Below are 143149 nucleotides of genomic sequence, written 5' to 3' on the forward strand. Positions count from 1 at the left end.
CAAAGCAAGTAAGCAGCCTGTGGCAAGGGTTTCATGCTCCCAGGGAATTGCTTGGTCTCCCAAGCCACGCCTGCTGGTCACTGGAACTCTTTGAGGCCATGGCAGTGTGGTGGGAAGGGAGGCACTTCTGTGGGGAAGCTGGTGACATTGCTCCCTCTGGCAGCTTTCCAAGTCTTCCCGTGCCTTCTCCAGGTTCCTGCCCTGGTCAGGTACATCCACCAGTGGCTCCTGGCCAATCAGTTTGCTGAGCACAGGCTGAACAGGACCCTGCTGGATCTCACCGAAGCACAGCCTGCTGACGTAGTCATGACGCTCCTGCGTGTGGCCCCGTCCTGTGACAGGTATGGGGCCAAAATGCCCAGAGGGCTCAGGGCTCGCCAGCCCATCAGCCTGTAAAGCCTGGCCCAGGTGTGTGACCAACAGAGAGTTCCAGGGCCTTCTGGCTGCTCCCTTGGCCAGCCCCGGCACGTCAGCCCCCGAGCCTGCTGCCGTGCTCCCTCGCTGCCCCTCAGGGGCCTGTCCCCAGTGGCCTGGGCTGCCTGGGTGCTGCTGGCGAGTGGCAATGGGCACAGGCAGAGCTGGCAGCCAGCTCAGGTCCCCACTGCTGCCCAGGCCACGGTGCTGTGTATGAGACAGAGCTCTAACCCCACAGAGCTGCTTTGACCATGTGGAAGAGCATCATGTGCTCGCCCAGGACTGCAGAGCCAGCGCTGCTGATACTCCTGGATGTGCTGGGCAGCTGGCCAGAGCACAGCATGTGCACCTCGGATGGGGACAAAACGGGTGTCTTTGTCCTGGCTGTGAGTTTCTGTAACTGGCCTTTGCTGGCCCCAAGGCTGCCTCTCCAGCAGCTCTCCGTCCTCCTTCCCCCACTGCATCTCCCTGCCTTAGGCACCGGGTGGAAACCCGGCCCAGGGGCAGCTTCAGGCCCACCAGGCCCCGTGCTCCCCCTGCGTCTGTCTGAGCCTCTCCCTGCCCTGCTCGGGCCCTGCCACACCGACACCTCGGCACTGAGCCCTGTCTCGGAGGGCTTTGTCTTTTGCAGGCAACTGTGGTTATGTGGAAGATCCTCCAGATGCCCTGCGTCCCACATATGGTGACGGTGTATTTGCCCCGCCTCTTTCTACATCTGCTCTCCCAAGTGTTTTCCAGCACTCTGGATACGCCAGAGGAGGTCGATGCATTCTGGAAGGGATGCCAGGAGGAATACGGCCTTGCCACCAGCCCCAACAGGTGCTCCATCCCAATCCTCCTTTCCGTGCTACGTCCCTGGGCAGGAGCCAGTGTTCCCAGCGTGACCTGGGCTTTGCTGTGCACGCAGGTTTGCAGTGCGCACCCTGAAGTCCCTGCTCTGCCGAATGCAGCACGAGGATGTGGTGGTGGCAATGGAACGCAATTGTGCCTGGGACACGCTGCTGTGCGCTGACACCCACCACTATGCCGTGGCTCTGCTGGCCAGGTGAGACCCCCTTCTCCCCACTGCTGCCTCTGACATTTGTGCTCTGTGTCCAGGGAGCTCCACACAGTCCCCGAGGTCGTGGCCCAGAAGGCCTTGTCACCGAGGGATGGCCAAGCAGACTGGGAAAGGCTGGGAGAGGAGGGCGCCCACCAGGAGCTGCCTCCCAAATAGCCCAGGGCCCCTTGCAGGATGCTGGGGAAAGACCAGACCTCTGTGTGTCAGTCCTGGCAAAGGTTTGTCCCCCTGGCCCACAGTCTTGGTTCCTTTTCCTCCTGCCAGGGAGATGTGCTGTGTCTCCATCCCCTTGTGTTCCCGGATCGCTCGCTACCTGCTCCGGCTGCTCAGCACACAGGAGCCACGCTGGGAGCTGCCCGCCATGGCGTTCCTTGCAGAGGTGAGCCTGACGGCCAGCGCTGCCTGGCTGAGCTGCCTCCCAGCTCTCTGCCCTCTCGGAGCCGCAGCTGCCTGGCACGGGGCCCGCGCCCTGTGCTGCTGCCTGGGCCCGGCCCCGTGCGTCTCCGGGCTCCTGCCGGCCGGGTCCCTGTCACTGCCCTGTACCTTTCAGGTCCTCGAGTTCCTGGACTTGAGTGAACGTGGTGCTAACAGAGTCCTGCAAATTTTGTCAAGGCAGCTGCAGAGCGAGTGCAGGGAGAGGCGTCGCCTGGCGCTCAGGGCCCTTCTTGAGCTCATTGAGGAGCCCTCAATGGTGAGAAGGGGGCAGTGGCTGAGGCTGAGCTGGGGAATGTGGTCGCTTGGGTTTGGCTGGGCTTTGGGTGCTGGGGCAGCTGCTCCCACCCCTCCTGCCTCCCAGTTCAGCTGCCCCAGTGCTCCAGGACAGGCCTTTGGCCTCTGGGCCCTGCGGCAGCAGGATGGCGTTTCTCAAACTTGTGTTCCGCACAGACCAAAAAAATGTGGAGCCTGACTGAAAGTCTTGTGGACTTCCTGTGGGATGCAGATGGAGAGATAGTTTTCATGACAGTCATGCTACTCAGCTTTATCATCTTGGACAAAGACATGCTGATGCCCGGCCCCATCACACTGCAGCTGCTTGAGGCGCTCCTGCCACTCTTTGACCACGTAAGGCTCACTGCTCCCAGCCACGGCCACTGGGTGCCGCCCGGACACTTTGTGCCCTGTGGATTTGCAGGCCTGCGCCAAGCTGAGCCCCATGCAGCCGCAATGCTGAGGTCTTTGTTTCTTCCTTCCATACAGAACAATTGGCAGGTGCAGCTGCTCTCCATACTGCTCTTCCGAACACTGGTGACTCTTCCAGAAGGGGAAAAGGAAAAAAAGGCCCTGAAGACACCCCTGCACCAGAGCCTGCTGCCCCTCTTCTTTCACTGCCACAATGAGAAGCGGCTTGTGGCACAGGTGAGGGCTCGTGGGCTGCTGCTGTCCCCCTGGCAGGGGGCTCGTCTGCCTCCTGCCCTGGTACCTGCCGGGCTGCAGCCTCCTCCAGGCCTTGGCACAGGGGACGCGGGCCTTGCACCCTGGGCTGTGGGGCCATCTCTCCATCTCTGCGTTTCTGCTCTTCTCCAGGCTTCTCAGGAAACTCTGCTTTGTGTGGCCGAGTTCCTGAAGAGGAGGAATCTTGAGAGACTGGTGAAGAGGCAGAATCTGTGGAAGTTCAGCGAGTGCCTGGTAAGGAGGGCCTGCAAGCCCCAGCCTCAGCCCGGAGAAGCCCCCTGAGCGCGGTGCTCAGTGTATGGAGCTGGCAGCTGTGCCCCTGCCCGGTGCTGCACCCAGAAGCCGTGAAGGCTGTGCTCCAGGCTCCCTTGGGCCTGAACCGGGGGCCGATGGAGCCCCGGCCCGGCGGGGCTGCGGGGCTGCGGGCCGGCACCGCGGCTCCCCGGCAGCAGCAGCCGGCCCTCTGCCTCTCCCCTCGGGAGCCCGGCGCCAGCGGCTGCTGGCCGCGCCTCAGGGCTGTGCGGGCAGGGGAGGCCAGGGCGGGGCGCAGGCAGCGCCTGGCCCAGGGGCTGAGCCCGCGCCAACCCTTCCCTCCTGCCGCTCTCTGCAGCTGGCAGAGGACAGGAGCCGAGCGGCCGAGCACCTGCGCCGGGTCCTGCCCTACCTGCAGAGCCCACAGGAGCCCCTGCGAGCGGCGGCCGTCAGGTTCGCGGGTGAGTCCCGAGCCCGGGCTCCCTCCCCGGCCCGGCCGGCGCAGCTCGGCCCCGGCCCCGCCTGCTGCCCCGGCAGTGCCAGCGGGGCCTGGCGCCGTGAAGCCCCGCCTGGCCCGGGCATTGCTGCTGCCGCCCTCTGGCAGCCGTGCCCTGGGGCGGCAGCGTGCGGCAAGGGCCCGGGCTGAGCCCTGCCGGGCCAGCAGCCCGTGTGGCCACAGTGCCGGCAGCGCCGCTGGCAGGGAGCAGTGCCGCTGGGGCCGTGACAGGCTCTGTGTTGACAGGCATGGCCGTGCGGCACCTGAGGGGGAAGAAGGAAGAACTCTGGCTCATCTGCCACGGTGAGTGAGGGCAGCGGGCTGGCAGCGGGGGCTGCCGGGGGAGCTGCAAGCCCTGGCCCGGCTGCAGAGGGCTCTGCTCCCTGTGCGGACGAGGGGCGGCGTGGGGAGAGCACACAGAGATTTCAGGGCCACCTGGGCGATTCCTGGCCAGCAGCTTTGGGCTGGTCCCGTTGGTCCCTGCTCCCTCCTGGCCATGGCTAGAGCCGGCTGCGATGGCCCTGGCAGGGGGCTCTCCTCGGCTCCCCGCAGATCCGCCGTCTGACCATGGCTCTGTTCCCTTCTCTTTCAGCCCTGGAACACCTGACAGAGGACATCAGCAGTGCCGTGTCAGATCTGGCACTTGAAACATTGTATGTCCTCCAGGCACTGCAGAGTGAGCGATATTCCGTCTTCCAGAGGCTGCAAGATCAGCTCCGCAGGGCATGGAGGACACGGCGTCATCTGTCGGGGCTCGGCTGGCTGCGCTGCTGGAGCTCTGCAGAGAGCTGATCCCAGAGGCTCTGTCTGCTGAGGCCACCTGAGCCAGCGGGAATTTTCCATTTCTGAAAGATTGTTCTGTTTCTTTTCTTCTATTTGTTTATTCTTTAGTGTATAAATATAGAGTATGTTATAATACACAGACTCCCAGGAGCTTTCTTTTGCTGCCCAGGGTCTGCAGGGCATTGGGGAAGAGGGGGAGAAGGGTGCCATGGCTCAGCAAGCTGCCCAGGCGTGCAGTGTTGCAGGGAAAATGGCCAGAAGCCCCTTGGCCTGTGGTGGTTCTGCTGAAGCCTTTGTGCCGGCCACAGAGCAGCTGGGCAGGGGCCGGGGCTGCGGGGATCCCTGTGAGAGCAGTGCCTGGAGACGGCCACAAGCCCTGTGCCGGGCAGAAAGCGCATCCGTGTCCTCCTGCCCGTGTGCTGCTGGCTGCATTGCTGAGGGCTCCCAGGTGCCTCTGAATAGGGCTGCTCTGGAGCTGCTGTGGGGCTGCGGCGCTGCTGCCGGGCAGCTTGGTGGGGCTGGGGCAGCCCCTGAGGGGCTGGGGCGCTGGCAAGCCCTAAGCAATGGGCTGTCAGAGGCCACAAGCAGCCCCCTGCCAGCCGTCTTGTTCCTACCAGAGTTGACTTGCAAGACGGATCCCGGGCACTCTGGAACTAACAGCATCAGTGTTGTTGGAAATCCAAATGCAGGGAAATCTCAGACCTTTGGTCTTGTCAGCAAAGCTTTGAATTAAACACAGGATTTTAAGGGAGACCTTGGAAAGTGCTTCCAAAGCTAGGTGCTAGAAGCGAGAATGTGGATTTCTAGTTTATTATAGCAGAGACATGGGGAGGAACGTTGAAGTGGAGGAAAGTTTAGAGTTTTAGTGCTGAAGATCTATAAAAAATCAAAGTAGTAACAATGGTAAACAAGAAGCTTAGGATGCAGTGCTTTGAGTTTGTGTGTCATAATTGGCTAAGGAAGCTTACACTGTAGCATGAGTCCCTAAGATGAAATATTGAAGGATTGGTGGCAAAACATAAAGATTATTGTTGGCAGTGTCTTCTTGGCCAAGAAATCCTTCAAAGCTCTTGTAACTACAAGTCTTGCGGGCCTTGTGAGCCATGCAGTGCAGATGTGAGCCAAACTCACCTTTCCTGTCTATGTAGAAGAGAAGAAAAAGCAATGGCATCATCTAAAAAACTCGGAGGTCTGCTCTCTAGCTCGTTCCAAACTCCCTCAAATCCCCCAAAGTGGCATTTAGGTACAAAGAGATGACAAAGACCCTTCGTGCTAGCTCTTTGACTCCACAGCAGCTGCTTTAGAATCTTTCACTTAACCCTGTGTAGTCATGTGCCAGAAATGGATCATTTGAAGAAACTTTCCAAGTGACTTGCATGGAGGTTTGTTTGAAGGGTATTTGAGGAGAAAGGCTCCCAGCAGAGGCCTGGACTTTGGCCTAGCTGTGTCCCCTGCTGATTGTGAAGTGTGCCATCAGTTGCAGGGCTTTCTGGGCTAAAAATATCATCAAGTCACTTGGACTTGCTCTTTTAGGCCTCTAAGAGCTGGACCCAATTTCGGGCACATTTGGAGACCTCATCTGTGGGTGGATGGACCACCTAGGATTTTCCCAATTGCTGGGAATGGTTCTCCGGGTCCCTGGTGTAAAACGGGGCTCCCCAGCAACTGCGCATCTGCAAGATGATAAACAATTGTCTTGGTTTGAAGAGAGAGGTGCCTGCTAAGGAAGGCAGAAGCCTTCTCTGAAATGGAAAATGTAAATGTCCTCCCTTCAAATGATTCTCATTTAGTAATTCAAATGCTCTCAGGGAAAGATATGGGGATAGGACTGTGCCCGCAGAGCTGGGCAGCGTTTGCTGGTGGTCTGAGCCCTTCCCAAAGATCCTGTGCGGGCTGTCTTAGACACCTGGGGCCAGGCATTCCTTCCAGCCTGGGCCACTTTGGCTGGGCTGGGGGCGGCCCCAGGGCAGAAGGCAGTGTGTGCAAGGGCCCTGGGTAGCACGCTGCAGCACGGTCAGGCACTGGGACGGGTTCCCCATTGATGTAGCACAGCGGAGCCCGGGCTGGCTCTTGGGAAAACTGCGGCGCTGCGCCAGGAGTGGGGAACGGCCAAGGCGTGGGTCCTGCCTGCGGCTGACCCTGCTGAGCCACTGCTCAGTGGTTCAGGATCTACTGACTTCAGCACGGAGCAGCCAAAAAGAAGGAGGAGGCTCCTCAATTGTGAGGTTCCACAGGCAAAGGTTTATCCCAAGGGAAGGATTCAGCAGCATAGAGCCACCAGCACTTCTGTGCATGAGATTTTATCGGGGTACAACTCAGGGGGGCGGATACAATGGATTGAGCAAAAAGGAATCTGCAGGGGAGGAGCGAGGGGATTCCATCAGTTGCTTGGCACTAATTAGGACAGATGAGAGGAAAGGGTAGGTCACATGGGCCAGAGGGGCTTCCAGCAATAGGGAATTCCAAAGGGTTGTGGAGTCAGGGTTAGGTCCAAGGCAAAAGTGACAGGGAAGGTTCAGGAATAAAGAGCTGGATTATCTTGAGAGGCAGGGAAGGAGCTGGAACAAAGAGCGGGGAATGGCATGAGGGACAGCTTTGAGGGAGGGAAAAACCTAGGGGTAAACCAACTTGGGGAAAATACGGGGTACATGAAAAGAAACCATTCTACCATAACTGATAAATAAACACGAACCGGAACACCCCAGGGAAATGGGCACAGCATCAATCCCGTCTGACTTTGAGAAGTGTTTGAACAACTTGGAGCAGTCACCCAAGCTTTTAGACACTACATCCAAGGTCAAGTGTTGTGACCTCTAGGTTTACATGATACTCCTGAGTATGACTTTAGGCAGTGTTTTAAGAAACTCGCTTTATGTCCGATCATGCCCCAATTCCTTGTAGATTGTGTGGAATGTGGAATCCTTTTGTTTTCACTGCTTGTTAGGACTATAAAAAACAATATTCGTGCTGGGTGAGTCAGAGACAGCCTGTGTATGTAAAGTGTAGTCTACAGGGGATAAAGAGAAGGAAACAAGAAGTACTAATACATCCGGCTAAGTTTGGAAATTTAGATAGCATGAAGAATGAATAACACAAGAAGTAAAGATGATATTAAAAAGAGTCCACTAGAATGTAATTTAGCAGATGAGAAAGATTTGGGAGGAGTCCCAGAGGGTAATTTTTCATGTAAGGTAATCTGATGAAATACTCTTACCCAATGGTAGGCTTAGTATCAATTAGAAAGTGGTGAAAAGTGACCCCCTAATGGAACGTTATGATCCATTGTTACAGTTGATGTTATTTTTAAGACAAGGAGAAAAATGAGATCCAGTGATATATGCAGACGTGGTTTTTACCCTGAAGAATAAAGCCAAGTGTCAGAAAGAATGTGGCTTTGATTTGGCCCCATGGGACCTTTAGTCCTAACTTTGGAAAGAGATAAGAGGCAGAAAAGAAAGAGATGTCATTTAGCACTCAGCATAAGGCAGAGATGTTTGAAATTGGCTGAAATTCACCAGGAAGATTGTGTTCTAGGTGTCCAAGACTTAGAGCTGAGTTAGCCCAGGCCAGCACGGGTACACTCCACCTCAGGCAACCACTCCGGCCCCTGAATGAAAGCCAAATGGCTGTGAGGATGAGATGAATAATCCAGGTGAGGGGACAATTTCAGGGACCCCCAGTGACAACCAACCCAAGGAATAAAACCAAGAAAGCTTGGCCTTTAGTCACCCCCTTAAGGCAAGTCTTGAGTCCCCCAGGAGAAGCCATGTGGGTGAACATCTGCTTTTCTACTAGTGACCTCAAGAGTTGGTGGCAAAAAGTTGAAATGGATAGAGAAAACGCTAGCAAAGCAGCAAAAAGATTGGAGTTCATAGTCAAGAGTCAAGAGCCAGACTGAGGTGATAGTGATTTCATATTGACAGAGCTAACCAAACCAGCAAGAGAGTTGGTGATCAAGGTGGCCAGAGCACGTGTGCAGGGACAAATTGCTAGTGGAGCCTTGCAAGGTAGAATGGACCAGCTGCGTCCTACTGCAAGCCCTTTGTGGGACGTGAACAATGCAGGCAGCTGTGCAATGTTAACCAGATACCAGGACATAGTCACATTGGAATTAAAAAATGCCATTCCAAAACCAATAACTTGGTCAGTAAGAGATAACGTTACACAGGGACAGCACAAGTCACCCACTGACTTTGTGGACAGGCTCTGATCAGCTGCACGTAAAGGCACAGCCCTGCATCCCTGGTCGGATATGGGAAACAGCAGTGGGTTTCCCTGATGTCAGGGCAATCTAGCCCAGATGTCAGGCAGAAATTTCAGAAGCTGAAAGAGCCTGTCAAGAGAGACTTAAAGGCATGAATGAGAAAAGCATAGAAAGTGGATGATAATCAAGAGAGAGAAAATAAAAAAGAGCTCCCTGCAGCCATGGTGGCAGCTCTGGATCGGCACCAGGGAGAGGCCAGACGTGGGCGTGGATGAAGCAGAGGCAGGGACGAAAAGAGCAGAGGCAGAGGAGGTTCAAAGCTGCCACAGAGCAAGCTGGGGCCAAATCAATGTGCATCTTGTAAGAAATCAGGACACTGGAAATAAGGCCAGTGCCCAGAGTTAGCAGACAAAGTACACTAAACTCTTGCAGCCACTCTAGATGATAAGAAATGACCGAGACTGGCAGTTCTTACCCTGGCAGGCCACTGTTTAAAATACAGCTAAAGAATGATGAAGAAGTTGAAATTTTAAGAAATAGCGGAAACACATTTTCACTCTTGAATCAAGCACTGATACCCAAAAGTGGAAACTATCTTCAAGCACTAGGAGCCACTGGCCAGCCAGAAAATGCATTCTTCCTGAAACCACTTCAATGTAAAATCAAGAAGAAAATGGGAATACATCAGTTTCTTTATTTACCAAACTCACCCAAATCTGTCCTATGCAGGGATTTTCTTGAAAATTTAGAAGCAACAGTTCCGTTTAGAAAAAGAAAACTTCAATGGAAGGTACCTGAACAGAAATGAGTGGTTTTAGCAGTAGGACTGACAACTGACACCAGACCAACAAACAAGAAGAACTAGTTAGAGGAAGTATTGAATCAGGTATACCCAAGAGTATGGGATACTGATAGCCCAGGAAAATCCAAACGAGCAGACCCTATGAAAATGGAGCTACAGACAAGAGTTAAGGCAGTAGTCAGAAAGCAATACCCTTGAAGATTAGAAGCTAGGAAAGGAATAGAGCCAACAATCAATTAAATCCCTGACATCAGGACTATTGGAAGAATGGCAGCCAAAATTTAATACTGCTACATCAGCAATAAAGAAACCTAATGGAACTTAGAGACTAGTGCCAGATTTCCAGGCAATTAATGGTTTATACCTTACTGGCTTACTAGCTAAGCTTGGAGATGATTTTATTTGGTGCGGGGAAGGTCCATTGGCAGGTGCTGTCGAGAGCCGTTCCCTCATGGTCTGAGAGACCAGATCTCCCAGGCCACCCTGCTCTCAGGCCGGAGGTTGTATTGTGCGCTCGACCGGCAGCGGAAGGAGGGCTCTTGACACCGTGTCTGATGCAACAGGGTTTTTTGAAGGTAGGTCAGAGGGTGCAGGTTGGGTGAGGGTGAGAAGAGGGACAGGAAGAGGCAGGAGCACAAGCACTGTAACATGACACATAAGGCACCTGCAAACTGCTGGGGAAGCCTCAAGTCTGCTGAGTGAGCCACGCGTGCCCTCAGCATTGGGACAGCCACCTTTCCCTCAGTGAGCCTCACATGCCAGGGTCAGCAAATCAAGAGGCACCAGCCATGCTGTAGGTGACTCAGAGCGAGTGCAGAGGGTCATGGTGGCCAGGGGCCAGAAGCAGGCAGAAAGCCATTGGGGCTGGGGAAAAGGCTCTGCTCTGCTTACAGCGTGGGCTGAGGGCTGGGAGAGCTCCATTTCCCCCTTGAGATGTTGGAGACGGGGCCTTTCAGCCTCCTGATAGGGCTGCAGGCAGCCAAAGGAGTACGACGACACAAGGCCGAGAGCAGCAAAGCAAAGAGCCAGCCGTGCGCAGCACAGGGAGGTGGCCCAGTGCAAAGCCAGTGTGGCACCCTGAAGGTGCCCGCTGCATTCTCATGTGTCCCTGACCTGGGAAGGACAGGAATGTCCGTGGTCCAAGAGGGCCTTTCTGTGGCCCCTTTGGGCTCAAAGCTGCTGCTCTTCTGGCTCAATGGGGCCTAAAGCCACTGAGCTCAGCCTCCCCCACAGCAACAGGAACAAGACTTGGATATCAGGCAGTGGAGCTCAATGCCTAAGGCTCAGGGGCAGGGGCCTCCAGTCTGGAGCACAGGGAGGGCACACGCCCAGCCCCACAACAGCTGGCCTCACAGCCCTGAAAGGCCAGGACCAGGGTTCCACGCCTGATTCCAGGGGGTCCCTCCAACAGGCCACCGACCTGGAAGCGCCAGAGCAGCCGGCTGTCAGGATCAAGGCGGCTGCCAGGGGGCTGCTTATGGCTTCTGACAGCCAATTGCTCAGGGCTTAGCAGTGCCTCAGCCCCTCAGGGTCTCCCCCAGCCTGGCCAAGCTTGCCGGCAGCAGCGTCGCAGTCCCACAGCAGCTCCAGAGCAGCCCCATCCAGAGGCACCTGGGAGCCCTCAGCAATGCAGCCAGCAGCACGCGGCCAGGAGGACACGGATGGCCCTTCCTGCCCGGCACAGGGCTTGAGGCCATCTCCAGGCACCTCTCTGGCAGGGATCCCTGCAGCCGCGGCCCCTGCCCAGCTGCTCTGTGGCCGGCACAAAGGCTTCAGCAGAACCACCAAAGGCCGAAGGGGCTTCTGGCTATTTTCCCTGAAACACTGCACACCTGGGCAGCTGGCTGAGCACAAGCACCCTTTTCCCCCTCTTCTTCTATGCCCTACTGACCCTGTGCAGGAAAAGAAAGATCCTGGGACTCTGTGTATTGTAAGATATTCTATTCTACTCTAAGATATTCTATACTCAACAAAAAGGAAAATACAAACAGAAAAATCTCAAAGAACAAAAAGAAAATCCCTGCTGGCTCAAATGGCTCCAGCAGACAGTCTTGCAGATCATCTCTCTGCGGAGCTCCAGCAGAACAGCAAAGCAGTGCCGCACAGACGAGGCCGTTTCCTCCATGCACTGCGGAATTGATCTTGCAGCTTACGCCATGGGGAGTAGGAAGCTCTCTGTACGGCCCAGAGAACTAAACAAGATTCAACTGCAGCATCTCTGATTGCAGGACTGCTGTCATAGGCCATTTCTTCAAGGGCTGCAAGAGAGAGGAACAGAGGCAAGGTCAGATCCCGCATGTGCAGAGAGCCGAGGAGATCCCCCTGCCAGGGCCATCCCGGTCGGCTCTTGCCATGGCCAGGAGGGAGCAGGGACCAACGGGACCAGCCCGAAGCTGCTGGCCACGAATGGCACACGTGGCCCTGAAATCTCTGTGTGCTCTGCCCACGGGTGCAGATCCCTCCGCAGCCGGAGCAGGGCTTGCAGCTGCCCAGTCCAGCCCCCGCGGTCAGCCCGCTGCCCTCACTCACTCACCAGTGCAGATCAGCTGCAGCTCTTGCTGCTGCCCCCTCAGGTGCCGCCCGGCCATGCCTGTGAACACAGAGCCTGTCACGGCCCCAGCGGCACTGCTCCCTGCCAGCGGCGCTGCCGGCGCTGTGGCCCCACGGGCTGCTGGCCGGGTAGGGCTCAGCCCGGGCCCTTGCCGCACGCTGCCGCCCCAGGGCACGGCTGCCAGAGGGCGGCAGCAGCAATGCCCGGGCCAGGCGGGGCTCCACGGCGCCGGGCCCCGCTGGCGCTGCTGGGGCAGCAGGCGGGGCCGGGGCCAAGCTGCGGTGGGCCGGGGAGGGAAGGGGCAGCCCGGGCTCGGGACTCACCTGCGAACCTGACGGCCGCCTCTCACAGGGGCTCCTGTGGGCTCTGCAGGTAGGGCAGGACCCGGCGCAGGTGCTCGGCCGCTCGGCTCCTGTCCTCTGCCAGCTGCAGAGAGCGGCAGGAGGGAAGGGTTGGCGCGGGCTCAGCTCCTGGACAGGGCGCTGCCTGCGCCCAGCGCCGGCCTCCCCTGCCCGCACAGCCCTGAGGCGCGGCCAGCAGCCGCTGGCCAAGGGCTCCCGAGGGGAGGGGGCGGAGGGCCAGCTGCTGCCCGGGGAGCTGCGGTGCCGGCCCGCAGCCCTGCCGGGCCGGGGCTCCGAGGCCACCCGGCTCGGGCCCACGGGAGCCTGGAGCAGAGCCCGCGCGGCCTTGGGCTGCAGCAGTGGGCACAGCTGCCAGCCCCGCACACTGAGCACCGCCCCCAGGGACCTTGGCCATGCTGAGGCTGGGGGTTCTCGGCTGCTCTTACCAGGCACTCGCCAAAGCTCTGATCCAGGTATAGCATTTGTTCGATGTCCCTCCTCTTCAGGAATCTGGCTGAGGAATGCAGCGTTTCCCGGGAGGCCTGGAGAGCAGCAGAGACGCAGAGATGGCCCCACAGTCCAGGGCACAGGAGCATCCCAGTGCCACAGCCTGCAGGAGACTGCAGCCCGCAAGGTGCCAGGGCAGGAGGCAGCCCAAGCCCCTGCCTGGGGGACAGCAGGTGGCCACAAGTGCTCACCTCAGCAACCATCTGATTCTCATCATGGCAGTGGAAGTAGAGAGGGAGCAGGCTCTGGCGCACGTGGGACTTGAGGGCCTTTCTTCCCTCTTCTGTTAAGTCCAGCATCTCTTGAAAGACAGCCATGGAGCTCAGCTGCACCTGGATATCATCCTGGATGAAAGGAAAGGGCAAAAGACCTGAGCATCAGCTGCTTCAGGCCCCCCAGGGCACAGGCGTGCATCTGCACAGGGCACCAAGGGTCCGCACAGCAGCCAGTGGCTGTGGCTGTGGGCACAGAGCCTTACGCTGTCAAAGAGTGGCAGGAGAGCGCCTCAGCCAGCTGCAGGGCGATGGGGGTGGCTATTGGGGCACCATTATCCAGGAGCAAATATCTCAGTAAAAGAATGCTCATCCTTGCTGTCATGTTCCTCCAGGAGCTCCACAAGACTTCCAGTCAGGCTCCGCAGTTTTTCGGCCTGTGTGGAACACCACTTTGTGAAAGGCCGCCCTGCTGCCGCAGGGCCCAGAGACCAAAGGTCTGTCCCAAAGCACTGGGGCAGCTGAAGCGGGAGGCAGGAGAGCTGGGAGCAGCTGCCCCAGCAGCCGAAGCCCAGGCAAGGCCAAGCGACTGCGTTGCCCAGCCCCACGCTGCCTGCACGGCTTCAGCCACTGCCCCCTTCTCACCATCAAGGGATTCTTGCCCAGCACTACGAGGCCTCGGAGTGCCAAGTACCGCCTGGCCATGTGCTCGCTCCGCAGGTTCTGTGCCAGGATCTCCAGAACACTGTCACTGCATTCGCTCAAGTCCAGGCACTCGAGGACCTGAAAGGCACAGGGCAGTGACAGGGGAGCCGGCCGGCAGGAGCCCAGAGCTGCACAGGGCCGGGCCCAGGCAGCAGCACAGGGCACGGGCACTGTCCTGGCAGCTGTGGCTGCCAGAGGCCAGAGGGCTGGGAGGCCGCTCAGCTAGGCAGCGCTGGCCTTGAGGCTCACCTCCACAAGGAATGTCAGGGCAGGGAAATCGCAGTATGGCATCTCTTCACCGAGCATGGCAAGCAGGTAGAATGCAACCGCGGAACAAAAGTGGATGGCTAAGCGGCAAATTTCTCTGAAGAGGGGAAAAAGGAAACAAGACCCTGAGCTAGTGAGGCAAACCTCTCCCAGGCGTGACTCATCCAGTTCTCATCTTTCCCCAGCACCCTTCCAGCAAGGGGACGTGGGCCATCTGGGAGTCGGTTGCCCATGGGCACCCTCCTCTGCCAGCCTTTTCCAGTCTGCTTGGCCGTTCCTTTAGTGACAAGGCTCTGTGGCCCATGGCCACCACAAAGACTTTGTGGGGCACCTGGGCACAGAGCAGCAATGTCAGAGGCAGTGGGGAGAAGGGGGTCTCACCTGGCAAGCAGAGCCACGGCAAAGTGGTGAGTGTCAAGAGAGAGAAGCGTGTCCCAGGCACACCTGCGCTCCATTGCCAGCACCACATCCTCGCAGCGGAGAAGGCAGAGCAGGGACTTCAGGGTGCGCACTGCAAACCTGCGTGAAGAGCAAAGCCCAGGTCACACTGGCAGCACTGGCTCCTTGGCAGGCCACATGACCTGGAGCCATTTCAGGCTCCGTGCTCCAGGAAGGACTGGATCTGGACTCCTTCCTCTTTTCTTTCCTTCTTTCCTTCCTTCTTTCTTGGGATCCTGCTGCCAGGAAACTCCAGATTGGGCAGTGCTGGCGACGGGAAATTGGCAGGTTTTAGCTTTCTTTGCCAGCAAATTCTGGACTTGGGTGCTGCCAGAAGCTGGAAATTGCCAGATGTCGGCACTGGCAGTGCCAGCGCACACCAGGTCTGGGTGGCGAATGTGCCAGCACCACGAAATTTCCAAATGTGAACTTTCAGTGCCAGAAAATTGCTGGAATTATGCTATGCAGGAACCTGAAAAATTCTGGATCTGCGCACTTGCGCAGTCAGCAAATACAAGATTGGGTTGCTGTAGGTACCAGGTATTTGCAAGGTTTTGGCTTTCTTTGCAGACAGTACTAAACTTCGGCTGTGCAGGCAGCAGGAAATTCCCGCATCTGGGCAGTGATGGTGCCAACAAACACCGGATCTTGGCATTGCGAATGACAGTATCAAGAAGTTGCCAGATTGTGGCTTTCATTACCAGAAAATTGCTGGACTTGGCTCTGCCAGAACAGGGAAATATCCAGATCTGAGCACTGGCAGTGGCAGCAAACACCAGGTCTGGGCGGTGCTGGTGGCAGTGCTGGGAAGCTGCTGAGTTCTGGCTTTCTTTGCCAGAAAATTGCTGCATTTAGTTTTGCTGGCACTGAGAAATTTCCAGATGCTAATTTTCTGTGCCAGCAAACTGCTGGAATTAGGCTGTGCAGGCATCTGAAACATTCCTGATCTGGGTAGTGGCGGTGTCAGCAAACCCGAGATCGGGTTGCTGTAGGTACCAGGTATTTGCTTGGTTTTGACTTTCTTTGCCAGCAAATTGCTGCACTTGGGCTGTACCAGAATAGGGAAATATAAAGAATTGGGAACTGGCAGTGCCAGCAAACACCACATTTCAGGAAGGATTGGATCTGGACCCGTTCCCTCCCTGCCTCCCTCCCTCAGCAAGGTGCCAGAGGGGCTGGACAGCAGCCAGGCAGAAAGGGACCTGCAGGGACTGATGGACAGCAGGCTGGACATGAGCCAGCAGTGTGCCCAGGTGGCCAAGTAGGTCAAAGGCTCCTGGCCTGGATCAGGAATGGTGTGGCCAGCAGGAGCAGGGCAGGGATTCTTCCCCTGTGCTGGGCACTGCTTGGGCAGCACCTCGAGTGCTGTTTGCAATTCTGGGGCCCACAATTTAGGAAGGACATGGAGGGGCTGGAGCGTGTCCAGAGAAGGGCAACAAGGCTGGGGATGGGTCTGGAGCACAAGAGCTTTGAGGAGAGGCTGAGGGAGCTGAGGTTGTTTATCCTGGAGAAGAGGAGGCTCAGGGGAGACAAGGTGGTGTCAGGGCTCAGGTTGGACTTCATGATCTCCATGGCCTGTTCCACCCTTGCTGATTCTGGGATTCTCTGAAGCCACCCTTGGAGCAGTTGCAGGATGAGCCCTGGGCCTCCTCTTCAGAAGCTTCAGCAGCCCAGGTCCCTCCTGGCCAGCTTCTCCTGCCAGCCCCAAAGCCCATCCTGTCAGTCCTGCAGAGCCTCTGCAGCTCCTCCTCCACTGCCCAGAACAGGGAGCCCCAGAGCCAGACACAGCAGCCCAGATGTGCCCCCCTGGCCTGGGGTGCCTCTGGCAAGGGAGCAGCACCAGGCACTGCAGGAGCCTGCAGACAATTGATCTGAAGGCCAAAGCTCCTTAGCTCCTTCTGAAAGAGCAGGAACAGTTCCTCATTCCAGTGTGGTGGAATGCTGGGCACCACAGCTCCAGGTGAGGACTGGACACAAGTTTGCTCCCACTGAGTGCTGTGATGGGTTCTGCAGGAGCTCTGGCCTCCTGTGCTTCCCAGGCACAATGAGGAGAGAAGGAGCCAAGTGCACTGATGTAGGAAATGGATTTGTAGAAAGCTTTTAGGGCCTAATAGAAGGCCCACACAGTATGCATCTGTATATAACCCTTGAGACAGGAAACACTAACTTAAAAATGCCATGGAATAGGACAGATATTGTTGAGAGAGAAATGGAGCTGGAAACAAGTTTCAAAAGATGGCCTTGCAAATAAGACTTTGGAAAAACAGAGATATGAAAGATGCATTGTAGTGGGACACACAAGAGGTAGTTTTAAATAATTGGCTTTAAGGCATCTACAACATGGCATGGCAAAAAGCTGATAGACCAAGAAATACTGTAATTAGGAAATAGTTGGCTTCTTAACTGTGATGGCATGAATTATAACATCTGTATTGTCTCACCCTTCTCATGAGACTGAAAATGGAAGAAAAGTTTTTAAAACACCTCTCAGTTGCCCCATCTCTAGGTCAAGAAAAGAGTATTATCCAACACACTGACACACCTTTGCCCTGAGCATAACCCAGCCTGGACCAAACACACTGAAAGGTTTCCCCTGTGGCCCATGTCTCGAAACATCAGGTCTGCTGTTTGACAACTCGGGTTGGGTTGCTGTCAAGGAGTTCCCTCAGAAATACTGGGTTTGTCTTCCTCTGTGCCTTCCCCTCAGCAGCCTTGGGGATGCTCCTGTGTGAAGCCATCTGTCTCACACAGTTTCAGACAACTTCAAACAGGATATTGTGCAATGTCATCTCCTCTAAAGTGTTCCAACAATCCCTTTCCAGCAATAGGAAATTATTACTAATAGATGAAAGTGAAAAACCCCAACAGTTTATTAACAAACAGAATCCCCCCATGACACGCGTTAGTTACAAGAAGGTGCCGGGGTCTCTCTCGGAAGAACAGGAGCTGTCACGGAGCAGTTCCAGCAGCTGATGGAAGCTTGGGGGCTCGTCCGGCGTCGGCTTTCTCCCATGGCAGAGCTCCATGGAGCGGGCAGGGCAGTGAAGCAGCTGGGCTGGAGCCCAGCGCTGCCTTTTCTCCCCGCCGTGGCTCAGCTCACAGACTCTCGGGCTGGGAGCGGGGCCGCTCCGCTCCTGCCGGCACCGTGTCCCTGGGCTTGGACAAACAGTTTCCTGCCTGGAGAGCCCTGCACACTACTCCACAGATCTTTCATAAAGGCCCAAACCAACTCCAAACACTCTGTCTGCAGCAGCTTTTCACAAAGGGCTGCAGAAATCCAGGACAGCTGCAAGTGAGTGTTGGAAGGCTCTTGTCTTGTTCCTGACAGCAGAATTCTTGATGATTTGATGCAGTTTTATTCAGGTGTAACATGAGAGCTGAGGTTTTTGTTAAAATATTTCTTGATGAATAACAAGCCTGGGGAGCATGAGGTACAGGACTGACATGCGAAAGCATGAGCATATCCTCCAAAGTGGCCAGTTTAATTGTCCATTTTATTACTCTTGTATTTACTCCACACTAATAAGGAAAACCAAGCTTTGCTTGGAGGCAAAACAGGCATGGGATACACTACAGTCCCTCGCAGGCTCAGCAGGGCTGGCAGTGACAAAGCAGGCAGTCTGCTTCATTGTGAACCACTACAGAGATACATCCCAATCTGGTTTAAGTAGCATGGTATTATTAAGAGCTCCTTTTCTGCATGAGACACAAAAAGGAGATCCCAAATTATCTTCATGCAAGCATGCAGTAAACCACTGCTCCTGCTGTCCTAACAAAGCGTTTCCTTTGGCAATTACACTCTTCCCATTCATCTTTTGATGCAGACACTTCAGGTTTTCCCCCACACCCCTGCAAGGCTGGCAGTCGATGATTCCCATTTCCTGTTGTTCCCTGGAGATGGTGCAGTGGCTGCTTTGAAACAAAAAGCCCTGAGATCTGGACAGCTTGAAGGAGCATGAAATGCTAATTAAGTGCTCATATTGGTAATACCCAGGTCTGCACTGCCCAGTGCTCTGCAGTAGCAGCAGCAGGACCATGCGTCATTCCTGTTGGTGGATGTTCATGCTTCTGGTGTTTAAGAGCAATGACTTTGAGGAGGGACAAAAATGCCCCTCTTCAAACAGTGGCTGTGCAAGGAGATGTGAAGTTTCACAGCCTTTTCTAGAATATTGCAGAAAGATCTAAGGTAATATTGTGGCATGGAGTAGGTCACTAAATTTGTCCCCAGAGGAATCCCCAAAGGGCACATTCACTCTGCTGCTGATGGCAACCCCATAAGCTCATGGACCAGTTTTCCCTGCAACGTGCCACCCTGCCTGGGCTTTACTAGGCCGGGACTAGACCCAGAGCAAAGCAAGCACATGCAGCCAGGTGACACTGTGTGACAACAAAAGCTGGCAACCATGAGGACTTTGCTGTCAGAAGATTACAGCTTGCACTGGGCCCAGAAGTATTTTACCCTAAAGCAAAGCAAATTAAAATGTGAAGTTTCAAAGCTTCAAATGACTATGAAAGGAAACTGCAGAATAATTTCTGGAAATGCAGCCTTGTCAATGATCATGCAGCCCACCAAGAGCTGGAGCTGAATCCAGAATTGCTTCTTCCAGCTGTGCAGGAATTCATTCCACTGGCAAGCACTGGTCCATGGGAACAAATGATCCCCTAGCTCGGGGCTGAATGGCACCCAGGCTGCAGTGCAGATTTGAGGAGACCTTGTCACTTGTTATTGGCCTCCCAGTGCACTCATCCTTCTGCAAACAAGGGACAAACAACACAGCTGCACTGCTGTCCCCAGTAATATACATACAGGTGGCTTTTCCAAAGCAGTGCATCATTTCCCAGTGAAATACATGACCTCTTCTTACCTATGGAATTGTGATTGAAGACACCTGCGAGCCAGATCTGTGGGAGATTGCAAAGGAGCAAAGCTTTGGGATTTGGGCACACTTCTCTTGGTTTCTTTGCTCAGGCCTTTGGTGAGCAGAGAACACACCTAGGTAGAAAACCTTTGACTAGACAGGATCTTTTGGATCCATTGTCCCTCAAACAGGTCAACAGGTGACTCTGTTGTAATGCCAAGTAACAAAGAGCAGCACAAATGACACAAAGAAAACATGGCCAAAGAGGAGGCGGAGAGGCCCAATGCGGAAAGGATGTGGTGAGACGCTGGCACATCGAGTGAGCTGCACTCCCATAATCTCTAGGCTAGCAGGTCCTGGTCTCACATTCTCCTTTTGGTTTTTTCAATTTTGTTTATTTATTTACTTTTTTTCATCATCAAAAAAAAAAAATAGAATTAAAAATATGTCATCAAAATTTAAAGACAGAATCAAAACACATTAATTCAAAACTACATCTAAAGATGTAGTTCTAAAGATCTGATCTAAAGATCAGAACATATGTACAGCTGTAACTGTGAAGCTGTTATGTTTGCCCAATTATCCCATCATAAAAAACCTCAAACAATATTAAAAGTAGTCGCAATTTTTTTTGAATAGTTAAAATAAAAAAAAATATAAAATTGGATACAATATATTTTGATTAAAATAAGGGATAATTTGGTTCAAATAATAGCACATAAGCAAAAACAACCGCGGGGTACGGAGTGCAGGGTTCAATGACCCTTGCCACTTCACGTACAAGCTTGCCAAGTGAAAGTCACCCCTTATATGCTATGTGTCAATGCCATCTCCTCCCATTTTTGGTTCGTCATATCTCTATCTCCGCCTTCATTACCACCTTTACCACGCATGTGCCACCACTCGGTTTGGTGGTCGCACAAGTCTTTGGGGGTCGTCACTGATGAAGGCTCAGTAGTCTTCTTCGTTGTCCTTTAATTCACCTTTGGGTTACACATGCGCACCAAGCCAGTACAATATAAGCCAAGACTAACGTATCACTGCATCTACATATCAAGGCAATAAATCCCTTATAATTAGCATTTTCTGGGATCCAACCAGGTTCTTGGTCATTTTTAGCAACTGTATCTTCAGCTTCTTTCCTGTGGTCCTTGAGAACATCTGCTGGGAAGGGCGGGTGGAGCCCCTCCTCTCCCTCTCTTCTTTGGCATTATAACTTTAAACTATTTTATTATTCTCAAATATTGATTACTGTATCAATATTCACTACTGTTTCAATATTTATCAGCACAAATCATACCTATTTATCACAGACTGATGTCACTGGAAAAATTCCCTCTTTTCCAAAGGTTTTCATTTGCTTTGGCTGTACTTTGTATGGCTGCAGGTCACATTTCCTTTGGCTTAAGGAAGTATCTTGGCGGTTACTCTTGGTAATATATCTTGCTAATTCTGCCCTTGGAGGAATTACTCAGTTCTGCAGTCCTTATTACACGCCCTGTTCTAAAAGACTTTTATATTGTTTTCCCTCTCTCTGTGTTTTCACACTTGTTCAACAAGGTTTTCTTTCTAAGAATATTAGTCACAATATCCCAAAGGATTAAAAAGGCTTAGGTATTTGTTCCCTAAGTATTTACTAAAGAAAATAATAATAATAAAAAAAAACCTGTATGCATGCTGGATGTAAAATACAAAAAGAAATAAACTTGAGAGTTCTCCCAAAAACATTAAGAAAAAACCCCATGTATTCTATAAAACCCAGAGTATTCATCTACAGTATACAAAAATGGGCATGTTCTAGAAGAGAAAATTTGTGCAACGGTTCTGCACAGAATTCTATGCTTTCAAGCTTTTTGCCCTTCAAGGGCAGTGCCATTCTCTGAACTGTAATGCTCCGAGCATGTTCTGCTCACCATGGCAGCTTTCTGCTCTGCCCTGGTACAGATCATCCTCCCAGCAAAGGGGGAGTGCAGCCACCACAACTTGCAGCACCTTCCTGTTGCGGTGTGTCTTAAGCTTCTGGGTCCCTTTCCCAGGTGTGCCTATATGCCTCTCCCTTCCCCCTCGCCCCCTTGCTTAACATTCCAGCAAGGCATCGTGTGATTGGTCAAGTTCAAAAGATGCCCCTATGCCCAGGGGTCATTGGCCTATGTCTAGGTGTCCCTCGTCCCTTGAGACCCCGCCCCTTTCACCTGGTTGGTGATCACCTGTCCCCCCCCCTCCCCCTGCCCCAGGAGCTTAAAAGGTGATCAGGCCATGTGCTTTTGATTCTGCTGGAGCAGCTGCTGCCGTCCAGACCTCTGTAACCATGGAATAAACTTCTGGACATTAAACCTTCCAGCGGAATCCTCTCCTTTTTCTCTTCACCATCGCCAGAAGCTCTCTCTCCTGAGGTAAACGGAGTTCCTGACAAGCCTGGACTTGCTCAGTGCCCAGCTGCAATCTCCAGCAGCCAAGGTATCTCTGGGGTGATTTACACCACAGTTGCTGCCTTTGGCCCAGCAGCGAGGGTCAGACTGGCCCAGGCACCATCTAACTGATAATATTGGATTCATATTCCATATTTTGGCGTCCCTGGGTGGGCAAGCGACTCTGCAGCCCGAGAACGGACTCCCAACACCTCGGAGAAGCTTCGGCAGCCGTGCATCCAGCTGGAAGGGCTTTGGTTGCATAGCCCTCAGCTAGAGACTTTGGGAATATTCCCAGAAGAAGTTTCGTGGACTGTTCGGTGCCTCTGGAAAGCCCAGCTCTTTTGTGGTGAGCAGATTTTCCAGAGGGAGGACAGGGGAGCCTCTCTCGTGCCCAGAGAGAAGTCCTGTCCGGTGAGGAGACCTTCCTGTACCCAGCCAGCTTCAGCTTCCATTTCAGGTGAGTATTTCTGCTTTCAGTAGAGCAGAAGCTCAAAAACAGACTCTGCCGTGAGTTCTGTTCCCTTTTTTTGCCTTTGCATTTTTGGCTGCGCAGCCCCACAGAGGAATTCGTTGCCTTCTAGCTTTTGCTTTCTGCCGTGTGTTTCACTGTCTTTTGGAATTCGCGCCGGAGCGGCGGGAGTGCTCTGCCCTTCCCCCCCGCTCGGCAGCGCAGCGGGCTCTCTTTCCACGTGGCCGGGGGATTCGTTTCTCGGTGCGGGGGAGGGGTGTTCTCGGTACACGCGGTGCGGGGGGGGGGGGGCCCGGTTTCGGCTTGCCACGTGGCGTGGCTGCTCTCTCTGCTCCGCGGGGGGGCTGCATTCCACGGCGGGGGAGGCTTTGTTTCCACCTCGGTTTGGCAGGGCGTGCCCTGCTGCTGCTGCCCGGGAATTTTAAAAGCAGTACATACAGCTGCATTGTGAAGCTTTTGTCTGTTCGTTATCGCTTTCTATCTGTGGTTTCTTTTCGAAATCGGTAGCTGATTTTAGCTTTGTTTTTGGTCAGGCAGGATTAAGTACTTTGCTTTTTACATCTAACATGGGCTCCAAACTCAGCATTGTACAAAAAGGAGTGTATTATAATATTGTTAGCATTTTAGACAGTGGTAATGTGAAGTTCTCTAAAGGAAAATTAAAACAGTTTATAAGATGGCTTTTCCTCCACTTCCCAAAAATTTCCCCTGAAGAAATCCACAATATTCAATTCTGGGATAAAGTTGGGAATGCATTGATAACCTTAGGACAATCTGGCAATGTACCCTCAGCTAAATTTGTGTTCTGGAGTTTACAAATTCGAACTGCATTGCTCAAACAAAGGGAAATGGAGAAAAAGCCAAATGCCAAGCCATGTACCTCTGCTCTCCCTGTTTCTCCCTCTCCTAGCTCTAAAACCCCTAAACCTCTTACCCCAAAACTTGGTATTTTAAAGAGAGCAAACTCATTGGGAAGTCGTCTCCCAGAGTCTGCTGAATTGCCTGAGTTGCCCTGTCCACAAGGCCCTGGCCAGGCTGCGTGGAACCTTTCCCAATCCCTTGTGTCCCCTCCTCTGAAACCCAAAGTTAGCTTTCCGGAGAGCAGTGATGCCCAAAATGGCCCCCAATCCCTAGGGGGTCCGCAAAATGGTGGATGCCACGTGGCACCTTCCCAAACCTGGTCTTCTTCTTCCCAAAATCCTCTTAAACATCCCAAAATTCCAGCCCCATCCCCCTCTCCTCCTGTTCCTCGTGACCCCTTCCCCCCTTCCCCCCCCTTTCCTGCAGTACCCTCAGCTCCGCCCCTCTACTCCTCCCAGGGGGCGTCTGCTGACGTGATGTCACCAGGTGTCCCCGCCCCCTGCCTGCCCCCTGTCCCCGCCCCCTCCCCGAGTTCCCACGATGGGGACACACCCACTGCCGGTCCCCAAACCTGTAGCTGTGATCCCAATGCTTCTGTTTCAAGGGATACAGAGCAGGGAACAGCAGATTCAATGCATAGTCCCATGTTGTCACTGGCTCCTGTTACCTTTCAGCCTGCAGCACAAGGGGGGGCAGCCCCGACTGCTATTTGGAATTCTTTTGGACGACAATTGATTAAAGAGATCTGTAAATCTCATAAAGAATATGGTCCACACAGTCCATATTTCCGTGGCCTTTTAAATTCTGAATTGAGTAGGACTGTAGTGATTCCACATGATTTAAAACAGCTTTTTTCTTGTCTCATGACTTCCACGGAATTCAAATTATGGGAAACTGCATGGAAACAGCTGCTAAAAGATGCTCTCCCAGGCTTGCATGCTGATCCAAACACAGCCAAAGACAACAGTGGTAACCCTATCACCATTGAGCACCTCTGTGGTGAGGGCCAATGGTCTTCCCCCTCAATCCAAGCTACTGCAATTCCTGCAGAAACACTCGAGAAAGTAAAAGAAGCAGCTGAAAAAGCATTCTTTTCCCTCCAACTTGAGGGGCCTTTTGAGCCTTATAGTAAAATTAAACAGCTACCATCAGAGCCTTTTGTGAAATTTGTAGAAAGGTTAACTAGAGCCATTGAAATACAAGTTAAAAAAGAAAATGCTAGAGAAGCAATTTTAGAGGAAATGGTATTTACAAATGCAAATGCACAGTGTCAAGCGGCAATCCTGAGCCTTCCTATCGAACCTTCTCCCACCCTAAAAGACATGCTTCTAGTCTGTAACAGGAAAGTGCCTCTGATGAGTGTGGCTGAAGACCCCAGACCAAGGCTGCTGCCAAGTCCACCTCAGCGTGTCGCCGTTGCCAGCCCTGCACCTTTCCCCTCAGCACAGCAGTACCCTGGGCAGCAGCGGAGACCAGCAATGGTTGAGCCCACAAAACCATGCCTGCTTTGTAATAACCTAGGGCACTGGAGTAACCAGTGCCCCCTGAAAAGGGAATTTGATGAATTTAGAAATGGCAGGGGAGGAGAACTACAAGCCCTCCCTGCGGGTCAACAACAAAAAAACTGAAAAGGGAGCGCCCGCCTGCCAGGCGCGCAGACATAAAAAAGGCAGGCCAAGGGAATAAGGGTAGCAAAACAAATCAAGCGCGCGATAATATTAATGTTTGTGTAAGTGAAGCAGGTGCTTCAAAGACCAAGTCTGCTAGTACGCTGTTGAAAGTGAAACAAAATAACCTTTGTTATGATTTAGGTGATCCTGTGTTAACCACGTCTTCTGTCAATGAGCCTTACAGGTTGCAGCTGACAGAGTCACTTCTCCTGAAGGACAGTAACTGGCATTTTGTCTCTGTAAATCCTGAACAGAAGGGTACTTGGAACCGAATTCGTTGTAAGTACATCGTCATTGGGGACACCAAACACACACCACAAGAGATCAGAATTGCTCCAGGAATGACAACATCAGATCCTGAGCAATTTGTTCTCGGCCTGCACTGTTTCCACCCACCCCTGTTTCTTCCCAAGGGACAAATTGTTGCACAAGCTATCCCTGTGCCATCTTTACCTGAAAATATCGAAAAACAAGGGCCCACAGTTGCCCGGGTCCAAGTTATTGGGAAAGATAAACCCAAATTATGGTGCAATGTCAGTGGGGGTGGGGAGTCTAAACGCATTGAGATGCTTGTAGACACTGGTGCAGACTGCACAGTGATTCCAGTACAAGACTGGCCAGCACATTGGCCTTTGCAAAATGTTGCCGGTCACCTTCAAGGTGTGGGAGGTCTGCAATTAGCAAGACAATCCAAAAGTATTATTCAATTTGAGGGACCAAACGGGCAATTGGCAAATATCCGTCCATTTGTGTTAGATTATTCGGAACCTTTGTTAGGGAGAGATTTAATGGCCCAGTGGGGTGTCACAATTGATATTCCAGACTCTCCACAGCATTTTTGTGCAGCAGTCATTGAACAACAGCGCCCCACCCAAAAACTGAAGTGGAAAACAGACGAACCAGTTCAGGTGAAACAGTGGCCACTCAGTAAACAAAAAATAAAGGCGCTTGAGGAACTAGTGCAAGAGCAACTAAAAAAGGGCCACATTGTGGAGACCATGTCCCCATGGAACTCTCCAGTGTTTGTCATCCAAAAAGCTGACAAAAAGAGATGGCGGCTCCTCTGTGACCTCCGACAAATTAATAATGTAATTGAAGATATGGGTTCTCCCCAACCTGGTATGCCATCCCCAACAATGCTTCCCCAAGATTGGAAATTAGCTGTTATTGATATTAAAGATTGTTTTTTCCAAATCCCCTTGCACCCTGACGATGCACCGCGTTTTGCATTCTCGGTCCCTTCCATCAACATGGAAGCCCCTATGAAAAGGTACCATTGGACCGTTCTTCCTCAGGGATTAAAGGTATCTCCAGCTATCTGCCAGTGGTATGTCTCTTCCCTGCTTTCCCCAGTACGTGCAGCCGCAGAGAAGGCCATTATTTATCATTACATGGATGATATCCTTGTGTGTGCCCCCAATGATGATTTACTCACACATGCGCTTGACCTAACGATCGATGCATTGATTGTTGCAGGGTTCGAGCTCCAGGAAAAGAAAATTCAAGAGATGCCACCTTGGAAGTATTTGGGCCTAGAAATTGGAAATAGGACCATTGTTCCTCAAAAACTAGAAATCAATCCAAGGATCAAGACCCTTGCGGATGTCCACAAGTTGTGTGGGTCTTTGAATTGGGTAAGACCATGGCTCGGTCTGACTAATGAAGACCTTGCCCCTCTTTTCAATTTACTGAAAGGGGGAGAGGACCCAGGTGCTCCTAGGTCTATTACCCCAGAGGCACGGAAAGCTCTAGAAAAGGTGCAGATTGCAATGTCCACAAGACAGGCCAACCGATGCCGGCCTGACCTGCCATTCAAATTTATCATTCTAGGTAAGTTGCCACACCTCCATGGAATTATTTTCCAGTGGGAGGAAAAACAAACACCTAAGGCAAAGAACACACCAAAAAAGGACCGGGACCAGAGGGACCCTCTCTTGATCATAGAATGGGTTTTCCTCAGTCACAAAAGGTCCAAGAGACTGACAAAGCCTCAGGAGCTGGTAGCAGAACTGATCCGGAAAGCAAGGACCCGGATCATGGAGTTAGCAGGATGTGATTTTAAGTGCATTCACATTCCAGTTGAGTTAAAATCAGGTCAAAATACTATGAAAATACTAGAACAATTGTTTCAAGAAAATGAAGTGTTGCAGTTTGCTCTGGATTCCTACTCAGGACAAATTTCGGTAGCGCGGCCCGCTCACAAATTGTTTGAACAAGACGTTCAATTTACTTTAAAATTGAGAAGTGCTCTAAGTAGGAGACCTTTAAAAAGGGCTCTGACTGTCTTTACAGATGCGTCTGGGAGGTCCCACAAGTCTGTTGTGACTTGGAAGGATCCTCAAACCCAGCAGTGGGAGACGGACATTGCTGAGGTGGAAGGTTCACCTCAGGTTGCTGAATTGGCTGCTGTTGTTAGGGTTTTTGAAAGGTTCTCAGAACCATTTAATCTGATTACAGACTCTGCATACGTGGCAGGAGTAGTATCCAGGGCAGATCAAGCAATTCTGCAAGATGTATCTAACATCGCACTTTTCGAATTGCTCTCAAAACTGGTAAAGTTAGTCACTCACCGAGAGCAACCATTTTATGTGATGCATGTCAGGTCACACACTGACTTGCCAGGGTTTATCGCTGAAGGCAACAGAAGGGCAGATGCTCTTGCTGCACCTGCAGTGATGGCCACTCTCCCAAATGTTTTTGAACAGGCAAAAATCAGCCACCAGCTTTTCCACCAAAATGCACCTGGCCTGGTTCGTCAGTTTAACATCACTCGAGAACAGGCCAAAGCGATTGTGGCCACGTGCCCAAATTGCCAACAACATGCACTCCCTGCAGTGAGTACGGGAGCAAACCCAAGGGGACTGAACAGTTGTGAACTGTGGCAAACAGATGTAACACACATACAGTCTTTTGGACGGCAAAAATATGTTCATGTTAGTGTAGATACCTTTTCTGGAGCGGTCTATGCTTCTGCCCACACAGGAGAATCATCTATTGATGCTATTAAGCACCTCTTACAGGCTTTTTCTTTCATGGGCATCCCCAAGGAGCTGAAAACTGATAATGGGCCTGCTTATAAATCCAAGGAATTTGGGAGCTTCCTGCAGCAATGGGGAGTAGAGCACAAAACTGGCATCCCCTACTCCCCTACAGGTCAAGCCATTGTAGAAAGAACTCACCGTGATATTAAAAGGGTCCTGGACCAGCAGCAACAGGTTCTGAAGGTGGAACCTCCCCATATCCGGTTATCCAGGGCGCTATTCACAATCAATTTTCTGAATTGTTCTTTTGACAGCCTGAACCCACCCATCCTACGCCACTTTGGGGGGAGCAGTCACAGGTTGATGAAAGAAAAGCCTCCGGTTTTAGTAAAAGACCCTGAGACTTGGAAAATGGTGGGACCTTACAAATTGGTTACTTGGGGACGTGGATACGCCTGTGTGTCCACCCCCTCTGGTTTAAGGTGGGTTCCTTCCAAATGGGTAAAGCCCTATGTTCCCAAAGTCTCAGAGAAATCTACAGAAGCACCCCAGGTTGCTCATGCTGCCTGGAGAAGAAAACGCCGCACGCGTTCTCTGGAGGAAATTCCATTTAAGCCTCCTATCTGGAATAGTTTGTAATATATGTTTGTTTCAAGTTTTTGTACCAGTTTAGATCCCACTGTTCGTGTGTAGCCTCGAGATGCCATGAGACCGAGCCTGCTTCTCGTTCTGCTCGTGATCATCCCACCTGCGATCTCCTGCATAGTGCCGCAGCCCAAACCACATATGGACTACCTTGACAAAGGCTCTCGGACATCAAGAGAGAAACTGACAACGGACTGAATGGACTGTTCAAAGGCTGGGGACTCTCGGGCTGGTTGGGATCTATTCTGAAAACTGTGTTTTTAGTGCTGTTTATTTTAGCTATAGTTATTGTAGTTTTCAGCATTGTTTTTAGACTAATCAAATGCATGGTCCTCAAGTTAATTTCAAGCTCATCTCCCCCTCCTGAGGTCTACCATTTGGAAGCCCTCAGTGCTCCAATGGATGACCTGGAGGCCTCAGTGGAAAACACTGACCCTCCTGTAGAGGAAGAACTGATTTACCAACCATAGTTTGGCAATCACTCTGCACCACAAACACAGCCCTCTTCTTTTTAAACAAAACTAGGGGGAGATGTTGCGGTGTGTCTTAAGCTTCTGGGTCCCTTTCCCAGGTGTGCCTATATGCCTCTCCCTTCCCCCTCGCCCCCTTGCTTAACATTCCAGCAAGGCATCGTGTGATTGGTCAAGTTCAAAAGATGCCCCTATGCCCAGGGGTCATTGGCCTATGTCTAGGTGTCCCTCGTCCCTTGAGACCCCGCCCCTTTCACCTGGTTGGTGATCACCTGTCCCCCCCCCTCCCCCTGCCCCAGGAGCTTAAAAGGTGATCAGGCCATGTGCTTTTGATTCTGCTGGAGCAGCTGCTGCCGTCCAGACCTCTGTAACCATGGAATAAACTTCTGGACATTAAACCTTCCAGCGGAATCCTCTCCTTTTTCTCTTCACCATCGCCAGAAGCTCTCTCTCCTGAGGTAAACGGAGTTCCTGACAAGCCTGGACTTGCTCAGTGCCCAGCTGCAATCTCCAGCAGCCAAGGTATCTCTGGGGTGATTTACACCACAGTTGCTGCCTTTGGCCCAGCAGCGAGGGTCAGACTGGCCCAGGCACCATCTAACTGATAATATTGGATTCATATTCCATACCTTCCCACACAGCAAGAACCTGAAGGACAGAGATGGCTTTCACCAGCTGCTGCGGGTTCTAATAGTGCCACCTCTCAGCTGCCGAAACCCTGAATTTCTGTGTTGCAGTGTGGTAGTTTATTGAGCCAAATGTTCTGTTATGTAGTGGTATGTTCAAGTGTTCCCCGAGTTATTACAGTTAGTCTCTCCCCTGTGTTATGCCTTCCTACCCAAGTGTCCCTCAAGGAATTCCCTCCCTCCTCACCAGATTTTTCCCTGTCTGTCAAGACAACCCGGCCCCTTTGCCCCATCCATCAGCCCAAACCCTACCCTTTGTTCCAGAAAGTTCCCTGTCCCTCACCCTAAGATCCAATCCCTATCCCAACGCTCTCTCTTCCCCTTGTTCTGCTTTGTTGTAGCCCTCAAAACTACACCCCAAGAGTTGCTTATTGGTTACTATATGGTGTCCACCCCCTGTTTTGAAAGATTTTAAAAACCCGCGCACAAGGGTGCTGGGGCTTCTTTGAACATCTGTTCCCTTTGGGAATTCTGACTTGTAGAACCTTCCCCCTGCCTCTCCTGATGAATTTGCTGCACTTTACACCGCAGAAGAGCCTCCTCTGCTTCCTTCACTCGGTCCTCCAGGGGTCTCTACGTCTCGGCATTTGGCCTAGAGGTTCTGGCTCAGGCAAAACCCTAACCTAGCCAGATCCCCACTCTTGCCGTTTTCCTTGGAGCATCACAGAGGTAGCCAGGGCTGTGGAGGGCAGTGACAGTGACCCATGCCCTGGCATGTCACAGCCCCCAGAGCCACACCTGCCAGGCCACAAGCCCAGCCCTGGTCCCCACTGCCGGCCTCAGGGGCTCCTGGGCATCCTCACCCTGAGTGCAAAGGCAGCCTCAGGAGCCCCCCAGGGCACTCTGGATCCAGGCTGCAGACACCCTAAAGCCATCACTGAAAGGGACGTGGATGGGGACTGCAGCTGGATCTTGCAGTGCTCACCAGCCCTGACTACTCTCTAAGTGAACCCAAACCTCATTGGCAGCACCTTGAGCACTTGACCCTGCTCGCCCCTCCTGGAACGTGGTGTTCCCACTTCCTACACCAGCCCTTTGCAGGGAGTGACCAGCTCCCAGCTGCTCTGCTACCCTGGCCTTACTTTCTGTTTGCCGGCAATGAACTTAATGGATACACTCCTGAGAAACCTAGCCCAACCTTTGCTTCTCAGGAGCTCTGTGGCAAAAAGACTCCACCAGTCCCTTGTTTTGCACAGAGAAGGAGGTCCTGACAAAGCATGAGGCACAGGCAGGCTCTGGCATACGAATTCCTGAGCCACAGGATTCCACCCATTGTTGTTGCCAGCTACTTTGCTGATATTTTAGAGCCAGTTCTGGACAGGGGCTGCTGCTGACAGGGTAGGAAAATTTGGAGGAAAAAAGGTGCAGGAGACAACCAAAAAAAACCAAGGGGGGAAACCATTAGAAATACAGAGCACAACAGAAGTCCTTGGAGATGGTTCAATAGAAAATGCCAGCAGCAGTGAGCAGAGCCCGAGGTTGCTCACTGCCACCCCAGGGGCTCCTCAGTCCCCTGCTGGTTTGTGTCTGATGCAGCCCTGCCTGGAAAGGGCTCCAGGCTCTGGTGTTCCCAGCTTGCTCCAGGCTACATTCTTAGCAGCACTGAAAGAAGAGGGGAAACAAAGAGCCATTTTCTGTGCTTCATTGAAACTCTTCTCTTTCAGCGCCACTGCCAGAGATCATCCCTCTGTCAGCTTGGCACTGTGCCTGCTGCATCCTCGTCCCTGTCCCTTGCATCAGCTCCTGCACATCATCAGCACTCACTGTCCCACATCATGAACAGAGAGAGCTGTGTCAGAAGAGCAAGGATTGCATTTTCTTGGCTGTGAGATGCAAAGCTGTGTTTTGTGTCAGGCACAAACAGGCGATGTGTGTATTTGTGAATGCAAAATGTGTGGACCCCGACAATGGGAGAGCTGTGAATTCTAGTAATAACTGAAGAAAAACAAAGCATGGAAAAAGGCCTTTGAACCTATCTTTTGTTTGCAAATTAACCCTTGTTGATTTAGGAGCATTGGAATTAAGGTGTTGAAGATGTTGCGTTTTCCTTGCATTTAATCCATAAAGTTCTGCAATAATAACCTTTTGAAGTATAATTTTAGAATATTACTTGTATCCTTGAAACTGTAGCTTTGGAATATATGTAAAGGAAATATGTTTATCTCACACCTTATTGAAGCAGAGAAAAACAGCTTGAGAAAGGAAGATGAACATCACCTCAAGGGTTTATGGTTTTGACCAAAGGGAAGCTGGACATCACTGTTATGAGATTTAGAGTCTCTGCAATTAAAAGGTGGACACACATCTGGGGAGCGGGACCCCACCAGATGGGAGTCGCCTTTCTTCTTTCGGAAACTGGACCATCACCATCTGGGGATACTCCTTTGAGATACATCCTGAGAAATTAAAATCACAATAGTGTATAGATTTGTGATCTAATAATTTGGAATAAAAATTGCTGATGAGTAAAAACTGGAAATAGAAACTGTTGAAAAAAACTGATGGCTACCCCTATAAATACCCGTAACCCTCAATTATTGGTGTGCAGTTGGAGGGAAAACTTCCCCCACCGTACCCAGCGCTGCATTGCTCATACTTTACCATATTAAATAATAAATTGATTGCTGCTTGAATATTGGCCTAGTCAAGCTTCTTATTCATAACACTGTTAGCTGTGCTCTTCTATGGGCTGGCCATGGCACTGGGTAATTACTATGCTGTCATGCTGTGAACTGAATTCACACCTTACAGGGCTGTGTTTACTGGGCCTGCTGGATCAGTGCCCACTTCCTTCCTCTGCTCCTCCTCACTCCAGGACTGTAAGAGACCAGCATGGGGTCAAAGACCCTGCAGTATCATTACCCTCTGGTAATGCTCAGAGGTCCTCTAAGGGCTGTGTAATGCACAGCATCTGGGTGTGGGGCATGTGCTAAGGAGAAAGAAAGAGTCTGTGAGAAAGCTGAGCTGCTCTTACATGGGACTGCAAAAATGACAGGAACTTTTTGGCATATAAAGCTTTCCTTCCAGGTCAGGGACCAGGGAAGGCCTAATCAGCTGTGGCCCCACAAAGCAAGTCTGTGCTAACTCCCAGCACCAAGTGCAGGGGTGTGGGACAGGGCTCCTACAACAACAGCACAGCTCTGTGTGAGAGCCCAGCCTTGCATCTGGGTTCCTGCCTGCTTCCCCTTTAGAGACAGCTGTGGCCTGAGGATTTGTGTCTGAGGGAGAGCTCCATCCTTGGACCTCCTGATCTTTCCCAAGAGTCCAAATGGGGATGCACCAGCAGCACTGCTGGGAAGGTGCTGGCTCAGTGGCTGTTTTTTGAGACTGTGCCCCCCATACCAGCTTTATGTGTGTGTGTGGGGGGGGGTGCTCTGGTGGGTGTGGTTACACACTCACTGGCCTTGGCAGAGCACAAGTCGGAACCTTGGAAGGTTCCAGCTGCTGTAAGGCTCAGGAGGCAGAGCTGGTGCTAGGCACAGTGTGGTACTGTGCTGAGGGAAAGGTGAAAACAGTTAATAATCCACCCTCAGCTAATCACTGAGGGCTGATGGGAGGCACAGGCTTGGTGGAGCTGCTTTGTACAGGCCAAGGTGCTTATCAGCTGTGCAGCGTCCCCAGCAGCCCCTGGCCATGCTGGTGCAGCTGAAGGACAGGCGTGATGGGTCTGGTGCAGCCCCACAACCTCAGACACTGCGGCTCCATTGTGCAAAGCAGCATGGCTCAGCTGGTTGTTGGTCAGGTGAGGGCTCAAATATATTTCCTACAACTTGCTCCAGCACAGTTCAGCCTGGAAAAAAGGCATTTTTCCAAGTGTAGGGGAGTCAAGCTCCAATAAATGTCAGCTGAGCCCTGGTGCCTGCTCCCCTGCATGAAGCCTCGGTGAGGCACCAGGGCCTCCTTTCAGCAGGAAGGGAAGGGAGATCAGAGTTGTTGGAAGAATACGTGACTGAAGGCTGAGCACAGGGTTGGTGGTGCTTTGCATGGCTCTTGCATGACATCCAGGCTGGGCGTGGCAGTGTAAGCCAACCTTTTGTTTTGCATCAGGCTTTATGCCAGAGCCAGCCCCTTTCCAGCCTTTGGGGTGATTACAGCTGTTGCTCTATATTTCTCTCCCTCCTTTTTTTTCCAACAGCTATTCTACTCCAGCACCATAGGCAGGCAGTGATGGCTGCCTGTAGCTAACAAGACAAACTGAGATCTGCCTGCAGAGCCATAGGAAGGTGTCCCTGGGCTTGTGAGAAATGCCAGGACAACACAAACTGAGGCCACAGCCATGCTGTGCTTTCAGTTGAGCCTGTGGTGGAGCTGCTGTGCTTGTAGTCAGCATCTAGATGGGGCAGGTGACATATCTATCTTAGTTGGGACAGAAACAGAAGTACAGCCCTTGCACAGCATCCTTCTGCTAGGCTGTGCTAAGCTCAGGGGCCTGCAAACTTGCCCTTAAGACCTAGGTCTCCACTCCTTGCCCAGATCCCCAGCCTCAGGGAGAAGGACTTGGGTTTAAGAGCCATGGCTTTTTCTTCCATCAGACTCCATTAAGAAAAAGTCAAGTTAAGCAGTTCATTAACATTTAAAATACTGTACAGCATGTAAACCAAATATCCCCCTCCCCACAACAATCCCGTGCTCTCAGTGGATGCTATGGTGAGGAATACTGCTTTTGGCACTGTTTGCCTTCTGTTTCTCCTTCTTCTTTATGGGATCCATCTCAAAACAGCACCAGACCTGCACTGTTTCATCAGCAGCTGCTGAGGCCACTGCTGTACCATCAGGGCTCATGGTCAGGTTCAAGATTCTATCAGTATGACCTGAGGAGGAGAAGGAATGTGCAATCAGGGCTGAGCTGATCAGCACATGCACATTTACTCCTGTATGCTCCCATGAGCCCTGCCAGCTTGCATAGCTGTCTCCCCAGTGGCTGTGGCAGTGTGATTTCAGACCCCAAGCATACACTTGGATCAATGGTATCTCTTCCACAGCCCCGTGGGCATGCTTTACTCCTAGCAGCATGGCCCTGGATACTGTCCTGTATCAGTGATGCTGCAGGCTCAAACCAAGGAGTGCAGCTGTCTTCAGCCTCTAACAGCCCCCCCACACCCAGGCCCTGTCCACCTACCTTGCAGCTCTGCAACCTTGTTCATTCTTGGATACTTCCATATAACCAGCTGATTCTGTGCAAAGCCATGGGCTGAAATGAGCTCCTTGTAGTTTGTGGACCATAGGATAGAAGTCACCTGCAAAGAGGCAGTAACACAGGTGAGACAAGGTGCATGTGCTGATGCTCACCACTCGGAGGCGAGCATGGTCCCCCTCCTTCCCCGTGCCTCTGGGCCTGAGGAGCCAGCAGCTCTGTGTAGGTGTGCTGCCAGAAGGTGTTTGTCTCCAAGCTGATGTTCATCTCTCACCTGGGAACGGGTATCAACAGCACTGAGGCAGGCGCCAGAACACACGTTCCAGATGCGGATATGTCTGTCATTAGTGCCACCTCCAGTGGCTAGAACATTCATCTGCCATGGGCACCACGCCAGGCCTGAGAGAGGAGAGTTCATTTTAAAACATACAAGAGGCAACCTGCACCCAGCCAGTGCTGCATGCCTGCCTTGCACACACATACCTGCCCGTGGCAGCTCTGTGCTCACCTTGACAGCACCCTGGTGCTGAGTGAAGGTCTGTAAGGGAGCAAAGTCTCCATCCCCACATTGGGTGCATGGCCAGACGTTCGCCAGACTGTCAATGCCACCACTGGCCAGGTAGCGGCCATCCAGAGACCATTTGAGTCTGCACACCTCGTGTGTGTGGCCAGCAAGGGTGGCCACGTGATGCTCAGCCACTCGGACATCGTGGTGATGGATGTGCCCAGTCCGTGCATCACTGCAGAGAGAAGAGAAGGCTTGCAGGGTCAGGCTGCACATTTTCACCCAAATCCATTTTTGTTGTTGCAAGACTGCTATAGCTGCCACTGGGTTTCAACCAGTGTTACCAGCAACACAGGTCTGTTGGTGTGAGTGAAACACCCACACAAGCTCTTTACAACTTCAGCACAAATTGCAATACAGGAAAGAGGCCTTCTCCTCACAGCCCCAACAGATAAGGCTGAGTAAGAATCCCAAGCCAGGACAAATTTCTCTCTGCCATCCCTAACCCATGCCACACGTAGATTGAGGGATAGGAGTTTGCAACAACTGGAAACTGCCCTTGACCCACTGCTTTACCTGGAGAGGATGTAGCTGTTCCAGCTGAGGGTTCCCACACAGCCACAATGGCTGGTCAGGGTTCGGAGACGTTTCTGCTGCTCAATGTCCCATAGCTTATAGGGGCCTTAGTAAATATATGTATTGCAGTAAAAGATCTCTGTATTGTATAAGTGACCCTGCCCTGATTCTAGTTATTGTAAATGGGCTGCAGCTGCAATGTCCTTGATTGGGCAGCAGCTGTAGCCCGTGGAGGTAGCGGGGATAAAAGGGGGTGGGGCATTCAGGAAGAGCTGGAGAGGAGCCCTGACTGAGAAGCAACAGCGCCAGTGCTGTGAAGAGCTGCTGTGAGAAAACCACCCAGAAGGTATGAGACCCTAGAAATATGATATACAACAATATAAATGCAACAATAGCTGGAGAGGCAAAGCAAAAGGTTCTTCAGAAGAAACCCAATCCTCTTTCTATGCCCTAGGAACCTCACTGCACAGGCTCTGGCATTCAGCTTTCTGAGTAAGGGAACAGAGAAAATGTGTATCTCATGACTATAGCACAGAAGGTAATGCTGCTTATCAGAAAACCCCCAAACCAAACCCTGCCTTGCACACTGGGCAGTTCCACCCCACACCAGGGAAGACAAGTCAGGTGCATGGCATCCTTCCCCTGCCAGCCAAGGTTTTGTCCCCAGGCCCCACAGTTCTGTCAATCCCTAGAAAACACCTCTAGTTTTAGTCCTGCATTCACCTGAACCTCAGCACTACTTGTGCCAACAGCAAGGTAGTCTCCATCTTTAATCAATGACGCAGAGGAAATGTAAACATCTGGATGCTCCATCTGCAGCAGGGGGATAATCTCCCTAGTAGCGTGATTCCACAGATAAACAGTGTCGTCCAGAGCCACTGCCAGGAAGTTCTGGGAGCTCCAGTCTACGAGATTCAGATCTACAATTTGAAAGAGCAATGCAGGTCACGCCATGCTTGGCTAGAGAGCCCTGCCCTTCACCTGCGCTGATGCAGCAGGTGTGGGCGCACATGTGCACACACACACATACAGGTGAGGGGCAGCCTTCTGAGTGTCACTATGCCCAGCTGCTGGGGCCAGGTACCCTGCTCCAAGGCATCTACACAGTGCCCTAGACCACTGTCCCTGTAAGGCCACACAGGGACACTCCAGAAGTGGTCTGTGCTAGCCTGGGTACACAAAATAATACAGACTGCCCAGTTACACTGTCCTAGGAACAGCAATCCAGTGCAGAATGTTCTGGATGCCCAGCACTCAACCCTGCAGCCTACTTACAGTAGTCGTTGAACATCTCTGGTGCATCCAAGACCCGTTCTGGCTTTGAGGGAATATATCTGCTATTCTTCCTGCTGAATCCAGGTGCCATTTTCTGACTGTAGAGCACTTTCAGGGTGTTCTGATAGTCTGTGTGCAGGGGAACAGGTTTGTTAACCTGAGTTCATTTCCTCCCAGCTGAGTGCTGCTCACCCAACTAGGAATCCCTTGGAGTGAAAATAAAGTCCTAAGAGAAACACTTACAAGCCTGCAGTGCACTAAAATCACTGGGTGCTTCCCCATGACCAGGTGACACAGCAGGAGGCCCAGGGACCAGATCGTGGCTGCCTCGCCATGGTAGCGTTGGTGCTGGATCCACTCTGGTGGGCTATAGGACAGGGTTCCTGTGGAACACAGACAGAGATCAGCAGGGGGATGCTGCTGCTCCCAGAGCCTCGCCCCAGCATCCCTGGGCATGTGGGGGCTGCCCCAGAGGCACACGGGGTGAGCGCTGCCCTCTCGCCAGCACCTGGGACTTGTGCACCAACTCGGGGCTGGAAAAGAAGCCACTGGTCCTGGAAGAGGGCAGAAGAGACCCTAGGAAGGCCCAACCATGACACACAGAGGAAAAACCCACCCAGTAGTGGAGAAAACTCACTCTCCTCCCCACCTGCATGGCCCCCTAAAATGTTAATAAGCCAAGGTGAACAAGGAGAGCGGAGCAGTCCAAGCCCTTCCTCGCCTGCACACCAAACCATCCGGGGCACGCGGTCAGACCCCCTCTCTGCTACCCCCATGGGGGTTTGTGTCGGGCTGGCTGCCCCAGCTCCAGCCCCAGCCCAGGCCACAGTGGGTGCTGAAAGCTGTCAGCAGGGCTGGGAGCTGGCCGCCCTCACACCCCACCCAGAACAACTCGGCTCCAGCATCAATCCCGTCCCGGCTGCAATAGGGGGAAGCCCCAGTGCTGCACCCAGGCTGGGCCACGAGATGCCCAGGAGCATCCCCTGCGAGGGCTCACCTGCAAACTGGGTGTAGGCTGTGTCTTGGAGGAAGGCGCCACAGCCAAAGTCAATCAGTTTCAGCTGCCCACTGGCCAGGTCGAGCAGGACATTCTCGGGCTTGATGTCCCGGTGCAGGACCCCACAGCTGGTGCAGTGCCGCACGGCCTCCAGCACCTGGCGGAACAGCCCCCGCGCCTCCTCCTCTGGCAGGAACCCCACTCCGCCAGGAAACCCGAGAGTTCCTGGCACCGCTCCGGACGCTCCAGCACCAGCAGGAAGCTGTCGGGGAGCTCAAGCCACTCCAGGAGCTGAATGACACCGCCACAGCCACGGGACACATTGGCCAGCAGCACGATCTCCAGCGGGGCGCTGGTGCCGTCGGGCTGCGGGAGGAGCGCGGTGCCGTCAGTGGGGCCGAGGCCGTGCCGGGGCTCTGGGAGCCCTCAGCCAGCCCGGGATGCTCTGCACGCCCCGCTCAGCCCACGCCCGCTCTCCCCGCAGGGCTCACGGCGGCTCCCACCCTGCCGGGCCCCGGCTCCTCGCCGCCCGGCACGACCCAGCTGTTGCTGCTGGCCCCTCTTGAAAAAAACAAGGCCAGGAGACTTCTTCTCCTTCTTAATACCTTCATTAAAAGTGATCAGCTCAGGATTGGGCAGCTCGGCGGGGCTGCAGTCTCCCGTTCTCTCTCCCAGGGCGACCCACAAGAGGAGGATATGCGCTGCTTTGTCCACTAGGAGTAGAGCTGGGGATAAGGTCCACGTGGGAGCGTTTAGGGCGTGATGATCCCTTCGTTGTTACTTTTCCCGGCCCCGTCCGCTCAGTCTCCATGCCGGGGACGACTCCAAAGGTCAGGGCGAGAGGGACTCCGAAGGTGTTCCACATCTCTGCAGGCTCAGCACTCGGCTCCCCACGTCCAGACATCACTCCAGTCTCTCAACTCTTAGGTGGCTCGTTGTTTTTGGGGTTCTTCCTGCATGTTTGGAGTAGGGGTCCCACACAGCATGCTGGTCCTTAGAATTATTTTGCATATCCCTCCCCTCCAAAGTCTTTTCTCCTCATTGTTCGGGAGGTACTGCACCCTTTACTGCTGAGAGAAGAGCTATTAACTCGCCCCAGCCAGGGCTTTTACCGATACAAAGACAACTATTAACCACAACAACCCGTAATTACCATAACACAGGCAGCAGCCCAGCAGTAGTGGTAACCTTTTTCTCACAGAAAAAAATCAACTGAATTTTTGTTCATAAAACCTCTCACTCACCAGCTCGCCCCAGTGCCGGATGCGATCCCTCGGCAGGCATTTGATGGCCACCTGCGAGCGAGGGAGAGCAGCGGGCTGAGCTGGCCACCCGTCCCGCCGCGCCCCGACCTTCTCCTCCTCCTCCCTCCTCCTCCGCCCCCTCCTCCCGCGCCCGCCGCCGGCCCCGCCGCTCACCGGGGCGCCGTCCGAGAGCCGCGTGGCCGCGAAGACGCTGCCGAAGCCGCCGCGCCCCAGCAGCGATCCCAGCCGGTACCGCTCCTGCAGGGCCTCCTGCGCCTCACCTGCGGGCGGGACGCGGCTGTCAGCGCTCGGCCCGGGGCCAGCAACGACCCCCGAGCGCCCCTCACCCGCCCCGGGCCCGGCATCCCCACCCGCCCCGGGCCCCGGCGGCTTGGGGCCGGAGGCCGCGCTGCCGAGCGGCAGAGCTCGGGCCGGGGAAGCCGCAGCGGAAGCGGCGGGAGCGGCCACGCCGCGTGTGTCCTCCGCGGGCCCCGGGAGGAGCTGGGGCCGCAGTCGGGAGTGGAGCCTGCGTCGGGTCCGGGGCCGGGCTCGGGCCAGGCGGAGCCGAAGGGCGGCGATGCCGCCCCGGCCCCAGGCACTGATGCCCGCCCAGCAGCGCCACCGCCAGTACGGCCAGAGCCGAGCGGAGGCGAGACCGCGGCGGGACGGCCGGGGCCGGGCACGGGGCAGCCCCGCCCGGGGCCGGGGGCGGGCCGGGAGCATGGCCCAGCCCGGCAGGGGAGAGGGAGGCGGGGAGAGGAGAGGGACGCCGGGCAAGGGACCCCGAGAGAAGGGTGCCCGACAGCAGGAAAGGGAGAGAGAAGAGTGAGAGTGAGAGTGAGAGTGAGAATGAGTATGAGAATGAGAATGAGAATGAGAATGAGAATGAGTGTGTATGGCTTATGGTATTTTAGAGCACCTAAAAATCCCTAAGTCACTGATCTTAGAGGTGAGGTACATCTGGAATTACTGGGATGCAACATGGAAAAGGGGAGCATAGAAATAAATAGAGGAAAACATCTTGGATTGTTTCTTTCATTTTCATTTCACTTCTGGAAAGCTGTTTCAGTTTTCCAGAAATATTCTCCTGTCTGCTCTTCCCAAAAATCGCTCATGGAGAATAAGGTCAAGCTTCTGTCACAAGATTTGCCACCAGGAAAAATTGTGCCACTGGTGCAATTTTCATTGTGACAGTTTGTGCTGGTTTAGGGCAAATTTTGGGAGGAAATCTCCAAAAGGAATCCATCTAGAAAGCAAGTTCAAGCAGCCCCTACCCCTACTAGTTCAGGAAAAGACTTTCCTCGAGAAAAGTAAAAAAAAAAAACCAGTTTATTAAACAAGTAAAGTATTCACAAGCATGTAAAATGAATAATATTAAATAAAACCTCTGACAGTGCTGAAGAGATGGCAAATTCAGGAAGTCCTTTTTGTGGGTTGTAGTTGATTCACTTGGTCTCTCCTGAGTCCCTCTGGTGCTGGAATGCAGCGTCCCAGAGCTCGGTGGGCCACAGGTGTGTGCTGATGGTGTTTTTCTGGGTTTTCAGTCCAGAGCAGGTCTAAACCAGGCCTGGCAGTGGCAAAGCAGGCAGTCTGCTTCATTGTGAACCACTACAGAGCTACATCCCAATCTGGTTTAAGTAGCGTGGTATTATTAAGAGCTCCTTTTCTGCATGAGATAGAAAAAGGAGATCCCAAATGATCTCAATGCAAGCATGCAGTAAAGAACTGGTCCTGCTATCCTAATGAAGCGTTTGCTTTGGCAATTACACTCTTCCCATTCATCTTTTGATGCAGACACTTCAGGTTTTCCCCCATACCCCTGCAAGGCTGGCAGTCGCTGTTTCCCATTTCCTGTTCTTCCCTAGAGATGGTGCAGAGGCTGCGTTGAAACAAAAAGCCCTGAGATCTGGACAGCTTGAAGGAGCGTGAAATTCTGATTAAGTGCTCATATTGGTAATACCCAGGTCTGTCCTTCCCAGGGCTTTGAAGCAGCAGCAGCAGGACCATGCATCATTCCTGTTGGTGGATGTTCATGTTTCTGGTGTGCAAGAGCAATGACTTTGAGGAGGGACCAAAATGCCCCTCTTCAAACAGTGGCTGCGCAAGGAGATGTGAAGTTTCACAGTCTTTTCTAGGATATTTTAGAAAGATCTAAGAGAATATTGTGGCATGGAGCAGGTCCCTAATTTTATCTTCAGAGGAATCCCCAAAGGGCACATTGACTCTGCTGCTGATGGCAACACCATAAGCTCATGGACCAGTTTTCCCTGCAACGTGCCACCCTGCCTGGGCTTTACTGGGCTGGGACTAGACCCAGAGCTAAGCAAACACCTGCAGCCAGGTGACATTGTGTAACATCAGAAGCTGGCAATCATGAGCACTTTGCTGTCAAAAGGTTACAGTTTGCACTGGGCCCAGAAGTGTTTTTCCCTAAGGCAAAGCAAATTGAAATGTGAAGTTCAAAAGCTTCAAATGACTATGAAAGGAAACTGCAGAATAATTTCTGGAAGGGCAGCACTGTCAATGATCATGCAGCCCACCAAGAGCTGGAGCTGAATCCAGAATTGCTTCTTCCAGCTGTGCAGGAATTCATTCCACTGGCAAGCACTGGTCCATGGGAACAAACGATCCCCTAGCTCTGGGCTGAATGGCACCCAGGCTGCAGTGCAGATTGGAGGAACCCTTGTCACTTGTTATTGGCCTCCCAGTGCACTCATCCTTCTGCAAACAAGGGGCAAACAACACAGCTGCACTGCTGTCCTGGGTAAATATACATATAGGTGACTTTGCCAAAGCGGTGCATCTTTTCCTAGTGAAATACATGACCTCTTCTTACCTAAGAAATTGTGATTGAAGACACCTGTGAGCCAGATCTGTGGGAGATTGCAAAGGAGCAAAGCTATGGGATTTGGGCACACTTCTCTTTGTTTCTTTGCCCAGGCCTTTGGTGGGCACAGAACACACCTAGGTAGAAAACCTTTGACTAGACAGGATCTTTTGGATCCATTGTCCCCCAAACAGGTCAATGTATGGCCCTGTTCCAATGACAAGTTGAAAACAGCAGCACAAATGACACAAAGAAACCATGGCCAAAGAGGAAGAGGAGAGGCCCAATGAGGAAAGGATGTGGTGAGACACTGGCACACTGAGTGAGCTGCACTCCCATAATCTCTAGGCTAGCAGGTCCTGGTCTCACATTCTCCTCTTGGTTTATTTAAATGTTATTTATTTTTTACTTTTTTTTCATCATCAAAATAAAATATATACAATTAAAAGTATGTCATCAAATTTTAAAGATACAGTCAAAACACAGTATTTCAATCTACATCTAAAGATCAGAACATATGTACATCTGTAACTATCAAGCCTAACGCATCAATTCTATTATTCAAACACTCTTCACACAGGCAGCAGCTTCTTCCTGAGCTTGGAGGAAAGAGAGCTCTTCTGGACGGGAGGTGAGGACTTTGTGGGTGAGGGAACATCGGAAGTGTCCAGAGAAAACTTCTTGGTAAGACTGTAACCAGTCAGATCTGCAAAATGGAGACACAAAGTTTAACGGAGGCCACCATGCAAACCTAAAGCAGCTGAAGCTCCATATTTCATGGGACAAATTTCCTGGAAATGTCTCAACAGCTGCACAGGGAAACATGCTCCTGCTGGCAGACACTGAGGCAGGCCGGGGCAAACCCTGAGCCACTTGCCCAGAGCTGGCACAGGCACAGCCTGGCCTCTGGGCTGCCCTGGGACAGCAGGGAGCCCAGAGCCCTGTGCTCTCCAGGAATGGCTCAGCTGCACACGCACCCTCCTGCTCCTCTGCCTGCCCCACAGCTCAGCAGCCCTGCAGCTCCAGGGGCACTGGCAGCAGCACAGCTCAGTGCAGGGGCACATGCAGGGCACAGCTGTTCCCTGGCAATGTGCACAGCCTCTCTGGGCTGCCACAAGACCCTTCCTGCCAGCATGGATTGGCCCAGCTCCCCCCTCACCTCTGTGTGAGGCTGAGCCATGATTGCCTTCACCTTGTCCTCCATCTGGAGCTGCTTCAGGCCCCCCATGCCATGACTAGGAAGGGCAATGGAGAGAGCGGGGGCAGATGCACACCCTTCCTTAGGATTTTGTCATTTTTGGCACAGCTCAAAAGGCAAATCCAGAGGTGTCCAACTCAGCGCTTCCTCAGCCTTCTGGAGAACATCTTGCCTTCACCAGCCCAGCATTTTGGAGAGGTTTTCCTGCACATGTGGAGGCTTGCTGGCAGCACATTTCTTCAGCTGGGTGCCCATCACCTTGCAGAGGGCAGAGGCCAGCTTGGTGGCCACGGTGCGGACGTTGGCGCTCCGCACAGGCAGCGCCTTGTTCTCCAGGCAGGACCAGAGCACGGGCAGGGCGTCGCGCTGGGCGACTTCAGGGCTCCTAGCATGAACCCCCTGCACAAGCACTGCCAGGACAGAGACACAGCTCCTTACCCACCAGCCTCACTGCAAACAGGGATCTACCTCTGCTGCTTCTGCTTCTTGCCAGCCTCTCTGGCCAAGAGCAGCAAAATAGCACCCAGAGCCCCTTGATCCAGAAACGGGCAAAGCAGCTGAGCATCCTGGAAACAGAACCACCAACCCCTCAGCACGAATTGCTCCAACCAGAGCCTTGGCCCTGTGGCAGACTTCCTACCTTTCCCAAATTATTTCACAATCTCTGCATGAACAATGAATGAAATGTCCAATTGCCTTTGATTTCCATTAACAAGTTGTCTAAACCCACACGGAAGATTTGGAAATGCAGCATAGAGAGGAAATGGAGAGATTTCTAATAAAAGGGATGATTCCATTTTTGTAACTTTGATGTCAAGTGCCAAATGTCTAATCTGGCTCTTCCCTTTGCTCAGTGGCACACAGCAAAGGGCAGGATTAGAACACACCTCAAAACTCCAGCCCACCAGAGATGGCTGCTGCCTGGCAGCTGGATGAGAAACATCAGTGACCAGCTGGTGTCTGCTTTTGGGGCTTCCAGTAAAGAGCTGTTTCAAACCTCAAGGCATCTTAGAGAATTACCCAGACCCCATTGCTGTGGCATTTGGGCATCTCCACATTTTAATGCCACTTCCCCTCTCAATGTTAATGGCATTTTTTCTTATAATGTCCACTTGAAAAGGGGCATAGAGAAAGAAAAATGCTACACAGGGGACTGAAATGTAACCAAAACACGAGTGTTTTCTCACATTGCCTCTGAAATCTCTCTGCCCATTTTCTGAACTGAACTGTATCAAACACAGACAAAAAGTTACTACCAACAGGCTTCTTGCATGGCAGATTTGGCTGCGAGATCAAAACCTGAAATGCTCTGGAGACCATTCTTATTTTCTGATCAGACAAAATGTTATCTAGCAGCCATATAATATTCTGTGGTGGAAGAGACTTCATTTTCTCTATGCTGTTAATCCATCAGCAGTCATCAACATTGAAAGAGCTCCTGCAAGTACCCAAAACCAATTCTGCTAAGCAGGAAAGGGTTATGGTACCCATTTTAAAATGGGAATTCATTAGAGTTTAAATGCAATTAAAGACATCAGTGACTACTGAATGTGAGGAAGAGCTGTGTGTTCCTACTAAATCTCAGAGAGAACATCTGCTCTTTCTAAAGTAGTCCTAATTTATGGTTAATTCCTTTATTTGAAAAAGAGATCAAAAGAACTGCTAAACTAAATTCCCTATTGCTGGAGATCTGCTTTATTCAAATGCTCTTTAAAGGGCCTTTGACCTTCCCAATTGCTGAACATGCCCTTCTGAGATTCCTAATGAAGACACAAAGTGTATGAAACCTTGCATTCAAAGATGTTGGCATAATTAGCAGTGGATTTAGCCCCAGTTAAAGCAAGGCTATCAATCATTTTCTCTACGATATATTGAGATTATCCTTTTTCCATTCCTTGGCTCTTGCTGACATAGCAAGCTCCTCTGAGGAATCAATTATCAGCTGCATTTGCAGCATTTTGGACAGCGCTGACACAGGCAGACACTGTTTGCACACCCTGAAAGGCTCAGTCCAAGGCCACTCTGACAGCACAGGCAGGGAGCCTCAGCACTCTGCTTCTGTCCCTGCGCCCCAGAGGCTGCCTTGCACTAAACCTGTGCCTCTGATACCTCTGTTCAGTTCTGGCCTAAGCTGTGACCCCCCAGGCTCTGCATGGTTCAGCCTCAAAACTTTCCAAGAGAAAAACAAGAATTCTGTGAGGACAAAACAAACTGATGCCCTGAAACAGCATTTGCCACCATTTCCCCTCAAAGATCACAGATGTCCCTGAGCTTCCCAGAGAGGAGCCAGCTGGGGCATTTTTAGCCCTCCCTTTGCTGGAGGTGGTTCTGAGATGCCCCAGTGAGAGCTCAGCCCCAGGCCGAGCGCTGCCCCCATCTCAGATGCTGCCCAGCTCTGCAGCAGCCAGGGAAAACCTGCCAAACCCACCTGCCTTGGCTTTGGGGCAGCAGGGACACGCTCAGCACCTCCTGGTTTGGAGGAGCTGCTCTGCTGTCTGCTCACAGGCATTCCCTGTAAATACTCCCTGGGAAGAGCTCTTGGCTCAGAAGGGGAGGCCATACCTATGATACGCTCGGTGACATCCAGCAGGGCTTGGCCACTCAGGTGATTCCATTGGTGGCTGGACTCTTTCAGCAGTGACACTTTTATCTACAAGGGAAACACATGTTTCTGCTCACTTTGCTCAGGTCATAGGAGAAAGGGCAGGGCCAACCCCATTTTATAAAATCAAGCACATTTCTGCAGATGTTTGAATCCTATTCTTCTTTCCTTCCAGCATACTTGGCAGGGTTTTAAATTCCAAAAGAAAAGCTCTCCTTTCACATTTGTAAATCCAAACTTGTCTGCTGTAGCAGGAGCTGTGTTAAAACATTTCACATCAGGGACCTCAAGAGTTCAGTCACATGGAAGCAGTGGAAAGGTTTTGCATCCCAGAGCAAAAAGGAAGAGCCCCATACTTGGGTCACAGAAAGGCACTGAGTCAGGCAGTTCCTGAGTTCACAGGGCAGCTGGGGAGGAGAAAGTGGAAACTCCTCTTGAAGATCTGCCTCTTCAACACTCCTTTGTTCAGGCATATTCCACCAGTACGGAATTTTCAGAGCTGACATAAATCTGTGTGGCACAGGAATTTAGAGCAGCCCTTGCCTATGCAGTTAATTGCTGTGGCCATCTTGCCTCATGCAAAACAACATGTGGAAGAAGGCATCCTTGACAGCTGGGTTTATACCTCTTTGTTCTAAAGAAATGAACTTGGTGAATCACAAGTTCCCCTTTGAAAATAGAAGAAAAGAAGAAAAGTGGAAAATAGGCAGCTAATGCCTCTAATGTAGAGCCTCCCAGGTGGCTGCTCTGCAGAAGCTCTGATGGGTCAGTGTCCCTTCATGCACACAGCAAAGCTGTTCATTTGGGAAGTCAGACGGGGCCTAAGCAAACTCCAACCCCCTTTGCCTCTGAACTGTAGCAGAGCTGTAGTCCAGGACTTGCTCTTCAGACAAGCAGCACCGAGCCAAGGGCTCCTGGGACTGTTGGGAAATGCCGATCCCATTCCAGCCTGTTGGGGATGGTGCATAAGGACTGCACCTGCACAGCCTCTGGTGGGTGTCAGCTGCAGTGTTCCACAGACAAGAGCAGCTGTCAAGGCACTCAGTGCTCTCTTGCGCAGGAGAGACAGAGACGAAGCTGAGGAGAGTCCCTGCCAGGGCTCAGCCTTACCCAAATGAGCAATGGATTCTTCCAGTGCTTTCACAGCTGCCCCACGAACCCTGGGATCCTTTGAGTTCAGGTTCTTTGTTATTCCTTCCACCAAACCAACGATCACCGGGTTCAGGGCATCTTTCAGGGCTCCTGTGATTTCAGCCAGCACATCCAGCGCCCTCTGCTTCACTTTCTTGTGGCTGTCAGATATTCTCAGGACAAAATAGTCAAAAATCTGTGAAGAGAACAAGCAACGTGAAAGCTGGATTCAAATGTCCTTGTTTGAAGAGTGGCTGTAGCAGTCAACAATGTCAAAGATGAAAGTGATCCTTTCTGTCAGGTCAGCACTCGCTTGCACAATTTCTCTGTTTTCCTGTGGGCAACTCACTGGAATGGTGGCACAACCTCATGCTGGTTGAAAGATTTTCTTCTGTCTTTAAGAGGTTTGGCTGGGGACAGAATAGTTCCTATGGTATTTCTCTCCATCTATAAATCATTAAATTAATTCTATTTATTAATGCTAAAGAGTACCTTTGCTTTGAATGGAAGCAGATGTTTACAATGCCTGGTTTTCTATACAGTTGCCTCAAGTACTGAGGGCAGTTATGATTTTGCCAAAACCATGGCTGGAGGAGATCTAAGTTTTCTTTTGTTTGTCTCAGAGGGAGTGTCTGGAGAAGTGCAGGGCTATGATCAACTCTTCCAGGATCCGGACCATTTCTCTAAGTAACAAGTGGACTTCTGAAATGTCATGTGCTGTACAGCTCTCATTAGAGCAGGTTGAGTCCCTTGAACGCCTCATTATCAGGCACCTTTTCCTGGAAAAAGGGAAAAAGCAGCTACTGGGAGGAGAAGGCAGAGATGAGTCCTTAGCTGTTTTCCTCCTTTTCCAAAGAGAAAAACAGACCCCCAAGAAGGGAGAGCACTGTCTTTACCAAGAGGAATAGGAACAAGGATGGAAATGAGTAGCCAGAGCTGTGCCTGTGTAAGACAAGATGGAGTATATAGAAGTGTTCTTAAAAAAAGCAACTGGGTTTAAACCAACCCAGCCTGATACTTCTCTTCCCTATGCAAACCCATTTTTGGTCTAGAGAACAATTGCCACGCTTTCAGGGGCTGGATTCCCTTCACTTCACCCAGCTGGGAGTAGGAGAGAGCAGCAGTTACACCAGCAGAAAATTCTGCCATCATCTGATGAACAGCATCAATAGGCACCCGCCAGACAAATACAGCTGGACTGAAACAACTTGCCCTGAAGCCTGGACCTGAATTAAATTTTTTCTGGGTAAGAGGGACCAGAGTGTCCCAGACAGCCAGGACAGAGTGCCAAGACACACTGAATTAACTTTGCTGCTACAGGCTTAGGAAAGGAGCTAAAGGAAAGGAGCAGTGGAGATACCCTACATACTTGGGCAATGTTAGTGGAGATGAGCTGGGGGCTGGTTTTACACAGGTCTAGGAGGAGTTCCACTCCTTCCATCCTTGTCTGAAACCCCTTGGCTTCCAGGAGATGGTAAAACTTCTGGAGCAGCTCCGTTTCTTCCACAGCTGGAGGTGACGTGACCTGGGCTTTTGCACAGTGTAGGAGGTGTCCATCAGAGGGAGATTTCACCCTGGAAAATAAAACCAAATGAGGACCTGGTGGTGATAATTATCGTAGCATGGCATCCCCATCAAGGAAATAATTAGCATTGACTCCATGATTCCAGAAGGCTGATCAATCACTTTATTATACTATGCTATGCTATGCTATGCTGTGCTGAAACTCATTGCCCTCAGAGACAGTCTGATACAGACAGACCAGATTGGTCAATTGAATCCAAACACCATCACCAGTGGCCAATTAAGAAATTACCCTTTGGTAAACAAATCTCCATATCACATTCCACATGTTCACAACAATGGGTGCAGCAAGTGAAGATAAGAATTGTTTCTCACTCTTTTCTCTGATCTTCTAAAATCCTTCCCCAGGACAATGCCTGGCAAAGTTGTGCCTGCTGCTCTCTATGGAGAGAGCTGCAGCCACAGACAATACCTTCAAATAATTGTGAGCAAAACATCTTGAGCAGCTTTCCTAATCCTGTGATTTCAAGCTGGAAAATCATGAGGCTCTGAAGAACAATGTGGACTTCATGTTAATCGTTATGGCAGACAATCTGCAAGTGACATTCTCCCCAGTGCTCACTCAGGAAAACCAAGGATGAGGTGCCTCTGATCTATCTTCAGATGGCTGCCAGGGCACACAGGTCACATTGCTTTGTGGAGAAAGAGAGACACTACTGCCAAGTTTAAATGCCTCCTCATATGGGATGTGTGTTTCTTAGAATAAGGGAACTCATCACTCTGGAGAAGTGTCTCTACAACCAGGCATGACAATCTGGAAAAGTAGCTCAGATGCATCTGAACAGATAAACAGGGCCATATTTGAAGGATTCAGAAAATCAGTAACAGAGATAAAAACAAAAGCCAGACATCCCAGAACTACGCTCACATTTCATTTGCTTCCCTGGAGACCAGATGCACAGCTTCACAACCCCACTGGGAACAATTCTCCTGATCAACCTGCCTCTTCCATGAGCACAGGAAGATGGTAGCTATGCTACTGAGGCATGTGGTCACTTTCCTGCCACTGCTGAGCAGGACAGAGCTAAAAAAATCCCCTCTGCTGTCAGAGGAGAACAGGTACAAGCAGCTCTGCAACTGCCATGAAGAGACAGCAAGGAGCAAATTCCTGTCTTAAATGCTGATTGCAGCACAGGGGGAAATAAACCAAACATGCTGTCCATCAAGCAAATTACATGAAGGACAGGAATATCAAGGCAAAAAGTACACATTGAGACACCTGTTGACTGAAGTTGTTCAGGAATTGCCTTGCTACTTACTACTCAAACTTGGTACTGTTTGAGGGAAAGAAAACCATGATTCAGCCAGGCCAAACCTCACAGATGAGAACTGCATCTTTATGGAATGGCATCTTGCTTCCAGACTGAGATTTCTCATCAAAACATCCATCTGAAAACGACTCCACTCAGATTAAAAAAAAGCCCTATTTTATAGGAACCTGAGTAAATATATGTATGGCAGTAAAAGATCTCTGTATTGTATAAGTGACCCTGCCCTGATTCTAGTTATTGTAAATGGGCTGCAGCTGTGATGCCCTTAATTGGGCAGCAGCTGTAGCCCGTGGAGGTAGCTGGGATAAAAGGGGGTGAGGCATTCAGGGAGGGCTGCAGAGGAGCCCTGGCTGAGGAGCAACAACAACACTGCTGTGAGAAAACCCCCCAGAAGGTATGAGACTCTGGAAATATGATACACAGCAATATGATTACAACACTGTTTGAATTTACTTGTCCCAAGTCAGGCAGCAGAAACTTGGCCCTCTCCCAGCCTCCACAACACTGCCCTTGCCACTGCACTGGATCGTCTGAGCTGCAGCCAATGGGTGTCTTTTTGTCTCTCCATTTTTGTGGAAACCCCTCCAGAGAAGTTGTGTTCAACACAATGCACAAGTAGACATTTTTTATCCTAGAGCATTTGTAGAGAAAGGAAACAATCTGTGGCATTGGTCATCTCTGCCAGAAAGTTTTTCCTGAGGAAGAGACATGTAAAGCTTGCCATGTGCTTTGTCACATCTGACAAAAGTGCTCAGTACCATTTGCTAGCAGACAATGTGGCCTGGGGCTGCTCTGAGCCATCGTTCCTCTCCTTCACCGGCTCCTTGACAGATGGGCCTTCAGCCTTCTGGTGTTCCATCCCCTACAAAGACACAGAGAAACCCCATCAATCCTTAGAATATAAAACAGGAAATTCCCTGTTGAAAACACAAGTTAGAACCAGGATCACTGCTACCAAGGCTTAGGAAAACATTTCCTAACTTACAGATGGAAACAGACCAGAGATTCAGTGATGCAAAGTCTTTGTTTTCCATAGCCCAAGGCAGGTTATGGGTGCTGCCAGACTGAGCAGCAGTCTAAAATCCCAAATTTCTTAGTCTTGAGCATAAATGGGAATAATGCAAATAGGTAGGCAACAAGTGTTTGTAAAGGAATCAACGGAAAAAATTGGACTCTTTTGGGGGTTGGCCCATTGTGTTGGAAGTTGATTTGGTTCAACACTCACTCTCCTTGCTCCTGCGCAAAGGCAGGCTCCCTTCTGTAATGTCGATAACAAAATATAAAATCCTGCCCCAAACAAACAAAGGATTTTTCGCTCGATGCTGCTGAATTCACCAAGCTTCTTCCAGCCCCACAGGGCTGGACAGCAGGGCAGTATTCCCAAAAGACAGACAGTCAGTCATTGTAGTAACTAGGATTGACTTGGACATCTTTTGTAAATTTGGGAATTTTCTTGGCACTACTACTTCCAGTGTCCTTTGCAAAGACTCTTGTATCTTCAGAAGCACAATTCTCACTTAATTGCTTACAGGGGGCAGAGTAGGGAGAGCATGGTGGGGGCTTACACTTAAATGTAAATCCATTTTCTCCTCTTTCCCTTTCCTCTTTGTGACCAATATTGAAAATATTCAAAACCCCACTTTTCCCTAATAATATCAGTTCCTTTGTGGTCTGCAGATGAACAGGCTGAGGATTAACAGCTCATTCCCTGGAGCAAAATGATTCAGCAGAACAGGAATGAGCTAAAGACAGATTTGGTATCGTTGATTTCATACTAGCAGAGGCAATACTTGCACAAAGGAAACATTTCTCCTGCCAAGCACTTCCTTTCTTCTGAGTTCTTTTCAGAATATCTTCCAGGTCACGGGGGGAAAAGAGATTGTTCCAAAAGCATTTTAAATTGTTGATGATTGAGCAACATCTTCACCATCTCCTGTCCATAATGCCTAAGGAAGGAAGGCAGGAAGGAAGGAAACAAAAGAAAAGTGAACAAACAAAGGAAGAGTGTTAACAGAAGAGGCTGATCCCTTAAACTCATCAGGTGCAATCCCTGCACGAGAAGGCATTACCTACTCAGCAAAGAGGGAGATTTACCTCACTTGACACTGCACAGTGCTGTCAGCTGAACACAAGAGGCAAAAGGAGAATATGGGGCAACAGAAAAATAGCATTTCACTCTGAAACTGGGGGTGTGCTTCTGTGGCATCAAAGGATCCCAGGGAACAAGCAAAACACATCTGCTTTGTTGTCAGAGACTATTAGCAGTGTCTTGCTGCCATTGCACAGTAATTTGCCTTTCTTTAACTGGCAGGGAAGCCAGGACAAAACACCTCATGCATCCTCTTGATTATTCTATACTATGGGTATGCACAGGGACAGCTAGTTGTTCTGGTGTTCTTGGCAGCTATTCATGGGAATTGAATCACCAAAGGAAGGGGATTTTGGTGGTTTGGGTTGATTTTGCCACTAGGAAACCTCTGTTTTCTTCAAGAAGAAATGTGGAGTTCACTGAGCCGCAGATAACAGCATTGTAGAAATCTGCAGAACAGGTTTAGAAAGACTGAATATGTTGGTTAAAGACCCCTGAAATATTTCTAGGATAGTCTAAAGCTAATGAGAAATGGATGTTTGGGATCCTTCAGTGATGAGCATTAGCCAACACTTGGGCTTTGTGTTGTGCACCTGAGGCTAAACAAAACTGTTGGACTGGCTGATCTGAGATCTTTTGATCTCAGTAAAGAATCCTTCAAGCCACAGGAAAAAGGTGGCTATGCTCCTTTTTGCTGGCCAACCTCAGGTTTCCCAGTACAGCCATTTGCCCAGGCAGCCCAGAGCAGTGGTCACAGTGCCAAGGCTGACAGAGCTCAAGAAGAGTTTGGACAATGCTCTCAAGCACATGGAGTGACTCTTGGAGTCACTGCCCATGGCCAGGAGATGGACTCGATGACCCTGATGGGCCCCTTCCAACTCAGCATATTCCATGATTCTATGACCTTTATTCACACGATGAGGTAACTTCATATTCCCTTTAGTTTCCACTCTTGTATGGTTTCACCTTTACAGCCAGACACAAAGCGGTTTTCCGTTTTGGGAGGTGAAATGAAGATCATTACCTTGTGTCCTTGTGGCAGTCCTGAGCAAACTTCCCTGCCACGTGTGGCAGCCTCTCAGCCCTGGCTGTGCCTGTGAGCTGGGTGACTCCAATTCTCTCCATCAGGGACAGGAGCATTTGGGCCGCACACTCGCGCACCGGGGCGGGGCGGCTGCTGGGGAGGAGAGAGCAAACCCTGGGCACAGGGACAAGGAGCAGCAGCAGCGCCGGCCTTGGCCAGAGCTGCTCCCTGCCCTTGCTGGGGGAAGGAGCCTGGGCTCTCCCTGCACCTTCAGGCACCTGCACAAGGTTCTGGCCTCAGGGAAACACAAAGGTAGCATTGTACACAAGGCCTGCCTGCACGGAAGAGGGAGAATTCAGTCTCCCTGCACTGTCTGATACTCAATTTCTTTCACGGTATTTACTCTGAGAAAGATTAATAAAATAGATGACACATGAATAATTTAGAAATTAAGAACAATTGATGCTGACCCATCAGAGGTCACTCACTACACAGAGCTGCAGCCGGACTGAGGCTCTTTCCAGCCATTTATCCCCAAATCTGCAGAACTTTGGAAAACAACAAATGCAGGGAAAACACGTTGTGGGCCGTGAAGTTGCAGAATATCTAGCAATGCAGCCTGTTTCTTCTGTGAGGCTTGGCAATGGATCCATCTGAATGTTTTACCCTGTTGCAAAGCTGAGGAAAGGGTGGCAGGCAGTTTAGCCAGGCTGTCCTGCTCTAGAGAGCGTCTCTTGGGAACTAGCAGGCCCAGCACCAACATTTAAGGCAGCATTTGCTCCAACTGTCCCATGGCAGTCAGCCTGTGAAGGTGCCTGTAAAGTGATTCATCATCTCAAGGCTAACATGAAACATCAGTTTGAATAGAAAGTAGAGCTCTAAGGCCAGGACAGTCATACAAGAGTCCTTTGGCAGGAGCTGCACCTGCAGTGCAGGCTGTGCCACACCCAGCAGATTGTCCCCCATGTGCTCCACGCCCCAGCAAGGACCCTCTTCATTTCTCAAGTTAATGGCATCATGAGGAGACATGGTTTTCCCAGGGCCTCTGTGGTTAGCGCTGTGAAATACCAAACACTGCTCACAGCTGCAATTGCAATTGTCCCTCTTCCCACAAAAGCACAAGGCTCTATCCTTGGCCTTTGCAGGCACTTTCCCTTCCCCACTGATCATCACATCTAGGAAAATCTGACAGATTGGGAGAACTCCAGGGAGCAGCAGGAAGCTGAGTCAGAGGAGCTTTAGTTTGGACATCAGGAAAAAGGGTTTTTCACCCAGAGGGTGGCTGGGCACTGGAACAGGCTCCCCAGGGCAGTGGTCACAGCACCAAGCCTGACAGGGTTGAAGGAGCATTTGGACAACAATCTCAGGCACTTGGTGTGACCCTTGGGCTGTTCTGGGCAAGGCCAGGAGCTGGACTTGATGGTCCTGATGGGCCCATCCAATTCCCCATATTCTACATTTCTGTGATTCTGAGAACCAATAGGCTGCAGGAGGGCAGAAATAGGTGACAAGAAGAAAGAAGTGAGGTTGGTTGGAGAATCAAGTCACTGAGTCCACAGAAGATGCAGGATACAGGACCCTTCCCTCCCACCATTCCCATTCTCTGTCTCATCCCTTCTCCTTCACACACACACAAAGGTGAAGAATATCACTAAAGAAGAAGAACCTACTTGACTCCCATGTCCATGAGAGCAGTCATTGCTCGTGCAGGAGTCGCATTCTCCACCATGATCCCCAGGCTCTGACTGGCTGCTTTCTGAACAAATTCTGGGGAGCTGGACACCATCTGGAGAGGGACCCGAGCAACCTCATCCACCTCAGAGTCCATGTCCTTCTTCAAGGTCACAGAGAGCTCTCCCAGAGTGACAATGGCAGAGCAGGACACCTTGGAACGGAGGTTGGTCACCTGGGTAAGTCAAGAGGGGAAACATAGGAATCACCTTGGAAAGAAAATCAGTTGCCTTCAACAGAAGTCCCAATAAATGACAACACATCCCACTGGGTCCAGAGGAACACACAAGTACAGGAAGAGCAGGAGAGCACAAGCACAGAAAGGCACTTACTCTGGCACCAATTTCTGGCCTCAGACCTGCTCACTGCAGGCCAGAAATAAAAATTTCATTAAGTGTTCGACTTAACCCTTCTAAAATGTCCACAGCTTTGATTTTAGGCCCTTTTACTAGAAAATTAAAACAAGAGCTGCTTTCAAATCATAAAGGCACAAGTCATAAAGATAAATGAGTCAGATGCTCCTGTTCAAAAAAGCAACACCAGCAGTTGAAGCACTCAGCCAGGAAACAGAAAACACAGGCTCAGGTCTACAGAATAATTTGCAGTGTTGAATTACAGCTTGGGCAGAGATTGGGACTCTGGCAAATAACGTCATTAGTGTCTCAGTTTCTGCATTTGCACATTGCATTGTAAAGGCACCACACTCAAAGATGAGTGTCAGATACCCGACCTGCCAGTAAATACAGCTGCATGTGCCCACAGATCCTACAGACAGCTGACAGACATTGGAAATCTCAGGTCTAAAACCAGAAATGACGGCAGACCCTGAGCACACATGGAGATGAGCAAGCACATACCTACTGTACACACTGTGTATGAAGTATGGGGGACAATTCCGAACAATGTTCTCACCTTGCTGGTAACTGCCAAGCAAACCTCACCAAGTCTACAAAGCAGGACCTCTGAATGGGACCCAGCCAGGTGTTGGATGGTGAAGAGTCCCTTCTCCTTCAGCTCCCTGGAAGGCAGAAGATTGATTTTTCTCTCCACCAAGGCAGCACCCTCTGAAATGACCAGGCTGGCAGCTCAGTGAACAATGGGAGGTGCTTTTCAAGGAGTGCTTAATGAAATCGTGGAACGCGTTGCCCCAGGATGCTGTGGCTGTCAAAAGCATTCATAAACCCAAGAGGCAAAGAGAGGGGTTTCAGAGTGGCCTTTTGAGAAGACAGCCTTTCTGAAATCTCTGGCACATGAGGCCCCTCTGTCACTGCTTCCTAGGAGCTGTGAGACCGGGCCATGCTGCTGTTTGTTGTCACCTCCCTGTACCTGTCCCTGAGGCACAGTGCCACCGGGCTGTTATTGGGGCATTTTCCTTCTTTGCCAGCCCCAGCAGGCATTCAGCAGGGAGAGTCTGCACTGCCACTCTGGAGCTGAGTTTCCACTCTATGATCTCGGCCTCTCTGTCACCTCCTCCACTCCCCCTCACACATTCCCCAAAAAAGCAGCAGGATGTCTGCTGGGACCCCCTCAGCCTGCAGGAAGGCCAAGTGGGTCCTGGCCTCTCCTGACTCACAGCACAGCTTTCTTTCATCCCAGCATGGAAATATAAAAACTGTACTATCACATCACACAGAGGGCCAGGAGCTTTTTATTTTGGCTGCAAGTGTCCACAGGGCATTGGGGAAGAGGAGAAAAGGAGTGTTTTGCAGCAAGCAACCCGGCTACTCAGGCAGGATGGTAGGGAAAGTGTCTGGAAGCTGCTTTTTTGGACTTCGGTTGTTCTGCTGCAGCTTCTGACAGAGCTGATGGGCAGATCCCAGAGCTGTGGAGAGTTCCTGGGAAATTTGTCCTTGGATATGTCTACGAATGCTCTCCCAGCTATGAACTGCCATCTGTGTCCTGTCCATATGTTACTGCCTTGACTGTTGAGTGTCTGAGGTGCCTCTTGAGGCTGCTATGGACCTCCTTCACCAAGGAATGGGTTGTGACACCACATCCCTTTCTGCTTCTGTTTGGGCACTGACAGAGCCTGGAGCACTCTGGCTCGAGCTTGGGCTCTGGCCAAGCAAGATTGCAAATGAGAGCAGCTCATGGTCCTCAGCTCTTCCCTGCTGCTGCGACAGACAGACATGGCCATGGGGACAGAATGGAGCTGCCCCACCTGCCAGGGCACTAAGAAGGATGTGAATTTTTCTCTGCCCTGTCACCACCAGTTCTGCCTGGGCTGCATCCTGTAGTGGGCAAAGAGAAATCCATCGTGCCCACTCTGCAGAAGAATGATAGAAGCTGTCATGTTTTCTGAGTAGGATGAACAGGACTACACACAATGTGCCATCAGCTCCCCCAAACAATTGCTAGAGTCCAGCAGGGACAGAGCCTTGCTGAAAACAGCCCCCAAGACCCTGTGATGGCTGTTCCATCTTCCCCACAGGAAACACTGTCCCCAGCTGAGCAGGGGGCTGCAGGACCAGAGCCTGTGCATGGCCTCCTGCCCAAGGTGTGGGCCGAATTTTTCAAATAACAATGTCATCTGCTGGACCCAAGTTGGCCCTGGCTGCACCAGAAGCTGGAGGGAATATGCCAGCACCAGAGATGGCTGGTTAAGGAATTCATGGAGCAGCATCCTGCACGCCCTCTGTGCCTATGGTCAAGTTGCCAAAATCTTGGTGCCAGTATTGCAGCTTCTCCTCTGGAGCAGTCTGAATTGCTGCTAGCATAGCCCAGGGTAAAGAAGCAAAAAGGATCTTTGCTTCATCTCCACAGATGTTTTATTCAGCTGTGCAGGGAGATGTTCAGGTCCCAACACCCACACACAGAGGGTCTCACTTTGTCTCCACAGGGGCCTGGGGGCTGACCCTGATCTCGGGGCAGTACAAAGATAAGGGGGCCGATCAGGAATAGGGAAGGTGTGGCTCAGGAACACAGGAACAGACCCAGGAACAGGGGAAGTAGCCAATGGGGTCTAACAGCTCTTTGAGGGAAGTTTCTTGTGTCTCCATGGACCAGGCAATGCCCCCCCAGGGTCTTCCCCGTGTTTTATATTATTAGGAAAGCTTCTCTGAAGGATCAACTGAATCAACACAAAATGACAAAAACAATCAAAAGCACTCATAAGACAATTGTTCAAAATGCAAACAATTCTGAGTTCCCAATGTGCCAACAGATTTCTTGGAGTGTCTTAGATCTGTCAGGAGGGATGCAGGGTTTTCTCAGCACAGTTTATGAGGAAACTGAGTCACACATACTGAACCTGTGGTCCATGGCCTCCTCACTGCCATCGTGCAGCAAGGAGGCCCAGAGGCTGCTGTGCTCTGCTCCTGTCAGGGATGAACACAGCGGCTCTGTGGCCAGTGCCAGCTCCAGCTCCAGCAGCTCACAAGAGGAGACTCCTTCCAGAAGCTCTGCTGGCTCCAGTGTGGCAGACCAGCAGAGCCCACTGGAAGCCCCCCTCCATTGCAGCCACCCCCAGCTGCGCCCATCATCACTGCAGAGCAGGAGCTGCCCCAGAGGAGCCACGGCAGGAGCTCATGGCAGTGGCAGGTCCCTGTGCCCAGGGCAGAGCCACAGAACCTCTGCTCCTGCCTGGGACAGGGGCTGCTCACCCTGGTGTCCCACCAAGAGGAGGGATCCTGGGCCCCAAACTCTGCCCAGCCCTGCAAAAGGCCACCCCGCCAGCAGTGCCAGCAAGGTTCCTGCAGCCATTCAGCCAAATCAGAGGAAACAAATGTCTCTTCAGCTGACACAGTCTCTGTACACAGCTTCCTCCCCCTTCTCCTGGTGCCTTTCCCTGACTCCAGCAAGAGCTGCAGGAAATGCTGTGTGAGCCATGATGATGGAAGAGCTACTGATAAAAACACTGGGGTGATGCTTTCAGAGGAGTCATGAATGGAAGATTGACCAACCTTTCAGCCAATGGTGTGCCAAAAGTTTCCATTCTTTAACTAATTGACTGCAATAAATTAGTAAAAAGAAAGATACGGAAACAAAATAAATCTCCCACAGCTGCTGGCTTTCCTCAGGCTCCATGGTCTATGTATTGCTAGACTTACTTCATTTAGGCAGAATATTACCTGCCCTGACTTGCTGGAGACTGACCACAAGGTCTAATCTCTGGTGGGCAGTCACTAAAATTAGCTCAGCAGAGGCATCTTCAGCTGTTGAAGTGTAGCAGAAATACAAATTCTCTGCTTCATGACTATGTGGCAGCAGCTGCTGGTGTGGATTTGTCAGCGTTGCTTCATGGATTACTCCTGGGAAGGAATTGTGTGCACAGGCACAGTGTGATGGCTTCCATCTCCTCTAATTACTCCAATCGGATGATGGCCAGAACTTGTAGGCAAAAAGCATCATGACAGAATAATTTACAATATTCTCCAAACTACTCCTGTGGTTTCAATTTTCTTACTGATTAGGTTCAGTGTCTGGCCTCAAGAAATCAGTCCAGAAAGAACAGGCAAAGCTCAGCTTGCAAGTTAGAGTGCAAGTCTTTAATCTGCCGTTTTTGCAGCATGTACAAACAACTTTACAACATATTTGCGAAAAAATGTCTTAGTTCTTGCTATACCTATCCAGAACCTGACTGTCTCCTTGTTTTATTTTGATTTGAGATCCAAGCATGATTTTTTTCTGGACAGGAAAGTAAGAACCAGCTGCAAATACAGACTACAAGTGTGAATCTATACTGCAGGAACTGAGCTGTAGCTTGGAATTAAAGGCAAGAAGTGATGCCATGGTAAATGTGAACATTTAGTGCTGGCATAGGAGCCTTCTGCAATGCTCCACCAACCCATGGTTCACATTCCTACAAACTCTCTTTCCGATGTTACAAAGAGTGTTGAAGAGCTGGCTGTAAGTAAAAAAAATAGCCAGAATGATAATTTTTGTTAACATGGCAAACAACGACTATCTAATAATTCAGAGCTCATAGAAGTGAGTATTCAGATTTCCACTTAGTATGTGCTGGCAGTTTTAATTTGAAATCAACAGGTTTATCCAAATCAAGTTATCCATAGGAATTTATTTGCTCTATGGTCTAACTGAAAATGCCTCATTGTCTGATAAGTTTAGTAGAAATTTGCAAAGTCAACAGTCCACAGATTTTCATTTCTTGTTCAGTGGCTATTCTGCAGGAAAGCTTTTACAGACTAATCAGTTTGGATGTAATTAAAATGCCACTACATTTCATCTAGCCATTTTAGTATTAGAACAAAACCATATGACTGGACAGCCTTTCAAAAAAATATTTTGAAATAAATTTTCAAATCAACAGTCTGAGTAGGACTCAGAAAAAATACTCTACCAAACTTCAACTCTATTGGAAGCTTCCCTTGTCACCCTGTGAATCAACTCTACATTCAGAAGATTAAAAGTCCCAATGATGGTGGTTTTGGTATGGTTAGGAATTGGGGAAGGGTGTTCTCCCTTCTCAGCTCCATGCTGCAGTGCCTTTGGGATGTGGCCTGCTGGCCGTTGTTTGTGCAGCCCCGGTGTTTCTCCATGAGGCAGAAAGTGCAATTGCATTTCCAGCCCAGAGCCCGTGAGGAGTGGGGCGTGCAGAGCTGTGCCAGACACAGGCCAGCAGCTGTGCCACCAGAGGGTTTTGGTTCCTGCCCAGGGCAGCTGGTGCATCTCTGCCGTGAGTGCCTCCCCTTGCCAGGTGCCCATGGACAGCAGGTGCAGGGTTCTGCAAGGGGCATGGAACAGGGTGGGGATGTCTGCTGGCAACAGAGTGCAGCGGAGAGCAAACAGTCCAGGATGTTCCTGGAGTGTGTGACAGAGAACTCCTGACACAGCTGGTGACTGAGGCAGTGAGGGAAGGCACTGCTGGGCCTGCTGTTTGTGAGGACAGAAGGGCTGCTGGGTGACAGGAGGGCTGGAGGCGGCCTTGGGCTCAGTGACCACAAAATGCTTGTGTTTGGTTCCCAGAGAAGGAACGAGAGATGTTGGGGAAGTGTTGACGTGCAACAAATTGTGAATTTGTTAAGCTTTACCAGGCAGTGCTTAGTCGTACCTTCCCTCACACCAGTGGTTAATGTGTGCAAGTGGATGGCTTAGCCTTGAGAATAAAGACAGTGGGCCTACTGAGGAGGTAGCTGCAATGCATTCAAGGAGAAGAAGGCTCTTAACCATGGAAGTAGAATTTGAGGAATGGGATATTCACCATATGACCCCCAGAGACCCTCAAGAGACCCCTACTCTAAATGTAAGTAATTTTGGGGAAGGGATTTAAACATGTCAAATACTTTCTGAGAATGTTTAGCCTGTGAGTTTCAGCAAAGTAATGAATAAAAGTAATGAAAGTAATGTCTTAATTCCATGGATACTAACACGTGGGTGTGCATGTTTCAGGAAAGTGATTCCCATGCACCCAGCACTGAAATAAAGTAATGCCTCTTTTCTCACACTGAGCTGGCAGTGTGGATCAGCCCTGCTTGGTAACTTTCATTTTGGTCATTCCTATTGAAGCATAAAGAATGGTTGAAATGAAATCTTTTCCACCTGTTTCCTTCTGGTTTACCTGTTTGACGGTTAAAATTCTGTGCTGCAGGTGTGCTGGGTGTGTGCAGAGCAGTGCAGCCCCAGACACCCCTTGGCTTGCCCACAAGTTGTCATGCCTTGTTGCCAGGTGTGCCCAGCTGTGGCAGGAGAAGGAGCCCGCAGCGCAGTGGGCACCGTGCCCTGCCCAGCCGGGGCTCTCTGGCACAGAGCAGCAGCAGCGCCAGCACCGTTCAACCCGCTCCTGCCTTGGCTTCCCCTGGCACACAGAAGCCTCTGGAAATCAGCACCGCCAGTGATGTTCCCAGCTTGGAGCGGCTGCTGCTGGCGGGCAGATGCTGCCAGTTCGACTGCTGCCAAAGGGGAAGAAAGGCAGAGATGTACCCGCACCAGAGCCCTGGGCATGTCCAATAAAGGTGTAAATTTGTGGGGAGATTTGTTAGGAAGGATTTCAGCTGTGATGCCAACAGTGGCTTCTCTCCTGGTTCTGTGTGTTCTGGACGAGTAATGCAATGGTTGGCTCTGACAATTAAGAAGTAGATGTTATGTGGATGTTCAAATGTGTAGTGATGGTATTGTAATATATCCTCCCATAGTCCTCTTTCCCGTCCCCCTTGTAATAGCCTTGGTAGTCAGGGCATTTGAGGAGGGCTGGCTTGTGACCAGCAGGCAGGGTGTAGCAACACCTGACCTCCAGTCAGGATACAAGAAAGTAATCTCCACCAATGGAACAGCAGAGAAAGAGTTGACTGACAAAATTTTTAGAGGGGCTAAGGGTATAAAAGGCAGAGCGTCCTTTTTGTAGATAAGCACATGGCTGCTAGTCACAGACTCCCAATGCTGCAATTTTTCCTTATTCAGTCATTTGTTAAGGTTTATTAAACCTTTAAAAGTGAGAGTCATTTCTCACATGTGCAATGCTGTGGGCCATTTTCTTAGTCTGGTTTCCTTTGCTTGTGTCCCATCTGAGTGCTCAGCTGGGGTACAGGCTGTAGGTGCTTGGGGCACTCCTGGAGTTCCTCTTGGATCCCCTGAACAACAGGGTTTGGCCCATGAGGGGATTTTGTGCTGCTTGGTGACAGATGAGAACTTCCCAGGCTCTTTTGTGTTTGCTGTAGGAAAGGTTGGTTATTGCTTTGCATAAATTCACAGACCAACATGGAGCGTTTGCTTTGTGATGTCAGGGCATGGTTGCCACATCGTCATAGTGGCATCAGAAGGTTGTCTTGGTGCACGGAAGGCCTGAGTGTCAGAGCAGCCCAAGGCCTTGCTCGCATCAGGAGAACCCTCCTGGTTTGAGCATTGGTCAGTGGGCAGCTGCACTCTGACAGGGCACTTGTTTTTCTAGTGTTGGAGAAAAGTTGCGCAGCACTGGGACAATGATCCACCATCTGGCCACAGCAGCTTTTGCTGCCTATGGTGTTTGTTTTTCCGCATATTACGTTGCACACTTTGCACGTAAGTAGAGTTTTCCATTCTACTTCGGTAAGGGTGTATCCTAACCTGGCTTTTGTATGTCTTCCTGCTCTTTCTTGGTGGCTGAGTTTCTGATTTTGAAACAGAAAGAGCATTAGAGTGCCAGTGGTTTGGTAAAGCTCCTGTCAAGAGGTTCAGCTAAAAAGGGGGTGTCTGTAGCCACAGGAGCAGCATTTACAGGGGAACCTGCAGGGCATCCGTTCCCTCCACAGGGGAGTCTGTGGCAGCAGAGTCTGTCATTTACTCAGGTTGCTGGGACAAGCAAGACAGCTTTGAAAATGTAGACTGGCAGAGCTTCAGGGAAGGCCTTCTAAAAACTCTGCAGTTGTTCCCAGAATTCGGAGAAAGCTTATTTCTTTTTAAATTTTGTCATTAAAGGATTTGACTGTCTAACTTAATAACCTTTTACTGAGTGCAAAAATAGTTATTTCCTTTGAAAGGAAGTGCAAACTCTAAAGCAGTGAGTGTCTGCTCCTGAACCCTAGAGGTGCTGCTGTGCTCTTCAACAACAGAACTGCCACAGCTCAGGGGAATTTTGGGAAGCTTTTCTGGGCAGCTGTTTGCTGCAAGTTAATGAGAGTTAGTGCATGTATCTGATTGGAAAAAAAAAAGAGTACCTGAAGGAGAAAATTTCAGAAGCTGTTTTATGTGTTTGATAGAACAGGAGCATTGAGTGTTTAAGAACAATTTGCATTTTCTTGATCATCTTTGTATTCATTTACTGGCTAAACAGGCTGAAGTGTAGGAACAGCCAAGAATATTGTCCTGATCCCTTGCTGGCTGTGTGAATGGAATGTGTCTCCTGGAGGGATGTTGTGAAACGGGAAATCGTACCTGTTTGGGTTGACTTGTTCTGTTGGATTCAGAGGGCCAGGCAGTTTTCTGACAGCATCTGGTTCATTTTCCCTTCCCACTACAGGTCACCTGAAGCATGTATTCAGCAGTGCTAAAGATCCTGAGGTGAGTGAGAAAGGAACATTTCGTGTTCCTGGTGTTGAGGAAATGTAGAGCAAGCTGGGAGCTTGGCCAGTAGCAGTAGAGTGTAGAGGGCCAGCTAGGAAGGCTGAAAGAAATCCATTTCCATGCCTGAAACAAAAGTAACAAAGGCAGCTATAGATATATTTAAATTTCCTTCTCAGAGTTTGAAGAACTAAAACCTAGTTTTGAAAAGAGAACAATGCTTGCAGACAGCAGATAGGAAAAATTTAATTAAGACCGTTTTGCTGTACAGTTGAATTAGATAATTTTAATTTAAACAGAGTGACTTAGAATCCTATTCCGATCAAATTTTATGATATCTACTTGGAAAATGAGGTGGTAGAACAGGAAGGCCATCTTGCAATGGTGCCTGCAGTATCTGAAGTGCAATGGGCACCTTTGTGGCTGGGGAGCTGCGTGGGCCAAAAGGACGCAGGGCTGGCGGCCGTGAGCAGCTGCAGATGAGGCAGCGTGGGGCCAGGGGGCCAAGAAGGCCAAGGGCACGGTGGCTGTGCCAGCAGCAGTGGGGCAGCAGGAGCAGGGCAGGGAGCGTGGCCTGTGCTGGGCAGCGCTGCGGCCACAGCTGGAGTGCTGTGTGCAGCTGTGGGCCCTGGGAAGCAGAAAGTCATGGAGGGGCTGCAGTGTGTGCACAGAAGGACAGGGGAGCTGGGCAAGGGGGTGCAGCACAAGGCCAGGGAGGAGGTGCTGAGGGAGCTTTAGCCTGGAGAATGGGGGCTCCTGAGGGACCTTCAGGCAGACTTCCATAGATCCCTGCCTTAGATCCATAGAGCCAGTGCTCAGCACAAGGGCTGCTTCCCTGCCAAACATCTCTTCAGTGCATCCAAGTGCTTTAGACACTGGAGTAGGTAACACTTTCATATTTTGTTTGTTTATTTGTTTGTTTGTTTGCTAGAAGGAGAAGCCTTCTAGCCTGTAATTTCTCCTTCTCCAGGGAGCTTTTCCTCAATCTTTCCTGCCCTTTTCCAGCACTGGCAGAAACACATCACTTTCAGGGTAATGGCTCCCGTGTCTTTTGGCAGCCCAGGGAATCAGTGTGTGTTGTGTTTGGGAATTGAGCAGGAAATCAATGCCCTTGCATTCCAGCTGGTGCTCAGGGATTAGAGGAGCTGGGATGGGCTGGGCTGTATTTCTGATTCCAGCCACTTCAGCACCATCAGTGTAGCCAAGGGCAAGAGAAGAACTTGCCCGAGCACAGATGCACGAAGAGTGCAGTTCCCAGTGCAATGCTCTGGGTCTGGTTGCATTCCATAAGGACCCACACGCTGCAGATTGCCCAAGAGTGTGGTTTACTGAAGCAACAGGAGAGCAAGTTCAGGATGGCTGCTGATCAGGGCACTGCTACCGAGTGTTGATGTGTGTAGCGACAGAAATGACAGTGTTGATTCAGGGTGAACCCCACGTGGTGAATAATGTGCTTTGACTCTATGATTTAGAATGTTAAACAAATGCTTTTTTAAGCTATGTTATATTACACTAGTACTGTATTAAAACTATACTAAAGAGATACTACACTATAAAGCTACTAAAGAAAAACTCGTGACTGTCTCCAGACAGTCACAACACATCTTTTATCTAATTAGCTAATCAAGCTAAACAACTATCACTAAAATCCAATTAACAAATCACTTTCAGTAAACAATCACTAGAACGCATTCTACATGTACTAAACAACAAGAACAGCAAGTAGAGATAATAATTGCTTTCTCTTGTTCTTTAAGTTTCTCACTACCTTCTCTTAAAAAAAAAAAACCTAGGAGAGAGAACTATATCTCTTTGTGTACAAAGAATGTAAATACCACAGTACAGTAAAGAGAGATTATAAAAGTGAGATCTATCTATCTATCTATTTGAATCTTCCTGGCTCTGCTCCAAAGCAGTGGAAGATGCAAAGCTCACCTAAAGGCATCCCTTCAGGAGAGGAGTAGAGACAAGTTCCATTGACTGATCCTGAGCAGGCAGAGAGAGATGTTTCCCCCTCCAGAGATGGTTGTTTTTTCCCCTCCTGTTTTCCTACTCCAGCCTCTTGTGCCCTGAAGCCTTCTTTTTATCCTTTAAATTTTTGCATGTCCTAAGGGAGTGGAACTATCCCATGCTGTAGCTGGGGTCTGGTGACTTTGCTCATACATGCCATACATGACACATGGTTTCCTTCACTGGCATCCCCAGGGCTGTGTAAGTGCATTCGTTAATGGGGCCTTATGAGAAACTCTGTTACTGCTGGTCAGAACTCTCAGTTGACAAAAGAGGGAGAAGAAACACCTTGGTCCTCCTCCATATACTGAGGTGGCCATAGAGGTTCTCTGACTTCCATCAGGGATCTTTGCACGCATCCTCATCTCCTGAATGACCCAGTTTTCTAACAAGAATGTGGATGTCAGGAAGTCACAAAGCTGGTGCAGGCCTGAAGAGAAGGTGAACTCCAGAAGTGTCTCTCACAAGGAGTGAGCTCACCCAGGAAGCCCCTGCAGAGCCAGGATGGAGCTGTGGGACAGGGCGCGGTGTCAGACACTACTGAAAGACAAACAGGACATGGCAGAAGCAGAGGGAGGCTCTCACCAGACCCTTGAGAAATGCCACCCCTTCCCTGTCAGCTGCCTGAGAGGCTGTTGGAGCTTCAGTCCCAGATGGCCCCTGATTGTAGGGCCAGGGTCACTTTGGAATCTGTGCCTCCCCTCGGGCAGAGAACGACCCAGGAGAGCAGCAGCACAGTGCTTTGGGAACGTGTGAGCCCAGCAGCCTTTGAGGCTTGGCCCACAAAGGGCGTATGGGAAGTTGAAACCCATCTTGTCTGTCTTTCTGTGCAGGTGCTTCTAGAGAAAGAGCAGGAGCACACTGCCTTATCTGAGATGCCATGCCAGACTCAGGGAGAGCTGTTCCCTGCCCAAGGGCAGGAAGAGCAGCTCAGGCAGCAGGTGGAAGAGCCACAGGAGAATGGCCAGGTGAGCCTGACTGGCCAGGGGACAGAGGGAAGGGCAGGAAGACGGGCATAAACCAGAGCTCTTGGGACTGAGGAGGCCAGGAGTCCCACAGGCACTGGAAGCACAGAGCCTTGGAACCTGCAGAGATCAGCCCTGGGACAGGAGGTTTGCAATGGAGGCTGATGTGGAGAGGGAAGCAGAAAGAAGGGGCTGAATAAATGTGATTTTGAGGCTAAAAGAGGAAAAAAGCTGAGCCTTACGGCAGCTCCCAGTCACTTGCTCTGCTTTTGTGTGTACAGGACATCAAGGCAGAGCCACAAGCAGAGCTGCCCGAAGCTCAGAGTGACATCATGGCAGTGAAGAGAAAGAACAAGGAAGACATGGGAAGAATTCAAGAGGAGAATCTCCATCAGCAGAGGGGCGATCAACAAAACCAGGTGAATGAAAGAGTGGCAGCCACTCCACTCATGAAATGTCCTCTCTTTTGTTTGTTAGAGAACATGAAGGAACAGCTGGATGCAGAGCTTCAGATAGCTCACAGTATGACCAAGGCAAGGCATAAGCAGCTGGAGGAAGAAATGAAAATCATCAGAGAGAAACTTAATCGCTTCCATCAGTCTCTGCAAAACCTAGTGAGTGAAACAAGGATGCAGCCACTGCAGTCACCAATCTGGTGGTTTCTGCCCTTCTTGCCTTTCCAGTGCAGAGCAGCAGGGAGTGGGGCCATGCCTCTGAGTGCCATGCTGCTGTAGTGTGTGTATCACAGTCACTCTGAAGGACATTTCCTGGTGTGCTGAATCTCAGCTGCTGCCCTGGACAGTGAAACTTGTCCTTTGGCCTTTTGGCCAGCAGTCATCCAAATTGATTCCTGCTGGCCTGTTCCTGCTCTCCTTTTTTCTTGAGGTGTTTTTACAGTGGAACTTGGTGACCCAGATGGAGGATTGAAACAAGCTGTTGTATCCCCTGTCAATCTGTTCTTTGCCTTTCCTCACAGCCGATGACTCCTGGCTGACAGGGACAAGCTGTAGTGTCTGACTGCTTTGTTCTGTTTGACTTGAGGTGCAAGTGTTGATGTCTCACCGGGCAGCCTGCGAAGACTTGCAGGGAATGTGTGGCAATGAAGGACCCCAAGTTAGGAGTGAGGCACAGGAACAGTGCCCACCAGAAATGCTCCAGGTCCAGCACATCCTGGGCTCTGAACCTGCTGCCGCAGCAGCATCACCTCGAGGAAACCCTTCTGTGAAACCTGGGAACTCAAGCTCGGACAGATCCTGGGAACAGGAGATTGAGGAGGAGTACGTGGAGCTGCTGGGTACGTCTGGGGTGTTTCTTATCTGAGGGACAGTGTGTTGTGTGCGGGTGTCAGCAGAGCTGTACCAAATGCTCCTCCTGAGCTTGGTGTCACAGGGCCATTTAGGACTCCCCAGGGAAGTGCTGTGCTCCGAGGCAGTGAGAGAGCTCTGGGTGTTCCTGCTGCCTCTGAGGGCACCTGGGACTGGCTTGGGTTTGCCTGAGCTTCCCTCTCTGCTAAAGGCTGAAGCAGGGATTGTTCTTGGATCAGCAGATCAGACCTAGCAAATGATCTAGGCAAGTCCTGTGTGCTAGTGGCCAAACTGAATAGAATTTTTAGCTTCCTAAATTCTCCTTAGGCTCCTGACTTCCAACCAGTCATCAGAGCAAAAAAACTTCACAGAAATGGAGTGGCTTTGGAGTTTTGTCTTTTTGGTTGGGGATTCTTTTTTTGGGGGAGGGGGGGTGGGATTGCTTTTGTGTTGTTCATTTTTGGTGGGGGTTTTTTGTTGTGTTTTTCTCCATCCTGAGGGAGCCCTTCTACCCCACATCTTACTGATGTCATTTTTATGACTGTTACTGTTACCACTACTACATCTGCAGTTTATTTTCATGAGAATGCTATGTTTTTGTCAATAAGAGAATGCTATCTTTTTGTCAATAAGAACTACTTTGAAAGAACATCAGGTTACAGGACAAATAGAGAGCACGAGGTATTTTCCATGTGCCCCAAAGAAAAAACAGAGACTTTGATAACAACCTTTATTTAATCTTCTAGTTTTATGCTTATCAAGATGTGTCCAGGAGACACATCCAAGTGGCATGATCAGATAAAACTGTACTGCAGGCATTTCTCAGGAGAGAGCCTCCAGCTCAGCCATGGTATATTCCTCAGATTCATGGCACTTTTCCATACCCGATTCCCACTCTTTCCCATGACTGTTAGAATCCTACCCATTGGCCCAGGCCCTGCTTTAGGAAAACACATCAAGCCCTTTGTGATTCTGCAGCACAACCCAATGAATCTGCTTCTTGCCCGTAACAGCTGCCAGTGCTGTGCTCTCAGATAAGACCTGGTGGGGCTGAGGCCAGAGCCCAGTGAATTCTGTGTCTGCCATCACCTGCTGGGACAAAAAGGGCACTGATCTGCGCCTCGGTGTGGCTGATCTCAAAGCCCATCCTGGTGTGTCCTGAATGGGGGCAACAGCTTGTCCGGGGCCCAGGCTCACTCTGGCTTCTTCCCATCAGTGCCTGTCAGTGCTAATGCTTGGGCTTTGCCAGCCTTGTTGTGGTTGCTGCCCTGTCCCTGAGGGCTGGAGGCACTGCAGAGGCTGGAGCCTTCCTTAGCTGGGAGAGGGGCATCTTGGAGCTCAGCCTGCTCATAAACAGGTCAGGGTCCTGATGCTGAAAGCCCCGTCAGGATCAGTTACAGCTTGAGGTGCTCTGGTTTACAAATGGGAAGGCATTCCTTTTGCAAATTGCTGAAAGGTGGGGAAGATGTCCTCCTCTCCTGGGATTGCAGGTCCCTGTGCTTTGTTTCCTGTCAAGAGAACTCTTGAAAAGACTGTACAAATCAGTCTCTGTGCTGGCCACCTGTGCTGCAGAGCTGTCTGCCTGGTTGTGGTCGTTGTTACCCAGCCGACCACAAAGGGCTCAGAGCCCCAGGCGCTGGGGCTGCCTTTTGTATCTCCTGGAAGCTGGGATCTCTGCTTTAAAGTCAGCATCTTGCATTTTGTTTCCCTCAGGGAGAATGGTGAACCCTGCTGAAAATCCCCATATGAAATACACGCATCTGAAATATATTGGCAGAGGGTGAGTCCAACAGCAGTTATTCCTGTACAACCATGGGCCAGGTGTTTTTGGGGGGGAATGTCTATCCAGTGTGAAGTCAGGCCAGCTGCAAAGATATTCACACACTGGGGATAGATTGTCCCATCTCTCAATGCTGCTCAGAATTTGTGAGTGGGCTCAGAAGGCATTGTCAGAGATGCCTTGCTACCGAGGTCTTGCCTGCATCAAGGAACAGGACCTGGAAGGTCTCCTTGTCTCTCAAGTGTGGGACAGCTCTGTGTTAATTTCTTTAGCATTTTTTGTATGTCTCAAAATCATACTGGCACACTAATGAAAAGAGAAGAAATTTGCTTGCCTGAAAGAGCAACCTACGCCCTATCAAAGCTGTGAGATAACAGTTCCCAGGAACAATTCTTTCCCCTGGTTTGAAGAAGGAAACACTCTGTGGTCAGGATAGGAATCACACCATTTAGACAGTGAAACCCAAGAGGAAAGACTAAACTCCCTTTAGAAGTTGAACCTCAGTGCTTCAGGAACAGGCCCAGTGCCCATGCACTTGAGAGGAAAATGCAACATCTGCCTTCTAGCAGAGCCCTCCTGCATCCTGCAGGTTTTGACGCTTCCAGCAGAGATTTCCTGTGTGGGCTGGCTTTCATTGCAAGATCTAAATGGCTTCTCCTTTCTCTGCTTCTGTTTTGTTTCTAGGGGGTATGGAGATGTTTACAGAGCACTCGACACTGCCACAGGAGGAGAGGTAAATGTCATCGGCCCCTGCAGGCTCTGCTGCACTCGAGGGCTTTCCCCTCTGGTGTGAGCTGTGGCTGGAGCTTTGGGCAGAGCTGTGCTGAAAAGGCACAAGAAGCACAGACTGGTGCCAGCCCACAGAACACATCTGGGACTTTGTCCTCCTCAGCTGCCGGAAGGAAGGCACGGAGGGCAGCGGTTCCTTTCAGAGAAGGACGTGCTCACTCGCTCTCCATTGCTAAAACAAAGGCGGTGCCTTTGAGCACCTCACTGCTCTTTGGGGCTACAGCTTCAGAGTTCTGAATTCTCATTTCTGGCTGCCAGCAAATCCATCTGAAAGTTACTGGTAGTTCCTTGGCCACCTGCAGTGCTGCACTTGGGAACTGCACCTAGGGAGAGACCTGCAAGGCGTCCCTGAAAGCCCTAAGCCCTGCCCATATCCCAAGATGTATCCACAGAGTATTAAGGCATGGATTACTTCTTCTGAGTCCCAAACAAAGCAGCAGAGAGTGTGGTCAGAGGTTTGTGGGTGATAACTGAGACACCGCTGTTACCAAGTGGTCAAGGCAAAATGTCAGTGGCCCCACGTGTCCTGTAACTGGCTCCCAAGGGAGCAGAGAAATGGGCTGTTGGAATGTCAGTTCCTAATGACTGCAGTGCCTAATCACAAGGCAGTTTGGCACAGCTCAGCGGTGTCATTGCAAAATCACTCGCTCCACGTGCCTTGTGGTCTCGTGCCACCAACCTCCCAAGTTACTGATTTTCAATGTCATTTTAGGTGGCAATAAAAAAAATAAATCTTCAAGGAGTGAGGAGGAAGGAGCTAACCTTTAATGAAATAACGATCATGAAGAGGTATAGGAGTCCCAATGTTGTGAATTATTTAGACAGGTGAGAGGTCATGGTCTTATCCCATGGATGTGTGTTTACATAAAGCAAACATTAGAGGTTAAAAACCCACTTTGGTTAGTGGCAGCAAGTAAAGCTGTTAATTTTTATTTATTCATATGTCTCTACTCATCTCCAATGGATGAGAAGAGAGTGCATCTTGTCTGCATGAGTCTTCCCTGGCACACCTAGTTTGATAATTACTCCAAAATTATTCAAAACCTGGATCAGCTGTATCTTCCTAACTCAAAAGCCTCGAAGTTCACTGCCTCCACATTTATTTGGGATTGATTTTTTAAAGTTTCTTAAGTGCAGATGAACCATCCTAAAGTGGATTACCCTTGGATTGTTGCCCCTCCCTGCCATTGCTATGCATGCCAGGAAGACTAGGTGCTTATTTCCAGAAACACCATGCCAGGTTTTTTTATCTGGGCTGTTTCTAAGACGCACTTTTCATTTGCTACCCATCTAAGACATCTCCTTTTTCACAGATGTGTCTTTCTCTTTGAGACTGCACAGATTGCAAACAATGCACAGCCAAGAGGGAATATCTATTCCTTTGATTCTGTCCTTGTCACAAAGGCATCTGGAAATAAGAAACCTGGAAGCAAAAATCAATGTAGCCATGCATGTTCATCTCTACCCCCTTGTTTCCTTCTTTCAGCTACCTTCTGGGCGAGGAACTCTTGCTGGTTATAGAGTACATGGATGGAGGTGTCCTGAGCGATATCGTCAGCCAGACCTGCCTGTCTGAAGATGAGACAGCAGCCATCAGTCGGGAGGTCAGCAATCCCATCTGTGTTTCCAAGGGCTTGGGCAGGATTGTCTGGGAAACAGGGGCTCAGAACAGGAGAGGTTTCCTGTGCCAAGCTTTGTTTCTGTGTTGCTGGTATGCTATGGGCAAGTAAAGGCATCTCAAGTGAAAGGCCTGCCAGTGCCCCTGCACTCCCTGTACTCAGTGCCAGTACTCTTATCTCCTGCTGTTGTATTCTTGCTCTGGCTCTTGTATTTGTATTTGCTGTTCTCCACCTTGCCTGTCTAAATGTTTGCCTGGAGTCTGTCTTCACTGCATTCCTTGCCTGTAAAAGCAAAGGTGCTGGTGGCAGGATTTGAAACAAACAGCAAAGAAAAAAGAGAGAGACTCGTTTCTCTCAGTCCTCAGCTAAAAAGGATAGGAGTGCAGCCAGAATGCTCTTTGCTTCTGAGCACATGCACTGCAGCAGGAGTCATCCTGGCTGGTTGGCAGGGGACAGCCTACAACAGCAGGTGCTGTTGCTCTTTCAAAAGCTGACGTGCCTTTCCTCAGAAAGGTCCTGCTCTGCAGGTGTTGGAGCAGCAAGCTCTTCCTCTCAGTGGCCATTACTGTTCTGTCATTACTCCCCATTCCCCTGGAGAGGGAATCTTTTTGATTCTTTGTTTCCTATCTTGTGTGATGAAATCACATCACTCATTTTTGCCCTTCTGTTTCTGTTTTCTCACTCAGTGCCTGCAAGGACTGGATTTTCTTCATTCAAACGATGTGATCCATCGAGACGTGAAGAGTGACAACATCCTTCTCAAAACCGACGGTTCTGTCAAACTGGGTCAGTATATTCTTGGTCAGGTGCAGCATTCCAGGGATGTGGGTGTGGGGCTGCTTGGAGTGACTGCCAGCTCCCCAAAAATGGTGCTGGTGGCAGTGCAGGGACCCCTGCTGCGAGCTGAAGGCACAGTTGCAACGTGCACAGAGGTATAAGGAGCCACAAGCAGTCAAGAGTGGCCTTGTTCTGTGTGTGTCCCTTCCAGAGGGAAGGAGTTACAAGTCTAAAGTTTCAAAAGAACAAAAGCCACTGCTAGAGGCAGTGTAAAAAATGGGGGGATTTTTAAAGTCACCAATGCCAGGAGATTCAACAGCACAATTTCAAACTTCTACTGGGGAATTCTTTTGCTTGCTTTCCTAATTGCACAGAATTCAGATAAAACCAGTATTTTGTTTTCTCCTCAGCTGATTTTGGCCTCGCTACTCAGCTCACCCCTGAGCAGAGCAGACGGTGCTCGGTAACCGGGACTCCTTGGTGGATGGCGCCTGAAGTGGTGACAGGTCAACCATATGGCCCCAAAGTGGACATATGGTCTTTTGGAATTGTGGGAATTGAAATGATAGAACAAGAACCTCCTTACCTGAGTGAAAGTTCTGGCACGGTAAGAAGCAAATACTCACTGATCCCACTGTCTTTCTCACCTGTCCCATGTCCTGTGTGCCACTGGACAAAATCCCATTGCCATTTGCTGGAACTACTTCCACCAAGGTCCCCTCCTACAAATGTCCCTGCAACACATCAGCATCTGCTGTACTTTTGGTTGTATCAGTGGGGGAATTCAAGCCTTACCACATGCAAACAAACTCCAAACAAACAAAGTGTTCTCAGGCAACACTTTCATTTGGGTTAGTGGTTCCAGTTCTTTTGTCGGTGTAGATGGCCTTAATAACAGGAAAAGAGCATCTTAAGAGTGTCGTTATCTTTCCAGAAATGAAGGAACCCAAACCCACCAAAGTTTCTAAAACTGTGGTCTTTAGAAAGGAACCTAACCCTTTGTACAGTTTCTTCTCATTGGGAAACATGGGCATGAGGGTGTAAAGGCCACAGAGTCTCTTCTGCTTCTTGTGCAGTGCTGCTGAAACACTCAGTGACCGTGTTTCCCTCCTAGCCCAAGCAACATTCTGCACGTCACCAAGCCAGAGCCTGGTGATGCAGAGAGCCTGCCAAAACCTCCCAGTGATTCCTGGCACTTTCTGGGATGGGCCTACCATTCATGCATTGACTTGAGTAGCCAAATGAGCAGAGGGTGGCCATAGGGATGGAACCTCTCCTTCTTCTGACCTAGACAATTTTTCTTTTGCTGCAAAAATGGGAAGCTGCAATTTTCAGACTGCTGAGAGACAGAGCTGCAGGTGGCTCCTGTGTGCCCAAGCAGGCATTTTCATCCCAATACATTTGTGCAGGCATCTTAATGTGTCTGTGTTGAAGAGGAGATTGTAAATGTTTGTTTCCCTACCTGGGTATTAACTGATGGATTTCCTTTCTTTTCTTCCAATTACCATTGTTTTCAAGAACAGCACAAAAAGCCTGATGAGTTTTGTTCTAGGGTACGTGCGCTTAAAGGACCAACAAGCACTGCAGAGATGCCTTTCATGTACTAACCCTTGAAATTAGTTAGTATAGCAAAGTCCCTCTTCCAAAAACCCTCTCAAGCTGGCATGAATCCTCAGAGATGCAAATGTCCTTTTGCTGATGTAGTTCCCACTAACTAGGTCAGACAATGAAATCAGCTGCCAAGGCAAGATCTGAGGGATGGTGGAAAAGCTGTGGCTGCATTGGGGTTTGGGTTTTTTGGTTGGTAAAGGAAAGTTATCTCTGGGTCTGTGCCAGGGCAGAAACTGCCACTGCAGAACAGAGGTTAAACAAAGGGATCTGGGAGAGCCTTAGAGATGTGAAAGCAGGAGGTGGAGCCTGGTGTCTCCTTTTTCTCCAGGCTACACACCTGATAGCCACAGTAGGGACTCCACAGCTGCGGCAGCCCAAGCTCCTCTCGGCTTTGCTGCGTGACTTCCTGAGCTGCTGCCTGCAGACAGACGAGGAGCAGCGCTGGTCTGCCAAGGAGCTCCTGCAGGTAAAATGTGAAGGGGCTGCAGGTGAAACAGGCTCTGAGGGATGGGCTCCTCTTCCACTCAAGTCCAAGGCAGCAGATGAGCCCCCTTCCTCCTCACCTCCACTCTTGCTGCTCTTCAAATGAAAATGGTGAGGAATCCTAGACTGGGCTGGGCTGGCAGGGCCCTGTAAAGGTCCTGTGGTGCAAGTGTCCTGCAATGAGCAGGGACATCTTTAAAGAGATCAGGTTGCTCAGAGCCCTTTGCCACCGGAGCCGGAATGGTTGCAGGGATGGGGCTCCTACAAGCTCTTGGGGCAAGCTGTGCCAGGGTTGCACCATGCTCTGAGTAAACAAGTTCTTCCTTAGACCTACTCTGATTAGATGCCCTTTGTGTTTAGAAATATTTGTCCACATCCTATTGTAACTGGCCCTGTTAAAAAAGATGTCCCCCACTTTCTTCAAAGCCACTGTGAAGTCTTGGAAAGGGGCAATAAAGTCTCCCCGGGGCCTGTCCTTCACAAAACTGAATAACTCCAGCTCCCTCTGCATTTCCTGTGAGGAGAGGTGCTCTGTCCTCTGACTGTTTCTGTTGCCCTCTTTTGTGATTTGGTGGAGTGTTCAGTTTTATCTAATGGCAAAAGAATTGAAGCAGAGCAATGTGGGGTACAGAGACATGAAATGGTGGTGGAGGAGCCCAAGGAAGCCAGTCCCAGCCTAGGGGTCAGAGATTTGGCTGTGGGCAGGAGGGGCTGTGGGGGGCTCACTGTGAGCCTCTGAGGGGCCCTGGTTTGCCCCCCAGCCCACCCTCAGAGGTTTCTGCCATGCAAACAGGGACAGCTGGGAGGGACTTGTCCCAGCCCCATCTGCTGCCTGGCACGCTCAAGCAGACGGGAACTGCGCCAGGATTACTGCCAGGCTGTGTGGCAGAGAGGGAACTGCAGGGCCCAGTGCCACTGGGCTGGCCCTGCTGGGAAGGAAGGTGCCATCCAGCACACGAGGGCCAGGGCATGGAAAGGTAGACACTGCTTTCTGTCCCTGTGGGAATCAGCACAGTGCCTGTCTTTCAAAGGCAGGGGCCTGTGTGAGTCATTGGAGTTTCCTGAAAGGAAGAAAACCCAGGGACAGAAAGCGCCATTTCTAGAGCACTGGCAGGGCAAAAATCCCAGCATGATGAAGACATCACAATAAACAGATGAGTGGGATTCTGGGCCAGGTTTGCCTGTGATGGCAAGGTCTTGCACATTGGGGATGACTGGGGAGCAGATGGTCCCATTGCTCCTCTTTCTGGGTCTTTTCAGGAACTTGATGTATCCTGATTGAGCCCCTGAAGCAATGAGCTTGGAAAGTAATGGTTCACTGTTCTTTGTTGTATTTTTTTTTCCGGTGGACAGCATCCATTTGTAACTTCAGCCAAGCCACCATTCATCCTGGCACAACTCATCAACTCAGTGAAGAAGACGAATAATCCTAACCCTAAACCCTAACCCTAAACCCTAATCCTAACCTTAAATGCTAACCCAAACCCAAACCCTAACCCTATCCGTATCTCTAACCCTTACCCTAACCCCAACCCTAAACCTAAGCCTAAGCCCAAACCTAAGCCTAAACCTAAGCCTAAACCTAAGCCTAAGCCTAAGCCTAAGCCTAAGCCTAAGCCTAAGCCTAAAACAAAACCTAAGCCTAAGCCTAAGCCTAACTCTGACCCTGGGAGACGAGAACATAGCAATCATGCCAAGATGTTATTTCTGTTACCAATTTAGAGTAGGATTGTAGAGTAGGGTTGCTAAAGAGATTTGTAGCATAGAATTATAGATTAGAGTTGTAATTAATAAAGTTTCTGAAACATCAACTCATTTGGAAGATTCTCCTCCTTCTGACCCCTTCAGAAAATTCAACATTTCCTTCTGAATTACAATTGTTTTTTATTGGTGCTAAGTCACACATATGGCCTCTTCTGTATGGTTTCATAAGTGAGGAGGGCTCTTCTTCATTCATCCTCTCCAGACCACAGTGCCTTTGGAATATGACCCACTGGCTGGTTATGGCACAGCTGTGGTATTTCTAGTTGAGGCAGAAAGGGCAATGGCATTTGAAGGAAAAACCAAAGGAAGAATGAGGCAGCCCAAACACCCTGTGCAGATGCAGGCCTTCAGCTGTGACTGGAGAGCATTGGGGTTCCTGCCACTTGGATTTGTATCCCTAAATGCAATAATCTCTTTGGCTGGAGGAGAGCCTTGCTCAAGTGAGAAAGCAGAAAGATCAGAGAGGGTGCTCGGGAAGGTCTCCTGTGGTGCAGAGCTGTCAGCGCCTGTGAGGTGAGAGCGGGCCCGGCCTTGCCCGGGCTGGAGCCCCAGCAGAGCCCCGGCAGAGGCCGGAGCAGCCTGAGCCCCGGCAGAGGCAGGCTGGAAGGAGGCCCTTGGAGCTGCAAGAGGCAGCAGCCGGGCCCTGGGTGCCTCTTCCTGGGACCGGGCGAATCCTCTGCTCTCAGAGCGCAGGTGGCAGCTGGCTGCTGCTGAGGGGAAGCGCAGCCGTGCTGGGCACAGCCCGGCCTGGAGGCATTGGCCATCTGGAGTGTGCCCAGGAGCAGAGAAAGGCCAAGGGCAGCCGCGGGCCGCTGGGTTGGCTGAGGATTCCTTCTCTTCTGCCGGCTGCCCTGCAACTCCTGGCAAAGGCCAGCAGTGTGTGCAGCACTCTGGGCACCGGGGCAGGGAGCCGGGCTGCTCGGCAGGCTGGAGCACCGGGCAGCCTCCTTCAGGCCCGGCACTTGTGCCAGGGGAAGCGAGGCCAGCGTGAGGCAGGGACAGCTTGGCAGGGCACATCTGCAGGAGCCAGCGCCTCACGCAGCTCTGGGAGGAAGCGCCTGCAACCCTGCAGTTCTGCACTGAGCCAGAGCAAAGGTGTGAGATGCTGAGTGATTGGCAGAAATATTCAGGCCCACCAGGCCAGCCTGCTTTGTGCTTTGTGGCGCACAGCATGCACTGTGCAATGCAGCTCTGAGTTGCTGGGAGAGAGGCAGTCGGGGATGTGCCTGAGGTTTGTGCTTGAGGAGTGAACTGATTTGGAAGGGGGCAGAAGGGTTTGAGCAGGCAATTTGTGTTTTCTTCATTAATTTCTGAAAGAAAATCATAATGTGTTGCACACAGGTAGGGTTATTAGAATAGAAAGGCCTTATGAAATCAGGCCTTGCTATAGTAAATTCCCAGATAGCCTGTTACATCTTCTACGTGCAGCCAGCTATCTTCCCATGGGAACAGTCATGAGTGCAGTTAGCACAACAAGCCATTGTGCTAAGAAAACTCTTTGCATCTGTAATAAACAAGAAATCTCTCCCATGAGCATCCACAAAAAAAAATGTAATCACCTGAGTAAGAGTGAGTCTTAAAAAGAGTGAGTCTTTGCATGTACACACTAATACACCTTCTAAGCAATAAATTGTGTGGCAAGGAAACTACCAGCCAGCTGGACTGAACACGAGATCTGTGAAAACCGTGTAAAAATGAGTTATGTGAATGAAGAATTGGCTTTCCCTGCATGAAGAAACTGAGTCCCAGCTGCTTTATTGACACAGCAATGTGGCTTCACTCAGCAAGAGCACTTGCAGGGTGTATTGATGAAACGCTTGTGTTTGATTCCCAGAATAGGAAGAAGAGGCATGTAACAAACAGGGCTTAGTCTTGTGAATTCTTTTAGCTTTAACAGGAGTGCTGAAGCCTGTATTCCCCCACTGCAGTGCTTACTGTGTGCAACTGGCGATCTTGGCCTTGAGAATAAGGAGAGTGCCCCTGCTAAGAACATAGCTGGAATGCATTCAAAGGGAAGAAAGTGTTTTTAGGAGCCTCTTGACCACCAAAGGAGAATTTGAGGAATGGGAATATTTCCCAAACAACTGTGTCAGGAACCAGAGACGGGCCCGAAGCCCTGCCATGTTTGATCCATGTTTGAGCAGGTTGACAAGACAGTGAAGGAAAGTGTCTTGTTTAACAGGTGGGACCTTGACCCTTGAAAGAGAAACAATGTATTGGTCAATCGGTGGGCAGTCAAGCTGTGAAAGGGGAACAATGGAGCCGTCGGTGGCAGGGAGTCATGGAGTCATCCTGAGCCATCATCTCACACGCCAGCCATGTGTGAGCTGGTACTGTAACTGGGAAAATTCCACATCCTTAGCAGGAGATACAAGGCCTGGTTCTGAGCTGGAAGGGTGAGAAGGATATGATGCACAGCGTTTTGATCCAGGGGATGTCCTGGAAGTGCACTGCCTAACTGCCCCTGCTGCCGAGCACCATGCTCCATCTCCTTCTCCTGCTCAGCGGACTTTTGGGAATCCAGGGGTTGGTATGTATTATTTGCTACTGCAACTAATGGAATAAATTTGCTTTGCAAGCTCAGTTGTGTCTTAGGTACTTTTGTGCATGGATCGCCTTCTGAACCTGTGGCAACGACCAGCAGGGACCTACAGGACACTCCTGTCTCATGTCAGTAACTTCTGAGAAGTGATTGAAATATGTCAATAAATTTGAGGTAATGTTTAGCCTATGAGTTTCAGCAAAGTATTGAATATGTCTTAGTTCCATGGATACAAAACAGGTAGGTGAGATTGCTGGGTGTGCAGGGCTTAGGGAAGTGATTTCCTATGCGCCCACCACTGAAACAAAGTAATGCCTCCTTTCTAGCCCAGAGCTGGCAACAGGGATCAGGCCCTGCTCGTAACTTTCATTTTGGCAGCTTCTGTTAGCAGGTAAGAAAGGTCAAAATGAAACATTTTCCAGCTGGCTTATCCTTTTAGGCACCAAAGCTCTGTGCCACGGGTGGCCTGGGTGTGTGCAGAGCAATGCAGCCCCCACAAAGCCCTTGGTTTCCCCTCAAGTTGCCAGTTTGACTACTTCCAAAGGGAAAGAAAGGCAGAGATGTACATCCACAGGAGCCCTGGGCTGTGGGCCATTTTCTTGGTCTGGTTTCCTTTGCTTGTATCCCATCTGAGTGCTCAGCTGGGGTACAGGCTGTAGGTGCTTGGGGCACTCTTGGAGCTCCTCTTGGATCCCCTGAACAACAGGGTTTGGCCCATGAGGGGAATTTGTGCTGCTTTGTGACAGAGAAGAACTTCCCAGGCTCTTTTGTGTTTGCTGTAGGGAAGTTTGGTTATTGCTTGGCATAAATTCACAGACCAACATGGAGCGTTTGCTTTGTGATGTCAGGGCATGGTTGCCACCTTGTTGTAGTGACATCAGAAGGTTGCCTTGCTGCACAGAAGGCCTGAGTGTCAGAGCAGCCCTAGGCCTGCTGAGAGCAGGAGTCCCCTCCTGGTCCGAGCGTTTGTCAGTGGGAAGCTGCTCACTGACAAGAGGCTTGTTCTTTTAGTGTTGGGGCAAACTTGCACAACACTAATAGCATGATTCACAACCTTGCCAAAGCAGCTTTTGCTGCTTGTGGCGTTTCCTTTTCTATTTCTTATATGACACACTTTGCATGTAAGTAGAGGTTTCCCTTCTGCTTAGGTTAGGGTGTAAACTAACTTGGCTTCTGTAGGTCTTCCTGCTCTTTCTTAGTGGCTGAGTTTCTGATTTTGAAAGAGAAAGAGCATTAGTATACCATTGCTTTGGTAAAGCTCCTGTCAAGGCTTTTAGCTAAAAAGGAGGTGTCTGTAGCCACAGGGGCAGCATTTGCAGGGGAACCTGCAGGGCATCCGTTCCCTCCACGGGAGAGTCTGTGGCATCAGAATCTGTCAATTCCTCAGTTTCTGGGACAAGCAAGACATCTTTGAAAATGTAGACTGGCAGACCTTCTTGGAATGCCTTTTAAAATCTCTGCAGTTGTTCCCAGAATTCAGGGAAAGCTTCTTTCTTCCTCAATTTTGTCATGAAAGGATTTGACTGTCTAACTTGAGCCTTTACCAAGTTCTTAACTAGTGATTCCCTTTGCAAGGAAATGCAAACTCTAAAGCAGTGAGTGTCTGTCACAGCTCAGAAGGATTTTGGGGAAGCATTTCTGGGCAAGCATTTCCAGCAAATTAAAGAGAATTAGTGCATGCAACCGATTAAAAGAAAAACAAACAAACAAACAAAAAAAAAAAAAACCCCAAAAAAACAAAAACAAAAAAAAAACCCAAAACCGGAAGGAGTGTATTTAAAAAGCCGTTTTATGTCTTTGGTAGAACAGGAGCATTGAGTGTTAAAGAATGATTTGCATTTTCTTGGTCATGTTTGTATTCATTTACTGGCTAAACAGGCTGTCCATATCCCTTGCTGGTTGTGTGAATGAAATGTGTCTGCTGGAGAGATGCTGTGAAACGGGAAATCATCTCTGTTTGGGCTGACTTGTTCTGTGGGATTCAGCAGCCCAGGCAGTTTTCTGACAGCATCTGCTTCATTTTCCCTTCCCACTAAAGGTCACATGAAGCGTGTATTCAGTGGTGCTGATCCTGAGCTGAGTGAGAAAGGGACATTTCATGTTCCTGGTGTTTAAGAATTATAGAGCAAACTGTCAGCTTGGCCAGTAGCAGTAGAGGGCCGGCTAGGGAGACCGAAAGAAAATCCATTTTCATGCCTTCAACAAAGGTAACAAAGGCATAAGTGGATAGTTCCTAGTTTCCATCTCAGAGCCCTGAAGAACTACAAACTCAGTTTTGCAGAGAAAATGTCCCTTGCTGACAGCAGCCAGAGGGGAACACCGAACTAAGAGAAACTTCCTAGAGAGCAGAATTAGCCCAGTTCCATTTAGTCAGAGGGACTGAGAATTCTATTCTGTAAATTCAATGCCATCTCCTTAGAAGACGCAGTTGTGGAACAAGAAGGCCATCTTGAAATGGTGGATGCTGTATTTGAAGTCAAACAGGCAACTTTGTGCCCGGAGAGCTGCATGGGCCAAAAGGACACAGGGCTGGCGGCCTTGAGCAGCTGAAGATGAGGCAGCGTGGGGCCAGGGGGCCAAGAAGGCCAAGGGCATGGTGGCCTGAGTCAGCAGCAGTGGGGCAGCAGGAGCAGGGCAGTGAGCGTGGCTCTGTGCTGGGGAGCGCTGCGGCCACACCTGAGGGCACTCTTGAGGTTCCTCTTGGATCCCGTGAACAACAGGCTTTGGCCCACAAGGGGAATTTGTGCTGCTTTGAGACGCAGGAGAACTTCCGATGCTATTTTCTGTTTGCTCTAGGGATGGTTGGTTAATGCTTTGCATAAATTCACAGACCAACACAGAGCATTTGCTTTGTCTTGCCGGGGTATGGTTGCCACATCATTGTAGTGACATCAGAAGGTTGCCTTGGTGCACGGAAGGTCTGAGTGTCAGAGCAGCCCTAGGCCTTGCTCAGTGCAGGAGCATCCTCAGGCTTGAGGCATTTTTCGGTGGGGACTTGCACACTTACAAAAGCCTTGTTTTTTCTGGTGTTGCAGCACAGCCTGCAAACTTGCAGAGCAGTGCTATAATGATTCAGCATCTTGCTCCCGCACTTTTTGCTGTATATGGTGTTTCCTTCTCAATCTACTATTTGACTCTTTTTGCACATAGGTAGAGATTGGAGTCACATAGAATGCCATTGTTAACAATGTTGATGAACTCTCCTTAGAAGATGTGGCTGTAGATGCGAGGAGAAATGGGGTTATAAGCACTAGGTAACAGCCTGTCCCCCTGTGATTCTCTCTTGCCACAGGTGATGAGAGCAAGAGCCGTCTTTCCCCTGGCTCTCTCTACTATTGCAGAAGAAGCCAGAGAAGAGGAAAACGAGAAAGATGACCACCGCCTTTGTCCAGCTGTGGTCACACCACAGGCTGCTCATCATCCCAAGAGAGAAGTGTCCATTGTGGGGGGTGCTGTCTTTAGTGCAAGGCAGAGGTGCAAGTTTCTGAACACCCAGCGCTTGATGTTTCTGGCCGAGGATGCTGAGTGCTGGAGTTCTGCAGGACGTAGCCATTTCCTGCAGGCAGTGACAGCTAGAAATTGGCCTTTAACCTGTCTTGTTGGGGCAGTGCTGAGCTGGGGGCTCCGGCTGAGCTTTTGGCTGCTTGGCTCAGGGAAGCTCCATCTCTGGGCTTCTGCTGTGTGACGGCCAAGGGCGCATGTGGTAGTTCTGGAGGATCAAAAAAGTTTGCTGGTTTCTTTTCCCTTTTTGGAAAGGTGTCTTTGGCTTGTGGAAGTGTTCTGCAGTTTTCTTGAGTCGTTCTTCACTTGTAGAGTCACTGTTGACCCAACTGCCTTTTGGCTTTTGAGAAGCTGCAAACAGCAGAGGGGCAAGTTTCTGCTGATCCATTTTGCGCTGAAGTCTGCAGCTTTGGCAAGTGCATTGGAGCACAGAGTGGGGGTGAAGCTGCAAGTCCTTGACTGCTGTCTTGTGTTGCTCGGAAGAGGAAGGCCGTCTTGCAATGCTGCCTGCAGTATCTGAAGTGAAATGGGCACCTTTGTGGCTGGGGAGCTGCGTGGGCCAAAAGGACGCAGGGCTGGCGGCCGTGAGCAGCTGAAGATGAGGCAGCGTGGGGCCAGGGGGCCAAGAAGGCCAAGGGCACGGTGGCTGTGCCAGCAGCAGTGGGGCAGCAGGAGCAGGGCAGGGAGCGTGGCCTGTGCTGGGCAGCGCTGCGGCCACAGCTGGAGTGCTGTGTGCAGCTGTGGGCCCTGGGAAGCAGAAAGTCATGGAGGGGCTGCAGCGTGTGCACAGAAGGACAGGGGAGCTGGGCAAGGGGGTGCAGCACAAGGCCAGGGAGGAGGTGCTGAGGGAGCTTTAGCCTGGACAATGGAAGCCTCATGAGGGACCTTCAGAATCTCCTCAGTGCATCCAAATATTTGAGCCACTTTTGGAAGCGACTTTACCCCCTTTTTTTCCTTGAGTTTGTTTTTGTTTGCTTAGAGAAAGAGGCTTATTCATTTTCTTTTTCTCCCAATTAAGGCTCTTTTCATCATTATTTTCTGCCCTTTTATAGCACTACGACTAGGTCTGCTAGAATTTTAATTTCCAAGGTGTCACTTCTGGAGAATACAGTATTTTTGCATGAGAATACATCATTCTGTGCAGGGACCTTGGTGCAGAAGGAGCTGTTGTGGTCCCAGGCCAGCCAGTAGGGCCTTAGAGGTCACTTTGAGCTTAGTAGTGCTTGTGCCTTTTTGCAGCCCAGGGAATCAGTGTGTGTTGTGTTCAGGAATTGAGCAGGAAATCAATGCCCTTGCATTCCAGCTAGTGCTCAGAGATCACAGGAGCTGGGAGGGGCTGGGCTGCATTTCTGATTCCAGCCACTTCAGCACCATCAGTGTGGTCGAGTCCAAGAGAAGAACTTGCCCGAGCACAGATGCACAAAGAGTCCAGTTCCCAGTAATGCTCTGGGTCTGGTTGCATTCCATAAGGACCTACATGCTCCAGATGCTCCAAGAGTGTGTTTTTTTGAGGCAACAGGAGAGCAATCTCAGGATTGTAGTTGAGCAGGGCACTGGATACCAAGTTCTGATGTGTGTAGCAGCAGACAGGACAGTAAAGAGACATTTCAGTAATGAGATGTGTCTGTCTATCTATCTATCTAACATTTACATAATTGCATCTTCCTGGTTCTGGTCCAAGGCAGCTGGAGGTGCAAAGCTCATCGAAAGCATCCCTTTCAGGAGAGGATTAGAGACACGTTCCCTTGACCAATTCTGAGCAGGCAGAGATATTTTCCTCTCCAGATATGGTGGGTTTTTTTCCCTCTCAGAGTTGTTTTCCTCCTCTGGCCTCTTCTGCCCTCAAGTCTCCAGTTAATTCTTTAAATTTCTGCCTGTCCTAGAGAGGTGCAACAATTCCATGTTTAGGTGGTGTTTGGTGACTCTGGTCACACATGCATTATGTGACGCATGGTTTCCTTCACTGGCATCCCCATGGCTGCGTAAGTGCAATCGTTCATGGGGCCTTAGGAGAGTCTTCTCTTTCCCTCAGCAGCAGCAGCAGCAGCAGCAGCAGCAGCAGCAGCAGCAGGGAGCGGTGGCAGGGTCAGGACGAGGAGGAGGCGCCTGCCCTGGCCCTTTGCTCCCGGGCCCCAGGCCAGGAGGGCTCTGGCTGCAGCAGGGCGCTCTTCGGGCAGCCCCTGGCAGCCTCTGCACGGAGCACAGCACGCTGCCCTGTCCTGCTTGTGTCACTTTTCTTCAGCAATACCCTAGCTCCTCCTCACAAGGAAAAAACTCCAGCAATCTAAAAAGAGATCATTCAAGTACAGTTCTACCTGCCTTTGCATTGTAGTTCAGGGCATGTATTTTTTGGTCTATAATTTCATGATTTTTATGAAAACATGCATTCATATCTGCACATTTTTGTGGTTTTAATTATTCATATACCAAAACACTCCTTTTTAAACTCTCGATTTATTGCAGCTTGTAATTTTGATGTTGTATATTTTAAAATGCCACAAAACAACACCCTTTGGGAAGTTTTTCTCACTCTTAAAAAAAAAAACCCGTAAGCCATTTTAGTCTCTGTCTCTCTAAGTTGGTTCATACTGGCCTATTTTAAATCAGGGCTACAATATTTTTAGAGGCTTGAGAGAGGTCCAATGAAATGCACACCAGTGATTCCTCTTCTGCAATGTCCTGGCCCTGCCATAAAGCCTCTTTTCACTTTTTTTTTCTCTCATTATTTCAACTGCAAACACACATTTAGTTGCAAACTTACACAAGATGAGAAAAATCAAAATGATGTGAGGGGCCTTTGGGAGCTCCTTGCTGATCTTTCTGCTTCTTCAGCTGAGCAAGGCTCTGATCTAGGCAAAGCGATTGCACTTAGTGCTACACAACCATTTGTCTGGAACTCTGCTGGTTTCTAGGGTAAGCTGGAGGCCTCGATCTCCCCACAAAGTTTTGGCTGAGCCAAGCTTTGCTGGGTTTTGGCGGCAAATACCATTGCCCTTGCTTTCTTATATCCACAAGTACCATGGCTGGGCAAAAACTGCCACGTGGGCCATCTTCCAAAGGCACTTTGGTCTGGAGTTTGTGAATGAACGAGAGCCTCATCCACTGCCAAACCACATGAAAAAAATTATGAAACAGAACTTCCCATCCTTAACAAACAACTGACAATTCAGAAGTGGATCTAGAGCATCGGAATGAAAAGGAAGGCAATCTTCCAATGGAGTTGTGCTTTCGGGAGTTTTTCTTCTGACTCCCACTCACAGCTGGCACTGGAAAAAGTCACGTCTCTGCAAGCGTCAGTGTCTTCTGTCTGCCATCAGTTGTTTTGCTGCAACAATCAGAACAGGCATCAGGCTGGAGAGAGGCTCAGCTGATGCTAGGAACAGGAGCTGCCCCAAGGAGAAAAAAGAAATGAACTTTTACCTCCCAAACCCATCTCCCCAGAGGCTCAAGCAGGATTCCTCTGGTTCTCAGAAATACAAAGAAACAGGGCTGAGAAGACCCTCTGCAGCTATGTGTTCATGCACAAGACTTTGCTGATGCCATTTGTGTTTTGCCTTTTTATCTTTTCTATCTTTTCTGTATTCCTTGCACATCAATTTAGAGCTCTGTAGGCTACTCTATTTGTGACTACTTTTCCCAGTCCTTTTCCATGGCCTTTGCCTAAGCAGAAAGACAAACTTCCAGAGCTCCAAGCGCCGGGGGATAGAAGGTCCCAGTGTTATCTTGGTTCTTCCTGGGACAGACCCCTCTGGGGAGCTGGTGGACTCACCATCCCTGCAAGCCTTTAAAAGAAGACTGGATGTGGCACTTGGTGCTGTGCTTCAATTGAGGTGTTAGGCCATGGGTTGGACTCGATGATCTTGAAAGTGTCTGTCTTCCAAGCCAGTGATTCTGTGACTGAGGCAGCTCTTACTGCAGCCCTGGAAAGGGCTGCGGGGGCCCTTGGCCAAGGACGGGGATCAGGGCTCATGGAAAAGAAGCAAAGGGCTCAAGGCGAAGGCTGACAGGGCACAGCTGCCCCAGCGCGGCCCAGAGCGAGCCTCTTGTCCTACTCCTCAACCTGCGCCCTCTGCGCTGCCCTTTGCGGCGCCAGCGGCTCCTCTCGCTGCGGGGCTCCAGGGCGTGCTGGGGGCCGGGCCCCTCATCTTCGGGAAGCGCCGGAGCCTCGGAGGCGAGCGGCTGCTGCTGTGGCCAGCAGGGGAGAGCTGCGGCTGCGGCCCCGGGCACGGCGAGCTGCCGCTATGGCCGGCTCCTGCCGCGGCTCCTGCCTCTGCTCCAGCCTCTGCCCCTGCCCTGTGCGCACAGACACGGCCGAGGGCTGCCCGGCAGCTCCGTGCCGCTCCGCAGTGGGCCCGGCCGGGCTGCTGCTCTCTGCGGCCTCTGCCCGCCGCTGCCGGCCCCGCTGCGCTCCCGCCCGCCTCTGCCGCAGCCGGGCCCACACGGGAGGCAGCACATTGCGGCCGGCTCGGAAAAGCCCTGCCCGCAAACCGCCCGCCACGGCCTCGGCCTCAGGGCACAGGCTGCGGGCGTCCTCGCAGCTGCGAGCCAGCCCGGGCCGCCTGCCGGCCGCGGCCACAGCTCCCGCCTGTGTCTCCATGGCCGCGACTGCTCGGCACGGTGGGCTGAGCACACGCAGCGCCAGCAGCAGCTCCTCACGGGCCCAGGCTCTGGGCGCTCCGAGCCCGCCCAACCCCGAATTCCAGCCCTGAGGGGCTTGGCGTCCCAGTGCATCCCCTGGGGACAGCAGAGTCGGCCGCTGAGCTCAGCCCATGGTGACACCACCAAGTGACCAATGGAAAATTCACCAAATCCTCATCAGAGACAAGAGAAAACTCCCATGGTGCCTGACAGCCTGAAGGAACTGCCAATTCCAGATCATTCCATCCATGTATGAAAAGAAGCTTTTGCATTAAAGCAGAAAAGAGTTATCGAAAAGGAGGGCAGGAACAAACAACAAAGTTATTTGGACTCATGCTTCTTGTGTCTGTTAGAAAGGCCAAGAAAATGCACTCCTTCCTCTTCTGACACAGCTCTCTCTGTTCATTATGTGGGACAGTGAGTGCTGATGATGCGCAGGAGCTGATGCAAGGGACAGGGACAAGGATGCAGCAGGCACAGTGCCAAGCTGACAGAGGGATGATCTCTGGCAGTGGCACTGAAGAAGAAGAGTTTGCAGGCAGCACAGAAAGTGGCTCTTTGTTTCACCTCTTCTTTCAGTGCTGCTAAGAATGTAGCCTGGAGCAAGCTGAGAACTCCAGAGCCTGGAGCCCTTTCCAGGCAGGGCTGCATCAGACACAAACCAGCAGGGGACTGAGGAGCCCCTGGGGTGGCAGTGAGCAACCTCGGGCTCTGCTCACTGCTGCTGGCATTTTCTATTGAACCATCTCCAAGGACTTCTGTTGTGCTCTGTATTTCTAAGGATTTCCCCCTTGGTTTTTTTTTTTTTGTTGTCTCCTGCACCTTTTTTTTTCCATATTTTCCTACCCTGTCGGCAGCAGCCCTTGTCCAGAACTGGCTCTAAAATATCAGCAAAGTAGCTAGGAACAACAATGGGTGGAATCCTGCGGCTCAGGAATTCGTATGCCAGAGCCCTGCCTGTGCCTTATGCTTTGTCAGGACCTCCTTCTCTGTGCATAACTAGGGATTAGTGGAGTTTTTTTGCTGAAGACCTCCTGAGAAGCAAATGTTGTGCTAGGTTTCACAGGAGTGTATCTGTTAAGTTCCTTGCTGGCAAACAGAAAGTAAGGCCAGGGTAGCAGAGCAGCTGGGAGCTGGTCACTCCCTGCAAAGGGCTGGTGTAGGATGTGGGAACACCACGTTCCAGGAGGGGCGAGCAGGGTTAATGTGCTCAAGGTGCTGCAAATGAGGTTTGGGTTCACTTAGAGAGTAGTCAGGAGTGGTGAGCACTGCAAGATCCAACTGCAGTCCCCATCCACGTCTCTATCAGTGCTGGCTTTAGGGTGTCTGCAGCCTGGATCCAGAGTGCCCTGGGGGCTCCTGAGGCTGCCTTTGCACTCAGGGTGAGGATGCCCAGGAGCCCTGAGGCCGGCAGTGGGGACCAGGGCTGGGGCTTGTGGCCTGGCAGGTGTGGCTCTGGGGGCTGTGACATGCCAGGGCATGGGTCACTGTCACTGCCCTCCGCAGCCCTGGCTAGCTCTGTGATGCTCCAGGGACAACGGCAAGAGTGGGGATCTGGCTAGGTTAGGGTTTTGCCTGAGCCAGAACCTCTAGGCCAAATGCCGAGCAGTAGAGACCCCTGGAGGACCGAGTGGAGGAAGCACAGGAGGCTCTTCTGCAGTGTAGAGTGCAGCAATTTCATCAGGAGAGACAGGGGGAAGGTTCACAGCTGAGAATTCCCAAAGGGAACAGATGTTAAAAAAACCCCCAACATCCCTGTGACCGGATTTTTAAAATCTTTCAAAACAGGGGGTGGACACCATATAGTAACCAATAAGCGACTCTTGGGGTGTGGTTTTGAGGGCTACAACAAAGCAGAACAAGGGGAAGAGAGAGCGTTGGGATAGGGATTGGATCTTAGGGTGAGGGACAGGGAACTTTCTGGAACAAAGGGTAGGGTTTGGGCTGATGGATGGGGCAAAGGGGCCGGGTTGTCTTGACAGACAGGGAAAAATCTGGTGAGGAGGGAGGGAATTCCTTGAGGGACACTTGGGTAGGAAGGCATAACACAGGGGAGAAACTAACTGTAATAACTCGGGGAACACTTGAGCATACCACTATATAACAGAACATTTGGCTCAATAAACTACCACACTGCAACACAGAAATTCAGGCTTTCAGGAGCCGAGAGGTGGCACTATTAGAACCCGCAGCAGCTGGTGAAAGCCATCTCTCCCCTTCAGGTTCTTGCTGTGTGGGAAGGTGCTGTGAGTTGTGGTGGCTGCACTGCCCCTTTGCTGGGAGGATGATCTGTACCAAGGGACAGCAGAAAGCTGCCATGGTGAGCAGAACATGCTCAGAGCATTACAGTTCAGAGAATGGCACTGCCTCTGAAGGCAAAAAACTTGAAAGCATAGAATTCTGTGCAGAACCGTTGCACAAATTTTCCCTTCTAGAACATGCCTATTTTTGTATGCTGTAGATGAATACTCTGAGTTCTATAGAATACATGGGGGTTTTTCTTAAGGTTTTTGGGAGAACTCTCAAGTTTATTTCTGTTTGTATTTTACATCCAGCATGCATACAGGTTTTTTTTATTATTATTATTTTTCTTTAGTAAATACTTAGGGAAAAAATACCTAAGCCTTTTTTAATCCTTTGGGATATTGTGATTAATATTCTTAGAAAGAAAACCTTGTTGAACAAGTGTGAAAACACAGAGAGAGGGAAAGTAGCATAAAAGTATTTTAGAACAGGGTGCGTAATAAGGACTGCAGAACGGAGTAATTCCTCCAAGTGCAGAATTAGCAAGATATATCACTAAGAATACCTGCCAAGATACTTCCTTAAATCAGGGGAAATGTGACCTGCAGCCATACAAATTACAGCCAAAGCAAATGAAAACATTTGGAAAAGAGGGAATTTTGCCAGTGACATCAGTCTGTCTGGGTAACTGAGGGATGTCCATCAATATTGCACTACACTCGTCAATATTTGCAATGTCTTTTCTCCCAATTTCTATGAAATGAATAAGCTGCAGTTGTTTACCATTAGCTTAAGCTCTTAGGGGAATTACCAAGCACCATGTATGTTTTTCTGCAGCTGAGCAGGACTTGAGTTTCCCAAATCATCTACAAAGCAGAAGGGAATCACACAGTTACTTGTGCTAATGTTAATGAAGGGTTTCATGAAAGCAGGTGAATGAGAGCATTGCATTGCAAAACTTCCACATGCAAGAAAACAGGAGTCCACTTAGAATAAAACATATAAGGCTAGCATAACATCAGAACAGGATAAAATGAAATTGCTAGACAGGAACTGATGCATCAGAAATTAGATGTATAATTTCTGATACATCTGCATGCATTTGCAAGCTAAAACAGAAAAGGAAGGGCAGACATAATAAGGAACAAAGATTTTAAAATTGCACTGTGCAGAAGAGACACACGAACCACCAATGTGAGCACAGCTGGGAGATTCAGCTTGGAGATGGATTAGAGTGGAATCCATTCACTGAAGGTCTCTGGTGCACATGAGTGCAAAGACTGAGGAAAAAAGGAAAAAGGTTTAATTTCTGAAAACTATTTAGATTCCTGGAAGCATTGTCTAGAGATCTAAAAATCTAAAGCCTCAGAGAATCTGAACCTAAACCATCCCCAAATGGATTGATCAGGTATGATGTGCACATCTCTGCTGTTTTCAGAGTCAATGAAATTGACAATGAGTGTCTGGAAATTAGGAATGCCCACCCAGATTTTATCTCCATTACTTTAAGAACACCTTAATAAGGCACTTCAGGAACTGAACACTGACATTCTCACCCTGCTCTATTTACTTTACATTTGAATACAGGCTGGTAGAAGCAGAAATGGGGCTTTAATTTCTCCCCAAATTACCTGTTGCACTTTCAGGTTAGGAGTACATATAAAATTCAGCTAATCACTCTCTCTATGCATGAATATTCCACTAGTGAACTGACATACAGAACATCCTTTTTCTCTTCTGTACCTTCCTAAATGGTGCCCAATGAACAGGACACTCGCAAAAATCTCACAGAAAATCACCAAAATTGCTGAAATTAACACTCAAATCCATGATAAAAGCTTCTGAGAAAAGGTTGACAGGATCACTGAACAAACTGTAACTTGGAAGAGAAACACACATTTCAGCACTGATCAAGGGGAAGGAAAAAGAAATGCTGTAAAAGTTCCAAGTGGAAGGTAAGGAGAAACACAGGAAGCAGAGAAAGAACAAGGCCCTGTCAGATGACCTGTGCAAGGTAACTTTGTGCCCCAGCACCGTTAGAGGACATTCCCTGTCATTGGTGCAAGCAGCTGGAGACATAAATGCTGATGGATTTGGGGGCCACAGTCTTGATAAGTGCAGAGGTGGTTCAATAACGTGACATGAGGGAGTTCCCTCAGAGCAACTGGGATGCCAGAAAGAAGTGAGCAGCTCACCACAGCCCGGCCCGCTCGGCTGCTTTTCCTTCTGACCCCCCTGGGGAGGCTCTCACATTTCCTCTTCCCTGATGGAAGCGCAGCTGCTGCCAAGGGAAACGTCCCCACACTCACTCAGTGTTCCCTTTGCTTGCCAGATGTCCCATCTGCTGTCCCTGCCCAGGAGAGACCGAGCGAGGGCCTGGGAACATCGGCGGCTGCAACCCCTCCTGATCTAGCGCTGTTTATGGATGTGTAGTTAGATTTGGATAGTTACAGGTATAGGGATATTTACATACACTGACTGATATTTGTATAGGGATATTATGTATGTATATTGTTATATTGATGCGTATATATTCATCTGTTTACATACTTGTACAGCTCTGTAGCTGTGCATTTCTATTGCTGGGGATGTATAGAATATTCTATTGGTCCATTGATATTTGTGTACTTATAGACAGGTTTGTTATGTTTGTATTATACTGTGCTGTTATATGTCATGAAATATGTAATGCATGTTTACATCTCTATATTGTTATGCCTATATATGTATTTACTTCTATTTATTATGTATGCAGTTGTATAGTTCTAAAATTCTTTTTATTTAGTTCTGGATCTGAGTTCCTTTACCGAGGGATATTGCTGTTTCTGTATTTGTATATGGGCTGTACATTTGTAGTAATAAGTAATGAATTTAATTGTTAAACTTCAATTCAGTAACTTCAATATTTGTGTACAGTGAATTGTTGCAGAGGGTTGCAATAATTTTTTTTCACTGAAGTTGATATCTGTATATATTTACATAGCACAATTCTCAGAATAAATTAAATTTTATTCATAAATTGATATTTCTGTGTTTCTATATTGGTAGCACAGGTGTTGCAATTTAAAATAAATTTCATTTTTAAACATAAGTTAATGTTTGTGTATTTGTACATTAGTAGTGCGGGTGTAACTATCTGCAATAAATGCAATGTTTCAACTGAAGTAAGTGTAGATTTGTGCTATCCAAAGCCATGGGCAGATGTAAATGCTGGAGGATTCTGGCCATGCAAATCTCCGGCCATGCCCAGCACATGCCCCACCTGCACTCAGGCTGTGCAGGGGAAGCGCAGATTTGGGCAGGCAGCAGAGCCCCACGTTGGCTCAGAACTCACTGCAGAGGCTGCTGAGAAAACTCCGGGGCTCCATGAGCACAGAATCCAAGCAGGAGCCACCCGGGGAGGACAAACCCCTCATCCCACGGGCAGCTCTTTAGGAAAGTGCTCCAAGTGTCCCCCTGAAGCTCATCCCAGAGAGCAGAAGCCAGCAGGGATCCTGAGCCAGCTCTGCTGCCTTTGGCAGCACTTTGGCAAATGAGCTGCAGCAAGGGGGAGGCAGCAGCGACTGTGACTGCTGCAGGCTGGGGATGAAGGAAGGGCCATGGACACAAGTGCTGAGATGCCCCAAAATCCAGAGGGAGGCTGGAGAGTTGGGAATCAAGTTGGCATTTCAGTGCCAAGCTCTCACAGGCACTGAAATGATGGAATCCCTTTGTGTGAAGTGACCTGGAAGAACTGACAGGGAGTTGCTGCTAGGATCAGCAGTAGCAGAAAGCAAAAATGTACAAACACTAGGAAATAATCTAATATCCCCCACAAGCAATGGCTTAAAAAATGATCTCATATATTCATTATATTATATTATATTATATTATATTATATTATATTATATTATATTGTATTGTATTGTATTGTATTATATTATATTATATTATATTACATTACATTACATTACATTGCATTATATTATATTATATTATATTAATATATTATATTACATTACATTACATTACATTGCATTATATTATATTATATTACAATATAATAATAAAAATATATAATACATAATATGCATGAAATTTAATGCACATGTAGTTTTGGCCAATTTTAGTTTTTCATATATATTTTCATTTAAGATACATATTTGAAACAGCCTTTCAGCTTGGGAGAGTGAAGATTTACAACAGTGCAAAACCATCTGCCCACAGAGCAGTCAGCCCCCGGGTGCGTGCACGCACACCCACCCACTGTGCCTGCTCTTCTCAGCATCTCGGGGCTGCTGTTTGCACAGAATTGGGATGAATTTAACTCAACAGAGCCACGAGTGGGGTGTCCAGCTTGTCATGAACACTCATGTGGCAACGAACAACACAGAGCTCTCAAACCACATTATCACAGGTCATTTCATTCCTGCTGGGCACTGAGGAACTCTTAAAAGACACAGAAAAGGGGTGGAAAACATTGGCATCATGCTACTGCTGGTATCCTCCTGGAGGAAAATCTGTTGGGTTTCTTAAGGTGGTAGCTTTTCAAAACCTAGGAAAACTGCTCAGTAGTGGTAGCCCAATTGTGAATGGTTTTCTTGAATTGGCAAAGCTGGGGTGTTAACAATGGACTCTGTCCTTGGTCCAAATCACCTGCCCTCACCTGCAGACAAAAGCACCACCACCAGCAGCAGCTACATCAGTCAATTTTCTCAAAAAGCTGTGTTAAACTTGGGAGAGGAAAGGAAAACACATCAGACACTGTGGATTATTGACAAGACTCTGAGGAGCAGTTCCAAAGCAAAGGGCAGCAGCTTCTCTCTGGGGCACTCCTTGTGCCCCAAGGCAGCCGGGCTGCCCTGGCTGCCCAGGACCCTGCGCCCCGCGGGCTCTGCAGAGCTGCACAGCGGGGAGGCAGCTTCGGGCACCTCAGCCCCTGGGCAGGAGGGGCCGCTTGCTCTGCAGGGCTGCCTGTGGGCAAAAGCAGGGTGCTGGCCTTCTGCTCCTGGCCCTAGCCTGGCCTTGCAGGGCTAATCCTGTTCCCTGTCTCAAATGTGCTAATGATAGACCTGGTTGTTTGCAGCTCTGCACAGGTGTGATTTGCACCACAAAATACTGAAGGGCTAAGGCCTGAACCACAGACCCTGACTGAAGCCTCAACAACAGGACCTGAGCCAAAGCTGCCCTATAGGTGACATTCCCAACCCAATGTTCTATGTACCTGCTCCTTAACCAAGTGTTAATATCAAGAGGATTGTTGCATGCATTCACTGGTGAAACACGTCTTCACCTTTCTGCATGAGGAAAATTGACAAGGCCACACCTGGCCTTGGTTCCTCCTTGAGCCCTGGCCAGGCCTGGGGAGAAAACCAAGAGGAGAATGACACCAGCTGTGCCCCAGCAGAAGCTCTGGCACATTGCTCACCCAGCACTGTCAGAGCCGGGCTACTCTCACAGCACACTCGGGAGCCTCGCGGCCGCCAAAGGTGGAGGCACCGCAGGATTTCCCGGTTCCCGGCCATGGCTCTGCAGGGCTGGGCTGGGACAGCTTCCCCCAGGTGATGTGCAGCTCTGGATGAAGGGGAAACCATTGGGCTACCTGGTGATGGATCTTCCTTAATCACCAGAGGCACCCTTTTGTAATAATGCTGAGGTGCATTGCTTAGCTTATCCTTTCCTGACTCTTTTTTACACTTTGGCATTACAGTAAATCACACTGTTCCTTCAGCTGGTGTCTGTGTCTGCATCTCTGACCCTCCCCACCATCAAAACAAACACACAGCCAGTTTAGCACGAGACCTGCCTCTCTGCCAGCCCATCTCTTGGCAAACACCCCTGGTGGCCATCTCCACAAATGAAATTCCTACTTTGCAACTTCCTTTGCTGCAGGCAGGTGAGAAAAGGAGCCATTCCCAGTTCTGGACACCTCCAGAAACCAGCTGCTTTCAGCAGTCACAACCCTGAAATATCAACCTCCTTCCTTAACCTGCCACAGAGAGCTCCCACCAAGAGGCCTTTTGTCCAAGGATACCCACAGAAGAGCTGGAGAAGGGAGCAGTTTGAAACACAACTGCTTCAGAGTTTAAACCTGCCTTTATCAAATGAGCACACACCAACCTGTCCCAAAGGGAAAGCAGGCAGGAATGAGAAGCTCCTTTCCCAAAACAGCAAACTCCGTGCTTCCTTCTGTTCCAGCTGGAGAGTGGAGGCCATGGGCTGAACCTCATTTTGGGAAGGAGCCCTGGGAATTGGCCTGGTCTGGGAGGGCAGCAAAAGGAATTCCCCAAAAAGTAGGAAAAGATTCTCTGGAACCATTAGATTATGACAGTATTTCTGGAGGAAAGCAAAAAAAAAAAAATAGAACTGGGAACTTCAAAAAGTTCCCAGACTGAAATTTGTCTGCCAATACGACAACCCCAAAGTCTCTGTGGTGTGTCAGGAAGCTCAGGAATGTAGAGAGCATTTTGAGCAGACACTGGATAGAAGCAAGCTGCACAACCCTGCATACGTGCCTTAGAGCAGAAGCATGCTGCCCTTGGGCAAACAATATAAAGAAGTTTGCCAAGATGTACCCATGGAAAAGAAATGTGAAGCAAGATGTTCTAGGGATGTGAAGAGAAGATATGGGGCAGAATGTTCTGCTGACACTTTTGCCAATCTATGTACCTGACCAAAGATATGTTAGCTCTTTGTCCTACACATAACACTTTGTAACCACTTATATGTATTCTCCCGTTGCTGAACCCTGCATTAGCATATAAATGTACCCTGAGATTTGCAATAAACTGAGCATCGATCATTACCTCCATGAAGATTGATCTCTGCCTCCGGAGGGCTCCTTTCTCTATAACCCCTCTCCTTTTTCCCGTCTCTCTCCCATACACCTTGTTTCTCTACCTGGCGTCCGTATACTTTCTTTCTTTACAGGAATGAACTTGCAAGGCTTGGATAAACATCATTGGTGTCCGTCCCCCAGAGCACGAGCAGCTCCCCAACAAGACTTCAAGACTAAGGGACAAAGCTTCCCACTTCAGCTCTCCACAGCAGCTCTAGGGAATCTCTCCATTGCAAGATCTCCTTTGTCAGTCCACAGTGACAAGAGTTGGCTGCAGGAGACATTTGCATGGGAACTCTCCCCAGATAGGGGGAAGAAAAAGTAGAGGTGATTCCTGTGGAAATAAAAAGGCAATGCCGTTTGGGAAGACACCAGCATGCGTTTGCTACAGCTCTAGGCCAAAAATCCCTTGAAGAAAGCAACATCCATCCATGGGGCAGCACTTTGCCTTTGATATCAAGGCTGTCAAAATTGCTGCCCCTTCCTGCTGCCGTAGCTGACTCCGAATCATGAAAAATGTGCCAACTCTGCCAAAGACAGGCAGACATGGTGAGATAAAACCAGCTAGTCTGCTGAAAAGGAGACCAAATGAATGCTTTCTAATAATCTATTTTTATCCTTTCCCCAGCCAAAACAGAGCAATGTCCTTCCTCTCTGTCCCCGATGGTGACCCAGGCATGGCATGCAGCGTGGGGATAACCTGCTGTGCTGTGCGGTGCTGTGCCGTGCCGTGCTGTGCCGAGCCGAGCCGAGCCGAGCCGAGCCCGGCCAGCTCCGGCTCTGCCGCGCGCGTCCCCGCCAAGTCCGGCCCGCGCCGGGGGGCGCTGGGCGCGCGGGCCCGAGCGCAGCGCCCCCCTCAGGCCGCGCGCCGCCGGCGCAGCCGCGGCCGTTGCGCTGCGCGCGTTGTGGCCACAGTCGGCGATCGACGCCATGGCGGAGCTGCCGCTGCCCGCCAGGCTCAGCGCCCGCACCTTCCCTGCCAAGCTCTGGCGCCTGGTGAACAGCCCCCACGTCCGCTCCGTGCGCTGGGACAGCCGCGCCCAGGGGCTGCTCATCGACCGCTCCCTCTTGGAGCGGGAGCTGCTCAGCTCGGGCCGCGCCCACAGGGGCCGTGACCATGGGCCGGCCCCGGTGCCGCACACCTTCAGGGCCACGCAGTTCCGCAGCTTCGTGCGGCAGCTCTACCGCTACGGCTTCCACAAGGTGCCGGGCTGGCTCGGCTCGGCCGCGCCGGGCGATGCCGGGGCCTGGCTCCACTACAGCAACCCCTGCTTTCGCCGCAACCGCCCCGACCTCCTGCTCCGCATCAAGCGGCGGAGCGCGGCCAACAGGCAGCGGCCGGCGGGGGGCCGGGATGGCCGCAGGCGCCCGCCCCGCTGCTCCCAGCAGCTCCCCGGGGCGCGGCCGCTGCCGGGCGGGCAGCACGGGCGCGCTCGCTTCACGCCGCTGCCCAGGGAGCGGCCGCCGCTGCCGGCCGGGCGCCCGCCCAGCGGCTTCCTCCTGCTGCACAGGGAGCGGCTGCTGCCGGACGGGCGGGAGCTGCGCAGCCCCCGGCCCGGCCGCCTCCAGCAGCACCCCGGGGAGCGGCCGCTGCTCGCCCGGCGCCCGCCCTGCGGCTTCCACCTGCTGCACAGGGAGCGGCCGCTGCCGGCCCGGCGGGAGGGGCCGAGCCGCTTCCAGGAGCTCTACGGGGAGCGGCCGCCACCCGCCGAGCGGGCGGTGCTCGGCATCCCGCCCTGCCACTTGCTCAGGCTCCACGGGGAGCGGCCGCTGCCGCTCGGGCGGGAGGGGCCCCGCAGCCGCTCGCAGGAGCTCTACGGGGAGCAGCTGCCTCCGGCCGAGCGGGAGGTGCTCGCCATCCAGCCCTGCAGCTTCCAGCAGCTCCACAGGGAGCAGCAGCCCCCAACTGACGACGCACGAGGTAGTAAAAGAGTTGTAGCCTTGCTTTTCCAAAAGGTCCTGAAAAGTGACCGTTTGAAGTATTTTGCCGCAAGGCCTCTGCCATTCTCGGCCAGAAGTTGTCAAGCCTACTAGGAAGGGGCACCTAGGAGGCCAAAAGATTCTCTGCCTGGTTTTGCTGTGTGCTTCCCGTGATGTTTGGTCCACAGCAGCACTAGAGCTCTGTGTCCCACAGCCACGTTGTGGAGCCTGACCAATGTGTTTGGATTCTTGCAGCCACCCTGGGCACTTCAGGGTCCAGCGCTCCACCCAGCAGTGCAGCTTGTGCAGCATGGACGGCCTCCAGCTCAGCACAGAACGCACCTGGGGAGGAGGAATGGCCACCAGCAGATCTAGGCCTTGCTGTAGAGAACATGATTCGGGAGATCAGGAGGTCCCTGTCTGAAAGATCTCCCTCTGTGCAGGTAATTCCATTGGATGGGGATAAAAGGGCTGGACTGAGAGCTTTCGAACCTTGTTACACGGTTGACAAGCAAAGGCTTCTTGAATTGAACTTATTTCATTATTATTTAGTTATTGAATTATTCTTGGTAAAGAAAGATTTCTAAAAGAGGAGATGAAGAAGAAATGAAGAAGAGGTTTTACTTGCTGGGAAAGAGGAGAAGAGTGTTTGGAGAAGTGGCACTGAAGGCCAAATGTCCCGTGCCGGGAGGGGCATGCCAGAGGTGCCTCTGTTGCAGCTGCAGCAGATGTGGGCTGTGCCTCTTTTGGGTGGGAAGGCCAAGGCAAAGCAAGGGCTGGGCTGCAGCTGCTGCTGCTGCGTGAGCCCTGCTGTGCGTGTGGGCGCTCACAGAGCCGTGACTGGGGCTGGGCTGCAGCTGCAGCTCTCTGTCCTTTGCAGATTATTACACTGTTGGCCAAAGAATGTCTGTCTTTCTGTTGATGTGCTGACCCATTGCCTGCAGTCCATTTGTGATGATGACTCAAGGGGGAGAGTGGGATTTTTTGGATTTACCAATACCTTATTCTCAAGTGGCATGACTTTTGTCTTCTGTAAAGTCACACATAGCAGTTTAGAGAAGCATTTTATTCCACAATAAAAGGAAACATTGCAGGCTTGGAACCATCTTTAGAATCTTTAGGGTGCTGATGGACAGGCTATGGCAGAAGAGATGAATATTCTGGAACTGGTCATAGGGAGAATATCTTTGTGTCCAAAGGTAATTTGCTTCATTGTGGACATTTGCTTCCTCAGTGGAATAGAAACACTACTTGGTTGTCTGGCTTTTCCTGTCTTTTGAGTTGGTTTTTTTCCCTACCCTGACGATTTACAGCTTTTTGCCACTGATCACAAATGTGATCCTGGAAATAGCCTGGGTGCATCAATGTTTGCCTGGATGACACACGCAGGGCAGCAGCAGAGGGCTCAGAGAAGCAGCACCTTGTGATGGGTTGTGTGAGCGCTTGGCTGGGGGTGCTGAGACTGCCAGGCAGAAATGTGTGCTTTGCCTGTGGGTTTGCAGCACACAGCCCTGGGCAGGGCTGGCAGCCGTGCTGGCAGCAAGGAGAGCCCCTGGCTTTGTGCTGGCTGATTTCTCACAGCTCTGGGATAAGGCAGGGTCAGAGCGTGGCGGGCACGTCCCCTCACTTGGTGTCTTCTGGTTTTCTGTGTTCATGTTTTATCTCAAAGGTAATTTTGTAAGAGCTTCAGTTTCACCTTGGCCCGCTGAATCCTGAGTTTAAAAGGCTTGTCATGTGAACCGTGGGGGCAGTGTTCCCTCCTCTGTGCTCCATGTCCTTTGGGAGTGGAGAAGGAGAGTTACTGTATCCCTGATATGATTCCAGCAAAATAGTGAGTGATCTTTGGGTTCCTTTCTTTCTGTTTTTCTGTTCAGGGCAATGTTGGTGTTGCCCCTGATTCTTCAGGAGGGGAGCGTGTGAACAGAGCTGCAGCAGAGGATGCTTCATCTGGCACCGAGAGCTGCAGGAACAGTTCCCAGGAGCCCGAGGAGCCTGGTGAGGACAGAGCCCCCACTGGTTTAGAGAGCTGTGAGATGGCTGCTCTGAGCAGGGTTGGTGCTTCCTGGTGCCTTGAGTTCAAATCCTGCACTGGCACAACCTCCCTGAGCCCTGCCCTCCACGCTTCTCCAGAGGCTCTGACACGGAGTCCTCTGCTGGGGCAAGAGAGCAGGGAATAAACCTGACCTTGTGGGAGTTGTGTCACCAAGCCGTGTGTCCCAATTTTGTGCTGAAGTTGGTGGATAAATTTACTGCAAGGTGCCAGGGGAGGCCAGGCTGAGCGACACTTGAAGGAACAGGGGAAAAAAAGAGCAAAAAGTCAGGGTAGAAGTCCAAATCACTGACTAAATGTAGTACCAGTCTGCTGGTGTTGGTCCTGACCCACAAGAAAAACAAGGAGCACAACATCAGAGGCCAACCAATTGAAAAATCATGGTAACTCCAGTATCAGAAGGAAAAGCTTGAATGACCCCTGATTAGGGAGGCCTAAGAGGAGAGAAGGAGCACTTTGGATCCATTCCTTAGCCCAGCTGGTGCAGCCTGCAGGCCTTGTAGGGAGCTCTGTCCCTCCCAGCCCTTGCTGCCAGAGCTGATGGTCGAGTTGGAGCAGCTGCTGCTCACTGCAGAGGGCAGTTTGTAGATGCCAGGTAATGGAGCTGGTTCATGACTCAGCTCCCAACACCTTCAGCTTCAGCTATTTCAGTGAGGACTGAGGTCTCTCTGTCAGCTCAGAGAAAGAACAAGGCCGGGCTTCCTTCTGGCAGCTGGGACTGTGTTTCAAGCTCTCCTGGGTGCCCTTTGCACTGTGGGGGCTGAAACTTTATCGAGATACTTCAATGTTTTGAAGCACACTTTTGAACACTTGGAACGGTCCCTGTTCTTTTTAAGGAGAGATTGCTTCGAATTGCCAAAGGAGAGTCTGCCTTTCAGGCCATCTTTGAGAGCCCCTGGTAGAAGGACAATTACTGCCCAAGGGAAAGGTGCACAAGGGCCAATATTGACTGAGCGTTCCCTTTGCTTCCCAGATGCCATCTGACCATCATCTCCAGGAGGGCTGCCCTGCATGGCAGGAAGAGACAGGGGAGAGCCTGTGACCATCAGGCAGGTAGAACTCCTCTGTTTGTAGATATGTTTATAGATTTCTATGTTTATTTATTAGTGGTTATAGTTCCATTTATAGATGATAGTGTTCTATTTATATAGACATATATTGATAGATCTGTATAGTTAAATGTGGATATGTATATAGGTATAGATATGATATATTTATATTTTATAATATATTTACATTTATAGATTTTCAGAGTTAGATTTTTATATGTGTAGAGTAAAATATTTTTATAAATATATATATAAAGTTACATTTATGAATGTGTATAGTTATATAGTAGGAGGAACAGGAATGTTTAGATGGAGAGATTGATGGAAGGATTGCTGTTTGTGTAGGCCTAGGCTGCATTTGTAGCTCTTTCCCCCTCAGCTGCCTTTTTCACCTCTTGCTTTTCCCCCGGTGCCCCCTGTGTCCCCTGTCCCTGTGCTGGGTCCGAGCTGGCGGCCGGGCCGGGCGTAGCAGCACTTCGAGCCCCGGCTGTCCCTGGAGCGGTGGGAGCTGCCGCTGGCCCCCAGCACTGTCCCTGAGGAGCTGCTGAAGGACGGTGAGACAGAGGGGGCTGAGGGGGCCGTGGCGCTGAAGGGACAGTGACCCTGAGCTGCTGCTGGGGCTGAGGGCTGTGGGGCAGCTGAGGGCCATGGTGGCACTGAGGTGACAGGGAAGTGGCACAGGCTGGCATGGTGGTGGGTGTCAGGGGACGGGATGGCTCAGAAGGGACTGAGGCAAGTGAGAGGACTGTGAGGGGCTGAAGAAACTGAAGGCAGCTGGGGCTTCACTGAGAGCATGGCAGGGCTGAGGGGATGGAGGGTACCAGCAGGGAGCACAGAGGGCTCCAGGACTGCAGCTCTGCTAGGCCTTGGAAGCAATTCCAGAGCCTCCACTTTTGCCACAGCTGCCATGAAGACCTTGAGGACAGCCGGAGACTGACGGGAGCCAGCAGGGAGGAGCTGAAGGCCAGCAGCGAGAGAAGTGAACGGGGCCCGGCTGCTGCCAGCCTGGAGAGAGCCCGGCTGAGGCCACAGGTCTGGGGAGGCAGGTGGGGCTGAGGCTGCCGTGGGCTGTGGCCGTGGGCACTGCCCAGCGGGGCAGGAGCGGGCCCTGCCCGTGCTGGGGCTGCTCAGCGCAGCTGCCCCGGCTGGCACAGGGGCTGTCCTTGGGCAAGGCAGCTGTGCCAGCAGGGCCCGGGAGCTGTGCCAGCTCTGCCGGGCTGCGGGACAGTCCCACCACGGCTGCGCTCGCCACAGCCCGGCCCGCCCAGCTGCTTTCTCTTTCTGACCCCCTGGGGAGGCTCTGACGTTTCCTCTTCCCTAATGGAAGTGCAGCTGCTGCCAAGGGAAACGTCCCCATACTCACTCAGTGTTCCCTTTGCTTGCCAGATGTCCCATCTGCTGTCCCTGTCCCTGTCCAGGAGAGCTGCTCTGCTCGGGAGGAGGAGCCGAGCGAGAGGCTTTGAAGATGAGGCAGCTGGGATCCCTCTGCTTTGAGTGTTCTTTACAGGACATGGACTTGAACATAGACAGGGATTATTACATCTGTATTTCTGTATGTGGGTTGCTATTTGTATTAATTTATTTCCATGTGTATATTCTTGTATTTATGTATATTTATTTTGTTATGAATGCATGCTATTTGTATATATACATATATGTTTGAAATTACATATATGTGTATCAGTTTATCTATGTATACATGGATATTGTTATATCTGTGTTAATTTCTATTTCTTATGGGTACAGTGGTGTAGGTATCTCCTTTGATATGATTTTTGTTATATGGCTTTTAAAATAGGAATATTGGTATTTGTATAGGTATATAAGTCTATTGGTATAGGTATATTTATCTGTTTATGTATGTAATTCTATTTACATATCTATGGATGTATTTTTGTATTCCTAGATGGGCTTAATCCTTGTAGTAATATGTAATAAATTAAGTTGTTAAATGCCTAATTGATCTTTGTGTATAGTGAGTTTTTGTAGAGGTTGGCAAGAAATTAACTGAGGTTGGTATTTGTATATTATTACATACACAGGTTGTAATAATCTAATAAATTCCTGTTTTTAACCTAAATTGAGATTTGTATAGTTCTGTATTGTCAGCATGGGTGTAGCACTTTGTAATAAATGACATTTTTCAACTGAAATTGATTCTCGTGTATTTGTGGATCAGCAGCGTGGCTGTAGCAATCTGCAAGAAATGCCATTTGTTAGCTGTGATGGGTGTTCTGACATTTGTGCTCCCCAAAGCCATGGGCAGATGTAAATGCTGGAGGATTTTGGCCATGCCAATCTCCGGCCATGCCCAGCACATGCCCCACCTGCACTCAGGCTGGGCAGGGGAAGGGCAGATTTGGGCTGGCAGCAGAGCCCCACGTTGGCTCAGAACTCGCTGCAGAGGCAGCTGAGAAAAGTCTGGGGCTCCACTGAGAGTAGAACTCCAAGCAGGAGCAACCCTGACAGGAGAAATCATTCACAATGAAAAAAAGAGAGAAAATGTGGCAAAGCAGATGTGGGGATGCTCTGTGAGGCTGATAAAATGCTCTGAATCACCCCTGCCTAGGCATGTCTTCTGCAAAAAGGTTTTGTTAAAAACTGAACACCTCCCATAAAATACAGATTGATCTTTCCCCTTCACTTACCTTGCTGTGTGAGTGGAGACACTCTCTCCTTATCACTGAGAATTTTTGCCCTTCAGCACCTCACATTTAATCAAAGATGATGTACTACCTTGGCACCGTCAATGAAAACAGCCCTGCCCTCGTGGCAGTGTTTGCAAAGTCTTCCCTCCTCCTGTCTCCACGTGTGACAGACGGAACCATCCCCTTCTGTCCAAACTGTGCCTGAGCTGAGTGAGGGCTCCAGGAGCTCAGGAGGGTGCAAGAGCACTGCACATGGGAAGGTTTAGCAAAGCTTCCTAAGCACCAGTAAACTCTGGGTTTGCCAGTCTTCCCCTGCAATATTGTCCTATTCAAGAATGATCTTGGAGGACACTGTGCCTCCAGCTCACTCAAGAAAAGTTTGTTTTCTTCAAGGCTTGAATAGAGGAAAATGAAAATTGTGGTTTTTAGAGTGAAATTCGGGGGTTTGTGCAGCTGGGTTCGCTCCACTATTTGCTGGGGAAAGTAGGGTAAAAGCTTTAAATTCCCAGCAGAAGCTGACTACCAGCCCACACAGACCTGAATGAGGCCCAGGTGGGCTTGCTGCACGCTGGTCCAAGGGAAAAGCTGGAACAAAGTCCCCTTTTATTGCAGATGGAGTCTGTTCTGGTGTCTCCAGGGCTGTCTGTGGTAAGACACGGCAATCCAGCCAGAAACTGTGGATATGAGAGTTCCAACAGCAACCTGCTTCTCCAGGGTGAGGGATGAGGCCAGCCCAAAAGCCTGGAAGGTGATCTGGGCACTGGAGAAGGCCAGGCTGTCCTTGTGCAGGGATGGCCTTCAAAGGGGACCTCACACCTTGTGCTGCTGACCAAGGGCAGCTGGTGGCCTTCCACAAAATGCTTCTTTTGTCCAGCTCTTGGAAAATTCCAGCCAGCAACAATTCCTGCTGCTCACACCAGCCCTTTCCAAGCAGGAGGAATTTCAGCAGCAGCCTGATTGCTTAGTGGCAGGAGAATAAAATACTTAGCTGAGCGTTATCAACTCTCTGTAAGAAGCCACATCCTCAGCCCCTCATCTCCTCCAGTTGTCTCAGACGTGGAGGAAGCAGCAGGAAATCTCTGATCCTGGAAGGGAAAGCAGAAGGAGGAGAGGCAGTGGCTGGTCCCTGGGGCCTTGGGAGCAGTGAGAGCCATCCAAAACAGGATCTCTGCTTGGCTGTGGAGATAAGAGTGACCAATCAGCAATGCTCTGTGTGAGACTGGAGCCATCTGTGAAAGTGAGCATGGAAATCTGACCTTGCAAAACAGAGGAAAAGGTGTCTTTGGGTATTTGCCAAGCCTCGCAGGGGCTCTGAGCCACCTGGTCTAGTGGAAGGTGTCCCTGCCCATGGCAGGGGGATTGGATCTAGAGGGTCTTTAAGGCCCCTTCCAGCTCAAGCCCTTCTGTGAGTCTGAATTACAAACCCACAATGACAAAGAGAACACAGCAAACCTGGCCTCCGCTGGGGGGTTGATGTCTGCAGTCACTTGTGTCACCTGGAGTCTGGTTTGGATCTGAAGAAATTTTCATGGTCCCAAAGTATTTCAGTGTGACTTTCCTGGTTCAGGGCCCCAAAAGATGCCAGAAAAGATTATCTGCAAGCACAGAATTGGTTAAGCTGCCTGTGAACCTGATGGAAGAAGTGTATTCACGTTATTGCAGCATTTACCCTGTACAGGTGATATTTGGTTTCCATTTTGAAGATGAAATGTTCTTGCACAATGCTTGTATATGCAGAAATACTGGCTTTAAATCCTAATTCCATCTTCACACAAGGATGTGTAATCCCTCAGAAATGTTTAACACAGAGCCATATTAGCTTTGGGCTGGGTGGTGTGGTTTGTTTAAAGTTTGTGATGAGTAATGGCAGTGTTAACAAATACCACTCTTGTTAATTTGGGTCCTCCCTTTATCAACCCTGTTGCATAGAAATCACTTCTTTACAGCAGAGACTAAATGAAATCCCTTCATACAGATGAGAATTGTGCAATTCAGGCTGATTAAAGGGGAAGTTTTCTGTTATTGTGAAAGGACAATTTAGATAACCTGTTTGCTGTTCATCCTGGAGGTGCTTTGCAGTTAAGAGTGAAAAGGAAAAGGACGTTTCTCTTAAGAAGTGTCTTGAATAAGCTTTTTGTATTACCAGAAGCAGCTACATTGATATTGACCTCCACAATTAGAAATGCACAACAACCACTTAGGTGACTTAATCTGGCCATGACTTTTAGCTGCAATTTCAAAATCTCATCAAATATGTTGCTATCCTTTAAACAAGGAAGGAGAGCACAAATACCAACAATTCTCATCAGCCTTCTGGGTTGGAAAGACCATTTAATTTATGCTCCCTTAGCTATTAGCCTAAACTCTGCTGTGCAAACCTTAGGTCTGTGTTGGACCTCATAAACTTCTTGAGCATCAACTTAGGTGCAACCCTGCTACAAAACCCTTCAGGCACCACACTGATTTAGAATGGCAGGACTTCACTGTTCTAGCAGAGAATTTTATTTACTTGCTCCTGCAAGTCATTTCCAGAGCGGACGTGAAATCAGTGCCGTGCTATCTGGATGTGATAGGATTTTCCTCCTGTCCCAACAGACAACAGGGGAAAAGATTTGTTTCTATTATACCATTACATCTAAATCTTTGGTTTGAGAGCAAAAGGAAAATGTTCCTTTTAGAAGTTCTGCCTGGACTTTTTGGCATGAGGACAAACTGTGGTGTGCTGGCAGGAGCAGCTCTGTCCCTGTGGGTGCAAACCCCCTGAAGGATGAACAGGCTGCTGTCACAGGGGCCACACCTGCAGCATGAAAACCCACCGTGCCATTAACTCGATGCAAACTAAACACAAGTGACTCAGCTCTGCATCCTCAGCAAGGACTTGCCTCTGCAGAGATGTTACTGACAGACTCAGCTCTTGTTTGCAAGGGCTGTTAAATTGTCACACAAATCAACCACCCCTCCCTCTCTTGTCCTTGGCGTCCGGCTGCTGAGCTGCTGCTGAGAAAGAAGAGGCAGAGTCCTTCAGGGCAAACGGGGACTTTCCAATGGGCAGAAATGTCCTCCTTTCTTTTGTTTTCAGTGACAACAGAGGGGTTTGTCTTCAGTCCCTGTGTCAGCAGGGAAATTGTGCCTGCCCGTCACACCTAGGATCTGAACAACCTGGATTTTTATTGGTGTAAAACCCACAGTGACCTGACCTTCTGCAGGAATATGGAGAGAAGAGTCAAAAGGGATTCCTGGAATGTTGCAATAAGCAGAAAGTGGTATTAAACATATATAGATAAAAAGGCATAAAAGCTCATAAAAGCTCATATGGAACTGATGTAAACCTAATAAAAAGAAGCATTTTATTGTAATAAAGAGTGAGAGTTGCAGACCACAGTGTGAGATATAGCTACTCTTCATAGTTTTGGAAGGTTTCTTAAACCTTATCAAAAATACAACAGAAGACTGAATAAAGAAAAAAGGTTACAGCACCAGGAGCAAAAGATTTTCCTCGCCATGTGCTCAGCCCCCTCACACTGGAGACTTTCCCTTTTTAACCCTTTAACCCCTCCCAAAGTTTTGTCCATCAACCCCTTCTTTGCTGTCCAGTGGTGGAGATCTCTTCCTCAAATCCTGATTGGGGGTCAAGTGTGGCCATAGTGACAAGCCAGCCCTCCCAGATGTCCCAACCCCAGCTGTCCATTGATAACCATGGGATGGGGTGCAGCATAACTATAAATCTATAAAACTTTTCTTTACTTATATACATGATATTTTTCTATTAATTGTGAGAGTCAATCATCACATGACTCATCTATCACAAAAGGAAAAGAAGTTTCTGGTGGGAGGAACACTGGTTTTAAAGGTAGGACCAGCTCTTGAGGTTTGATTTGTTCCCTCTTTCAGATTACAAGGAAGTCATGGTGTTCCAGAGTAGAAGCTGGTCCCAAAAGTTTGAGAACAGGGTGTGATAAGATCACCAGGGTATTTTATCCAAATCTAGGAAGAAGCCCTGCAGAGCTTATCTTTAGCTTTGACTGAAAGTAGAAGTCCTGTTTTTACCAAGAATTTTGATCTCTTCGTGTTTTGGAGAAAGAAAAAGAAAACCCCAAACCACCTGAAGTTTACATTGAGGTGAGGTGTATCACAGAGGGATGAGGGCTCACCAAAGCAAGAGACCCTCCTGTAATTTAAACTGTTCTTTCAAAAAAAACAATAATTTCTCAGTACATGTTGATTTCAGCAGGCACCAGATTCCCTCTTCTTGTTCTGGCCTTTCACATATCACTAAGGGAAGGTGAGGCTGTGAGGCTGTGTCATTGTCATTCAGATTTTTAATTCTTCGGAAGTCAAAACTGAATTCAAGTCAAGTTCATTAAACTGCAATTTACATGTATGATAAATAGGTATGATTCGTGCTGATAAAAATTGAAACAGCAATCAATATTGATACAGTAATTGATATTTGAGAATAATAATATAGTTAGAAGTTGTAATGCCAAGGAAGAGAGGGAGAGGAGGGGCTCCACCCCCCCCCCCCCCCCCCCCCCTTCCCAGGAGATGTTATCAAGGACCGCAGGAAAGAAGCTGAAGATAAAGTTGCTAAAAATGACCAAGAACCTGGTTGGATCCCAGAAAATGCTAATTATAAGGGATTTATTGCCTTGATATGTAGATGCAGTGATATGTTAGTCTTGGCTAACATTGTACTGGCTTGATGCGCTTGTGTAACCCAAACGTGAATTAAAGGACACAGAAGAAGACTACAGAGCCTTCATCAGTGACGACCCCCAAAGACTTGTGTGACCACCAAACCGAGTGGTGGCGCATGTGTGGTAAAGGTGGTAATGAAGGCTGAGATAGAGATATGACGAACCGAAAATGGGAGGAGATGGTATTGACACATGGCATATAAGGGGCGATTTTCATTTTGCAAGCTCGTATGTGATGTTGCAAGGGTCCCAGAACCCTGCCCTCTGTACCCCGTGGTTATCTTTTGCTTATGCACTATTATTGGAACCAAATTATCCCTTATTTTAATTGAATTATATTGTATCAAATTTTATAATTTTTTTTATTTTAACTATTCAATTAAAATTGTTACTACTTTTAATATTGTTTGGCTTTTTTTATGATAGGATAATTGGGCAAACATAACAATTTTGGTGCCGACATCCGTGACTCTCTCAACTCCGGGGAGGTGGATAGTTTCTGGGAAGGAGCTCCCCACCAGACTTTTAAGTGGTCCCAAGGCTAGACCACTCTCCCTTGGGAAAAGAGAGGCTTTATTACAATAACACATAAGCAAATTAGTTTTTAATAGTGTGCAAGAGAGGATCCCATCAGAGTGCCGGCTTATAGGAGAGAGAGTACCCATAGAAAACTGCTTTGTGCACGAAGACCCTCGTGAGAAGATCAGGCTGTGAGTATCACGGGGTTTTGGGTCAGGGGGCAGCTGTATGCATGTGTGAGTGTGTGTGGAGTGTCTGAGACGGGGGCTGGGCAGTCCCGGACCCCTGAAGCAAGTGGGACCTCCCTGTACCGTGTTTTCGTGTTCTCCGCGAGGAGACCGGCCGGAAAAGGAGGGAAGTGCAAAGTGAATGAGTGGGGACCCCGGGAGGGTTTGACCCAGGGGGAAGGAGGGGATCCCTGGTCCAGGCACCTGTGGGAGGGTCCTTGAGCAGGAGGGATTGACTCAGTGGGGAGACTGAGAAAGAGAGTGAATGAATAGGTTCAATTTCCTTGGAGGGGTTGGTAGCAGGCAATTTAGTATGTGATTAGATGGTGAGAGATCGGGGCTAATAAATTGAGAAAGAGGGAGAGATAGGAGTGGAAGAAGTAGATTGCAGAGGGAGAGATAGAAGTGGAACAGGTAGATTGAAAAGGCAGTGTGACAGTGTAATAAGTGAGGCAGTTGAGCCACGAGGTGAGTGTGGGAAACTAAGACTTTCCTGGTACCGGGGATTTCTTAGTTTGTTGCCGCCAGAAATGGGTCAGGGAAAAAGTAAGTTCCTTGACCCAGGGGCTGCAGATTGTAGGAAAAATTCGCAGTGGTTTGAGGTATCTGGGAACCTTGAGGGGGGTTCTCAGGGAAGGAGCATTCCTCAGGACAGCCCACTGGGGATGATAATACAGTTTTGGGATGAATGGAAATCCCAAAGGGAAGAAAATCAAGGAATTCAGAGGGCAGTGCCTAAGGGACATAATATAAAAAAAGTTTTGAGTAAGCATCAGAAAAAATATGAGTCCCCAGCAGAATGATTAAAAAGATTAAAAAGAGACTTGCAATTATATTCAGGTATAGATACTGATACTGCAGTTGGGCAGGTTTTGTTAAAAATTCAGTTTGTGACCAGATCTTGCAGTGACATCAGGAAAAAGCTGGAAAAATTTGAAGACTGGCAGGACAGGGGACTTCAAGTGTTACTGAGAGAAGCACAAAGGGCGTTTGTAAAGAGAAATGAGAAAAAGCAGAAAGCCGATGCCAGAATTTTGGTTGCGGCGTTCAAGAAAATCAGGCAGCTTTGAATACAGAAGAATCTGCAGGGAAAAACAAACGGCGGATGTCAGGATCTATTTTTAGGAACACAAGACCTGTGCATTTTTCCCGCCACAAGAAAAGATACTTAAAACATTCTTGTCCTACTTTAAAGGATGCGGGACCTACCTGTTTTTATTGTCATAAAAAGGGGCACCTGCAAAAAAATTGCAGAAAGAAACAGCAAGATGAGAAAACTACTCAGGAGAATGAGAGAGGTCAAGAGTTTTGTTTAATGAAGAGGACCGAAATACAACCAGAAGAGGCCTTGATAACAAAACTAAAAGTAGGTCCTCAGAGTGAAGAAGTTGTATTTTTAGTCAATACAGGAGTTTCTCAGTCGACAGTGACAAAATTACCCCAGGGATGTGAGATAAGTCGTGAGCGAGTTTCAGTAATCGGAATTACGGGAGGTGGTTTCCCTTTTCCTGTAATAAAAGGAGTGCAAATTGAAACAGATGGCAAATTTGGAGTAAATGATTTATTGTTGATACCAGAGGCCGAGAATAATTTGTTAGGCAGAGATCTAATAATAGCCTTAAATTTACGGATAAAACCCTGTGAAGGAAAACTTAAAATTTATTCTTTAACTGAAGAAGATAATCTAGAAATTAATGACACGGGTTGGCGTTCAGGTGAAATGGGAAAAGTTTAGGGTAAAGGAGTCTGGTCCCCTTAGTCCCTCCTGGTCAGCACAAGCCTGTGAATTTTATGCATTACTCTGTGCATTATTAATACTAAAAGGGCAAGGAGGGACTATTTATACAGACTCCAAATATGCTTTTAGTGTAGTACATACTTTTAGAAAAATTTGGAAGGAAAGGGGACTTATAAACTCTCAAGGGAAAAGGTTAATACACGGGGAATTGATAATTCAGATACTTGAAGCTTTAAAAGGCTCAAAGAAAATAGCAGTAGTTCATGTAAAGGAATGCCAGAGAGGGAGGGACATTAGAGTCAGAGAAATAATTTGGCTGATGAAGAAGCAAAAAAGAGCAACCTTAAGGAAAAGAGATACTGAAATCATGACCTTACAAAAAATAGAAATTCAGCAGGAGACACTTTCCCTTCCGCTAGCAGAACTGGCAGCTATAAGGAAATTAGGAGCAACATTCAAGGAGGGAAAGTGAGTTTTTCCTGATGGCAGGATTATGATGCCAAAACCAGTGGCATGTTAGATCTTAGATAACTTGCATAGACAGACACACTGGGGAACAAGAGCCTTTTGTGATCACTTTTTAAAATTTTATGGGTGCATAAGGATATTTGAAATTGGAAAACAAATTACCCAGGTGTGTCTTACCTGTCAAAAGGTAGATAAGAAAGTGTTAAAGAGCCCTCCCTCTGGACGACAAAAAAAAAGCCTACAGGCTATTTGAAAAGATTCAGATTGATTTTGTAGACTTGCTTAAAGTGGCTCGGTGGAATATTTGTTAGTTATAATAGATGAATTAACTCAGTGAGTTGAAGCATTTCCAGCAACTCGGGCTACAGTTTAAACGGTAGCTAAAATATTGTTGGAACATGAAATTCCAAGAATGTGAAAATATGGTGGGATTTAAGTAGATTTATATTAACCCTGATTTATTAAGAAGGAACTAAGCATCCTGGAGTGGCTGCGAACCGCAATTCCCTTGAGCTCAGAGGCAGAAGAACACCGGTGGAAAAAGAATAAAAGACTTTCTGAATAGGTGGGAACAGCCTAAAAAGATCGAAGATCTCCTCCAGGATCACCCACCAGCAACATTATTAGAATTGATTACAGAACTGCAATTCCAGAAACTGAGATTGATAACACCTGTTGCTAAAACAGCTCAGAGACAAGTAAAATGTTGGGAGTGCAGTAAACATGGTTTAGGGTGTCATCCCTGGATATGTATTGTTTGCACACTTTGCTTTAACTCGTGGTGGAAAGTAAGAGGGAAGAGAAAGAGAGACAATTGATTTGCTTGTTTTGCTATGGTTATGTATTTAGCCAGCTAACTATAGAACTCATTGCTATTGATTTCTTTGAAATACCTTTGAGACTGGGAGACGGGACTCTTCAAGCAGCAATTGGATTAATAGAGAACTTAGATCAATTGGTTCTTGCTATATTGGCAATAGCACAAATAAGAGAATGAGCAACTCATAATATTATAGACCAGTGTCTCATAATTGATAGTTGTTGGGGAGAAGAAGTCTATATATCACATCATAGGCATGTTTTTGGGGCATATTGGCCCCGGAATTGGAGGCAGAGACTTAATGCACTCCCCGCCCTTGAAGAAAATTTAAAAAAAAAAAAATTAATTAAGTCTTAGTGTGGTTGGCATATCTCTGAAATTTTGGAAAATATAAATTTATAGTGTTCCTGCCTAACATTTTCCCTGTTCTTTTCATTGTAATTATTTCTTCTTAACTAGCCAGAACAGAGAAATGGAATTTAAAAGGGGACAAGCGAACCCTGTGGGGGGACAAGCAAACCCTGTGGGGCTATGGGTACCAAGGAAACGAAAAGCACCAGTGACTAGATCCCAGAATATTACCTTTGCTCCCGAGAAGACTGGCATCTCGGCCCTTGGTTGCAACCCAAGGGGCTTTGAGAAAGGTAGAAAGGTAGATTTCCTGAGGATTATTTTCACTGTGATCATTATGGTACCCTGGACGGTTGGCCAAAGTCAGAGAGCCACACTAGACCGAGTTTCGGCAATGAAAAAGCAAACAAGGCAAAAACCAAGTCCCAGTAATTTCAACATTTGTGACTATTGCAATCACCCTGTGTAGATTAAGGACAAGATGAAATCTGTGTTTGTGATACACCTATATGTTAGTTCTGCTTGCTACAATCACAGCAGTTTTATAGATGTTTGTATTAAGGAAAGAAAGATGTATTGGGTAAGGAAAAATTTGAGATATAATAGACAAGCTCCTTATCCCCATGATGATCAAATTTGCCCTCAATATGGAAGATTCTTTTGTTTTGAAAGAGATGATAATGGAAACGATCCAAGTACAGGGAAACCAGGCACTAAAAGAAAAATGGAAAGAGAAAAAAAAAAAAGAAGAAAAAGAAACAAAGGGGAATAGAGGAAAAAACAGGAGAAAAGAGTCAACAGAATTGGCTGAACTGTATAAACACCTAAAACAGCACTACAAAGATTGGGATTTACCAGCCTCGAATAAGAATCTGTTTGTGGGATTGATACAAGAGATTGCTACAGAATTGGGATTATCCAAATGTTGGATTTGTAGAGGTCTAAAAATGGCTGAAAGACGGCTGTGGAAAAGTGAGAACTTACCTCCAGAGCAATTTTTTAAGTAGAATCGCACCCAAATTTCTGGAACATTGAAGAGACCTGAAGGATGGATTTTAAGCCATCAAGTAATTAGAATCATTTGTGTAACTCGAGAAAGAAGGAAATTTAATAAAGTAGTGGGGCATACTCTTTGTAAATCCACATTAGTAGTCAATATGGATAATTGTTCAAAAGTTTGGTGACCTGAAACCCCTATAAGATATTGAGGATCAATAAAAAAAAAAATTGTGAATGGGATGAACAGATTAATTTATGCTAGTACAGAAGTCCTGGAGCTAACCCCTACCAATCCATCAACAGCCTGAGGTCATATTGAGAACAACTGGAGAAAACTGATAAGAAATGGAAAGCCTCAGATGGGATATATTGGATTTGTGGGCAACGAGCATACAGTGAGTCACCTCAAAAATGGGGAGGAACCTGTACGTTCAGAGTAATACAACCCTCCTTCTTTGCTCTACCGAGGTCTAGGAGCAATGTGTTAAGAACTCCTCTGTATGAAACCCTGCAGCAGAGTAAAAGGGATTTGAATTTCAACTTTCCAACAGCAGGAGGGAACCAAAAAGGATGGGAGGACGAGTGGCCTGCAGAATGAATTATAGCATATTATGAACCAGCAAGATGGGCTCAGGATGGGTCATGGGGATATAGGACCCCAGTTTAGCTGTTGAATCGATTAATAAGGCTCCAAGCAGCAGTAGGGGTAGTGTCAAATCACACCTCCAGTGCTTTAAAAATGTTAGCCAGGCAATATACACAAATGCGGGCATTTGTGTACCAAAATAGGATTGCCCTAGACTATCTGTTAGCAGAAAAAGGGGGAGTTTGTGGGAGATTGAATGAATCTGAGTGCTGTGTAGAAATTGATGATTATGGGGAAGCTATCACAGAACTTGCAGAAGAAATTAAAAGAGTGGCTCATGTGCCCGGTACAAAAGTGGAATTCAATCTTGAAAGCAGATTGGTGGGATAACCTCTTTGGAAGTGTTTGGAAAAAAAAGTTAGAGTTCATGTTGTTATGCTCAATTCTGGGACTTCTGTTTCTGCTTTGTATGATTTTGTGTTTTATTAAGCTAATTCACTCAGTCATTCAGGGGATGCAGATTACAACAATGTCTCTAGATTCAGAATCAGCAGAAAAAGGAAAACCAAGATCTATAATCGAAAAGCTGAATCAACCCCTGTTAAAGAACAAAGACCTAAAAAGATTGAAATAGAACAAGAAATGCTAACTAAACTTGAAAGAGAGTGTGAAAGACTAGAGGCAGTAATAGAAATGCTAGAAAAGTTTGAAGCTGAAAAGAGACAACAAGAAAACCAAAATTCTGAAAAAATACAAAAGATATCAGAGCATAGCTTTATAATAAAGCACAAATCATAATGATCAAGAAGATAAATGGGGGATTTGTGATAAATAGGTATGATTCGTGCTGATAAAAATTGAAACAGTAATTGATATTGATACAGTAATTAATATTTGGGAATAATAAAATAGTTAGAAGTTGTAATGCAAAAGAAGAGAGGGAGAGGAGGGGCTCCACCCTCCCCCTCCTGGCAGATGTTTTCAAGGATCACAGGAAAGAAGCCAAAGATGTCATTGCTAAAAATGAGCAAAAACCTGGTTGGGTCCCAGAAAATGCTAATTATAAGGGATTTAATGCCTTGATATGTAGACATAGCGATATGTTAGTCTTGGCTTACATTGTACTGGCTTGGTGCGCATGTGTAACCCAAAGGTGAATTAAAGGACACAGAAGAAGACTACAGAGCCTTCATCAGTGACGACTCCCAAAGACTTGTGTGACCACCAAACCGAGTGGTGGTGCACGGGTGGTAAAGGTGGTAATGAAAGCGGAGATAGAGATATGACCAACCGAAAATGGGAGGAGATGGTATTGACACATGGCATATAAGGGATGATTTTCACTTAGCAAGCTTGTACGTGAGGTGGCAAGGGTCCCAGAACCCTGCCCTCCATACCCCGCGGTTATCTTTTGCTTATGCACTATTATTGGAACCAAATTATCCCTTATTTTATTGAATTATATTGTATCCAATTTATAGTTTTTTATTTTAACTATTCATTTAAAATTGCTGCTACTTTTAATATTGTTTGGTTATTTTTATGATGGGATACTTGAGCAAACATAACAAAATTCAATCTGCTATCTTAAAAAAAAAAAAGCAGAGAGAACTTTTTGTCCTATTTTCTTTTCCTTTTTATAGTTTGATATCTACAATCCCCAGTTGATATTGACCCCCAGCACCTTCTAATGCAGTCGGAATATATACAAATATCAGGACCCTTCATGGCTGACAATCAATTGCACTTTATTCCCACCCCCTCTCCACCATTTCTTTTATCAAACCCCTGGCACTCCTATGGATCAAGAATGGTATGGCCAGCAGGAGCAGGGCAGGGATTCTTCCCCTGTGCTCAGCACTGGTTGGGCAGCATCTCGAGTGCTGTGTCCAGTTCTGGGTCCCCCAATTTAGGAAGGACATGGAGGGGCTGGAGTGTGTCCCAGAAAAGGGCAAAAAGGCTGGGGAGAGGAGACGAAAGGGCAAACAGGGATGGGCTATTTGCCCTTTTCCAGGGCAGGAACAGGGGTGGGCAAAAGGAAGAAATTACTACCAGGGAAGAGTAAAGAAAGCAAAGGTGAAGCCAAGGAAATGCTCAGGGCTGTTTGGGGGTGGCTGCCAGGCAGCCCTGGCTCTGAGCAACAGCGTCTGCAGTGGGACAGGAAACTCCCAGCTGATGGGAACAAACTTTCTGGCTGACTGCAGAGGCCAGGACAAAGCTGAGTGGTTTCCCTGGTGTCCCCCAGCCCTTGCTGGCCCCAGGGGCTGATGGCATTTGTGCTCCCTCAGGGTCCTGTCCCCACAACAACAGCATGGGGGTGCTCCCACCTGCTGTGTGCAATGCAAACAGGGGCTGCTGAGCCAGTGCTGCCGTGTCTGTGCCTGCAAGGATGGGCCACCTGTGTGAGCTGGGGAGAGGCCAGGGCTGCAGAGGGGGGATGTTGTTGGCAGCTGCATGAGGATGCTCTGGGACGCTGCCCTGGGCAGTCCAGCCCACTGGGGATGGATCAGCCCCTGCTCTGCTGCTCCTTCCCATCTGCCCCAGGGCCCTTGCAGAGCCCCAGCCATGCTGTTTGCCCCCAGCCTGCCCACGGCCAGCCTGGGGCTGCTCACGGGGCTTTCTGTGCTGAGCATTGGCCTGGCCGTGTTCTTGAGAAAGCCTGGGCAAGGAGCCTGGAGCCCCCAGGGCCTGGCCTGAGGCGTCAGCACTGCCCCAGCAGTGCCCATGGCCTGTCCCTGCTTCAGCCCCGGCACTGCCACACCCAGGACTGCACCCGGCCCCGAGAGCACTCAGGCCCTGCAGCAACACCAGGGCCACCAGGGCAGCGGGGCAGGGCCACGGCAGGAGCACTGGCAACACCAAGTGCTGCTGCTGCTGCTGGGCACAGCTGCTGGGCCAGCCCTGATCTGCCCCCAGCTCTGCACACAGACATTGCTGCTGCAGCTCCAGAGAAGGAACAAAAGGGCATCTCTGCAAAAAACTTTCCTGGGAGATCCTTTAGTTCACTTACAGCCACTGAGAGCACAGCTCCTCATAGAAACAGGTTGTGGGTCACAGTAAAGGAGAAGGGAAACAAAATGAGAAATGGCACAATGACATAACTTTGTAGACAATACTTTAAAATTAAAACAAAGGTAAAGAACCTGCAAAGTGAAACTCAACAAAAAGTATTGAAGATTACTTTTATTACAAGTGATTGGCAGAAATAGGCCAGTAGTTTAATGTTTCTGAAAGCATCCAGTCATCAGTGCCCACATGGAAGCCTTGAGCTCCTGGTTCTTCAGGCTGTAAATGAGGGGGTTCAGGGCTGGAGGCACCAACGAGTACAGAACTGACAGGGCCAGATCCAGGGATGCGGAAGAGATGGAGGGGGGCTTCAGGTAGGTAAAAATGGCAGTGCTGAGAAACAGGGAGACCACGGCCAGGTGAGGGAGGCAGGTGGAAAAGGCTTTGTGTCGTCCCTGCTCAGAGGGGATCCTCAGCACAGCCCTGAAGATCTGCACATAAGAGAAAACAATGAACACAAAGCAGCTTGAGGCTACAGAGACACTTACAGCAAGAAGCCCAAGTTCCCTGAGGTAGGATTTGGAGCAGGAGAGCTTGAGGATCTGGGGGATTTCACAGAAGAACTGGCCCAGGGCATTGCCATGGCACAGAGGCAGGGAAAATGTATTGGCTGTGTGCATCAGAGCATAGAGAAAGGCACTGGCCCAGGCAGCTGCTGCCATGTGGGCACAAGCTCTGCTGCCCAGGAGGGTCCCGTAGTGCAGGGGTTTGCAGATGGACACGTAGCGGTCGTAGCTCATGATGGTCAGGAGGGAAACCTCTAATGACATGAAAAACACAAAAAAAAAGAGCTGTGCAGCACATCCTGCATAGGAGATGTTCCTGGTGTCCCAGAGGGAATTGTGCATGGCTTTGGGGACAGTGGTGCAGATGGAGCCCAGGTCAGCGAGGGCCAGGTTGAGCAGGAAGAAGAACATGGGCGTGTGCAGGTGGTGGTCGCAGGCTACGGCGCTGATGATGAGGCCGTTGCCCAGGAGGGCAGCCAGGCAGATGCCCAGCAAGAGGCAGAAGTGCAGGAGCTGCAGCTGCCGCATGTCTGTCAATGCCAGCAGGAGGAAGTGCCTGATGGAGCTGCTGTTGGACATTTCTTCATTATGGACATTGTGAGCTTTTTAAAGACACATTGACAATTTGGACAAATTACCTTGAGTCAGTCCTATGCTATTTTCTTACACAAGCAATAAAAATTCCTTTTCTTTCTTTGTGGAAATTTCATTTACTTTTTTTTTTTGAGTTAAGAATTCGGCTGCTAAGTAACTGTGTGTTTTTAAGAACGGACAGAAATCCTGTTCTTGGCATTGCTCTCACCCTGAACACTGGGGAGCCCAGAGGGAAAACAGGCCTCCCTGTGCCCCAGAACAGTCAGAGCTGCTCATCCTAAACAGCTGCCCGTTGCTCATTTCACCTCCCTCTAGTACAGAATGGAAAAATATTAACTGTAGTTATAAAAAACGTAGCCTTTTTGAACACTCCAGTTTCAAAATCAATCTCTCCAAACCCTACACTCTTCCCTGATGCTGTTGGCTGGAGGGATACCAAGGGTTGGCCTGGCTCTCTGCTGCCTCGAGTTGTGCCTACTGGGAGCAGTTTCTCTTTACCCAAGCCTTGTCCCTGCCAGTGCTGCCAGAGCCCAGCCCAGCCCTGGGGGCTCAGCTCTGCCCTGCAGACACCTCCCAGCACAGGGCACTGCCCAGGGGCATCTCCCTGGCAGCAGGGCCTTAAGGGCAGGCCAGACAAACAGAGATGCTGCAAGCCAAGGTGCTGCTGCTGCTGTCTGTAGGGAGAGGAGGCTGAGGAGGACCTGTCTGAGGGAGATCTGAGGCCCATCTGCTGATGCCCAGGGTGACAGTGCAGGAGTCTCAGTGACACAGGCAAAGCTGACAGCCCCTTTCCCTTCCCTTTAGGAGAAAGCTGAGAGCAGCCCTGGCCATGCAGCACCATCTCCAGAGCAGGAGGAATCTGCCCTGATGGGGGTGGCTCCTTCCACCTCCAATTTCTCCCCAGCAGCATCCATGGGGAGCTGCCAGGCAGGCTGGGAGCTGCCCCTGGCAGGTGGCACATGCCCTGGGCTGGCCAAGAGCCCTGAGGGCTGCAGGAGCTGCTCTGCAGGACAACCCTGGCTGCACATGCAGTGCATGTTCATGTCCCAGTCATGCTGTGCTATGGCTGCTTTTCAAGTCTGCTTTGAGCCAAATAAATAGGAGCGATAATATCAGGAAGGGGAAATTCTGAGCTGGCCCTGTTGTGCCTTCTCCTCCTGCTGCCTTTGCTGATCCAAGTCTTGGCCAGCCCCCTGGCCTGTTGGCTCAAGATGCTGATCCCCTGGAAAACCTTTTTGTTCCAATGGGTTTCCAACACAGCCAGAGCTCTGAGCCACGTCCTGGCAGGGCCATGTGCAGGCAGGACCTGGGGGCTGCAGCTGTTTGTTCCATCCCTTACCTGCTTGACTACCTGAGCAGAGTTAAGGACAGTGCAAATCTGGAGAAGATCTGGGTATTTCTGAGAGCTGAAAAGTTCTGGATGTGTCCCAGGCATGTCTGGAATCACTCTGTCTCCAGTGGTTTCCTCCTGTGTTAAACACTTTTCTACAGACAAGGCCAAACTCCCTCTTCCAGACTGAGCTGTGCCAGGAGTTACTGACCTCCTGTGCCAGGCTCTGGAGCTGCTCTCATCATGCCCAGATTTCCCTCTGGGAATGTTTGCCTGGCTTGAAACCACTGGCCTGAGCCAGCCTGGCTGAAGAGACCTGGGAGGTGGCCACAGACCCATTTGGTGAGCAGCAGACCATTGCCTCTTCCCAGGCTCAGCATCCAGCAGAGGATCTGACACCAGCCCCAGGCACACACGCACAGAGCAGATCATGTCCCTGCAGCCCAGCGAGCTGTGACACCTCTGGGAATTTACTGGAAAGCCCTACCACCTCTCTAAGGCTCTCAGGAACAACCATGAGGGAAGGAAATAAAAAACAAGCCCTCAGAAAAACACAAAATGCTGTGTGAAGTACCTGAAATGCCCCCAACAGTTTAACTAGAGCATGGAGTAAGCTGAGAAAATGTATGAACAAACGAATTAAACAAGTGAGCACACAGCAGACAAGTTGGCACGTAGGTGTCTACTGAGAAAGCTTAAGCACAGGAAGGGGAGAAAAAGCAAACTCAAACCAAGGCATAATATCCCTCACATTTTGGAGCAGAGCTCTCACACCATGTATCATCCAAACCACTCCAAATTACCATCTGCCAGAATGTCCTTCAAAGAAAAAAGGTCCACAAGTTTGCAAAGCAGCAGTTTAATGTTGTCCTATCAGATGAGAGGCTCTCTCCAAAGAAGATTTTTGCACTTGAGTAAGAAACACTACACAAAAGTGTGACTCTTGTGGCCACTGCTACACTGTCAGGTACCATGAGACAATGAATTTTTGGAGTCCTGGCCATGTCATGGCAGGTACATCTGGAAAGAAGCTCTTTAGCAGCCCCTGTCATTTCATAAGTTACCTGCAAATGTTTCCAGATCCTCTGCATGATCTTCTCTGTATGCAGAAAGAGTCTACATAAAGAACCTGAGCAAACCACTCTGGTATTGTTTCAGAGACAAAGATACACCAGAATATGAAGAGCAGGTTTTGTTTCTCATGTATCTTCCTGTCATCCCTAAATCAGGCTCTGTTTCAGACTAGAAGCTGGATCCTTCCCTGGTATAAACCTGGGTACCTGCTCCTGTCCATGAGGCCCATCACTCCACACACGCTGAGGGCCAACTGCATTGCATATGAGATTGCCAAGTAAATGCAGGTCTGTGCATGCACCATGTGTTAGACTAGGCCATAAATAATTTATGATGCTGGAGAAGGTGACTGTATTTTTAGGTGTAGAAATATGCAGATAAAACAGTCCTGACCTTCAGTTTTCACTCTGCACTTCTGATCCTGAATTTGAGTCCATCCAATGCATTTCTAAAGCCTCTGCACCTCTGAATGAGCAACACATCCCCTGCAAAGCCCCAAAACCCATAATTCAAAAAAGGGGCACCAGGAAAACCCATGGAGCCCACAGGATACCTCCTGCAGCCAGCACTACACAGGATGCCCCAGCATAAGGAAGAGCAGGCTCCTTCCCCTGAACCTCAAACATTCTGCAGGTCAGTCTCCTCTGGATTCTCGCTGCTGACCCTTATTCCTGACCCCACATCTAATCAACACGCCTTTGATGTCAGAGGCACGTGTTCATGGGGCCCAAATCTCTCTCTAAAGACCACGGGAGCTGCTCAAATCAGCCCCTTGCCATCCTGAGGCAGCCCAGGAGCAAGGATGAGGAAGGACAAAGGTGCTCACTGGGGTGCTTGTAACTGTACCCTCTGTTACATCTTCCCCCAGAGAGAGCTGTCAGTGGGACAGAAGGAGAATTATTCCTTCCTTGGACTTTGTAGAAACAGGGAGCCCAGGGAAACCAAGAAACAATCATAGATTTGACACCACATTACTTCTGGATGTGTCCAATGAGCAAGATAAGGACACACTGAGGAGAAGGGGAAACAGATGTTGCAAGGGCGAGGAAGGGGACAAGACAGTTTTGTGGTGTGTCACAACACAGCTTTTGGTCTCTGCTATCAGAAATAAACCAAGGGAGGTGGAGAGAGGCACAGAGCCCAGGCGAGGGCAGGTCTCACCTGGACAGGGCAGCTCCCAGGACAAAGGCAGCGTGTTCCTTCAGCGAGGCCTCGCTGCTGTTCAGCCCCTCGATCATCAGCCGGAGCCCACCCATGGACAGGAAATCCTTGGCATTGTCCACCTGGGAGAGAGCAGCTTCCATCAGCACAAAGCCCCAGCCCCTGGAGAACACCTCCCTTCACATCCACAGCATCCCTTCCCTCCTGCTCTGACCAGCAGGGAGTTTTACAAGGGATTAAAAATTCCGAGGGAATGGCTGTGGCTGAGCTTAGCACAGCCCTGCCCATGAGCAGAGATGTCACAGCTGCCCAGGCACAGTGTCCTCGTGGGAGGACATTGTCACACTCAGAAGGCATCACTGGAAACTCAAATACTTTGATTATAGCTATCAAAACTGCTCTTGACATGTATTTTGGCAATTCAGGTGGTGTCAAAAACTCGATATATCTGCTGATGTCAAAAAACTCCAGCTCTTTGCTCTCCCCTGAGCAAGGCTTTACTAGGGATCCAGGGAATTGCATGTTTAGCAAATGAAGTTAATTAATTGATGCTGTAATTGTAGCACCAGGAGTCAGGGATGTTTAGGAGCCTGTCAGCACCAACAGGGTGCAAAGGGGGCATGGGAGCGAGTAGCATGGGCAGTTCTGGGAGTTCTCCATGAGTTCCATCAACAACTTCCCATGGGACAAGGAAGGAAAAAGCCAGTCCCAGCTTGGAGGGGTCATCCAGGAGCTTCCCCAGGGAGCAGCCCCACAATGACTTTTCTAAGCAAACAATAATGGATTAACTGCCAGTAGGGAAAACTTTGCACATTAGTGGGAATTCATCAGCCTCTGGCTCTAAGTGGATCAGGGGCTAGCCAGGCACAGTCCCAGCGGGCATCTGCTCTTGGAGAGGAGATCAGAAAAGGCTCTGAGTGCTCACAGACAAAATTTAGAGAAACAGCACAAACTACTTCAAGTACAAAATTCAGTCCAAAGTCAAATCAATGCATTTTGGTATTCAATGATTTTTTTTTCAGTTTAAAAGAGGATCTGATGAATGCTCAGAACTGCCTGCACAGAAAAATCAGTTTCTGCCTGCACAGAAAAATCAGGTTTAGAAATTCAACATATCTCTCTGAAAGACAGGGACACAACAGCAATCGTTGACTGATGCAAACAGAATATAAAAATGAGTTATCAGCAGGGCAAGCCGAACCCCTGATGAGGTGGAACAGGACCACAAGCCATGCAGGGCATATGGGACCCTCTTCTAGTCAATGACTTCATGCTCAGTGTTATTTGTATCTCAACCATGTACCTTCATCAAAATTGGCCCTAAGTCAGATATTTCAGGTACCCAGGAGAAGAAGAAGCTTTGTGTCCTACAGGTCTGTCGTTACCAACCAAAGCAGGACCTGGGGAGCTCCAGCTCATCTCTGCTCCCCAGTGGGACAATACCCACCAAGCTGCTCTCTGCAGGTCTGCTGGGGCTGATTCAGGATTTGCAGCAGCTTTTGTATCCTTTCAGATGCTGTTCTTTTAACTGTCCCTATAAACCAGGCCTGCCAGAGCTCTCACTTTTCTGCAGACCCATCTTTATCTACAACGAAATCTATGCAGCAACGCAATTTCATCTGCCAGTGGGTCCTTTTATTGCTCAGCCTCTGTAAAAACTGGTTTAGTGCTAGAATCAGACATCGACTTCTGCATGAGAGGGAATATATGGACAGGCAGGAATTTGCATCCAGCAGCTGGAGTGGTAAAACCATCCCCTGCTGTAACCTCAGCAGCACCAGAGTCCTTTGTGCTGCCTCAGCGTCAGTGAGACACCACAACAGCAGAATGTAAATTGTGCTGTTGTGCTGTAAAGCTTCTTCTGAAGATGTGTTTATCTTTTTTAACCAGAGTCTGTTGTGACAGCTCCAGTTCTAAAACTAACAAAATCCCCAAACTTAACAACTTGAAGGTATTAACCTCTCTGGGGAACAGTGTATGCTGCAAGGCAGCAGCTTCTACCTCACTTCAGTCCACTGAAATCACCACAGAAGAAAAACCAAAGATCAAAAGAGCTCTTGAGTAAAGTACACGGGCAAAGCAGGCGAGGGGAGGGATAGGAGAAGAGCAAATATGACAGCAGTTATTCAGGGAGCAGGTTTGAATTGGAGGAGAAAGAAAATAGGGAGGGAAGGTGAGAGAGAAAATGTTAGAAAAGAAGAGCGAGGGAAAGCAGCATATCAACTGCACACGATGGAGAGGAAATTAGCAGAGACAGATGGTGTAGCATGTCAGAGCAGAGGAGAGGAGAAGATAAGCAGAGTAAATAATTGAGAGAAAGAGCCTGCAATGCCTGAGAACGGGTCTTGGCTCCACACACTGCTGTGCAAGCACCGTGAATGCTGTTTATGAGTTACGCTCTGCCCTCTTCACATTTGCATTTGGGTTTTATGCGTTACAGATAACCCAGCAAGCCAAACCTTCCTACTCCTTCTCCAAGACGGGCTCCCGAACATGCCAAGCTGAATCATGGCTGAGGAGAAGCAAACCAGAGCTGGCAACCAAAAGCTGAGCAAAGGTAGAGCCCTTGGGCTGACTCTTCAAAGGCAGGAGAGAGCATCTCCCCGGGCTGGGCACCAGCCATGGCTCCCACGGCACGCTCCGAGGCACGAGCTGCCCCGCACCCACTGCTCCAGGGTGACCACGGCACAGAGCAGGGAGCAGCCTTTGCTTGCACGCCCTCCAGGGCATGGCATTTTCCACTCCACAGGGCATCCTGTGTCCCGGAGACAGCAGCAGGATGGCCGGGAGCTGAACAGTTCTGAAAAGCCACGGCACGGCATGGTACTGCTCAGATGGAGGCTGGGGAAGGTGGGACTTGCAAAGTGGCCCTACACAAGTCCTTGGCCACCCACATCTGCAAGGATCCCCTGCTACCACAACAGGGCTGTGACTCGCTGCAGAGGAGTCCTGGCAGTTCAGCCCTTCCAGAGTTATGCGGCACCAGCGTCCTTTGGCTACTGTTCAGTAATTACGTTAAGCCACTGCTGCTAAAGTCAGTCCCAAGCAGAGATAATGCTCTGGATGCATTCAACTGACTGGAAGAAGAAAGAGGAGGAAAAGCCATGCTGGCTTAGAGACAAGTCATATTTCTTATCAGCTTCCTGCCTGACGAGAAGGTGCTGCCCAGCCATCTGCCCCGACAGCGCGGGCACAGAGCAGCGCTGTGATCGGCGCACAAAGGAGCCCCTGTGCTCCTGCCAGCCTCCTGCCATTCCCCCTCTCTGACCCCTTTGATGCTGCATGTGCTTCCCTTTGATGCTCCAGTCCCTGCTCCTCTGCCATTCTGAAATTGTTTGCCCCATCCTGTGCTGCAGGGATTTTCTGCTGGAATAGTCCAGATCGCTATGCTGGAATTCAAGGCATGCCAGGGCATTTGGGGGTTGCTTTTTAGCACAATGGCCTGATGCTCTGGCACCCTTAATCAGGCAAGATTAGCCCTGAGTACAAATATGAAGCTCTTTGGGTGCCCATTGTTCACAGTTATTCTCTGAGTCACACAGATGCCATCAGTGACACAAAAGCAGGGAGAACAAACAGCAAGGAAGCCTCTGCATGCCCACAATGACAATTCAGAGTGGAAATTCAAGACAAAGAGCCCTGGAAATAACACTTGTATCAGCTGGCACATGGACTCTCTCTCTCACAGCAGCAACACTTCAGCTACCTGCCTCCAAATACCACATTTGGTTCAACAAGTGCTGTTCCAGTGAAAGGGCTTGCACTGGCACCTCCCAAGAGTTGTCCTATTCACCCTCTGAAATGACAAAGTGCCACTGGAAACTCGCCCAGTCCACTCCAGACTCTCCCCAGTCACTGGGGAGGGAGAAGCCAAGTCCCTTCCCACACGGCAGAGCAGAGGCTGGATGCCCAGACACCCTCCCAGGGGTGGCACCAAGGCAGGCACCAAGCCCAGGGGACAGAGCTCTGTGCCTGCAGCTGCATCCAAGGGGAGGTAGGAATGTGTGAGCTGAAAGCAGAGCAAGAGAGATCAGAGAGAGGGGGGAAAAGTGTGAGCACAAACCCCAGGAAGCGAGATGCCAGGAAATATGTTCACCCTCACACAGAGCTAATTAGCACAGCGAGGCTCTGCTTGCCACTGCTTACTCACACCAATGCAAAACAGGGGGTTTTGGGTGGCTGTCACCTTTCCTGGTACAAAGACGTTCTCTGTGAACTGATATAAAGGCACCTACCATCAACCACGGCAGCTTTCCATGGAAGCAGAAAGAAAATAATTACTTTCTGAGCAACCATGACTCTACTTACCCAAAAATGGCAGCTAAAACGCCGTTTTGTAACATTAAGGAGATAAAAAAGGAAAAAGAGAGGATAAGAAAACCAGCCTGAGAACAGACAACAAATCAGGCAACCACCAGGATACTGCTGGCTCCTGGCACAAGCGATGATTAATTCCAACCTGGATATAAAATAAGCCTGCACTAGTCCTCTGCTGTCTGGTATTGTCCCAGGATTATGGTAATTAAGCAATTTGTATTACCTGATACTGATAAGAAAAATAAAGCCCCATTTATGACACTGTATCCCCTGGATTTTACACGGTAGTTACTGAGGCATTCTTGCTACCTGGTGAACATAATATTCAAGATTATAAAGCGCCGTGACTTTCTCATCCAGCATGGAGGAAGAGCTGTTGAATTTGCTGATTAATTTAACCATAATTTCATAATCTGTTTCTATCTTCATGTTCAGCTTTTCAAACTCCTCCTTCAGCTGCTCTATGGGCCGGAACTTCTTCCTCACCTCTTCCTCTCGGGCCTTGGAAACAAAAGGAGCAAAAACCAGATGTGAGATAACAAGATAGGAGATGAAGAGAGACAAGACAGACACAGAAAGGAATGCCAGCCCCAAAATTCACAAAGGGAACCTGGCTGTCTGTGCCAATGGATTTATTGCTCTACATCAGAGGTGCAGGGGCAGGGTCCTTCTGAGAAGCCCAGGAACGCAGTTAGCTGTGATATACCCACAATATGAGTGAACAGGAGAGCTCTGTGCACCACTTCTACATCTCTACAGCATTTTTGCACTATTTCTACATCCCATTTCCATCCAATTCAACATCAAGCCCACAGGCAGCAGTACTGCTGTTCTCTGCTTGCCTGCAAGTGGATCTTCTCAAAACCTGGCTGCAAAAAGCCCTGAGGCACCTCCCTGATCTTACAGCTGAACCTCTCTGGAGCTGGACATGAGGCTGGAGAGCTCCAGAGGTCCCATCCAGCCCAAAGTGCCCAGTGACTCCAACGAGTTCTCAGACACAGACAAAGATGCTTTTGCCTTTCCAAGTGTTGAGCAAATTCCTGGAAGGGTCTATCTCCTAGGGAGAGGTGTGAGGACAGAAGCTGTCAGAAAGGGAGGCAGAAGGAGCAGTGATAAGCTGGGGGCAGCTGACGTGCTGTGCCATGGGGCTTGGCCAGCACACAGCCTGTCCTGAGCTCATCTCCCTCGCAGTAACAGCACCCCAAGGGCTGCCCTGAACAGAGAGCTGACACAAAACATGTGGTGAGGAGGAAAGGCTCTGTCAGAGATCTCAGAGAGCCCCAGAGGTGCAGGAACATCAGCACTGGTGGCACTGGGGACAGAGCCTGCTGCTGCAGGGGACAGAAGCAGCAGAGAGGCCATGCTGGAGCTGGGCTGCCCCAAGGACAGGAGAAAGGCAGAAAGCCCCTTTTGGAAGGCATTTGTCACAAATGCCAAGATGTGTTTGTATGCGGAGTGAGCCTCAGCTAGAGGGTTTGCACTGTCCTGCTCCTCATGAGGGATCAGAGAGGGCTGGAGGAAAACCAAGTGAGCAACGGAGGTGAAAGCTGTGTCAATGGAATGATAAATTACCAGAGGTACCACACCAAACCCATCCCTCCCCGAGCTGCCTCTGCCGGAGCACAGAGAGGCTCGGTGTAACTCCATTTCCTCTGACACTGAGCCTTCAGGGATGGATTTGCTCTCTGCAGGAGTGACTGCAAATGGAATACTTTAGGTCCATTAGATGTAGCTGCTTTTAGCCTAGTTGCTGGGACAAAAGCTATTCTAACAGGGGGTTTTAAAATATGGCTTATTTTCACCTAATAGAGTATCACTAATTTTTGCATTTCAATGATCCTCATTTCCAGCAGCCCTTTTCAGCAGCCCTGCAATCAATCAGCAATGCTGCTACGGAAATAATGTCCTGCAAATGAAATCATGCCGTGCTGCCACATAAGGGAAGAAAAAGCCTTTCTGTGACACCAGAACTTTAGAGCCTTGACTCCTCTTTCAGTTTTTGTTTGAGTGAGCCAAGACCAAGGCAGCAGGAGGAGCAAGGGTTAAAGAAATACTTCTGAGGGGGAGAAGGGAAAGAGGCTCTGATGTACCTGATGAGTCACGCATCTTCCCACCTATTTACTTTGGGTTGTGGGTTGTTTTGTAACTAAATGGACAACTCTGAGCTTGGGTAAGGAAACGTCAGCCCCTGCTTCCCCATGGCCACTTGGGTTTTGCTATCCAGAGCACAAGGTTGGAAACCCAAAGCAAGGAGAGTAAAGGGAAATACCGTCTGTAAATACCGTCAGCTGCAATCCAGTTCCCTTTGGGGTCTGCAGACATTTTTGTGAATTGAGCTGCAGTGAAACAGATAAATTACATTGTTCAGAGCAGCTGTGGCTGCCCCTGGATCCCTGGAAATGTCGAAGGCCAGCTTGAATGGGGCTTGGAGCAACCTGAGATAGTGGAAGGTGTCCCTGCCCATGGCAGGGGTGGGACTGGATCAGCTTTAAGGTCCTATCCAACCCAAACCACTCACAGAATCTTCGAGTCATACAGAAAAGTCAGGGAACAATATCACTAACAGGTTAATAAAGGTATTTTAGGTCCATATTCACCAAAAAATTAGTTTGCACAGTGTTTTCCAAGCAATCATTTTAACCATTGTGTTTCAGCAGAGTGTAACAGGGTGTTTTCAGATCCCTGCAATGTGCATTGCTTTAGAAATGGGAAACTCACCTTCCTTTCTGCCTTCTCACTTTCCTTCATTTTAGCCAAGGCATTTTTAAGCTCCTCAGATGTGAATGAACTTGCATCAAGATCAACCTTGCCCAGCCTTGCAGAAGAAACAAAACAAACAAGAACATGTAATGAGTGAAAAACGGCCTCAATTCTATTTTCACGGTGACATTCTAGCAATGGCTAAGGGCAGGAGGAAAGGAATGAAAAAACCTACCATACTCAAGAAAAGATTAGTCTCAGTGCTGGATTCTGTGTCAGGCTCACAGACACCACCCCCTGACAATATAGGGCTCTGCTGACCCAAATTTTCAGATCCCACCACAATAAAAACAGCTGATGAATTGATACCTCAGAATTTCGTGTTGCCATTGAGGAACCACCCCAGCGCCACTATATAACTGCAGAGGGCCTAAAAGCTTCAACTTGCAGATTTCAGCTTATGAACATTGTACAGTGAGTCACAGGAGACCTCAGCACCTTTCCAGTGAGGGAAGGGACTACAGAGAAGTGGGAGAGGACTCTTGGTCAGGAACTTTAGTGACGGGACAAGAAGGAATGGGATCAAACTGCAAGAGATGGAAGAGATTTGATGATGGGAAGAAGTTCTTTACTCTCAGGGTGCTTGTCCCCGACACAGGGACCAGTGCAGAGATGCTGTGGATGCCCCATCCCCAGCAACATCCAAGGCCAGGTGGGACAGTGGCCGCAGCAACCTGCTGTGCTGGGAGGTTGCTCAGCTTGGAACCAGATCATCTTCAGGGTCCCTTCCAAGCCAAACCATTCACGGATTTGATCATTTTGCCATGCCCATCTCCCACGGTGGTGTGGCCCTGAAACGTCAGTGACATCACAGCTCCAAGAGGGTTCCAGGTGGAACGTCCAGGACCTGGAAACGAGCACAGCAGACACTTCACCGACTGCCAAGTTTGAGTTGCTGCTCACCCTGCACTCTGACCCTCAGCACAGAGCTGCTGCTGCTGCCTGGGCTTTTCCTGCCACCTGCTCCGGAGCGCCAATCCCAGCAGGATGTGCTCTGATGTGCCAATGGAGGTACAGTGCCATGCCAGGCAGGGGGCACCCAGCCTGGGCAGGCTGCAGCCATGTGGGAATGGATGGTGTGGGACAGGAAGCCCACTGGGAGATTCTGCTGCCCCATGCAGATTGACAGAGACATTGTGGAGGACATGGAAGTGGACCTGGGCCAGGATGAGGAAGAGATGATGGAGGTGGACTCCTCCTCTACTTCCATGTCCTCCACTGTTGAAGACATGGAAGTAGAGGAGGAGGAGACCATCGAGGAGATGCACATAGATGAGGAGGATGACACCGAGGACATGGAAGTTGATGAGGAGGATGAGGAGGAGCCCATGGTCCTTGGATGAAGATGGAGCTCCACAGGTAAGACAGGCAGATGCTTCCCACGCCCTGCCCACACACACACTGGGTCCCCTGACGCCAGGCTGGGGCTGGGCTGGATGGCCCCGCTCAGGGACACAGTGCCCGCAGGGGGCCTGGCTTGTGCTGCAACAAGCACCAGCCCCGGCCTGCCCTGCGCTTGCCTGGGGCCACGCCAGCCCTGCCAGCCCCGGCCCAGCCCCTGGGGCCCAGCTCCCAGCCCTGCTGGGCCCAGTGCTGCCAGCTGAGTCCAGCTCTGCTGCTTCCTTTCTTCCAGGACTCATGCACATGATGGCAGAGATGCCACGCGTTTGTAAATACGTTTGAAAGTTGTGAAGTTCCTGTAAATATGTTGACTACATTAGAGGTTTCCTGTAAATATGTTTTGAAGATTTTTAGCCCCTCGGATCTCATGTAAATATGTTCTGTACATTGTTGTTGATGCAGTTATAATGATTATTATAATGACACATGTTCTGTAAATCCTAGATTTGCCTATCTTTGGCAAATAAATACTGTTTCTTTTGAAAACCTGACTTCTCTTGGCCATTCCTTTGGGCAAAGGCAGCCTGTGCACACTTGTGGGTACCACTTGTTCTACGTTCCCAGGGCTGGAGGTCCCTGGGGGTGCTGGCACGGCCACCCTGGGGCTGGGGGTCCCTGTGCACAGGGGCTCCCACTGACACCACTCCTGGCACTGGGCACTGCTGCTCTTCCTGGCCTGGGGCACAGCGCTGTCCCCAAGAGCTCAGCTCTCACCAGCTCTCACACAGGGGGCTCTCACAGCGCTGGCCTCTGCAGCCATGCCACCAAAGCAAGCAGCAAACCTTCAGCCACCCTTCCTGCTGCAGCCACAGGCACTCCTGGGCCCAGAGCCACCAGCAGGCCACAGCCATGCAAAATCCACCTGCACGCTCTCAAGGCCACCACAGCCTTGGCAACTGGGCCAGCTACATCTGGGCTGCTGCAGGGACTGATCTTTAAGCCTTGCAGCCTCCAAAGGCCCTGGGCTCTGCTTCCCAACCTCCTCTGCACTGCCCTGAGCCAACTTTGTTCCAGAAACAAAAGCCAAGCCAGGGCATCCTCACCCTGCCCGCATTCCTGCTGCTGCCAGCGGCCACTGGCCCCTGGGTCCCACTCAGGTGACAGCTGCAGGGACAGGGCAGCCTGTGCTGGGCAGGGGGCACGGGGCTTTGGGCCCTGGGGCTGCTGCTGCTGCTGCTGCTGCTGCTGCTGCTGCTGCTGCTGCTGGGGGCCATGGGCCCAACAGGGCCCCGAGCTCAGCCCCTGCCTGGGCAGCTGCCCCCAAAGACCCACACTCCCCCAGCATCCCCATCACAACTGCCAGGGGGAAATACCACGGGCTTCAGGAAAGAAATTCCCCATAGTGACTACACCAAGGGGTCCAAGGTGAAAGTCAGCACCAGCTGATGTTTACAGCTCCTTTACAATGGTGACTGCAGGGCAGGTGAGATTTCCAGGGCCTCTGGCTGGGCCTGCTCTGCACGTGAGCCTGTGGGGCTGCTCCCAGTGGGATACAGCACCAGGCTCAGGCCAGACCTCAGCCCCTCACAGATGATCCCAAGGAGCAGGCTCAGAAAGCAGTTTCAGACCACTTCCTGCAGATATTTCAAAGGACTACATGTCATTCTAGGAAGCCACCTTGCACTTTTAATTTTGTGTCGTGGCATGAGAAGCCATGAAGCTGCCTCTCAATATGCACTCAGGGCACTTCCACTGCCATGCCAAAGGGATCACAAATGACAGGCCTCAGCATTCAGCAGTGCTGAGCTCCTTACTAGCAATGATATCTCAGGAGGACGCAGGATTTTGCAGGCCCAGGGGCCTCTTACTGGAACTATAATAACTCATGACAAAAATGATAAATTAATGTGAGGCAGCCCTCTAAATGCAATGTTTTATCAGTTTTATCAGGGCTTGCTGATTGCAGCGTTGGCACCCTGCAGCAGCACGATGGATGAAGGCTGGCTCAGCTGGTGAAGCCCAGGGGACATTTTGAAACACCTGCATCCAGGGCCACCAGAGCAGTGAGCTGGGGAACGGGAGCCTGCACTGCAGAATCCTTGGGTGATTTTTTTAGTCCTGTGTGTGGGCCACCTTTTACATCAGGGGCAGCTCTGGGTAACAAATTATCCAAAGTTGAGAGGGACATATAAGTTTCAGTTAGGGAGGTTCTCCTTTTATGGGGGACGACTTTTATTAAGGGAATTGGAAGTCATTTATTCATTGGCTTTAAAGGAGTTCCCAGATATTTCTGTTGATTCAATTCATCATGTAGCATTTTGGGACTCAGTTCGGGAAAGACCCTTTCTTTTGAAAACTCAGGGAGGGATAAGAGTCGCAAAATTTTACCTAATTTTTCAAATGATTTATACAGTTTTCTCAAGGGTTCAATGTTCTAATACTCAAATCATATTTTGAGTTCTGCCCCCGGCATTCCTGAACCCACTGATACCAAGATAAGGGTGAGAGACAGGAACTGCTGTAAAGCACAGACAAGCCACCTGCTGTCTGACATCTTCCCTCCTTCTCTATCCCCTGCCCAGTCACACAGGCCTGGATTCTACCCTAACCCATTCTCCAGTACCTCTCCTCACTGGATCCCCCTCAGATAGCTCACAAAATGGAGTCCCTCCTCTGGAAGGGGTTGTCAATGTCAAACTCCCTCCCACCCCCAGCTCTCTCATTGGGTCTTCCCCGTCTTGGGTCCTACCCCTGCATCAGGAACCACCCCTGCATTGGGATCCAGTGCTTCCTTGCCTACTCCCACTGCCCTACCACCGCTAACTCAGCCCCTTGCGGATCCCACACTGTCAGAGCTGGAAGTGTAGGGGTGGTAACCGGAAGGCCGCCATCTTGGCTACCAAAGGCCCACAACACCGGGCCTGGCCAGTCACCCCACGGCCCCGCTCCTCTGCCAAAGAGCAAGTTCCCTCTTCTGGAGAGGAGAGGGAAGGTTCATCTGACGTTCAGCATGAGCCTGAGGATTCTTGGCAGAGGATGCGGAAGCTGGCGGCTGAAGAGGGGGACTGGGAATTGGTAGCTAAAATACAAGCAGCGCCGGTGCAGTACCAGAGTGGGGCTAACCCCTGATGGGAAACTGTCATGCACACTGAAGATGAAAGATCTTTATAAAGCAGCCAAACACCATGGGAGGGGGTCACTATATTTTAATAATTTGTTAAATGCCACCTTCACTGCACATGTTATGGTGCCTCACGATCTGCTCCATTTTATGCACTTCCTACTTTCTCCCACTGAAATTATTCTGTGGGAAAAAATGGGGGAAAAAACTAATTGAACAACTATTAAAAGACTATGCTAGGGAAGACAGGTGGGCACACCTAACACTAGTCCATCTAGCCAGGGAGGAAGATTTCACAAAACCTCATTCAATAGACCTTCCCAGAGCTCTGTGAGAAGAGATAAAAGTGCTGCAAACACAGCTCTCAAGCAGACACCCAATGGAACAACACCTACTCTAGATTTCATAGACAATCTGCAGGGACCTGGGCAATCCTTTCTAAAATTTATTGACCACCTTCCACAAGCAATAGAGAAGCAAGGTGAATATCCAAAAGCCAGGAAGGTACTTCTTACTAAACTTGCTGAAACAAATGCTAATAACACCTGTAAAGACATTTTACCTTCTCTACCACTCAACCCAAAGCCTACCACTGCACATATGGTCGAGGCATGCACACTTAGGGCATCCTTACACTGTGATGCCAGCCTAGCTAAGGCTACCAGTCAGGCTATAGTAGAGGTGCTAGTAGCCTCCCAAGTTATTCCCTGACATACACATGAAAAAGGACCTGGCTTTAAGTGTAGGGAGATGGGGCCTTTTCAACACAATTGTAAAAATAAAGGCTATTACCAGGAACCTTCTAGGTGTCACAGCCACTGTCCTCAATGCCCCCCTCGTCCACATGCTTTCAAAACCAGCAAAACCGGTGGCCTGCAGGAAACCCCACACAGACACAGAAAGGCCCTGCGCAATGACACCAAATGCGAGGCTGTTCCACCCCACTCTCCCCAACATCGTGGAGAACCAGCACAGCGTCCTCCTCAGATCCAGTGGGACAGCTCGATCGCTGCAGAAAACTCAACAGAAGACAGCTCTGCCCTGGAACCCAAAGGCAGCTGGTAAGAGCCTTTTCAATTCAAATCCACGATATTTATGTTCACCATATTCCAACAGGCAAATACAGGCCTGAAGAACATCCCAGAGAAATTTTGATTTTAACCAACACCAGGGAAGGGATGGAGACACTCACTCTGCTACCTGAGGTACTCGCCTTGACATCTTTGCAGGAGATAACTGTCCAGGCTCTATGCTTATTCCCTCCCCTTTTCATTCCAAGAGGAACAGTTAAAGTCAGAGCCTACCTCCTACGGGACATGACCACCACACCAGCTGATCCAATGGTGATGTGGGCACAGACAACAGGCAGAAACAGACCCATTCTAAAGTGTGCTTTGTCTTGTAATGGGAGAAAGAGATGTCTTTCAGGACTATTAGATACAAGAGCTGATGTCACCATAATTTCCTGCTCTGATTGGCTAAAACAATGGCCCCTGGTTCCAGCTGCTGGGGTAATTATTAGCTACCAGGGAGTCAGTACCAGCTTCTGGAGTCACAGTAACATCTGCAGGGAAGGTCCTGAGGGCACAGTTTCTACGGTAAGATCTTTTGTCACCCGGGCACCAATAACAATTTGAGAAAAAGAGACCTCTTGTCCCAAAGGGGGACAGGGCCAGAGATCCTATCAACACCTCAGGATTTCTAGACAGGGCAACCCAGCAGCGCACCACCCTTCAGTCAACCTGGAAGACCAATGACCCGATATGGGTGGATAAGTGGCCCCTGCCAGGCAGAAAGTTAAAGGCCCTGCAGTCCCTCGTGCAGGAGCAGCTGACTGTGGGCCACATTGTACCATCTACTAGCCCCTGCAATGAGCCTGTCATTATCATATGAAAGCCTGGCAAGGACAAGAGGCGGCTCCTGCAGGACCTCAGGAAAATCAATGAGGTCATTGAGGACAGTGGTTCCCTCCAGTCCAGCCTGCCCTCAGCCTCCATGTTACCTCGAGATTGCCGATGCTGCGCCATGCTGTAGTTGTGGGTAGCAGTTTTTGGAGTCCTCCTATTTTTCGGATATCTTCTTTGCCATTTAGGCTGTGATTGATGGAGCCTGAGCATAGGAAGAGCATTGCTTTGAAGATTGCATGGGTTGAGATCTGAAGGAAGGCTAGTTCAGGGAGGTTTAATCCAATTGTACCTACAATTAAACTGTTATTGGCAGACGGTTGATATAGATCTTAATGACTACTTTTTTGACACCCCCATGCAGCCCAATGACACCCTCCTGGGTTGCCTTTTCCGTCACTAAATCGACAAGCACCTTTACAGATGTACCAGTGGACTGTATTGCCTCAACGACTGAAGGGTAGACCAAATATTTGTCAATTGCTTGATGTCCAAATTCTCTCGCCCTAAAGCTAATCACTTTTCGTTTTACGGACCATTAAATGAACATCCTAATGCTATCATTTTTCATTACATGGACGACACAGTCGTTTTTGCAAGAGCTCAAATCATTTTGGATGTTGCAGTATAAGATGTCATCACTGCGGTACAGGAGAAAGGTTTTAAGATTGCAGCAGATAAAGTTCAAAGGACAGCCCCTTGGAAGTATCTTGGCCTAAAAACAGCAGAGAGAACCATCACACCACAAACACTGCACATCAAGGACAACCCAAAGACTCAGCCAGAACCCCAAATTCTCTGTGGAAACATCAGTTGGGTACATTCACTGATGGGAATCACCACAGAAGATCTCATGCCGCTGCTCCTGCTCCTCCTTAAAGGCAGTGAAGGACTCGATTCCAGTGATCACAGACACCGGAGGCTTAAGCAACTGTACAAAAGGCATCCTGGGTGATTCAAACTAAACAGGCACACAGACACCACACTAATTTTCCTTTCTCCCTGGCAATCCTTGGTCTAACTCCAAAATTCCATGCATTATTCTTTCAGGGGGACTCAACTATCTCAGATCCCCTCAAAGAAATTGAATGCGTTTTCAGAGCACATCAACTTACTAAAATGATAACAACCCAACAGAAAATTATTGCACAACTAATCAGGAAAGCTAGAGAGCATCTGTGCTCCCTTGCAGGAACAGACCTTGTGAATATATACTTACTTCTCACTCCAGAGCACCTCAATTGCCTACTTCAAGCATCTGAACCACTGCAATACGCCTTAGATCATTTTTACACAGGCTAGGATCAGCCAAAAATTCTACCACCAAAACATTCCTGCCCTGCTCAGGGTGTTCAAAAACAACCGAGACCCGTCAAGATCCCTTGTAGCCACCTGCCCCAGTTGTCAGGAACATGGCCTTGCTTCTGTCAGAGCTGGAGTCAATCCAAGAGGACTAGAGAGTCTCCACATCTGGCAATCAGACATCACACACTAGGCCCCTTTCGGCAGAAGAAAGTACATCCACGTCTCAATCGATGCCTTTTCCAGTGGGATTTTCATCTCTGCCCATGCTGGTGAAAAATCAGAAGATGCTATAAAACATTACTTTTTCATTTTTTCCACCTTCGCAGTTCTACAGGAAATTAAATTTGATAATGCTCTTGCTTATACCTTGCACTGATTCCAACAAGTTTCTTACCACTGGGGTATAAAACATGTCACAGGCATACCACACTCCGCCACTGGAAAGTCCACAGCTGAGAGGGCCCACTGATCCACCAAAAGGATCCTTGATCAACTGAGAGGGGGAGTACAGATATTATCTTGCACTGACAGACTGCCAAGGCCTTTAATGTATTCAACTTTTTGAACAATTCATTTATGGAGACAACTCCCCCAGTCGTCAGGCATTTACTAATTCAACTGCAGCCCAATTAAAACACCAGCAACCTGTGCTGAGCAAAGAACCTGAATCTAAACAAATTATGGGCCCTTTTCCATTAAATACTTGGGGAAGAGAAGATGCCCTTGTCTCTACAGCAACACTCCTAAGATCGATCCCAGAAAAATACATAAAAACTCTTTCTGGGAACGGTGAGGCAAACACCAGAGCCACCATCAGAAGAACAAAATGGAAGCCTAAGGGAGACAGCAGCAGCCTGGGAAAGAAGAAGAAGAACAGAAGATCTCCTAAGCAGCGTTGACCACACACACCAAGACCAAGATAGCTCAGACACCACTAACCAGGATCTATGTCTTAACATTTGTAAAAGCTATATTTTAGCATTGATATATGATTCTTCTAATAAGCTGTGTTCACACCCTTGCCTTACAGAAGAGAAAGTTTAGTGGGACTCCAACTTAAGTTTCATCTTCTAATCTCTTTTTCTGTTTACTTTTAGGACACCCAAACCGCCAGAAAATAAATCAGCTAAAGTCAGAGGAGGCTGCCATTTGTAGCCTCTACAGCAGGAATCTGGATGCTCCTCACTGAGCCACATGCCTTCAGCTGGGCACTTCCAAAGACAAGCCACAATTTCTTATCCATGGCCATGCCTGCCAGGCATTTGAAGGCAGATGTTTTTTCTACCTGTTGTCACAAAGGGAGTCAGTATACCAGGGCATCCAGCTGCTAAACGATCAAGGAAACAAGATCCAGATGGAAGGCAACAACGACTGGTTCACAGGACTTTCCAAACACAGGGGTTTGCGAGGCTGGCTTTCATCTTTAGTTAAGACAGTTTTGAGGGCTTTCTTTTTGGATTCATTGTGTTGGTTATTTTATCATTTTTTGCTAACTACCTCCAAAAGTCTATGGCAGAAGCGTTCTTTATAGATAACAAAAAGGGGGGGATGTGAGGGCACAGGGGCCTACCATTGGAACTGTAATACCTCAGGGCAAAGTGACCAAGGTAAAAAAAGTCACTGCTCTGAATGCAATGGTGTCGCCCATGGGCATTTGCAGGCTCATGTTGATGCAGTACATTTTGCTGGCATCACCCAGTTCATCTGCTGCATTTTCCTTATATGTACTCCCTTGGAATGTTCCAACTCTCTTGTAACAATTTGGTCCTGGCTTACTGTAATGATCCTGCGCTGTTCACCCCCATATTGTGTGCCCAGTCCCATTTTGTCTCCATTCCTGGACCCTCTTCAGCGCAATCCACACTTTTTGGATTTCCACACAACGATCCCTCTCTTGCCTCATCCATCAGCCATCCAAGCAAGCCGGCTCCCAGCTCTGCAAGTGCAGGTCCCTCACAGAGGTTGCTGTGGGCAGGCTGCAACACAGGAACTGAGTGCACCAGGGAACGGCCCTCTAATAAACGGCATGAATTCCACAGCCCATGCAACAAAAAGCCTTGCATGTCTTTTCTTTTTCCTTATTCTCTCAGTTCTCAAGCCACATTCCGCATTTTTTCTGACTGGGAACTTGGCTTGTCTCTCTCGTGTCTGCAGGTTAAGTCACATGTGTAACCCTGTAGGAACAGCCTGAAACACAGGGAAGTGGGAGAGCACACTTTCTCAGGAACTGTAGTGACAGCACACGGAGGAATGGGATGAAACTGCAAGAGGTGGAAGAGATTTGATGATGGCAAGAAGTTCTTTACTCTCAGGGTGCTTGTCCCTGACACAGAGACCAGTGCAGAGAGGCTGTGGATGCCCCATCCCCAGCAACATCCAAGGCCAGGTGGGACAGGGGCCGCAGCAACCTGCTGTGCTGGGAGCTTGCTCAGCTTGGAACCAGATCATCTTCAGGGTCCCTTCCAAGCCAAACCATTCAAGGATTTGATCATTCTGCCATCCCCATCTCCAACTGAGCAGCACCCCTGAAACTTCAGTGACATCACAGCACCCAGAGGGTTCCAGGTGGAATGTCCAGGACCTGGAAACGAGCACAGCAGACACTTCAGCGGCTGCCAAGGGTCAGTTGCTGCTCACTCTGCGCTCTGACCCTCAGCACAGAGCTGCTGCTGCTGCCTGGGCTTTTCCTGCCACCTGCACTGGAGCGCCAATCCCAGCAGGATGTGCTCTGCTGTGCCAATGGAGGTACAGTGCCATGCCAGGCAGGGGGCACCCGGCTTGGGCAGGCTGCAGCCATGTGGGAATGGATGGTGTGGGACAGGAAGCCCACTGGGAGATTTTGCTGCCCCTTGCAGACTGACAGGGACACTGTGGAGGACATGGAAGTGGACCTGGGCATGGAGGAGGAAGAAATGATGGAGGTGGACTCCTCCTCTACTTCCATGTCCTCCCCTGTTGAGGACATGGAAGTAGACGAGGAGGAGACCATCGAGGAGATGGAAGTGGATGAGGAGGATGACACCAAGGAGATGGATGTGGACAAGAAGGATGAGGAGGAGCCCATGGTCCTTGGATGAAGATGGAGCCCCACAGGTAAGACAGGCAGATGCTTCCCACACCCTGCCCACACACACACTGAGTCCCCTGACACCAGGCTGGGGCGGGGCTGGATGGCCCCGCTCAGGGACACGGTGCCCGCAGGGGGCCTGGATTGTGCTGCCACAAGCACCAGCCCCGGCCTGCCCTGCGCTTGCCTGGGGCCACGCCAGCCCTGCCAGCCCCGGCCCAGCCCCTGGGGCCCAGCTCCCAGCCCTGCTGGGCCCAGTGCTGCCAGCTGAGTCCAGCTCTGCTGCTTCCTTTCTTCCAGGACTCATGCTCAAGATGGCACAGATCCGATACCTTGTAAATACGTTTGAAAGTTTAGAAGTTCCTGTAAATATGTTGACTATGTTAGAAGATTCCTGTAAATACGTTTTGAAGATTGTTAGCCCATCGGATCCCATGTAAATATGTTCTGTACATTGTTGTTGTTATAACAATTGTTATAATGACACATGTTCTGTAAATCCTAGATTTGCCTATCTTTGGCAAATAAATACTGTTTCTTTTGAAAACCTGACTTCTCTTGGCCATTCCTTTGGGAACAGGCAGCCTTTGCACATTTGTGGGTTCCACTTGTTCCACATTCCCAGGGCTGGAGGTCCCTGGGGGTGCTGGCACGGCCACCCCGGGGCTGGGGGTCCCTGTGCACAGGGGCTCCCACTGACACCACTCCTGGCACTGGACACTGCTGCTCTTCCTGGCCTGCACCACAGCGCTGTCCCCAAGAGCTCAGCTCTCACCAGCTCACACACAGGGGGCTCTCCCAGCGCTGGCCCCTGCAGCCATGCCACCAAAGCAGGCAGCAAACCTTCAGCCACCCTTTCTGCTGCAGCCACAGGCACTCCTGGGCCCAGAGCCACCAGCAGGCCACAGCCATGCAAAATCCACCTGCACGCTCTCAAGGCCAACACAGCCTTGGCAACTGGGCCACCTGCCTCTGGGCTACTGCAGGGGCTGATCTTTAGGCCTTGCAGCCTCCATAGGCCCTGGGCTCTGCTTCCCAGCCTGCTCTGCACTGCTCTGAGCCCACATTGTTCCAGAAACAAAAGCCAGGCCAGGGCATCCTCACCCTGCCCGCATTCCTGCTGCTGCCAGCGGCCACTGGCCCCTGGGCCCCACTCAGGTGACAGCTGCAAGGACAGGGCAGCCTGTGCTGGGCAGGGGGCACGGGGCTTTGGGCCCTGGGGCTGCTGCTGCTGCTGCTGGGGGCCATGGGCCCAACAGGGCCTGGAGCTCAGCCCCTGCCCGGGCAGCTTCCCTCAAAGACCCACACTCCCCGAGCATCCCCATCACAGCTGCCAGGGGGAAATCCCATGGGCTTCAGGAAAGAAATTCTCCATAGTGACTAAACCAAGGGGTCCAAGGGGAAAGTCAGCACTAGCTGATGTTTACAGCACCTTGACAAAGGTGGCTGCAGGGCAGGTGAGATCTCCAGGGCCTCTGGCTGGGCCTGCTCTGCACGTGAGGCTGTGGGGCTGCTCCCAGTGGGATACAGCACCAGGCTCAGGCCAGCCCTCAGCCCCTCACAGCTGACCCCAAGGAGCAGGTTCACAAAGCAGTTTCAGACCACTGCCTGCAGATATTTCAAAGGACTACATGTCATTCTAGGAAGCCACCTTGCACATTTAGTTTTGGTGTCGTGGCATGAGAAGCCATGAAGGCGCCTCTCAATGTGCGCTCAGGGCACCTCCACTGCCATCCCAAAGGGATCACAAAGGACAGGTCTCAGCTTTCAGCAGTGCTGAGCTCCTCACCCAGCAATGAAATCTCAGGAAGAGGCAGGAATTATGTGTTCCAGAGATTCTGGACTCCAATAAATGGCATAAATTTTACAGGCTATCTAACCCAACGACCTGCATGTCTCTTTTTCCTCTTTCTCTCATCCCTCATGTCACTTTCCCCAAAACCTACCATTGCACAAATGGCCAAAGCATCAACCATTAGGATATCCTTACACCATGATGCCAGCCTAGCTAAGGCAACATTAGTTTGAGCAGAAGCTCCAATCATTTTGCATGTTGCAGTACAAGATGTCATCACCGCAGTACGGGAGAAAGGTTTTTAGATTGCGGCAGATAAATTCCAAAAGATAGACTCCTGGTAGTAGCTTGGCCTAAAAAGCACAGAGAGAACCATCACACTCCAAACACAGCAAATCAAGGAACACCCAAAGACTTTGCCAGAACTCCACAGGCTGTGTGGAAGCTGTTTTGATGTCGTGGCATGAGAAGCCTTGAAGTGCTCTGAAAGTGTTCTCAGGGCACTTCCACTGCCATCCCAAAGTGGACACAAAGGACAGGCCTCTGCTTTCAGCACTGCTGAGCTCCTCACCCAGCAATGAAGTCTCTGGAAGATGCAGGAATTGAGTGTACCAGGGAACCTGGCCTCTAATAAAAGGCATGAATCCCACAGCCCACCCAACCCAAAGCCTTGTATATCTGTACCTTTTTCTTCTTCTCTCTTCTCTCGTGTCACCTTCCCCATATTCTCTGTGCGGGAGTTTGGCTTCTCTCTCTCCTGTCTGCAGGTTCAGCCGCATGTGTGACCCTGCAGGAACAGCCTGACCTGCAAGCAAAGGTCACGTTATTTCATAGCACTGCACGGCTCCAGCTTGGGGAGGAACTGGGGACTGAAGACATGTGCTCCTCCTTGGGAGCAGCTCCTCCCCATCCCATACAGTGAGGAGTGGGATATCTACCACTGACCCCCCTCCCATCCAGCAGCACCCCTGAAGTGCTGCTTTTCCCTCCCAGAATTGCCACCCTGAGCCACCCAAGGTGTCCCTCCACTGCCAGGCTGGCTCTGATCCACAGTGGAGGTGGAACCCTGAGCCCAGCAGACACTGATTCCTTCCCTTCTAGCCCAGGTCCTAGCAGAGCACTAAAACTCCACACCAGGAGTGGATTTGGAGGCTAGATGGAAAAAGGGGAATTGCTGTTGATTGGGGCAGACAGAACAAAATGCAGTTGCCAAAGGGAAATCAAAGCATCCCACAGGGTACAGCCAGGTACGCTGCACATCAAGGCTGTGCTGGTGTGGAAATATTGTATTAAAAGG

The 143149-nt window shown here is 49.9% G+C and overlaps 1 protein-coding gene across 1 annotated transcript; it reads right to left on the bottom strand.

The window, feature by feature from the left end:
• Positions 1-47696: 47696 nt before the first annotated feature.
• LOC128946038 (olfactory receptor 14J1-like) lies at positions 47697-118500 on the bottom strand (the record flags this gene model as incomplete). Its single annotated transcript, XM_054289975.1, has 2 exons — positions 47697-47744; positions 117775-118500. Coding segments are annotated over 2 exons (774 nt in total), but the record flags the coding sequence as incomplete, so codon positions are not given.
• Positions 118501-143149: the final 24649 nt, after the last annotated feature.

The sequence above is a fragment of the Melozone crissalis genome, unplaced genomic scaffold (genome assembly GCF_028551555.1).
Source record: "Melozone crissalis strain CALT ecotype California unplaced genomic scaffold, PUWL_Pcris_2 ptg000073l_1, whole genome shotgun sequence".
Taxonomy (NCBI): Eukaryota; Metazoa; Chordata; class Aves; order Passeriformes; family Passerellidae; genus Melozone; species Melozone crissalis.